Genomic DNA, 110,319 nt, shown 5'->3' on the forward strand with positions numbered 1-110,319 from the left:
ATTTTTAATATTTTGAGAAACCTCCATTCTGTTTTCCAAAGGGGGTGAATCAGTCTACATTCCAACCAACAGTGTAAAAGAGTATGTGCCCCCACCCCTTATAATGTACAGCTTTCTCAGCCTATGCCCATCATCAAACATAATAGTATTAATACTTTCTAGGGTCCACGAATTAAAAAAAAGCATGACCAGCAGTTACTATGATCTCAGTAACACTTTCGGATTTATTTGAATCTTTCAGTGACAAGTTCCTACCTACTTAAAAATAATAAGTACAAAACAAAAAGGTGACGATGATAGGTAGCAATTTGGGGTTTTACAACCTGTTGATTCACTAACCTCCATAGAGCTGCTCCTGCTGTTGCTGCTGGGAGAAGTAAATACGAAGATAATTCAGATTAGTTTCAATACAATATTAAAGTCTGATGAAAATCATCTAACGGGGGTCTTAATAACTTTTACGGTTTTCCCACAGGCTGGCTGTATAACTTTTGCCGAATTAACTCCTCCTGAGGAGTTAGCGCCTCACGTGTAAAATTATGGGGTTGGACTAGATTGTAAAAGTCCTTTAGTTTCCATTCCCCTTGTGACCATTATGTGGGTGGACAGAGCACAAAAAAGAGATCTGGTTTCTGGTCTTTTTCCCTTTTTCTGGCACCCTCTGGAGCAGACACCCCCACGGAAAAACCTCATGAAGCCTCACTTCTTTATCCAGCTGCCCAGGGGGGGGAGGGAAAGAAGGGGGAGGGGAGAGGAGGGGAGGGGAGGGAAGGGAAAGGAAGTAGGGAGTGGGCGGTGGCACCACTTCCGTGTAGGCCTTGAGTCCCAAGTTCGACGTTCGCCGGGAAGCGAACAGCATGCTGGGATTTGTAGTTCTTTGCCCCGCCCCCAAGGCGAGATCGCGTTTGTCATCCGCGGTCGAGCTGGCATTCTGGGAGTTGTAGTCTCTGTTCGTTCGCGTAGTAGGCGTCTGCCTAAAGAGGCAGAGGTGACACCACAAGCCCCGGCGGGTCACATGACCCCACTAGCGCTCTGATCGTACTGCGGCTCCCGCCAGGGCGACTTCTCGCCCTCGCGCGGTCGTTGCCGAGGAGACGGCGCATGTCTCGCCGCGCGTTGCCCCCTCTGCAGTCCCCCCGCCCCTCCTCTCCCACCACAATGAGATCCTAAGATGGCGGTGGCTGCGGCGGTTGGCGCCGAGTAACTGAGGTAGAAAAGGCGGCCATTGGGCCCAGGCAGCCAGGGAACTTGTGGACTCTCCCTGCTGCGGTCCCCAGGGGAGGCCCGCGCCGGTGGCGGGTCTCGGGGGCTGTGGCCACACGGCCTGGGCGGGCGCGGCCGCGTCGTTCACAGGTAATACCTGCGCGTCTCCAGCCCTTGGCAACGCTGGCAGCGCGGCGCCGGGGCGGGAGAGCAACGGCCGTGGGACGTTTGAGCCTATGGGCTCCGGTCTCGGGCCCACGCCTCCCTCTGGGCCCCCGGGTCTCCCTGCTCCTTCTTGGCGGTCTCCAGGCTCGCCGTCCGCCCCTCTCCCGGACGGGGCGACTGTCTCCCGGGTGAGCGGCTGGGAACGGGTCTGCAGAAGCCCCTGCTCGCCTCCCCGCCCCTCTCGTTCTGGCCGAGGGAGGAGGCCGTCCTGCCCCGCGAAAGCCCCTTGTCAGTGGGGGGAGCACGCGGGGCCTGTGGTTTGCTTGCCCGAGGTAGGTGGTCAGAGTCTCCCAGCCGGAGGCCTCGGCGGCCGTCGTCTCCACGCCACCCCGGCTTCCAGTTCGCTTTCTCTGCAGCAATCCAGGTCCAGAAATTGGGTGGATGCGACTCAGGTGCGACTGAGGCTGTGAGCAGCCTCGGGTGGGCTGTGAGCCCCGGGGTTTCTGCTGTCTCGAGTATTCTTGGAGCAGAAGGGCTGGGAGGCGTTCCTGACGGTGGCTAATATAAGGGGCTTATACTTGGGAGGGAATGTTGATTTAACAGCTTTTCCTTCCCCCTTGTCAGTGCCCCCCTTCTGTCTCCCTTACTGCAGTTCCAGTTGGAACGAGCCTAGGATTGGAGAAAATTAAATATCAAGTGCTATTTGGTATTGTTGTCTGCTTTGGAAAAACTGGGGATTTGGTATGAGGCCCGCCCCGGTCGGGAGACGGTCGTTCAGATTTCATCCCGCTCCCCACTTCTCAGATCTTGTGGTTTTTTATAAAAAGATGTTTTTTGACCGGTTTCAGGTGTGCGTCGGGTGCCCTGTGGGTAACGGAGAGTGTTTTGGTAATGCAAGAAGCGGGCTTTCTGGGCGCCCCTACCACCCCCGCCCCATAACTGCCTTCCAGACTCCGCCCTCTGGTATTCTCTGGTTACTGGAGTGGGTGTTGGAGAGCTCCGGGTACACCTGCTCCTTTTCTTTCCTATCACCTACCCTGTGAGGCCACTGGAAATTCATCATACTGACTCTGACTGAGGATAAACCGCGTATTTATGTAATGGCAAGGTTGTTTTATTATGAAGTAGGTAGCTTTCAAATAAACCCCTTTTCATCATAGCTAGACAAAGTTTGTGAATAGTTTGAGTGCCAGGAAGTTAATGACTTGTATCAAATCAATCAGAAGAGTAAACGTTTATTTGGATCTTTAAATGATAGTTGGGGGTTAACCATTTTCATGATATTCCACAGTAGATTTTAAGGATTTAGTTCATTGTTTGGTGGGCTCTTAAAGATTTGGAGGATATGAACATTTATTTTTATCTCACTGTTTCCCACAAAGATTACAGTAATTTGAATTTCAAAGATTGGTAAACTGGATTTTTTTCTGTTGATTTTCTAAATATAAGGTGGTAAATAGGGCCTCCCCGGTGGCGCAGCGGTTGAGCGCTGGGTTGCGAAGCTGCGCGCGGCCTCTGCGGCGCCGGTTCGATCCCCGGCTGCTCCCCGGCCACCAGAGGAGGGTCCCACATGGCGCGCAGACCTCTCCTGCCGCCCGCTGCTCCCCTCAGCAGTGTGCTTCGGTCCTTCTGCCTGCTCTGCTCCCCGCTCTGGCTCTGGTGAATTCTCTCGCCCTCCCGCGCTTCTGACTGTACCCAGTGCATGTATAAACAAAACAAACAAACAAACCAGCAAACAAATAAATAAAGCATGCCTCTATAAAAAAAAAAAAAGGTGGTAAATATAGTATTCTGTATTTAGTAGTGTAAGTAAAAGAACTTACTAAAGTGATCTCTTTTAATTATAAGCAGGCAACAGCTTTGAAGTGTGAAGCAGGAAAGGAGCTGTTTCAGAGCTGCAAAAACTAGTTTCTAAACAGGTAATTAATTTGACATCTTAATATATTGTCCTTTATATTACAGTCGAAGAATACTATGATGGAGATGCTATCAAAATCCCATTTCGTGGTTTAGGGCCTGCTCTATTTAGCAAACACACGGTCTGGATTTGCTGTCCTGTTTGTACTGCTTTTTGGCATGTCACTTTGATCTGCCTTCATAGTTTTGTTAGAAAAGAGTGAAGCCAATTATAATTACATAAATTATTAATTTATGTAATAGCTTTTGAAATGTTTTTGCCTTAACAGAATTTCTTCAGCCCATTTGAGTTTGAATTTGTTCTATAACAACTAGCTAAGATACCCTCTCTTTCTGAATCCATTTACTCTTACTTCATCTTTTACATCTTTGAATTGGCTGTTTTAATTATTTACAGATTCTCCTACTTTTTGAACTTGACTATTGACTGGAATTTTATTTTTGTTTTTTTTTTTTCTTTTTAGCTATCTAAAATTACTTTAAAGATTAGTTTCCATGAGCAGTGCATTGTCAAATGCTGATTATATAAAGATATTCTCTGATCAGCTGAAAACAGTCAATGTCAGTTCATTAAGGGAAGTTAAGTAGTTATTTACCAAGGGCATTTTGGAACTTAAATGACTGAAGCATAAAAATTAGAAGACTTTTTGTTAAAAGTTTGAGAAATTTTTTTTAAACTTAAGAGTCGGAGTTTAGGGCCTCCCCAGTGGCGCAGCGGTTGAGTGCTGGGTTGCGAAGCTGCCCGCGGCCTCTGTAGCGCCGGTTCGATCCCCGGCTGCTCCCCAGCCACCCACCGGAGGAGGGTCCCACATGGCGCGCATACCTCTCCTGCCGCCCGCTGCTCCCCTCAGCAGTGTACTTCGGTCCTTCTGCCTGCTCTGCTCCCCACTCTGGCTCTGGTGAGTTCTCTCGCCCTCCAGCGCTTCTGACTGTACCCAGTGCGTGTATAAACAAACAAACAAACAAACAAATAAATAAATAAATAAAACATGCCTCTATTAAAAAAAAAAAAGAGTTGGAATTTAATTCTCCTAAATTTAAGGCAGTCCATTTTCAAAATTTATCTTTGCTTTCTAAGAAAGCAGATTTTTAGCCCCCTTATAAAATAAGCTGATTGTCATGAGAAAACACAGATTGACAGTTGACTTATATCATGATTATAAATCTCAGGTTTGGGTTTTTTTTTTTTTTTTTTTTTTTGGTTGGAAGAATATGACAATAGGATGAGAAACATGGAACTTGGGAAAGGTGAGTGTGTGTGCCAGAGTTCTAACAGAGTGCATAGTAGGTAGGTAGTAAAGTTCGAAGAATATAAAATTAGTCAAATTTTCCTTTTAACACATTAGGTCAGATGGATAAGATGGAATAAAAATAAAGGGCAGTTGAGTTAACTCACATTAGAAGACCTTGGTTTTCTAAATAGAGGATTTGACCATTTGGGAAGGAGGCAAGCATATTTGAGACCTGGGAACAACCTGAAAGGCTTGGCAATAATCACCCTAAGGAATTCAGTGAGAAGCTAGCAAGGGGTACATAACAGTGCACTCATCTTACATATTTGAGTGACTATAGTGTGCTGCTCAATGACTGCAGAGTCCCGTGTCTATTAATGTTTTGGTCAACAATGGACCACATATCTGATAGTGACCCAATAAGCAATACTGTATAACCCAGGAGTGTAGTATGTGATACTATCTATTGATAGGTTTGTAATTACACTATATGACATTCACACTATCACAAAATTGTTAAACATGCATTTCTCAGTACATGTTCTTGTGCTTAAGTGATGTAGAGGCAAGGCAGTGAGCAAAACATTATTGTACAGTATACCTTTATAGTGGGAACAGTCTGTGCCATTTTATAACTATTTTCCCACTATTTGTCATTTTGAGAATATAAGCAGAGAAAGAAAGTAGTGGGGTTTATCTAGAATTAAGTTGATAGACTAGACAACTGGGTGAGAAAGTCAAGGATGCTGCTTAGGCATTTTGGGAATGGCTTGCTTGATTTTTGTATTTGTGAAGCAAGAGATTAATGAATTCCTGGAAAGAGAAATCATTGCGGTATTGGAAATATTAAAGAGTGGGTTCAGCAGAATGAGAACTTGAGAGGAGAATGCAAAAAGTTATGATCAGAATGACAAGTTTCAGAAATTCAGGATCTTACTAGATGACCAGTTCACCGTAATGAGGTCATTGCAGATACTCAGCTAATGAGAGCAGGGAATGAGGTGCAAAGTACAGTCACCAGCCAGGAAAGCGAGAGACCGTCAGAGGGAGGACATTGGAAATGGTGCCCAAAATAGAGTGATATTTTATATGGTTAATTTGTTAAAAGGAGGAAAGTGAAAACATTAGTCAGATAAGAATAATTTGTAAATGGAATCCCTTCCCCATGACTCTGGGAGACCAGGAAGTATAGCATCCTTTTTTAGAAAGCACTTTTAAGGAAACAATACTTTTAAAAGAATTTGAGATTTAATTGAAGACAGAGAAGAAAGAATATTTGAGAGCAGATGGAGATATGAATATGAATAAGAAGTTTGTTTATTAGGTCCTGTGGATGTTAGGGAGAATTGTCATCAGGGAATATGGAATGGAGTGGCTGTGAAGATTGAGATTTGAGGTAGGTGAGAGTAGCAGGGTTTGATTTGCCTGGGGAGATATATACAATCAATGACAAGGAAGAAATAGATTTTTGATACAAGTTTCAGTGAGGAAGAAGTTTTAGTTGGAAGAATTTTGTGTATGGGAGATTAACTGACCTTTGGGTTCTCAGATGCTTTTGTCAAAAGCCAAGATATGTTAAATTTTGTTGGTGTGAAAATATTCCGGTAAGATCGTCTTAATGCTGTACTTTGTACTTAGAGAGTCAATTTTTTTATTTAAATTAAGTGATATATTTTCTTCTAATCTATCTTCCTCTACCCATATCTTAAGAGGTTTTTTCACTTGAAGGGGGTAATTTTAGAGGTATCTTAAGCTTCAGAAAATTATTGTAATTTTTAGGAAGTTTCAAATTGGATGAATTATGGGAAAGATATTTTTTTACAAGCCCTACCATTCCAATACAGAGAAGAAATTGTGAAATTCCTCAAATGATATAGACTAACACAAAATACGAAATACTCGCTTTCTTTTCCTTGATTTCCATTAAAAATGCCTAGTTATATAAAATACTAGCATTAGTTATTTTGTGACTCTAGTAAATACTTCGGAAAAAATACTTTCTACATTATCTTATTTGGATGAGTATTTCCAATTGATTTACAGCTGTTAGTTGAGAAGGTATGATCTGCAGAACCAGTTATGAGTAATTTAATACCATTTGAGAAATAACTAAATTTTAAATATTTTTGTGAAAATAATCATTTTTCTTTACTTGATTTTTTTCTTCTTTATATTCTTGTTTCATAGGTAATCTTTAGTCCGTCATGGGTGTTTTCATTGTAATTATAACTATGATATTCTGCTTAGATATGTATAATTGTTTTCTATACTAAGCATCTGCAACAGATTTTCAAACCAGTGTCAAAAATAACTAAATTAAACCATAAGTAATAGTTTCAACTTAATTTGTTAATTGGATAGATAGAAGTACTTGTGTAAAGTAGAATTTTGCTTTTTACCTCCATTCAGCTTTCCATACTGTCATCCATCGCTGTTGCATCAGTTGTTGTCCAATGGTTTTAACTTTTCCACATGATTGTCTTTTTGTTCATCCTGCCTGCCTGGCAAAATTACAGCCTTGCATGGATTCAGCCCAGGTTGATTTCAAGAATGAAGAGCACTTCTGCGAAAAAAAATACATAGTGCAGAACAGTAATATCAGTGAATGGTCTCTGCTCTTACTGAGTCTTTTTTTTTTTTTTTTTTTACTTGAACTGGATTAAGATTTATTTTTTTTTTTTTTAATAAATTTTATTTTAATATTCCCCCATACAATTGCAAACGCCCCATTCTGACCCCAATCCTTCCCCTCCCGCCCCCCACCCCCCAAAAAGTGTCTCTGGTTCATAGTTTTTTGTTGATTTTGATTTTCACTTTCTTATATTCATTTTCCTGGTCCCTTATTTAAGTTTTCTAGATTCCTGCTATGAGTGAGACCATCCGGTATTTTTCTTTTTCTTTTTGGCTTATTTCGCTGAGCATGATCCCTTCCAGTGCCATCCATGTTGCTGCAAATTGCATGTGTTTATCTTTTTTGAATGCTGAGTAATATTCCATGGTATATATGTACCACATCTTCTTGATCCAGTCATCTATTTTTGGGCATTTGGGTTGTTTCCAAAGCTTAGCTATTGTAAACAGTGCTGCTATAAACATAGGGGTGCAGGTGCTCTTTGGAATTGATGTTTCTGTGTCCTTTGGGTAAATACCTAGGAGTGGAATTGCTGGATCATATGGAAGCTCTATGTTTAGTAGGTCCAGAAATCTCCACACAGCTCTCCATAGTGGTTGGACCAGTTTGCACTCCCACCAACAGTGCAGAAGAGTTCCTTTTTCTCCACATCCTCGCCAACATTTGTTGTTGCTAGTTTTTTTAATATGTGCCATTTTCACTGGTGTGAGATGGTATCTCATGGTAGTTTTGATTTGCATTTCCCTGATTACAAGTGATGTTGAACATTTTTTCATATGTCTGTTGGCCATTTGCATTTCCTCTTCAGAGAAGTTTCTTTTTAGCTCTTCTGCCCATTTTTTGACTGGATTATTTTCTTTGTTGTTGCTGAGTCTCATCAGCTCTTTGCAGATTTTTGTGATCAGTCCTTTATCATTAGTGTTGGGTGCAAAAATGTTCTCCCAGTTGGTGGGGTTTCTCTTTGTTTTTGTTATTGTCTCTTTTGCTGTGCAGAAGCTCTTTAATTTGATGTAGTCCCAGCTGTTTATCTTTCTCTTCACTATCACTGCTTTGGGTGATGTGTCTGTAAAGATGTCTTTGATGTGCAAATCCCGTAGTGTTTCGCCTATATTTCCTTCTATGTATTTTATGGTTTCAGGTCTTATGTCTAGTTCTTTAATCCATTTTGAGTTGATTTTTGTGTATGGTGTGAGGTAGTGGTCAAGCTTCATTCTTTTGCATGTAGCGACCCAGTTTTCCCAGCACCATTTATTGAACAAACTTTCTTTGCTCCAATGCATAGTCTTCGCTCCTTTGTCAAAGATTAGTTGACCATAAATCTGTGGGTTTATTTCTGGATTTTCTATTCGATTCCATTGGTCTGTATGTCTGTTCTTGTTCCAATACCATGCAGTTTTGATGATTATGGCTTTGTAGTATAGTTTGAAGTCTGGGAGTGTGATGCCTCCATTTCCTTCTTTTTTTTTCAGTAGAGCTTTGGCTATTCGGGGTTTTTGGTGATTCCATATGAATTTCATCAATAATTGTTCTATTTCTTTGAAGAATGCCATTGAGATTTTGATTGGAATAGCATTGAATCTGTATATTGCTTTTGGTAGGATGGCCATTTTAATAATGTTTATTCTTCCAATCCATGAGCAGGGGATGTCTTTCCATTTCTTTGTGTCTTCTTCTATTTCTTTTAACAGTGTTTTATAGTTTTCTTTGTATAGGTCCTTTACCTCTTTTGTTAGATTTATTCCCAAATATTTGATTTTTTTTTGTTTCGATAATAAAAGGGATGGTTTTTTTGATTTCTTCTTCAGATTTATTGTTTGTGTATAGGAAGGCTACTGACTTTTGCGTGTTGATTTTGTATCCTGCCACTTTACTGAATTGATTGATGAGTTGAATTAGTTTTTCTGTGGAGATTTTGGGTTTCTCTATGTATATTATCATATCATCTGCAAATAGTGATAGTTTGACTTCTTCTTTTCCTATTTGGATTCCTTGGATGTCTTTCTCTTGTCTTATTGCTCTGGCTAGGACTTCCAGTATTATATTGAAAAGCAGTGGTGAGAGTGGACATCCTTGTCTTGTTCCAGATCTTAATGGAATTGCTTTCAGCTTTTCACCATTGAGAATGATACTGGCTGTTGGCTTGTCATAGATGGCCTTTATGATGTTGAGGTATGTTCCTTGTATCCCAAGAATTTCAAGGGCTTTTATCATGAATGGGTGTTGCACTTTGTCGAAAGCTTTCTCAGCATCTATTGATATTATCATATGGTTTTTATATTTCTTTTTGTTGATGTGTTGGATAACGTTGATTGATTTTCGGATGTTAAACCATCCTTGTGCCCCTGGAATGAATCCAACTTGGTCGTGGTGAATTATCTTATGGATACATTGTTGGATTCTGATAGCTAAAATTTTATTGAGGATTTTTGCATCAGTGTTCATTAGGGAGATTGGCCTGTAGTTTTCTTTTTTTGTGTTGTCCTTGTTCGGTTTTGGTATTAGTGAAATGTTGGCTTCATAGAACGTGTTTGGTATTGTCCCTTCCTTCTCAATTTTTTGGAAGAGTTTGTGAAGGATAGGCACTAATTCGTCTCTGAATGTTTGGTAGAATTCATTTGTAAATCCATCAGGTCCTGGGCTTTTGTTTTTGGGGAGGTTTTTAATTACCATTTCAATTTCGCTGCTTGTAATTGGTCTGTTTAGGTGTTCTATTTCTTCTTTATCTAGCGTTGGGTGATTGTAGAGTTGTAGGAATTTGTCCATCTCCTCTAGATTGTTGAACTTGTTTCCATATAACTGTTCATAGTAGTTACTGATTATTCTTTTGATTTCTGCTGTGTCCGTTGTGATTTCTCCTCTTTCATTTATGATTCTGTGTATTTGTGCTTTCTCCCTTTTTTCCTTTGTGAGCCTGGCTAGGGGTTTGTCTATTTTATTTATTTTTTCAAAGAACCAGCTCTTGGTTTCATTGATCTTTTGGATTGTTTTTTTAGTTTCAATTTCATTTATTTCTGCTTTGGTTTTTATTATTTCTTTTCTTCTACTGGTTCTGGGGTTTTTTTGTTGTTCTTTTTCTAGATCTTTGAGCTTCGAGATTAGGTTGTTTCTTTGAGTTCTTTCTTGTTTCTTGATGTGAGCTTCTATTGCTATATATTTTCCTCTTATTACTGCTTTTGCTGCATCCCATACATTTAGGATATTGGTGTCCTCCTTGTCATTCAATTCAAAGAATTTTTTAATTTCTTCTTTGATCTCCTCGTTAGTCCAGTGGTCTTCCAGTAGTGTGGCTTTTAATCTCCATGAGGTAGGATAGTTCCTTGCCTTCTTATTATGATTTATTTCTAGTTTGATGCCTTCGTGGTCAGAAAAGATGGTTGGTATGATTTCAATCTTGGTGTATCTGTTGATGTTTGTCTTGTGCCCCAGTATGTGATCGATCCTGGAGAATGATCCGTGTGCGCTTGAGAAAAATGTGTACTCCGTTTTTTTTGGGTTTAGTGTTCTATAGATGTCTGTTAAGCCCAAATGCTCTAGGTCCTTATTTAGAGCTTTAGTTTCTTTACTTATTTTTTGTCTTGTTGATCTATCCATTGTTGATAGTGGTGTGTTGAAGTCTCCCACTACATATGTGTTTTCTCTGATGTCTGTTTTCAGAGAGGACAACAGTTGTCTGATATATTTTGGTGCTCTTTCGTTTGGTGAGTATATGTTAATGAGTGTTATTTCTTCTTGAAGTATTGTCCCCTTAATCATAATGTAGTGACCACTGGGGTCTCTTTTTATTTTTTTGAGTTTGAAGTCTGTTTTATCTGATATAAGTATAGCTGTTCCTGCTTTCTTTTTTGGCCCATTTGCTTGTAGGATTGTTTTCCATCCTTTGACTTTGAACCTATTTTTATCTTTTGTAGCTAAATGTGTTTCCTGGAGACAGCAAAAGGTTGGGTTTTGTTTCTTAATCCAGGCTGCAACTCTGTGTCTTTTTATTGAAGAGTTTAGTCCATTTACATTTAGAGTTAATATTGATATGTTAGCATCTGTATTTGCCATTATGTTTGTCTTTCCTTTGATTTTATTTATTTATTCTTTTAATAACTTTTTTTTTTTTGTTGTTCTTCTTTCGTTGTTATTCGTCCCTCTGAGGTTCTGGCTTTAGGATTCCTTGTAGTATTTTTTGGAGTGGGGGTTTAGTCGCAATGAAATTCCGGAGTTTCTCTTTGTCTGGGAAGGTCCATATTCTTTCTTCATGGAGGAAAGAGAGCTTTGCGGGATAGAGTATTCTTGGTTGGCATCTGTTTTCTTGGAGTCTGTTGACTATGTCCCTCCACTCTCTCCTTGCCCGTAGTGTTTCTTCAGAGAAGTCTGATGTCAGCCTGATTGGTTTTCCTTTGAATGTTATCTGTGTCTTCCCTCTTGTCAGCTTCATTATTTTTTCCTTGTCCTGGATTCTTGGGAGCTTTACTATTATGTGTCTTGCTGTGTTTTTCCTTTCGTCGTGGAAGTTTGGTGTTCTTCTTGCTTCTTGTATATCAATTTTCAGCTCCTTCTTCTCATTTGGGAAGTTCTCTTCAATTATATCCATGAATATTTTCTCTGTTCCTACATCTCTCTCCTCTCCTTCTGGAATTCCTATAACTCTTATATTTCCTTTCCTCATGGAGTCAGATAGTTCCCGAAGTCTTTCTTCATTCTTTTTCCTTCGTACTTCTCTTTCCTTTTCTGTTTTGGTTCTTTTTATTTCTGTGTCTTCAAGATTACTTATTCGTTCTTCCATTTCATCTATTCTGCTTTCATTGCTTTTCCCAGAGTTCTTTAGTTCCTCCATTAATTCTTTGATCTCCTGCATTTCTCTTACTTCCCTCTTTAGGGACTCAATTTCCTTCTTCTGATCTATCACTTTTTTAATGATGGCAATTTTAAATTCTCTTTCTGGAAGGCTCAGAAGTTCTTCCAAGTTGCTGTCGTTGCAATCTGGGGAGTGGTTTTCTTTTTGTGGTGTGCTTCTTTCCTGAGGAGTTTTTAGGTTGCGTGTGGTTCTTCTACTCCCTACTGTCTGTTTTCTAATTTGTCGTATGCGTTGGGACACTGTGTTGCTCGGACTGACTGACATCTTGGGTGAACTTCTCCGCTCCCCTCTGGCTCTTCCAGGAGCCATCTCTGTCTTCTGGGGGAGCTTTCTGCTGGTTTTAGGCAGTTTTTACTGAAGAAATGTCCCTGTTCTCAAATGGCGAAGCGGGATGCAGTCCCTGCGCCTCCGGTTTCAGGCACACTCTTCTGTGCACCCGGTCTGCCCCGGACGTGGGTGCCTGCTCCCTCTGTGGGCTCAGACTGCTGGTCGGAAGGGGCCTGGCGTGGAATAACTTCCCGGCTGGCCACTGGGTCCTCCAGAAACCTTCTGCCCTTTTCAAGCAGTCTTAAGAAATGTCCTGTTTTATAGGGTGTTAGTGACTTTTTTTTTTCCTGGTCGCTAGGTGGCGCCAGAGATCTCTCCTATTGTCCTTGGGGGGCTGTTTTTCGCCTCCCCCCACCCCGTGGGACAGAGAACAGAGCAGGAATGGTAGGGTACACCTCAACAGCTTTGGGGTGCTGTGTCTGCCTTGTGCCCCACCGTCGTGGAGAAACCACGCCCCGAATTTTCATGCCCCGGGTCTCAGTTCAAAGCCCTCAGTTCCAGGATGCGGGCTGTAGCCCAGTTCAGTGGCGCGGGAATGGCGCCTTTTGCACCGCTCCCGTGCCTGGCGCCTGGTTCCTGCTCACTCAGGGAGGGACCTTCACCTCAGTGAGGACCTCCGTGCGTCTCCCCACAAGCCTAGGTCGTCTCCCCGCAAGCCTAGGTCGCAGGCGCGGGGACCTGGGCAGCCGCGATCCCGGTCTGCACTTGCTTTTCAAGCGCGCGCCTAGTGCGCCGCGTTTCCCGCGCAGGCTTACTGGCAGCCCGGGCTGTGTGCGCGTCTGCTGGGGTCTTTGTTCTTCTCTAATGGCTCACCGCCGCGGCAGATCCTGCAGGGTTCGCCTCAGCTCCCGTTCACGGGGTGTGGTGGCTGCAATAGTTCCTTTCCACTCCCAGTCCCGCTTGCTGCGTTGTTTGTTCTTGTGGGCCGTTTTGGTTTGTTGTTTCCTCCTCTCTGCTGGTCGGAGAGTGCCGCCTCTGTGGGCGGGGGAGGGGAGCAGGGTTCTGCGCTTCCCTCCCTTCTAGTCCTCTTTTATGGCCACTTTCTTCGGGCAGTTCGCTGGCGTCACCCGTTTATCTTCCGTGTCCCTGTTCTCACTGGGACCTGCCGCTTTTCCTCCCTATTCACTTTTTTTAATCTCTTACTGAGTCTTTAATGCTGTCCTTAGTCATCTTTGTTTCCTACTCTTCGCAAATCTCTTTGACGCTGCCATCTTCCCCTCTCACATTTAATAAACAGTCCTTTTTACTTTTTCTTTTTTTTTTAGATTTATTTATTTTTATTTATAAAAGCACTGGGTACAGTCAGAAGCGTGGGAGGGTGAGAGAATTCACCAGGGCCAGAGAGGGGAACAGAGCAGGCAGGACCGAAGTACACTGCTGAGGGGAGCAGCAGGTGGCAGGAGAGGTCTGCGCGCCATGTGGGACCCTCCTCCAGTGGCTGGGGAGCAGCCGGAGATCGAACTGGCACTGCAGAGGCTGCGGGCAGCTTTGCAACCCAGCGCTCAACCGCTGCGCCACTGGGGAGGCCCCCCTTTTTACTTTCTTTAACTTAGTAACTCCTATCACCAGATTGGCTACACAGCCTCCATTAAATTCCATCCTTTCCTCCTCATTCAGTGAAAGAGGTGTTCCTTTACTTTTCTAAAGTTAATCAATTTCTCTCAGGCCCTAGATCCCAATCACTGCTATTTCTTTAGAGACCACACAATGTTTGTTTGTCTCCTTACACTTCTCTATCTTCAATATCTTCCTTAACTAGCTCTTTGTCAGCATATTTTAAACATGCTCAGGATACTTCCATCTTAAAGCTTTCTTCAAGACCATCTCCACCTGCTTCACAGTCCGATACCTTGAAGAAATTACTTAATGACTTCTTTTATTTTTTCCCCTGCACATTAATAAACACATTCCAATTATGAAATTGACACTACCCTGCTGAAATTGCTCTCCCCAAAGTCATCAATAGCCTCCTTGTTTCCAAGTGGACATTTTTCAGTACCTTACTTATATGACAACATAACATCTGGCATTCTTATACTGCCCCTTATACACTTTCCCTTTTTTTCTAGCATGTTCTACTCGTTTCCTTCCTGTCTTCCTGTACCTTCTCAGGAAGTTGTCTGTCAAAGTTTACTCTTACTCTTCATCTTCCTCAGCCTTCTATTCTACTTGAAGTACTTTTATGAGTAGATAATTTACAAATCTCTCTTCAGCTTCAATTTCACTTCTGAGAGATGGGTTAGCATTTGTCTATTAGGTAAATTTCATTGAGTATACAAATAAACATTTCAAACCCAACATTTATAAAACTTAGCTAGCCATTATCCCTCAATGACAAAAATCTGTTCCTTTTCCAATCACTTTAAATATATTGTCCTATACCCAGTTGTTCATGCTGGAAAATAAGATTAATTCCTTATTGCCTCATCTCCCACAGCATGTCATATTGATTCTGCCACAGAAATCTTGATTTGACTCTCTTCCTTTTCCTTCTGTTTTAGTGAAAGACGTATCCTTTCATTGTATTTTGATCATTGGAAGTCTTCATGTAAATAACAGGTTTTAATAATAAAACTATATAACTAATATTTTATATATTCATGTGTCTGCTGAATAAAATTTAGAAGGCAGAGATCCTGTTTGTTTTTTTTTAAAGATTTATTTATTTATGGATACTAGAGCTGGGGTACAGGCCAGAGATGGGGGTGGGGTGGGGGTGAGAGGATCCACCAGAGAAGAGCTGGGAACAGAACAAGCAGTCTGACCGAAATACACTGCTGAGGGGAGCAGCAGGCGAGACAGGAGAGGTCTGCCTCACCATGTGGGTTTCTCCCCGGCCGGGGATCCGAGCTCGTGCTGCAGAGGCCACGGATTGCTTCACAGTGCGGTGCTTAACCCCATTTGCCACCAGGGAGGCCGAGATCCTGTATTTTTAATGGTGACTTTGGGATCGTAAAAGAGGTTGACATGGAGAGAGAAATGACTTGCCTTTATTTTCTATTTTTTATATGGGGAGCTATATTGGAGAAATCAGCTGAGTGTTAATATATTGAGAATTGATCATGGCTTTATTTTTCATATTTTATTTTATAATTGTGTGCCCTTTTTAAGTACATTTGCTATCATTAAATTAAGAGATATTCTACCACATTGTATGTTAATCACAATGTAACAGTAGACAGTTTGTTTTACAGATTTAAGTTTACTTAGTAATTGGTCTTTCAAAAGAGACATTTCCCAAACTAATTTACTATATAGTTTTAAAATTGTTTAGAAATTTATTTTAGTGATATTTACGGACATTAGCCTTTGACTAGATTCTGAGATGATGCTCTTCATTTTAGGGAGAACTCATAATGTAAAAATAGCTACAACATTAAGATTAGAAAGAGATATAAAACAGCTCTCCAAATATATTCTTAATAAACTTAAAATAAGCTTACTTCACGATTGTTAGAAAGTATAACATATTATAAGGACAAAAAATGATTTGTGAGCATTTTTACTTAACTACCTTAATACTTTTCCATTTAAATTTTTATCTAAAGACCATTTGCTTTTAGTACTTTTCAATGTGGTATCATTGCTACGATATTAGTATGTTTTAGGTCCTATTTAAAGTTTGTAAATGTATTTCTAGTATAAAGAGACAAAGCATATAAACAAACAAAACAGACAAACTTATGTACAAAGATTGGCTCTTATGATGAGGGGAAGTGGTTTGGGGAGTGGGTAAAATGGGTAAAGTGGGGACAACTATGGTGATGGATGAAAACTAGACTTTTGATGGTGATCATTGTGTAGACTATACAGATATTAAATTATAAATTCTATACACTTGAATCATAATGTTGTAAACCAACATTCCCTGAAAAATTTATCTAAAAAATAAAGTATTGCTAAAAATATATAACACAGAGAAAAGAAAAATAAATATATTCCTGCTTTTAACAAACAGCTGCTTTTATGCAGGCTTTATTGTATATTGTATTTGTTTTTAAAAAACTAGTTTTGCATTTTTTATCCTTTTTTAGAATATGATAATGCTATAAGCATAGGCCATAATGTTCACCCTTTATCAGTTATGTATTTGACTTGATTTTGTTTTCATTTTATCTCAATTACAGCTTCTTTACAGTTTTTTTTCCCATATGTAAGTTGTTTTCTTAGGTTAGCTATTGAGAGGGAGAGTTGGATCAAAGCTCAGTTTTAGTTCTTGATACAGATTGTGAAAATACTTTCCAGAAATGTTTTACTAGTTTTCATTGTAAATAAGATTTCCAGTTTCCATTGGTATCTTTAGAGTAAGTAATGTGTAATTTATATGCAATTTAACAAATTTAATAGCCCCTTATTTTAATTTGCAGTTGGACTTTATTAATATTTTATGTTTGCTGATTTCTTTGTTTATTGACTATTCACACTTTTCAGGGTTTTTTTTTTTTGTCTTTACAATTTCTTTATAGTACAGGTGTAAACTGTATTTATCCAATTTGTTGGTTATGTCTGTCTCAGCATACTTAGCATTCACTTTTATGTGAATAAAATTTTAAAGTCCATTCTATTTTCTGGTTTGTCTGTTGTATGATTTTTTAAATCTCATCTATTTTCACTCTATTTACTATTTTGATATTGTGGCATGAACAGTCATTTTTCCCTTCCTCCACCCACTGAAGGTAGGTCCTTCCTAGTCCTCAAAACTGTCCTTCCTTAGTCCCTCCTGAGCTAGGACTGAGGCTCCATGTCCATAGTGACCAGAGAGCGCCAGTTATCTTCATAGTTCCACATGCAGTGTAAACCTAAAGTCCTCCATAAAGATTGTGTAGAAATCTTACCTTTACACAATCATCTCTGCATCTGAACCTTGATATTGCTGCTTCTGTTTCTTATCTCTTTGACCCAAGTGTGAAATTCATTACTCCTTGATTTTTACAAAATCCCTACTTCATTAAGGAGAACTTAAGACTTTGGTAAAGTATAGCAAGATTTAGGGAGAAATAAGAGGTACCAGCAATGTATTTTAAGGTTGCTCAGTAGGCATTACTATTCTTAGTGTTTTTAGCCACTGCATTCTTGAGTCATTGGCCTTCACCCACCTAGTCTTGTTTCTCTCTCCCTGCTTTAGTCTCGTCTTATTTACCATTTCCTCCATTCCTATTAAAACCAAACCTTTTCCCATGTTTATGCAATACAGTTCTCCCTTCTTTGACTCTTTGGCATAAAAGGAATATCCAGGTCTTTGGGGGTATTACTTGCTTTTTTTAAAGAGCAGGTTTAATTTTAGCTATTGATAACTTTTTCCTATCTTAATACCTTTTAGAACAATTGAATGATGTAAATAAAATAACCTTAAAGTTAAGAGGCCAGTACACATAGTTTATAGTCTCAGGTTTTCTTCCCCCATCACTCCATTTACTTAACTCATACTAATCATAATATGCATATGGCAGCTTAATCAATTAGTGTATAATATGTGGTTCATATTGCCTCTTTATTTCTTAAAATCCCCTTTTATGAGATTCCTTTACATAGTTAAGCCTCATAGATTGATTTAAAATTAGAACTTACTTTTACAAGTTAAAAAGTTAATTTTCGTTTGTTTTGCAGAAAATTGTTAAAGCCAATATGGCCACAGGAGGAGGTCCTTTTGAAGAAGGTTTGAATGATCAGGATTTACCAAACTGGAGCAATGAGGGTATTGATGACCGACTCAACAATATGGTATGCTACCTGATTATTGATGGTGTGTTGTTAACTACAAATGTTAAAATGCAACTTTCCCCTGACTTAGCCAAATTGAACTTACTGAAAGACTGTAAATAAATTTTCCTTGCTGGCTAAAATATTAAATAACCCTGGACTTTTGTTATACTTATTGAGACATTTTTATTTATAGGTAACAAATCAATTTGAATTAGTCTAAAGGTATTTTATGGAAAACAAGTTAAAGGAATATATTTGTAGAAAGAGACTAGACAAAGAACTAGAAAGTTGTTGAGAATTCCCTTCATATTACCCTGACTCTGTTGCCGAGTGCCTCTGATTAACTTTTCATAGACCAGCATTCTCTCTTGGTCCACATGGGGTAGTATAGCCACCCCTTCATTCAAAAGTTTTTCAGTTGTGGCTGCAACAAGTTATGTCTTAGTTCAAATTTGAAATTTTAAATTATGATGGTCCTGATGTGGATTAGATAATCATCTCTTTCCATCATTTCTGGCCAGAAGAGAGCAGAATAAGTAATACAAAAGGTTGACAGAAATACATATGAATTGGGAGCCTCCGTGGTGGCACAGGGTTTAAAGACACAGCGCTATCAAGGTATTGCCAGCCACTGCAGCAAGAGTTTGATCCCTGGCCAGAGAGCCTAACCCACATGGCACAGCAGACCTCTCCTGTCTCACCCATGCTCCTCTCAGCAGTCAGTTTCAAATTTTGATATTTCAGTAGATCCACCTGTTCTGCTCCCCACTCTATTTCTAGTGAGTCCTTTCAACCCACCCCACCTCTGATCTACACCCCAGTTCTTGTATGCATAAATAAATAAATCTTAAAAAAAGAAATGAATTGGAATGGCAGGACAGTTTATTAGAGAAGTGAGTTTTGTTATGAATCAGGAAAATACCCCTAAAGATTTTACTATAGTAAAACTAAAAATTCTTCTAATATGGATAAAGTAGGAATTCAGAAACTTTATTTAATTGAATGAGTTTAGGTTATGTGAATAAAAGTAAATCCAAGTGTTTTCTTGTTAAAATATTAAACATTTTTTACCATTTCATATCAGATCTCATAGTATGTTACCTATAAAAAATAAGCTATGTTTATTACTATTACTAGGCACTGTCCTAGATGTCTTCACATACATTATTTTTAATTGTGTTGTAAAGGTGATAATATTTTTTAGCGATTAGAAAACTATGGGAAGTTAAATTGTTTCTTCAGAAAACAATAATTATTTTAGAACCCAGATAGATTCCTGATCTTTCTTATCACACAATATTGATGTTAAAGTATGACTTTAAAGGTAACTAAATTCTTTCACTATTCAGTTTACAAATAATAAAGAACCATTTTTTTTAAATATTTTTCAAAATATTCAGTCTGATTCTAGGGTTGGAGTTTAAGGATTTAAATGTATGTTTTATGCTAGGGAGGTAACCATGGAATTTAGGTTAGATGTAATAGGGACGTTGAGAAATGGGTGAGTAAAAGTAAATAATTGTCCAGTAAGATTATGTGTTTATGTGAAAAACGTTCTGTCATTTTTGGTTTTAAAACTGACCAAAATTTTTTTAAGTATACCAAATTATTTTTCTGGCTTGATAGAGGATATGTTAAACTTTGCCTTTTATTTTTTTAAAGGATTGGGGTGGCCAACAGAAGAAGGCAAATAGATCTTCAGAAAAGAATAAGAAAAAATTTGGTGTAGAAAGTGATAAAAGGGTAACTAATGATATTTCTCCGGAGTCATCACCAGGAGTTGGAAGGCGAAGAACAAAGACTCCACATACATTTCCACATAGTAGATACATGACTCAGATGTCTGTTCCAGAGCAGGCAGAATTAGAGAAACTTAAACAGAGGATAAACTTCAGTGATTTAGATCAGGTTTGTGAATTATTTTTTAAAATCATATTATGACTATGGGAAATATTTGAAATGGATTAAACAATTTAAGAATAAAAGTTGAACTTTTTAATTTTTAATTTTCTTTCTTAGTTTCTGTGCATATGGAAAGATTTTTACTCTGTGGTGATGGTACTATGTTCTTTGGAGGGCAATGAAGTCTTTATTTCTAAACTTGTTTATAAGGGCAAGTCTTTCTGGACTCTTACTCTATTATAGTACTGATTTTAATGATTTCATTATGAAACTAAACTTTGCATCTTAGTAACACTGCAATTGTTATTAAGCAAAATGGAAGATTCAGTTTAGAATACTAATCATTGAGATATACTGGATTATCTCAAATGAGGAATAAAACTAGTTTATATTTATAATCATTGAAATAAACTTTAGAAATAAAAGTAGACATGATAGTAAATTCAACAGGTATGTTACTGTCACATCTGTACTTCCACAGAGATAAGTAAGGTTTTCAAATATGCATAAATATATATTCAAGTCTGGTATGCTGATGGTGATGACCATATATCATTTTTGTCATCTATTTAGTAATTACTTTATGCTTTATTCTAGGCATTGAGCGGAGTACTTTTTCACACAGTGCTTCACAATATAGACAATTCTTTATTCTGATGTTCATACTAATTAACATTGATTCATTGGATACAAAACCTATACAAAACTCTGAACAAAACTGAATCGGCAGTATGAATTAATAAATTTGGGCCCATAGTCCTATACTTTGTTTCGTCTTACTTACAGTCATTAGGTGAATGTCTTGTCCTTGGTGAAATAAGCAATAGGAAGTACTAATCAAATTTTGATATTTTAGTAAGAATTTTGTAGATGTGATGCTCTTTCAGGTCCTACTATAGAGCTACTTTTGCATAACTCCTGAATCAGTATCTATCAGTGAAACTAAGACTATTGGAATTTAAAAAACACTGTGGATTTGGTTTCTTTTTTGTGTATAGAGAAGCATTGGAAGTGATTCTCAAGGTAGAGCAACAGCTGCTAACAACAAACGTCAGCTTAGTGAAAACCGGAAGCCCTTCAACTTTGTGCCTATGCAGATTAATACTAACAAGAGCAAAGATGCTGCTGTAAGTCCTCAAAAGAGAGAAATGATTGGATCAGCACAATGTAAAGAGTTGTTTGCTTCTGCTTTAAGTAATGACCTTTTGCAAAGCTGTCAAGTCTCTGAAGAAGATGGGAGAGGAGAACCTGCAATGGAGAGCAGCCAGGTGATTAAATCTGTGTCTTTTGTTCTTTGCTTTCATAAACCTCAAAGTAAAAACATTAAGATTTTTTTAAAAGGTATATTGTTTATGTAGAAATTTTAAGTAGAATTACAGTATTTTCTTATCTTCATGAATCTCAGAATTTTTCAAAATAAATCAGGTAATTTCTTTTTACCCAAAATGGTTGTAGAAATGACATATTTAGGTAAATGAAGACTTCTGTTTATCTGCTGAATATTATATTGCCCATTTTTAGTAAAGGGGGGGCTGGAAGAATGTGATTCACTGATTATTGTTAACAATTTTTTTAAATGGTTATCTAATTCTCTTGAAAAATGCTTTCAGATGAAAGTATAAGACTTTTTTGTAAAGAGCTACTATGTAAACATTAGAAAGAAATTTATATAAATAATAGTTTGAAGTGGGGCCTCCCTCGTGGGCCATGGGGTTAAGCACAGCACTGTGACGCTATCCGAAGCCTCTGCAGCTTGTGTTCGATCCCCAGCCGGCCAGGGAGCTACTCACATGGCGCAGCAGACCTCTCCTGTCTTGCCCGCTGCTCCCCTTAGCAGTGTATTTCAGTCAGTCTGCCTGTTCTGCTCCCCACTCTGTCTCTGGTGAATCTTCTCACCCTGACACCTCTGGGTTGTACCCCATTTCTTGTATGCATAAATCTTTCAAAAAAAAATAAGAGTTTGATGTAGTGTTACAAATAAAATTTTTTGGGTCACATAAATTAAAACTAACTTTGGATTTATTAAAATTAACAGTAGTTGGAGTTGTTACTATTGCCAGATATGCCTTGATTGAGTTCTAAATTTGATTCAAATCTTTTGCAAGTGACTATTTATGGAAAAAAACAGAAGTAACATTTGGCAATTTAAAAATCTATGAAATTGTTGCTGCTGCATGAATTGCGCTCAATTTTGTATACTGTTAACTTTCATGCTTTTTAAAAATAATTTCCATTGCAGATTGTAAGCAGGCTTGTTCAGATTCGAGACTATATTACTAAAGCTAGTTCAATGCGGGAAGATCTTGTAGAGAAAAATGAAAGGTCTGCTAACGTTGAGCGCCTTACTCATCTGATAGATCACCTTAAAGAACAAGAAAAGTCATATATGAAATTTCTCCAAAAAATTCTTGTAAGTTTTGAACATTTTAAATACTGTGTTGAGTTATTTTTGCATTAGTGTGCACATACCGATGACATTCTGGTGCCACCCCAGAGGAATTAACATTTTCAAAAAATCGTGCCATCCATTATGACATTTTATTGCCCTTTTTAATAGTTGTATGATTTATACTACTAAAATATTTCAGGCTAGAGAAAATGAGGAGGAGGATGTTCGGACTATAGATTCAGCTGTGGGATCTGGTTCTGTAGCTGAGAGCACATCGCTAAACATAGATGTGCGGTCTGAGGCTTCAGATACCACGGTAAGCGGCTTTTCGGTAATTAAAGTGCTGGAAATGAAGATTTAAACTTTGCCCCCATATTTCATCGTGATATTTTTGTAGGCATTCCTTAATGAAGGTATATTTCAGGGAAGAAACCCTCAAATTGTTAATGCTGTGTTAAAACACAGAAGTTTGTAAGTTTTATTTACTAACATTAATAATTTTAATGGTTGATATAACATCTAGTAATATCTTTTCTTCAGCTTGCAGAAACATGGCTTTTCTAGTTTACTTAAGCACAGCTTTATTCATTTGCAGGAGCAATGGGAAAGTTAAAATTCATAACGGGTATAAGGGCTGCAAGTACAGAGTATCATTAGTGATTGCTTATCTTATTGTCTATCGGAAAAGACTTAAACTTCGTTTTCCATGGAGGGCACATTAGCCTATTAGGATTTCTCATTCCTCAGTCTAGAACTGTAGCGAAACAGATGGCCAAAAAATTGAGAAGACTAGAAAATATGACATGTAACATTTACGTTGTTATTTATAGTGAGGAGAAATATAATTTCTACCTGCAAAATGAAATTTATCGAAATACTGTCTCTTGGAAAAATAATAAGAAATTCAGAGAAACCTGAGGGAGATTTATAGTCATCTTAGTTCATGGAAGTCAGTGTGCTTCAAAACTAGTGTGATTTCAAGCATTTTTATTTCAACAGACACTAGCACCTATTACCAGTGGAGCTTTTCTTTGTGAAAGGCTAACAATGTGTGTTTCTGAGATATGTTCCAGAACATCACTCAGCATTAGGAATTTGGGGGTTTGTTTCCATTTAGTACTGATTTGCATAGTTTCTTATCTACCTCTTTTCTCTTCCCTGCCCTTCCTAATTTGAAGAGGAAATTTCAATTTTTTTTTTCTACATTATTTTCACCAGGAGATACTCAAAGACTTGATTCAAACATTTGTTGAAGAGTGGATTCTCTGTGGGGAAATAGTTTTTCTATTAACAGTGGTGCTGGGAATGTTTTCTTCCTTGCATTTCATTCCAACAGTAATAAAGGGGTTGGAGCTTGTGGGTAAAGGAATTCTGTTGGGAAAGGGCGGGAAATGCTATAGTTGGTTATTACTGTTTACATTCTAGCATATATAGTGTTCAACGTGAGAATTTATTTCATAACTTAAAATCATGACATTATGAAAGTTTATTAATAACATAGCAAAATAAATGTTAAAATGTGCCTTAGTGGTTTTTGTAGCTTAGAAATTGCCTAGGATATGATACTCATTTAATTACAGTAAACCAACAGTCTAGTGTACAGAAACTTCAAAGTTTAAGTTTACTGCCACTTGGTGGGAGGGTGGATTGATTTTTTTAAAAAGATGGACTGGTAAATTTTTTGTTTTTATTCATAAGACTGGCTTGTATGTCAAACAGGAGTGTGTGTTTTAAGAAATTAATATGCTACACTATTTAATAAAGGAGGCATCTTTTAGTCTGAGAATTCGGCCGTGCATTGAGGACAAACTAGGGAATTCAGCTTCACATGAACAGGTTTCAGACTTTGAGGTTACTACAAGTTCCAAAGGGAAAGGTGACAGGCCTCCTCAGAATGACAGGGAACTGAGGCCTAATAGGAAATATAGCCGAAAACGTGGATTTCCCTCACAGGTATACTTAACGATGTTAATTTGGGAAGTCTCTAAATGAGCATCTCTTTTGTTCATATTTCCTCTTCCGTACTTGCTTTTTGTTGTTGCTGTTACTCTTAAATATGTAAGTTATTAATGTGGTTAGTTATTAGGCTGTAATTTTCTATTGTAAAATGCTGTCCTTAGTGTTTTTCTTTTTTCTGCTCTCTTGTGCTCCTCTGGCACCTGTATTTAATTTGCATTAATAAAGGATAGGAAATTTTATCCAGTTTTCTTCTTTTGTTATTGAGAGTTCAAAATATAGCATTCTTAAACCTTGACATTTTAGTTGCCTTTTGTCTTTGATATTTTTGTTCATGGCTTAAATTACGTTAGTACTTTTATTCTCATAATCATTCATTAAAGAAAAAAGAAAAGCAAGCGCTTTGCTTTCCTGTCTTCTAAGAATAAAATGTTTTTGTTGTGTTACTTAGTTTGTATTTTTGTTTCTTTTAGAAACCTCCTTTTTTTTTTTTTTTTTTCTGAAAGTACCCAGTTGACTTATTTGTTAATGTTTGCATTTCCCATTATTTGCATAAAGGCGCTTAGGAAAAAGGCTTAAAAACAATTACTTGTGTAGTCCTTTTAAGTGAATATTTAAGTCGCTTAAACTAGTTTCTTGCAGTTTATGCCAGTATGATTCTTTTATCATCTCATTCCTTAGTTCTATCAGAACTTTGTTCATAAAATGATTTTAATTTCTTAGAAAAAGCTGTTAATTCCCATCAACTAACTATTCTTTCTCTGCTCTACAGAATCTGTTGTTTTTTCCACCCTACTTTCATCCTTCCTAATATCCTTTCAAAATGTAGTACTTTTGTTAGGTGAGTAGGAAAAGAAGTTGAGGTCTTAACTGAGATTTACAGTTTAAAGCTGTCTTGTGAGTTGTAGCTTGATATGAAATGATTGATATTCTCAAACTCTGCCTATAGGCACAGAATCCATTTTGTGGAATATTTTATAGTCAGGATGGCATTCTGCATAATTTTTTAAAAGGAACATTCCGCTATTGCTCATGCCTTCATTGTTTTCACATTTCATCTCCCCCCCCAACACACACACTTTATCTTATCTCTTAGAGAAATTTATAAGGGTATAAATTCTGATTTTTTTGGCTTTTTAAAATCATTTCTAGTTATTTCATTTGTGCTAGTTTTCTCTCCCAAACCAGACTATTCTTTAGAGATTGTATCATGGAATTCTTGTTTAGAACTATCTAAACACATAATTTTGGGGTACCATATGGTGTAAAACACACTGAACTAGATTTGATTCCTCCCACTCATGATACTGGATAAATCACAGTTTTAACCTCTTTGGGATTACAGTTCCTCACCTTTCACATGAAAAAATTAGAATACATGTTGTCTGAAGTCCTTTCAGCTGTAATATATTTGGATTCATGAAGAATTACTGGAGGAACTTTAGTTGGTGAGAGGAAAAGAAGACTTAGGGTCTTCTGAAATTGGACTGTTAACTTGTATGCAATTCAGGATCTTATTCTAAAGATAACTATTTTTTTAAATCTATAAGTACTTGTGGAAGGTGACAAAAAAGTGGGCCTCTTTTTTGTTTTTTTGTTGCATGTACTGTCTTCTTGGTACGGTCTTTTTTTTTCTGTTTTCTCATCTTCTCTATATTTGATCAGTTTTTGTAGGTATTTGTCCGATGTGTATTTTTATGCATGCGAAATTATTAAGCAGTAATAAATTCCCACTGATTGAGAATTATTAGGAATTCATTTTTGGGTTAGCAAAAAATCGAAGGTAATAGTTTTATAGAACTCCTTACAATTCTGAAGTTTTAGAGCGTCAAAGTTTTGCAAATAAATGTAATTAACAAGGATTAACGTTGTTTTAGAAAGTTTGCTTTTTAAGAGTCCATAGCGATAAATTGTCTAGTAAACTCTTAGATGGCTTTAGGGATGTCCTGAGGTCTGGACAATTTTTGAGAAATGGGAGGATTGTAAATTAGGTTGGAGATATGCATTCTTGAAGGTATTTTTCCCTGATAACTTTTTACCTTATTTGCGTAATGTTTAATTCCCTTTGATACTTTGCTCTAGTATTTGATTAGTATGAACCTGCAGAAATTTCTGTGTGTCCTTACGTAGGATTCTGCACCTGTTTGAGCCTGGTTTTAAATTTCACCAGTGACTTTTTTTGGAATTATTTTAGATTAATCTGAGAGGGCCAGCTTTTGATAGTTATTCCTCCCCCCTCAAATTGTTTTTTCAAGATGTCAGCAGTTTTGAAGTAAGCCAGAACTATGAAGAGATGAATTTTGACAGGAATAAATGTAAATGTTAACAAGGTAATTCCACTTACATGGGAAGAACAGAGTAAATAGTAGTGAATTAGAAAAGGTTTTAATTTACTGGAAATGTAGGACAACAGAAAATCTCCAATGAGTAGTGACTTAACCAATATAGATTATTTCATGAAATCTAGTCAGTCAGTACAGGATATAGCACTGACTGGAAGTCTCTGATATGTACATCAAATATCCTAATCATAGTATATCACTAACACTTTGATCTTCCTGCAGTTGCGTAATTTTGAGCCGTGTGCTTAAATTTGCCCACTTAGTAATTTTATTAATTGCAAACTTACAGTGTAAAATATTTCCAGCAGTTACTCATTTTTTTCCTTATTCACACAACTGATGAGTTCTGCTTGGAGAAGTAAAATGGAGTTTTTGCATAGTATTAGTCAAGATTATTACCCAGGAAAGAATTCCTCTGTGTTCACCATTATTTCTGTGGAATTAAATGTATATAGGGAAAGTATTTCACTGAATTTTTAATTTGAAATCATTTACCTTCTTTATATCCCTTAGTAACTTTCATTACTAAGGAAACCTAGTAACTGCTTAACTCCAGTAAAAATTTGATAACAATGCAAATTTAAAATTGACAAATAGTCCTAGATTAATAGAAATATTTAACATAAATATTAAGTAAAAGCATAAACTATTAGTTTTTTTTCCTGAGGCAAATCAGTGATGAAAAGTGCTATTATGGTATAAATTTCATGCTAATTTTCTTATAATTACTGTTTCTGCATTGTATTTAAATCTTGTTGCTTCAATTGACTTTTTTCTTTTGGGGTGACATTTGAATAGATTAATTATTAATACTTAAAATTTCATAATTTTTTTACAAGTGCCACCTATTTAATCTGTTCTCTATTAAGGTAAAATGATAATCTAGCTTTTGAGGTAGTATTTTAAGGTATTCTATTTTGTGTTCTCAGACTTAGCTAAGCAAGCATTTTTTTTTAATGACTATTATTAATGAAGTGCCATTGTTTTACATTTTTGTTAATTTTTTGACAATACAGGATTTCTTTCCTCAGATGTGGTCACCATAGCTCTCCCACCACCAGAGCACCCGTAGTCTTCCTCCATAGTTTTTTGTGCTGCCCCTGCCCCCAGTGAGCATATTTTAAAGTAATGGCATTTTTAATACAAAATGTAAAATTTTCTGCATTTTTGTACACTTATGTAATGTGATACAGTTACAGTAAAGCCTTTCACGTTAGCTTTATCAGATAGAAAATGTATTTTAAAAATTTCTGTCCTTGGCCTTTTTTTGTCTTTTTGTTTGTATGCTGTTTTTCTTAATTTCCTTTGGGAATTTCTCCTCATGATCAGCCATGAAAGCCTATGCTTTTTACCATTAAATTACCTAACTCTTAATGTCAGAGGCTGTATCTGTATTTTTACTTCTTTTCCTTCAAGTCTACTAAAACTGTATGTAGGATTATAGATTTAATACTGAATCTGTGTATGTATTTTGCCATTGGTAATTGAACTATGAATATTAATAGTCAGATGTAAGTATTGTTGGTCTTATTTTCCAGGCCAGAGACCCTCAACAGGAACCTCTAGAAGAGATAGAAAATTTGAAGAAACAGCATGATTTACTAAAAAGGATGTTACAACAGCAGGAACAATTGAGAGCTCTGCAGGGACGACAAGCTGCCCTTCTTGCTCTGCAACATAAAGCAGAGCAAGCTATTGCTGTGATGGATGATTCTGGTATGCTACGGACTTAAAATATTTTTATAAGCAAGATTCAATAAGGTGGATGCTGGTTATCATATAATCAGATCTTGATTGTTAACTAGTTTAGAAACCTACATGTGAGGCTTATCCTGTCCTTGCTTTTTTCTGGTTATGCAGAAAAGGTTGCAGGGACAGCTTCTGGCCATCATATTGTAATGTGCAGACAGCCATCTTGCTCTCCTTTTCGTCAGAAAGTACCCTTAAGAGGTAAAAGGGTCAGACTGTAGTTTTGTGTTTTTATCTCAGATTGAAAAGCTTTTTGATGGTTTTATTTCCCCCTTTATATAAATATTTTTTAAAGTTTTTTTTTTTTATGCACACAAGAACCAGGGTATAGGCCAGATGCGCGGGAGGGTGAGAGGATTCACCAGAGACAGAGCAGGGAACAGAATAGGCAGACTGACAAAATACACTGCTGAGGGGAGCAGCAGGTGTGACAGGAGAGGTCTGTGGCGCCATGTGGGACCCTCGCAGGCCAGCCGGGATCGAACTGGCGCTGCAGAGGCTATGGACAGCTTTACAGCGCTGCGCTCAACCGCCTGTGCCACCAGGGGATGCCCTCCCCTTTTATATTTTATTCAATTGAGATCTTGTACTTTTCTTCCCTAGCAAAGAAAGGTTAAAACTTTGAGTAGTAAATAAATTTATAGAGCATCTTTAACTTCTGAAGTTAGTAGTAGTTATTTCAGTTTGGTATTCTATTATACATGCTAGTTTCTTTGAATGTATATTTTATATAGTCTTACTGAGACTCAGAAATGTTCTATCTTCTTCTTCCCCTGATAGTTGTATATCATTTTGGTGGTAATTATATTGAATTTTTTAGTCTTAATATTGTAGTTTTTCTCATCACTTCCAGGTGTTTATCATTAAGCTGAAAACAAATTGTTACTTACTAAAATGCAATAAAAGTAAGGTTTATTCTCATAATCTATATCCACCATCCCAGTCTAATAATTTATTTCCTGGAGGTGTCTTCCTCACTGAGATTACCCTGTCATTATTCAACCCATCTTCCTATCCACCTAGTCCACTGACTCCATCCTCTGTTACACATAATTTAATTTTGCATTTTTATAAGGAACTTTATAAATTGCAAGTAACTTATTTTTAATATATAGTTACATATGATATATGTAGTACATAGTAATAATTTTACAGATTTTCATTCTCATTTTTCCTTTACAAAATACAAAGCATATTTAGCTTCTACATTTATATTTAGGAAATAGGTGATTGAGGGGGAAAAAAATATTCTACTGTAATGACCAAGACTAGTTAATAACTAACTTTTTAAATACTTTAAAAAATATGTATATTGCAAGTTTGGAATACCAGATTTAAAAGACTGGCTTATGTTATTTCAAATAGTTATATTTATATCCTGTCCTTTGATCATCACAAAATTATGGGTTAGCTGTTAGAGCTGTTTTTCATATTCCCCATTTTATAGGGAAGGAACTCTTAACACAGTTTGCAAGTTATCTAGGCTTATATGGGATTTTAGTAGAGTCAGATCTATTGAATTCTAGGTCTGGCTCTAGTTCTGAATATGAACTTTCATTTTAAATTAGCAGATAATTTCTTTTTTCAAAAGTAGTATTATGAGACAGAGACAAGGAATAGGATTAACAGGAATTTATATACTATATCAAAAGAACTTTTGGTTAGTAATTTTGAAGGCGATTTCCTTTTATATTTATGATACTTTGCAGGGGAAAACTGATGAAAACCCAAATTTATAGTATTTAATAGTCTATATAAAAGAGGTAATATAATTGTAATGTGCTAACTATCAAATTGTGTTAGTTATCTAGACTTCAGTTTTTTTCTTTTCAAAATGGAATTTGGACTAGATATATAGGATTCCATCCAGCCCTGAAATTCTGATTTCTCAGTGGAAAAAAAAAAAAAACAGCTAGTATTTTCCTTAGAAAAAGAAGCAATTTACAGTATTTCTCTTAAAGTTGAAGAGAATAAGCAGGGAGCTGTTGGGTAGTAGAACAGTAACTGTTCTCAGAATTGTCACTACAATATGTAGCCTTAGGAAGATACAAACTATAGTCTTTTAATGTGGCTTGTATTACAGATAGTTCTTCAATAAATATCTGTTCAACTCTGTCAGCTATGGCTGGCTGGGTTTGACCCACTGCATAAAATAAAGTTTTATGGGACACAACCATACACCCTTTTGTTTATGTATTACCTGTGGTTGTTTTGTCTTACAATGGCAGGTTTGAGTCATTAAGACAGAAACTGTTCTCACAAAGTCTAACATAGTCGCTATTTGAGTGTTTAAGAAAAGTTTGCCAGTTCCTGTTCTAGGACATTGATACTCTGGTAGGTATTGAGACATGTCAGTATCAGCTGTGTTGAAAGACTACCATTTTCCCTGTCAGCCTCCCAACCCAACCTACCTGTATCTACCCCCACTACATGGACTCACTATTTTTAATTGGGACACAACAGTACCCTTCATTTTATGTTGGGATAGAAAGATGAACAACTAAACTAGTTTTGTTAGTGTTCCTTTATTTTCAGTCAAATGGAAACTCCAGAAAATGATGTTAGCAGATAAATCTGAGGGTTAACTAGTTTTAAATTATGTTAGGTGAGATTATTTTTCATTTTGTTTTTGCTCCCAAATTTATTTTTGGCTTCTCAGAAATTGAAAAGGGAGTGTATTTGTTTTAGTGAATAATTGTTAATTTTCTTTGCAGTTGTAACAGAAAATACAGGCAGTTTATCTGGAGTCAGTATCACATCTGAACTTAATGAAGAATTGAATGATTTAATTCAGCGATTTCATAATCAGCTTCGTGACTCTCAGGTACTTAAAATTTTTACATAATTTGAGTTTATAATTACATTAATTGAAATAGTGTTTCTTAAACTTCATTGAACATAAACATACCTGCCCAATGCTTTAAAAAATGAAGATTCCTTGTCAGGGGCTTCCCTGTACATAATTCCAGCGCTAGTAATTTGGGGACTAGACTTTGAGAAACACAAAATTAGAAGCAAATCTGCATTGAATGAAGTAATAAGTGGAATCTTCCCTTTATATCCTACTAGGTGACACTCTTTTTTTTCCTTTTAAAGATTGGTAATGGTTACAGCTTTTAAAATTAAGTTGTGTTGGAATCTATGTTCTTGCAATATTTTACTAACAATTATAAGAATGTTCTGAAGCTTAATTTCAGAGTTAATAAGTGTTATAATTTGATGATGACCTTTGTAAATTATGAAAATGCAAAATTTCAACATATTAAATATTAATTTTTTAAAAAAAGATTTATTTATTTATGCATACAAGAACTGGGGTGTAAGCCAGAGGTGGGACTGTGAGAGGATTCACCAGAGAGAGTGGGGAGTGGAACAGGCAGATCTACTAAAATACACTGCTGAGGGGAGCAGTGGGCGAGACAGGAGAGGTCTGCTGCACCATGTGGGTCAGCTCTCTGGCTTGGGATCGAACTTGTGCTGCAGTGGCTGGTGATAACTTGATAGTGCTGTCTTCAATCCCTGCACCATTAGGGAGGCCCAAGGTCAAATTAAATTAAATTAAATTAAAGATACATTGTCTCCGGTCTGCTCACCAAGTAAAAGTAAAAGACTATATGGTCTAACCATTTTGGAGAGTCATTTAGTAATTTATGATAAATTTTTTCCAGTGACCCACCTCAGAGAAACTCTTACATGTTGACAAGGAGATAAAACATTTATAAGAATGGTAGATACTTATTTGTGTATGTTGGTTATCTCTGGAGAGAGTAATGGAATTGGGGATTGGTACTTGTAAATCTTTAGCTATCTGTAACTTGTTATTTCTCCTAAAAAATCAGTGGAACTGATGGGGCCACCCTCGTGGCCTGTGCGTTAAATCTCAGCACTATCTTTGCTTCGGGTTGAGTTCGATCCCTGGCCAGGGAGCTAACCCACATAGGGCACAGCAGACCTCTCCTGTCTCACCTGCTGCTCCCCTTAGTAGTGTATTTTAGTAAATCCACCTGTTCTGCTCCCCTCTCTGTCTCTGGTGAGTCCTCTCACCCCACACACCTCTGGCCCTATACCCCAGTTCTTCTGTGCAAAAATAAATAAATAAATGGAACTGATGCAGATGTAACAAAATATTTAAGGTTTGACTAAGCCCGATGGTGATTATTCATTATATGATTAGTGATAAAGCCTTGGTGGACTTTGAAATGTTTCATAATTTTTTTTAGCTACAGGGACACAGAAAGAAGTAGGAAAACTGATAGAAGAAGTAGTTAAATTTTATGATGGATAGTAGTTCTAAAAAGATGGCAAAAGAAGAATTTAGGTCCAGGTAGTAATAATATCCAGTGTATCCAAAACCAGTGTGAGATTAAATGTGTCTAAAATAACATACACACATATACATATAGATAACACTTAATAGAGTGGCATATCAGAAAACAGTATCTAATTGGAGATAAAAAATGGAAAAGACATTCTTAACCACTAGCACAACCTTGGCAAATATTTATTTCTTTTTATAAGAATATTCATGCATTTTATAAATGAAGATGCAACCTTTAATTGCACTAGTTTTATTTTTTCCTTTTTTTTTTAATATATATAAGCCTCCAGCTGTTCCAGACAATAGAAGACAGGCAGAAAGTCTTTCATTAACTAGGGAGGCTTCCCAGAGCAGGAATCCATCTGTTTCGGATCATTTACCTGATGAGAAAGTTCAACTTTTTAGCAAAATGAGAGTGTTACAGGAAAAGAAACAAAAAATGGACAAATTGCTTGGAGAACTTCATACACTTCGAGATCAGCATCTGAACAATTCATCATGTAAGTAAATCTGGCTTAGCAATATTAGCATACACATTAGTATATATGCTGGCACATGATAGTAAAATATTTGGTGAATTAAATGATCACATATTCCTTAAGAAATATAAAATTTTTCTGAAAAAATAGTACTTACAGGTGAAGACTTTTTAAGTAGCAAGGCATTATATGATAAAAGCCCAATAAATGGTAGAGCTATAATTCAGACAAGGGAAAGGAGAAAGTTGAACCTTGAAAGATAGGTCAGATTTTAATATGCATAGGATTTTAATAAGGGAAAGGTAGAAAAGAAAGAATTATGAGATACTTGGATATAATAATGTAGTTTTTAGAATATTCAAAATTTTCTTTTAAAAACAAATCCAAATTAGTACTTTGATTTAAAACCTATGAACCTGATTTATAAAGTATTTATATGAAAAAGAGATAAAAACTTACATAGTACATATGGTTTAATGGAGAAAGTCCATAACTTAAATTGTCTTAAAAATACATAGTCATCTCAGAAGGGGCTAGGAAAGGCATAGTCATTCTAGTTAAACTAGTTATGTTAGTTACATAGGAAAGGCAGTAGTCATCTTCCTAATTAAACTATGGCACCTATTTTTTTCTGCCGTATAGAAGTTGTCTAATTCGTGTCTGGTTGCTAGTTCTCACTTGCTTTCCTTGTATTGTCTTCTCGAGCCTGGCTCCTGCCTATTACCCAGTTAGTGATAGGTGCTTTTACATTGGAAATGAGACTCAGTAGGGGCAGCCTCAACTGGTCAGTATTCTGCAACATCCCAGCTGCTGTCTTAGTAAAGAAAAGGCCAGCAACATCTTGGAGTCCCTGTTCCTTATTTTTGCCTATCACCTGTTTCTCTGCCACCCCCAAAAGAATCTTACTTTTTTTTTGCCTTGAACATGTTCCTTTATTTTCCCTGAACATACTCCTTGATTTTCCCTCTGCTGGTCTCTTTTTGATTATAATCTGATCACAGTGTTCCGCTTCCTAAACAAAAGAAACACTTAAAATTCTAATGTTGTACTCAAGACCTTATGGTCATTTTATACACATAAAGAAAGCAGCACACTGCCCACCAATGACTTTTAAAAAAATCATCCCCACCATCCTGCACTGGGAAACTGAGGGCACAGCAAAAGGTATAGCAGTCAAGGAATAGAGTGAAGAGGTTTTATGGGAAGCAGCTATAGCAGCTGTGAGAAAGAGATAAGTGACAATAGTTTTTGGTTGTTTTTTTGTTGTTGTTGTTTTTGAAGTAACAACATTGCATTATAGTATTATATATTGTTGCAGTTGTGCATCATTGGAAATCAGTGTTTGTATGTACTATATCGAGTTCACTGCTAAAAATTCAATTTTGTCCCTTATACCATTATCCCACTTCTGATGTAACACTCCTCCTCCCTTTGGATAACCACTAATTGATTTTAATTAAAGTTTTTTTTATTTAGCTCATCTGTTTGTTTTCTCTATACCACATATGAGTAAAATTATATGATGTGTCTTATTTTACTAAGCATAATACCATCTCTGTGCTCTTGTAATGGCGGGATACCATTTTTTTCCCCATGACTGAATATTCTGTTGTATATAGATAGCACATTTTTCTCCATTGTCAGTTGATAGACTCTTAGGTTATTATCAGTTCTTGTTTGTTGTAAGTAATGCTCCTGTAAACATGGGGACATGTATCACCACAATACTTTGTTGTTTTTTAAATCAGGTAAATACTCAAATAGGATAACTGGACCATATGGAATATGTTTTTCATTTTTTGAGGAATCTCTACACCGCTTTCCATGATGGCTTTTCAATTTATATTTCCACCAATAGTGTATAAGGTTTCCCTTCTCTCCAGTCTCTAATTTGTTTCCTTTTTTTTTTTTTTTTTTAAGATTTATTTAATTTCTTTTTTTTATACAAGAGCTGAGGTACAGGCCAGAGGCGTGGGAGGGTGAGTGGATTCACCAGAGACAGAGCGGGGAACAGAACAGGCAGACTGACGAAATACACTACTGAGGGGAGCAGTGGGTGAGACAGGAGAGGTCTGCTGCGCCATGTGGGAATCTCCCTGGCCAGCCAGGAATCAAACCGGTGCTGCAGAGACTACAGACAGCTTCATAGCACTGCGCTCAACCCGCTGTACCACCAGGGAGACCCCTAAATTTGGTTCCTTTTAAATAATTCTCACAAGTATGAGGTGATATCTCACTGTTTTTATTTGCCTTGATTAGGAAAGTATTAGGACAGTGGTCTAGTTTTGTTCTTTTGCATATGACTCTCCATTTTTCCCAACACTATTTATTGGAGAGACTTTCCTTATTCCATTGTAAGTTCTTGGCTTCTTGTAAATTAGTTGTGTGTGGGGGGGGCGGTATTATTTTTGGTTCCTCAATTCTCTTCCATTGTTCTTTGTGTCTCTTTATTCCAATGCCAAACTGTTTTAATTATTATCACTTGTGGTAGAATTTAAATTTGGGAGCATGATACCTCCATTTTTTCTTTTGCCTCAGAAGTGTTTCTGCTATTAGGGGTCTTATTTGTAGTTCCAAATAAATTTCATAATTTTTTGTTCTATTTCTATTAAGAATGTCACTGAGATTGTGATAGATTGCATTGAAATTTGTATTTTGCTTTAGATGATACAGCTATTTTAATGATATTAATTCTTCCAACCTAAAAGCATGGAATACCTTTGCATCTCTTTGTGTCTTCTATGTCCTTCAGCAATGCCTGATAGTTTTAGGTATATGATTTATTTCTTTGGTTAAATGTATTCCAAGGTATTTAATTCCTTTTGTGGCCATAATAAATAGAACCCTGGTTTGCACTGGCAGCCTAGCTGTGTTTCCCCAATCCAGACTACAGCCTCCAGGTATTTCTCTCCATCCAGTGAAATGTGAATCTTCTCACTGTCCTCTCTAGTGCAGTCTATGTGGCCTCTGAGGTACTAAGAGTATTTAAATCTCACCCCAAGCTGTGGGACTCTCTTAGTATTATATTTCTCTAGTTAATTCTTAGTTGTTCTTCTTGGGTACAAAATAAGGAACTTTTCCTATTAACATTGTGGTGTGGTCCTTGAGAAGTTTTAAAGTAGTAGTAGAATTGCTGAAACTCTTAATCTTACTTATTACCTTTGAAGGCATAAAATATCTTTGTCCACTCTATATGGACAGAAAAGTAATATGTATTTCAAAGACTAGAGGATTAACCATCATCTAATTAGAAAAGTTTATTGCTGAATATATTTCATAGTATTTTGTACCACAGACACTTGATCAATTTTGCATTATCTTTTGAAACATGAATAGTTTTCTTCTGAAGGTGAGCTATGATTCCTCTGAATTATAGATTTGGAGCACCCTTAAGGACCTAATCTGTTAGGACTGTCCTATCAAGATGTGTAGATGGTATACTGCACATCATTATACAGCAACCCTTTTTAACTTACCAGAGAACCAACAATAACATATGACTACTCTAAATACTTTCCCAAGGTAGAGTATCATATTTGTTGTTACTATTTATTTCTTCTTGTTCTTTCCCTTCTGTTTTTAACTCTGATTGAGGGATATATTGTATCCCTAAATTTCTAAAATTTAAAGCTGCAGAGTTTAAGATGGTAATAATTTTGACTTTTAATTTTTCTGTATCCAGTCAAATTGTGCAAGTTAGTAACTGGTCTTTTTACTTTTTTTTTTTTGGTAGTTGTGCCTTCTTCAGCCTCTCCACAAAGGAGTGCAGATCAAAGAACTACAGCCTCAGCTCCCTCTGCTCCTGTGGGCTTAGCACCAATTGTCAACGGAGAATCCAATAGCCTCACATCCCCCGTTTCTTATCCTGCTGCTTCTCTAATTTCTCAGAATGAGAGTGAAAATGAAGGCCATCTAAATCCAACTGAAAAACTCCAGTAAAACATTTTTTACAAACATTATTTACATAGATTAGAATTAAATAATGGGAGTAAATTCTGAGGCTTTTTTCCTTTATGTTGAAAGTTTTGGAAAAACTAATTTAATATGATAAGCAGCTTTAAGTGATATGGTGGGGGAAGCGTACAGTATGTTATATGTACATCTTAGAGTTGTCCGAGAGAAATGGGATATGGTAATAACAGGTAATTTCTTTGTGCTAATGCTATTCCCATTTTCCACTAATGGTTTAGCAATAGCTGTTATTACAGATAAGAATCCTGTGTTCAAAAGATCTAGACCCCAGACTCTAGATTCTTCACATGAAAAATAGGGATAATATACCTGCTTATAAAAGTGTTTTAAGGATTCCTCCCCCCAAAATTGGCACTTAGAAAAACTCAACAAACTTAATTGTTATTTTTGGTAAACATAATTTGTAGATCTCTACATATTGCATTCAATGCCTGCACCTACCATTTTGCCTGAGAGGTAATATTTACATTGAATATCCAGTACTTCACATTTTTAATACTTATTCAGAAACCTGGGAGTATTTTTGACATTGAGTTTTATGCTGTTAACATTTGTGATTGATTACTTAAAAGGACACTTCAAAATGCTTTTGACCCTGATACAGTGTAAGAAAATACAATGATGGGATTTTGAGTGAGGTATTCTTAAAATTCATTACTTTACAGTTACACCCCCTGGATGTTTGACTAGGTCTAAATTTTGTGCTGGCTGCTATTATTTGAAAATAATGTAGGGTTTTAGCTTTCAAAAAAGGGCTATTAATATATTTTGTTTATCAGGAAGTTAAATGAAGTTCGAAAGAGATTGAATGAGCTAAGAGAATTAGTTCATTATTATGAGCAAACATCAGATATGATGACAGACGCTGTAAATGAAAACACAAAAGATGAAGAAACTGAGGAGTCAGAATATGATTCCGAGAATGAAAACTCTGAACCAGTTACTAACATTCGGTAATTTTTTTAAAGTTTGATTTTCTAACTTACTTATCCTAATTTAGTGCTTTTAGTACAGAACAAAGCCACTCAGTTCAGTGTTATTTGTCTTTCACTAAACTTCTTACAAAACTGCTATTTTTGTCAGTGTGATCATACTTGCCCTGTAAAGAAAACAAGGAAGTGTTGATTTGGTGGTTTAGTCAATTTGCTGTTTGTAAGATCAAATGCAAGTAAATCATGAAGTATTTAACTTAACCTTCACCTACTTCTTTATTTTTAGGTGTAATTAATTTTTTAGATATTTTCTTCTTAAATTTCCAAATAGCAGACAGTTAATAAAAAGAAAGTGCCAGTTATTCACAGTTTGAATTTAAATGGAAAATAGTCAGTGATGTTCATAAGTTTTGGGATTGTTGTAGTTCTGAAACTTTTTATTCACCTTAAATAACATCAGGCTCTTTTCTTTCAGAAATCCACCCGTAGCTACAACCTGGAATGAAGTAAATAGTAATTCTAATGCACAGTGTGTTTCTAATAACAGAGATGGGAGATCAGTTAATTCTAATTGTGAAATTAATAATAGATCTGCCAACATACGGGCTCTAAACATGCCTTCTTTAGGTATGATTGATATATTCACAGTTTTGCTGTATTCTTGGGAAGTGGATTATCTTTTCATTAGTACTCTTGTAAGTTTATTAAAAAAATTATTTCAATGATACATGTTTTCAGCAGATTGTCGATATAATAGAGAAGGAGAACAGGGGATTCATGTTGTACAGGATGAAGATGATGAGGAAGAAGAGGAAGCAGAAGAGGAAAGGGTCAGTGGTGCTTCCTTATCTAGTCCTAGGAGCAGTCTGGTTGATGAGGCTCCAGAAGATGCTGAATTTGAACAGAAGATCAGCAGACTTATGGCTGCAAAACAGAAGCTTAGACAGCTACAAGATCTTGTTGCTATGGTACAGGTAAATACTTTTTTTGTTTTGTTTTGTTTTGTTTTTTTTTTTTAGTTTTATCAAAACTAATAGTGCATTAAGGTAAATCTATGTGTTTGATAATGATTATACTAGTACACTTTTATTATTGAGTTTACTATATTCCAGGTTAAGGATCTATTAGCACAATATATTCCATATATTAGAAAAGCAAACCTTTTCCATTAGAATGGGTTAATGGATATTTTAGGCTTTGTGGGGCATACTCTCTTTGTCAAAACTATTCAGTATAGAAGATGCCATAAGCAATACATAAACAAATGACATCACTGTGATCCAGTATAACTATTACAAAAATTAGTGTGTTTGTTTATTTTACTTAAGACTACAGTCTTGTATCATGTGGAACTGGTAACATCTCAATAAAATAAGTATTAAATAGATTAAAGAGGTGTTAATTTCCCAAGGTATCAGATCAGAATTTGTATTTTTTTAAGAGTAGATAAAAAGAAATAGAAATGTTAGAGTTTATACACATTTTAATGTTAAGGGACACTTCTTAATTGCTCTCCCAAATGACTAAGCAGTGGTGTATGAGTCCATTTCCCTAAACCCTTGTTTACAATTTATTGACATATAGCTTGTTTATTCATTACTGCGATTGTCTTTTGACTTCTTCCAAATTTTCACTTTCATAAATAGGGCTATTAAGAGAAAGAAGGATTATAAATACATTTGTACAAACATAACAACATGTATAAAACACATGGTTTTATATACATAGATGTAAGTTTTTGCTCATATATTCAAAGTAAATTTGTAGAAGGATATGTAACTGGTAACATTGGTTTCCAATAGAGAATGAAATTGATTGGGAGACAGGTTTGGAAAAGAAACTTTTCTAAATGTCTTTTTTATTTTTTGAACTTCAATCTTACAATTGCATTATCATTTCAGAAAATTAAAATGTTATCTAAAGCAAATAACATCTTGTATGCCATTGTACTTAGTACTTTCCCATTTTTTTCTATTAGCCAAGGTAGGAGAAATAAATCAGAAATGATGAGTAACTTGGTGGCTTATTGATTAATCAGGCTTAATTTTAGGCTTATGTTGAGTAGTGCACTTTTGCTTTAGGTGTGTCCTAAGATGTGAAATACATGAGGAAACTGCAATCCGGAGAGATTAATGGCCTCCCCCAAAAGAGAGCTAGTAAAAAATATGAACCCAAACTCCCAAGTTTTTATGTTAGTTTAAAGCGTGTTTTACTTACTAAGGGTAGTCTTTCTCTACATCCTGTTTCCCAGGAGACCCAGGAAAAGGTCTAAATTTTCATATAGTTACGTGATTATATAAAGTTATTGATTAGATTAGCCTGCAAAACCTGTGACCCTTAATGAAGCTATGTCTTTTATGAGTCTCCAGATGATCGTCTCTTTCAGTTCCTTAATCTGTAATGCAATGTATATTAAAACAATAATTCTTAAGTTAATTGTTTTTAGTATTGGAGTAACAGCATTTCAGTTGATCAGGCTGCCTTATACTACCATCTGAAACTTGAGGCAGTTTTGTTATGTACTTTTTGTTGTACTTTATTTTTTCACTTTTGTTCAATAGCCTCATGGGCCAGTTTTTGTTCTTGAATCTCAACTCCGTCTCTTTCTAATCTTCTGATACATACTAGCAATAAATTTCTTTAGAGTTTAGACTGATGTGAAGACCAGAATAATACCTGTCTACAAACTTAAAATTGATTGGTTTTTTTTTTTAATAATTCAATGAGATTAACTCTTGAATGTTTTATTAGAATGTTCCTAAAGATTGAATTTTCACATTACATCCTCAGAGAAAGCATGGACAACATGAGTAAATATAAAATACATAGTTAAATAGTTTTAAGAAAATGCAGTTGTTTACCTCCTTAACCCTTTTAATAAGTACATTGATTTCAACAGGAGATATGGCTCTCCTATTGATAAAAACTTCGTTCATTTTTTCCCCTAGTTAAGACAGATTTGAGATGCTATATTCTTCATTATTTTGTATTGATATCCATTGGCACTTGTTTGGCAAATAAAAGACCAAAGTGAGAAAATGGAAAATTTTAAACACAGCAAGTGATAATGGACATTGGTTATTTGAAGTTGTTAACATAAAAGAAAAACTAATATGAGAGTTCTCAGTGTCAGTGGTGTATTTTTTATCTTCACATTCTTTTGAAATCTCTTAATTGATAGCTCAGTATATGGTTTAGGTAAGAAAAAAACAACTTAGTATTTGTCATTATTGGGTAATTGGCAGCTCAGAATTTAAATATGCTATTTTTGCCATTGGTAGAAGGCGAACTTCATTGTTTTCTAAAATTCATGTAGTTTTTTTACTGCTTTAATTTTTATGTATGTTTTACAAATGGGTAATATTAAGATATGAATTAAGTAACATCAAGATTTTAATATAATGGTGCTGTTTTAGGATGATGATGCAGCAGATCAAGGAGTTATTTCTGCCAATACTTCAAATTTGGATGATTTCTACCCAGCAGAAGATGGCACCAAACAAAATACAAATAACACCAGAGGAAATGCCAGTAAAACACAGAAAGATGTTGGGGTAAATGAAAAGGCAAGGTGTGTGTTAAGCTTAGAACTTTTATTTACTTAAAATGTAGTGGTTTTTGTATTCAACCTAGATGCTGTATTATATCGTGCTTAATGTTATCAGTTATATTGAAGTCCACAAATAATGTCAATTTATTTGTAGAGAGAAATTTTATGAGGCGAAACTGCAACAGCAACAGAGAGAGCTCAAACAGTTGCAGGAAGAAAGAAAGAAATTGATTGAGATTCAAGGGAAAATTCAAGCATTACAAAAAGCATGTCCTGACCTACAGGTAATTAGGAAATGTTTTTCTTTCCATTTGGCTGGGAAAAGATGTTTAAAATCTAATGTCAGTTGAGGGTCTCTCTGGTAACGCAAGGGGTTAGGACGCAACCTATGAAGCATCCGCAGCCACTGCAGCCAGGGAGCAACCCACATGGCACAGCAGACCTCTCCTGACTCGCCGGCTGCTCCCCTCAGCAGTGTATTTCAGTCAAACTGCCTTATTCTGTCTCTGGTGGATCCTCCCACCCTCTTCGCCTCTGGCTTGTATCCCAGTTCTTGTATGCATAGATAGATGGTTCTTTAAAAAAAAAATGTCAGTTGAAAGTACTTTGTCTTTCTAGAGCTTTTATAGCACTTTTATGACTAATAAATAGAACAACAGGTAAAATGGTGAGGGCTATACATTTACACTGGAAAAGGTAGCACATAGGACTGGACTTCGAGTATATCATTTCTTTCACTCATTAGACTAGCTACGGATTTAGAACATTTGTAACTTAAAATATTCTGATTTGCGCTTTGTAGTTATGGACTAGTATTTCCATATTTTACTGATTTAAAGTAGACTTAAAGCCCTTAAGCCACCATGAGTTATCTAAGGAAATGAATTAAAACATTTGAAGTTAAATATGTGTACTTTGGCTTATTACATAGTACTTTATGCAGGGCCTTTGATGTTAAACAGAATGAACAATCTAACCACATTAAGTAATCAGGAGTAGGGGTCAATATGAGAAGGGACTACAATTTCTTCTTGAGATTTTTTCCTACAATTGATGGTTAATTTCATTCTTCAGTCAGGTTTTATTTTTCAAAGAAAGGGAAACACATCAAATGTTTATAAATATAACTTTTATTTTCTAGGCTCCTAACCTTTTCTACTTAATCTAATCCTTTTCCCTGATTGGAATGATGTCCAGAGGACCATAGGCTGGTGTTGGGTTGAATGTATGAAATTTATTCCTCTTGTTTCTTGTTCTTAAGGGTTACTGCTAATCAACTTTAGGCTGTGTATTCATCTTTGTTTTCTTATTACAGTTTTTCTTTGGATTATGATGCAATTCAGGTCTGATAATAAAGTAAATAGGGTATTAGAATGCTATAGTAATAAAAATAACTGCTTTTATGAAATTAACATAACTACTTTAATTTCTCCTAATAGTTTTTACTAATTCATTTTTAGCTTTCAGCCACTGGTACCAGTAATTGCCCCACAAAAAAATATATGCCAGCTGTTACTTCAACCCCAGCTGTTAATGAAAATGAAACTAATACAAGCAAATCTGTTTTTGAGCCTGAAGACTCTTCAGTAGTGGATAATGAGGTATTATATATTGTATCCTATTGTTCTTGAGCTTTAAGTCACATCTGAAGTATACTTTAGAATATTTGTGAGACTGATTTTTAAATGTTGTCTGTTTAGTATCTTTTAACTGGGGAAAGAAATAATGCTTCCAAAAGTAATTAAGTTGGGATCTTTTTAAAATAGTCTTGCTCTTTATTAGCTTATATTTGGCAGAATTATATAGTGGATAGTTATAGCAAATGGTAACCACTCAGAAAGACCTATCCTTTGGCATTTATTCATATGTGATTTGTAGAATACATCATAACTCTCTAAATGTCATTGAAGTATATTTGGGTGCTGCTTATTTTCATTAAAATGGCACTTAGTATACAAAGATATTGCAGTGTAAAAAGGATAGAGTGAGAATAGAAAGTTTTGTTGGTACTAATTATATTAGCCTATTATTTTCTAAGACTAAATTCAAATCCAAATATTAACACTAACTAGATTCTAACTTTTGGAATAATAGCTGTGGTCAGAAATGCGAAGACATGAGATGTTAAAGGAAGAGCTGCGACAAAGAAGAAAGCAGCTTGAAGCTTTGATGGCTGAACATCAGAGGAGGCAAGGTCTGGCTGAAACAACATCTCCAGTGACTGTTTCATTGAGAAGTGATGGATCTGAAAACTTATATACTCCTCAACAAAGTAGAACAGAAAAGTAAGAGTTGATTAAATCATTTTCTTAAAATCACCTTCCTAAGGCCTTCCTAAGTCAGGCAGCCTTATCACTCAAGTAAAGTTGAAAGTTGTAGAAAGGGGGTACTTAGTTGGATAAACTTTCCAGAGGGTATGATTACTATTGTAGTTTATTTGAAACATTATTTTGTGGAAGCAGAATAAATATATTCTATGTAACAGCAGTGGGGAGAGTATCGCCTATCCTGTAGTCACTGTGCTTAAACAAACTTTTATATATACACAAATGCGTGTATATATATAATTTGGAACAATATCTAATACATAGTAATTGATAAAGTATTTAGCTTATCTCCAGAATGATCATGTTTTATATTTCTTAATTGCTAGAACAATGGCAACTTGGGGAGGTTCTACCCAGTGTGCACTAGATGAAGAAGGAGAGGAGGATGGTTACCTCTCTGAAGGAGTTGTTCGGACAGATGAAGAGGAAGAGGAAGAAGAGCAAGATGCCAGTTCCAATGATAACTTTTCTATCTATCCTCCTAACAGTGTGAATCATAACTCCCATGGTGTAAAGGAAACTAAAAATAGGTTAGTTTCACAATTTTAATTTTTTGCCTCATTTGAGGAGTCTTAGCTCTGATACCAAGCAACTCCCCAGCTCTCTGAACCAAGTGGATATCCTACAATTCAATTTAATTTTGACACTAACTTGGAATTAGGGTAGACCACAAGTTAAAGGGTTCAGTTCCACAAGACTGCCCTTACTTCAAATGCCAGTCATAAATTCCAAGCCCTTGGGCATTCACACACTTCTCTCTGACTTAGCTGTGAATTTGGAAGTTCCCACAATCCCTTTTCAGGTTCTATAATTTGCTGAAACAACTCATGGACTCAGGAAAACACTTAGGTTTACTGAGTTACTATAAAAGCTACAACTTGGGAACAGCCAAATGAAAGAGAAGCATTTGGGGAAGGAGTTATGGGGCTTCTCTCTCAGCACTTCAGTGTATCCACCAACCCAGAATTCTGTTTTAGAGAGGCATCACTACATACGTATAATTGATTAAATCATTGACATTGGTGATTAAGCTCAAAATCTCTAGCTCGCTCTTCCCTGAAGGTTGGAGAATAGGTTGAAAATTCCAATCCCCTAATTACCTAGTTGGTTTTTCTAGTGACCCTCCCTATCATGAAGCTATCTAGGGCCTACCAAGAGCCGAGCAAACTTGAATTTGGTTGAAAGGGGCTCATTCTGAATAACAGAAGACACCTATCATCCCAGAGGTGTTAAGATTTTTAGGAGATCTCTTCTGGGGACCTGTGACAATGACCCAATATGTTTTATTATACTAGAAGAGTGTCTGGGGACCTGTGACAATGACCCAATATGTTTTATTATACTAGAAGAGTGTCATCAAGACAGATCCCAACTAGAATGGACCAAGATTCATAAGCTTTGATCTTTGCTCCTCTTTTGAGGAATTAAAAAGTTTTAAATCATTAATAGTGAGAAGGTCTGTCAACAGAGTCATTACCTTTTTTTATAATTGTAAACGTCGTTTCGTGTGTCAAGATAGCTAAGTACTTCCACTTGATGATGGACTGTTGTATGACTAAGCTTAAAGCATGAAGGTTGGGGAAATGTTTGTAAATTTATTTTTCTTTCTGGTTTTGTAGAATACAGAATTAAATGGATACTTATGTGTAAAACAGATGGAAAAAAAATTGGGGGAGAGTTTTTTAGATTTTTTTTTTTTTTTTTTTGGAAAAGTTTTTTTTTTTTTTAAACTGTCCAAGGCTAGAAATACAGAATCTCCCCCTACCTCTTCTCCATACCTTTTAATTCTTTTGAATATAAAAAGAAACTGACTTATGGATCGGATTTATTGACAGATTTTAAAAATCAAGTAATTACATAAGAATGATCACCCAATGCTGTAAATTTTGTTAGGTGGAAGAACAAACGTCCTTTTTCAGCGGATGGAAATTATCGTCCTTTAGCCAAGACAAGACAACAGAATATCAGCATGCAACGTCAGGAAAACCTTCGTTGGGTATCAGAACTCTCTTATGTAGAAGAGAAAGAACAATGGCAAGAACAAATCAATCAGTTAAAGAAACAGCTTGATTTCAGTGTCAGTATTTGTCAGACTTTGATGCAAGACCAGCAGGTAGAGTTTACTATGAAAGTAAAAAATATTTTAATATTGTTTTTGAAGCAGTATAAATTTTTTCCAAATCATCAGTGACTCTTCATGAAAATTTTCCTTCCCATAGACTCTGTCTTGTCTGCTCCAAACTCTCCTCACCGGTCCTTATAGTGTTATGCCCAGCAATGTTGCATCTCCTCAAGTACATCTTATAATGCACCAGCTGAACCAGTGCTATACTCAGCTCACCTGGCAACAGAATAATGTGCAAAGGTAATTGTTTCTTTGAAGTAGTGAGACTGTATAAAGTACTAAAAATGAGCAAGGGTGTTTCTGGGAGAAAAGGACATCAGCCAAATTGTATATCTGAACATTCTGTCACCTGAGAAATTTATAAGTCATTTGCCCAGTCTTCCCTTTTAGTATGGTGGACTTGAATTTTGTTTTAAAAATGTATACGTCAACTTTAGATTTATAGATTTATATTAGAATTACATGGTGTGTCAGGCCTCCCTGGTGGCACAGTGGGTTGAGCCCAGCACTGTGAGGCTGTCCGCAGCCTCCACGTCGCCAGTTCGATTCCCTGCCGGCCAGAGAGATTCCCTCATGGTGCGGCAGACCTCTCCTGTCTCACCCACTGCTCCCCTCAATAGTGCATTTTGGTCCTCCTGCCTGTTCTGCTCCCTGCTCTGTCTCTGGTGGATTCTCTCACCCTCCCGTGACTCTGGCCTGAACCCCAGTAGTTGTATAAATAAATAAATCTTAAAAAAAAAAAAGCAGTTTTTAAAAAAAAGAGGAATTACATGGTGTGTAAATTATCTCAGTAAAGCTTTAAACAACAATAAGATCATTTCTTAGAATTAAGCCTACTCTCATAAAAGTGCTAATAAGTTCAGTTCTTGTTCTAAAACTTACTGAAATAAGGACAAGCACATATTCGTTGGAGTAAATATCAGAGCATTAGACTATTCTGCATGCTTACATAAGTCATTCTTATGTATATTTTTTCTGAATATAAATAGATGGTGATATAACGGATTTTTATATTACTGACTTCTTAAATTCTTATAGGTTGAAACAAATGCTAAGTGAACTTATGCGACAACAAAATCAGCATACTGACAAACCTGGAAGCAAGGAAAGAGGCAGCAGTACATCACACCCTCCTTCTCCCAGCTTATTTTGTCCTTTCAGCTTTCCAACACAGCCTGTAAATTTGTTTAACCTACCTGGGTTTACTAATTTTTCATCGTTTGCACCAGGTAAGTGACTGAAAGAGGGAAAATAAATAAAGTACTGGAGAATACAGTTTGTGTATTATGTGGATTTTTATTCTCTTGGAATGGTAGAAAATGTTTCCAAAGGAGGTTACACACTATTGATTCTTCATAGTGAACACTTAATCTTAATATGGTTGCTAATTAAATCACTTTATGAATGATTGCTTATTAAAGAATTACCCTGTCCAGAGACTGCTGTACACCAGGCACTGTGTATAATAGGTGAATAAAAAATTAATAAGACAGTGAGGAGCTTCTTGTCTTGCTAGACTGAAGGTGAATACTTAAGTTAGGCTTATATTTAAAGTTAGGCTTTTATTCAGACATTTTTTTGTGCTCATTATGCCAGACACTGTATAAATGATAGGGACTCAAAGATACCATTTACGTTTTAAGAACTTTAGAGTCTACTGATGAAGCTAAAAATGCTTAATATAGTGCCCCAAGTTCTATAGTAGTGGTACAAATGAGGTGAATAGCCTAGTCTGCCTTCTAGCAAGTGATTGTCAACAAATCTGTTTATTCCAGAAAAGGTGACTTTAATGAAAGAAAAAGAATTATAAAAAAATAGAATTTATTTTCGGAGATTAGGAGAGGAAGAGCTTTCTCATCAATGGAACCACTTAGAGTAACAGAGCAATCAAACAGATCACTTAGGGCATTTAGAGGTCATTAAGTTTGGCAGAGGAAGAATAATTGATGTACCTGACAAGCAGCCTAAGCTATTTGTGCTGTGCAAGACAGCTTAGACCTTCTGTTAACAGACTAGGGACGTCACTGAAAGATTCTGATCAGTCAACAGCATGAGATTTATAGTTCAGAAATATTACACTGGTAAGTGTTAAGTAGAGGTGGAAAGGAAAGGACTAAATATAGATGATGACTATTAGGCTGCTGCAGTAACATCAGGGAAAGAATGATAGCTTGACAGGGCTTCCCTCCTTGCTCAGGGGATTAAGTCTCAGCACTATGAAGCTATTGCCAGCCACTGCAGTATAAGTTCCATCCCTGGCCAGGGAGCTAACACACATGGCACAGCAGACCTCTTCTTTCTCGCCCCTGCTCCCCTCAGCAGTGTATCTCAGTAGATCTGCCTATTCTGCTCCCTACTCTATCTCTAGTGAATCCTCTCCCCTGCCCCCCACACTCTGGCCTACACCCCAGCTCTTGTATTCATAAATAAATCTTTTTTTTTTTTTTTTAAAGCGATAGCTTGACAAAGGCAGTGGCAGGAAGCATAAAGAAAAAGGAGTAGGGCCTCCCCTAGTAGCGCAGTGGTTGAGCGCTGGGCTGAGAAGCTGCCTGTGGCCTCTGCAGCGCCGGTTCGATCCCCGGCTGCTCCCCGGCCACCAGAGGCGGGTCCCACATGGCGCATAGACCTCTCCTGCTCCCCTGAGCAGTGTACTTCGGTCCTTCTGCCTGTTCTGTTCCCCGCTCTGGCTCTGGTGAATCCTCTCACCCTCCTGTTCTTCTGACTGTACCCAGTGCTTGTATAAATAAATAAATAAATCTTTTTAAAAAAGAAAAAGGAGTAATTGAAAAGACATTTTGAAGTTGAATGACCCATGAGATGAGATGAGTCATGGTAGAGTTGTTAAAGGCATTTGTCAGGAAATATAGGAGAAAAGGGTTGGTGGGGAAGGGGACATTGTAAATATTAATAAGAGATCACCATCTATTTTTTTAACAGGATTATAAAAACAGTGGCATTATAAAACATAACAGTCTTTTAGTTCCTGAGTGTTAGTTAATATTGGCAGCAAACTTCTTGAGTAGGTTTTATGTGACATAATAAAAAATATTGCAGTGTAGTTCCTTTTCACTGTAACATACTCATGCTAATTCTGTTCAAAGGCTAGTTATTCTTTCACATATTAGTTCAATTTTATGAAACCTTCCTGATGCCTCCTTTTCTCCCCCAAGTTGTTAGTCACTTGCAGATTCCTCTGATATGCACTGTATTAAATATTGATATTTAATTATATTTTATTTTCCCAATTAGAGTGGGAAGAACATAAACTTCGGAGTCATGCAGACCCAGGATCTAATCTGCTTTCCATTTACTAGGTTTTGATCTCTAAGTCTGTTTTCCCATTGGTAGATGTAAAATGGTAAAAATTATTTTCATAGTGTTGCTTTTGGATCATTGAACAAAATAACGTTAAGTGCCTTCAGTTGAGTGTGGCACCGGTTATAATTTGCTAAATGTCAGGTACTATTATTTCTAGCTTTTAGCCCTTAAAGATCATTATTTATCTTTGTGTCACCAGTGCTTAAAATGTAGACTGAGCTGTAAAGAGGTGATTGAATATAAATGTTAGTTTAATTAACAATTTTTTATTTTGTTGGATTTTAACAGAACATCTAATTAAAACTGTCTTAGTTTCATATAAAGGCTAACAGTGCTTCTTTACTTTCATGTATTAGGTGTGAACATCAGCCCTTTATTTCCTTCTAATTTTGGAGATTTTCCTCAGAATATTTCTACACCTAATGAACATCAGCAGCCATTAGCCCAGAATCCTTCAGGCAAAACAGAATATATGGCTTTTCCGAAACCATTTGAAAGCAGTTCTTCTATTGGAGCAGAAAAACAAAGGTATTTGACTAAAACATAATCCATTGTTTGCTTAAACACCACTTTTGTGACTATATCTGATTTTATGTACTTTGAAGACATAGGAAGTTTGGTTTGATAGTGTTGGGTATGTGAAACTTTGACATCTTATCAGATGTCTCTCAGGTATATACCTGTTGTGAGCCCTGATTTGTTAGCAGGGTGTCCTCTAAAATCCATTCTGAAAGAATATGACCTGATGTATAGAGTATTTTATGACCTTGATTTGATATCTGTCTTTCAGATTATGCCAATTCATTGATTTAGGATTAGAAATTAAAATTATTAGAGGAGAGTTGTTGTAAAGTGATGACTTCTATAGTTGATTCATTGCCCCTGTATAGAATTGGTTCCTAGCCCTATCCAAATGTAAAGTTGAGTAGTTAGATTATAAAAATTTTAGGCAAGGAAATGTTAGCGATTCATGATCTCAAGTGATAGTCAGGATTTCTTTCTGTTTCTCACATTTGTTATTTTTAATATACTTTTCCCAAATATAATTTTTTACTCAAATAGCTTGAAAGACTTGTTGGATTGGCTCTAAGCATTTTTATAGATAGTGTTTTAAATGACTGTTAAACCAGAAAATGATTGCTAGTGAGCTGGCTGGAAAAAATTATATTTGAGAATATATATATGTGTGTATATTTCAGTGTGTGTGTGTGTAGTCTTATTGTTACCACTATTTACTTAAAAAAAAATTTGATGGATAAAAACTGAAGGTCAAAAGTATATGGTTTTTCTCTCCTAACCCTTTACAGATGTATAATTCACATCTTTTTAGTTATGTGATTGGGCATGTCTCAGGCTCTTGAACTAGCATCAAAACACATAATAATTTAAGTCATGGATCTTTGTTTTGCTTTTTCACTTAACCAAAACATTGTAGAATTCAACTTTGTAGTCACCTCTAGGAATCCAGTGATTAAGCTGCCTGACCTTATTTTAAATCTCTATTAAAGTATCCTGACATGAATGCTTAGTGTACAGTTTCCATTCAGAAATGATTGTTCCATGAATCTCTATCATAAGCAATAAGCATTTATCAAAGTATAATGTAGGCTTTCCTACTGGAATAGCCCCTGCTTCATTATTACATATTTTGTGTATAATTGATAGTAAAAAAGGATGGATGTATATCTAATATTATTTTAGATGATTTGATCTGCTTCAGATCGGACCTTCTCTCCTCCCCAAATCTCAGCTACTAGGAGTTTCCTGAATTAAATGACTAGAGATAATAAGAGGTCAGATGAATTGTTTTGGTCATGAGCCAGGGTTAGAAAACTTTCGCTGTAAATAGCTAGATAGTAAATAATGCAGGTTACACAGTGTCATAACCATTCACCTTTGCCATTCACTTCTTTTTTCCACCATCCACCTTTGCCATTCATTTTTGCACAAGAGCAGACATAATATTTCAACAAATATGAATGGCATTGTTCCAATAAAGCTGAATAAGCACTGAAACTTGGATTTCTTACAATTTTCATGTGTTACAAACTTAATTGTTTTTCAGCTATTTAAGAATAAAAAAAGCATTCTTAGCTCTCACGCCATATGAAAATAAGTAGCAGGCTGAAATTGGCCTGTGAATTGTAGATTTGTTAACCTGTGTCATGAGTTAAATCCTGAAGGTCAGTACATCCTAAATTATATTTTTAGGAATACTGCTGTCCTTGTCATTCTTGCTCACTTTGTTCCTATGGTATATTAAAAGTTCTGAGAAATCCTGTCAACCTGTTTAACTTTGTTTTGCCTATTTTTCCCCAAACTTTGATGACCAGTGAATAGCATATTAATGTATTAAGCAATGCCAATGTTCAGCAGATAAAATTTGAAAACTGGAACTAGACCAACAGAATGAATTTAGATAATATGAGGAGAAATTATTAGATGCATGGCCATTTGTGTTTATTAAATTCTGGTTCTGTTGGAACTTCTTTAGGTAACACAGATCTGTATATGTTCTCAAATCCTCTACTATAGCTCTTTCTCAGCTATTCCTTCAAGTCTTTTGTTTCTTCCTTTTATGTCCTATTTTCCTTAATTTTTCTTTCCTATGCTTTCTTTCATGAATGCTAAATCTTTGGTTTGGAACTTTGCCAGTAAAAATGATCTAGTAAGAAAGCTCCAAAACAAAATTTTAAAGTAATTTAATGCACTAGTCTATATAATATTTACAGATCTAATGGATTTTTTTTTTTTTTTTTTTTGGAAAATATACCCTGTTGATTTTATTTACCTAAATCTAGAAACTATAAATTATTTAGATCTGGAGTTTTCAGTAAATACAGAAATTTCTCACTGTAATTTGTAAAACTAATTTTCATTGGTAAGGAATCAAAAACAGCCTGAAGAGGAGATGGAAAACAGTAGGACACCATGGTTATATGACCAAGAAGGTGAAGTAGAAAAGCCATTTATCAAGCCTGGATTTGCAGTGTCTGTAGAGAAACCTACTAATAGTAGTCGCAAAAATCAACTAGACACCAGTAGAAGAAGACGCCAGTTTGATGAAGAGTCATTAGAAAGCTTTAGCAGTATGCCTGATCCAGTAGATCCAACAACAGTAACTAAAACATTCAAGACAAGGAAAGCATCTGCACAGGCAAGTGTGGGATCTAAAGATAAAACTCCCAAGTCAAAGAGTAAGAAGAGACATTCTACTCAATTGAAAAGCAGAATTAAAAATATTGGTAAGTATGGAAATTTGTTGACTATTGAGCCATGTAAATGTTGGTAACCTTAGACCAGCATATTGACGTAGTAAATATCTTTGTGACTAGATGGGTAGGTACTATTCTTCACCTACTTTAATAGTCATTTTTAGTAATTTTACAAAATTTATCAAATACAATTATTTTAAAATACAGCATTTCTTTTTTCCCTGCTTACTAAATTTCTTATATTTCCTATATACATGACTACTGCTATTTGGAAAACTCAGATATTTTCCAAATCGTGTACATTACTTTAAAACAATATGCCCGAGTTTTACTATTCCCTTTAATTTTTACATCTATAACTTTTGTCATCTAGAATTTAATTAGATCTTTGATTGATTCATTTAAAGAAATGTGGACCTTTAATAACCACTTTGCAGTGTTTGAATATAATATAAAGCCACTTTTAGCCCTTTGGAAACAGAATCCTAAAAAGGTTAAAAATACATATATACATTTTATTGAATCTTGCCATTAAGTATCATTATAACAAAGTTCTCATTTTAGTGTTACCTACATGCCACTTAAAAAAAAAAAGATTTTCTTTGATTTTTCGAAGGATTTACTGAAATCTAGCAGTTAGTTAAAAATACTACACCAATTGCAGTCTCTAATATTAATATTACTGAAGGTTGTTCCTTCAAATTTGCAAGAAATACTTTCTGGCTGTGGCTTTAAGAGTTATTCTGTGTTCAATGAGAATATTTGGTGCTTAAGAATGAACTTTTAGACCTATATTAAGAAAAGTTTGAAAAATCAGTGATCATTACTATTTCTTAGAATTTAACAATACGTTAAAGTATATTAAAGGTCCTGGGAAATCCTGTAGTAAAAAATCTACCTGTAAACTTTGGCGGCATTTTGGGGTAATGAAACACTTGAAAAATCTGATGAAAAGCAGGCTATAAAAAAAATAAATATACTTCCTTTTTCATTTTAGTACTTCTTGTTATCCTTGGCTCCTGCCTCTACCCCTTTGTGTAGAATCTGATTTGATGGCTAAGTAAGCACATTTCAAGAGGGGTTACATTTTTCTCATCATACACATAATCTTCCTTGAGATCATTTTCCAGTGTGGAAGGAGCATGAAAGTACAGCTACTGCTTTCTCCAATAAAAATAATCTCTGGTGGCACTAAGAGAAGTGACTTAAGTAGATAATAATTGTTATTTTTAAGAGAGCCTTTGGATTACTTACTGTACATTTAATTCCATGATACTTTGTATTCCACAAAAGACATTTTTGTCATATGAATATGTGAAGAAAAACTTATCACAATATTCTCTCATTTAGCTGATTTGAGTGGGCAATACTTAAACATTTTTTGTACAAAGAATCTTGGGAACTTGCTTAAGGGCAAACTGTGATTCATTCTGTGGAGGGCATACACACAAAACAAAAAGACTTGATAGCCAAATCAAGTTAATGAATAGAGTGTAACGTACTAACATGGCAAAATCAAACAAGTCATCTAAATCCTTGCTATCCAAATGTGAACCTATGGACAAACAGAATCAGCATCTTCTGGGAACTTGCTAGAAATGCAAACTACCTTATGCCAGCTGCATAGAGTATGCACTGTTTTTCAGTGTGTATTTTAGCGAGATTCCAGTTGTTTTAATATGTTAGGCACACTAAAGTCTGAGAAGCTCTGAGCTAGAGCTTCTCTAGCTTCTCTAGCTGTCAATTTCTCTAGCCACAATTTCTTCGGGAAAAGAATGTCTTAAAGGAAGTGGTAAAGGAAGTGGAGGAAGACAAGATTGGAAAGCCTTCCAAATTTTCAATAAGAAAAGTATAGAGTCAGGACAAAAATAAAAAGATGAGAGGAAATGGGGAGGGAAGGTTATGGCAAATAGACCAGCATAGTTTTAGTTAAGGTGCTGTCCTGAGAGAGAAAGTATAAGCAGTTACACTGTCCCAGATTTAACTAGAGTTATTTCTTCACACATGTTTTTTGCATATGTAGACAGTCTTTTAGAAATAACATGGAAAATCTTCATTTAACTTAAGTTCACATGATGGTAATATATTTTAATCTTTAGGTCTTTATATATAAAAGTACATATTTTTGTGAAGTAAAATTTTACAAAGTACATGATAATCATCTTTTAAATTTTCAAAATTAGATCTTACTAGTTGAGCATGATTGCTTACCTTCTTGGGTTTTTCAATTATCAGATGTATGATTTGGTTATCATAACCAAATAATTTGGCTCTACTCTACCAGACTCATTTTCTATTTTGAATTAGGGTCATGTAGTTTAGATTTCATTACTCTTTTCTTGGAAAATGGTATAAAACTATCAGTGTACTGGGTTCTAATTGTCCCTGCCTGAATCTTTTCATATTTTTTCCTCCTGCCCTTCCTGTTGCTCACTAATGAAAATTGAGATGAAATGGGTATCAAGCATTGGGTCAAGCAAGGCCTAAGAGATGTGGCCAGTAAAGGAATATCCTTTTTAGATGCAGAGTGCTTATTACTTAAATAGGCAAAGAAAAGAAGAATAGCCAAATGTGCCCGCTTTCTTTGTTCCCATATGCCACTAGAGTAACGCTAAAAGGGGCCAGATGACAATTGGAAGAGTGCTGCTGAGGGGTCAGTGCTGTACTGCAGCTAAGCCACTTTACAATATGGCGATGTGTCCTCAGTAGGTGAGACAGAAAGGTCTCCTGTTTAGTCAGAACCTGGGAGGAGATGTGAAACTCTCATATGCAAAAGGGAGTTAAGTGAGAAATGGCCACATAGCAGCTCCTCACTAGCCTCCTGTGTTTCAATGCCCTGTGTCCCAGGAGAACCATACAGCCTTCTGCCATGACTTAGATTGACAATGCAGTTTAGTCTTTACCTAGCTGGCCTATGTGGATATGTGCAACGTCTCCAGGATGCCATGACTGAACTGTTTCCCTACAATACATACAACAACTGGATGTACTGACAAAGCCGAAAGTGCTAGTTCTTCTAGCTGTACCTCATACTAAGAAAACAGAATGGGAGTGAGGGAATAATAATAATGAAATGATATTGTTGCTATTGTTATTCTAGCTGGCCTACCCAGTGTTAAAGTATTAACTATCACTGATTCTCCTACTCTCCCTTGGGTTTTAATATTAGTGTCCAAGATTAAACACACACACACACACACACACACACATATTCTTGGACTATGGAAATCTTGCCCTTAATGTTTCTGATTTGAAACTTATTAAAACCAGGTTTTTAAAAATTAATTATAGCATGCTTCTCTGCATAGTTTCAGCTGTTTTGGAAAGTGATTTCTTTTGAATATGGGACTTTTTAAAAGAGAATTGGGGTTTCTCAAAGAAAATTTTGTGTATGCTAATATATTTTAATTTTGAAAAGAATATATTTATATTTCACATGATTCAGTAATAGTTAGAAGCTTAATAGTCAGAAGCTTATATAAATGTTCTTGTTAGAATAATATGCTGTAAGTTTTCGATTCTACCATTCTTTTTACATATTACATCATATCCTTTATTGCTGGGCCTGTTTTGTATTAAGGTCAAAAATAACCACAAGGACTCTTTCTCCAGTAAGTTTTATGCAGAATGGATGAGAGTGACTAGACTTTAGTTTTAGAGACTGTGACGTAACATGAAAATAAGATAACGAAGTCCTTAATAATGGCCTTAAATAAAGAGAAGGTTGAATCCAGGTAAGATATCAAGTAGAAGTTGACAGTATATAATGGCACCTTACTTGTTACTAACAGAGCAACTATTGTAATCTGAAGGGTGTCGAGCTGAAAAGCATTAGGTTCTGCTGGCCCTTTTCAGATTGTCTAGACAAAGATCAGAAATCTACGGTTCCTGGGGAAATTTTGATTGGAGGAGATCCATGTTGTCTCTCCTGTTCTTGGCACCTTCCTCCTTGAGAGTCGGGTGTCAGTCTTTTTGCCATTTCAGGGTATTAATGGGCAGGAGTATCACTGAGAAGGTAGGTGGTATCCTCTGTACTCTGAACCTGAGAGAGCGTTTCTTTATAGCTGAGGAGACTAAGTAGAGCAGCTCTTCTTTTTGTATCTATGAGGGGAGACTGGCAACTTGCTGTCCAGAACATTGCTTGACCTTAGAAGCAAGGCTGCCAAGCAGCAGGCCACCATGAAATACACCCAGCTGTTAGGTCCAGCCATAAGGGTGTAAGTTGTGACTAGGCCAGTGAATATAGCATGTATATAAAAGGGCCCCTGCAGCAAGAGAGAAGACATAAAAGACTACTAGAAAAGGTGAAATCCAGTAAAAACAGGATTACTGAAAGAAATATACACATGAATAAAATGACAGGAGCCACCTGAGCAGATTAAATAACAAATTCTCTAGAACTAGGAAAGATTAATTTCACATTTAATGTTTAGATCATTTGAAAAAAAGATGAATGCTATAAAGTCTTAACCTATAATCTAGAAAATCAAGGGGAATAATTATGACACAGAGCAAAAGGTAATAACATATATAATCATAAAATTAGAGGCTTAAGGACAAACTTCGGATCTGATACTTAAAGGAGAAAAAAACCAGGTGGAGGTGCAATAGTTAATTAAAAAAGAAGAATCTTGAATAAAGAAATTCTGAAGACCGCAGATTAAAACAGCTGACTGTTGTCCAGCCAGGAGGCAAGGGGAAGCACATACATACCTTAGTGTGTATACTGATAAAATTCCTGAATTCCAAGGGAGAAGTAAAAATCTATAAATTTCCAGACTGAAAGAACAAGATACACACAATGAAAAATAACCATACTGACTTCTGAGAATCTCACAACACAGAAGTAGAAGTAAAATAATCCATATCTGGACAAAAAAGGACTGCAACTCTAGAGTACTATACTCAGATGAGACCTGCACTCGTCAAGATAAAAAGAAGATACTGGTTTATCTAATTTGAGGGAACTACAGGAACACATATCAAGTGTTCATACGAGAGGTTCAGTAAAGAAAACAGCTCAATCTCAGTTATTAATATAAATTCAAAGTCAAATGGTTAATTTTATCTGCAAATATATCTGAAGATTATTTTGTTGTCAATAGGGTTTATTATAGAAATTCATCATTGTAAGGCACTCTTGTTAACATAATTTATTATATCAACAAATTGAAGGATAAAAGTCATGATAGCAGTGTATCAGATAAAATCTAAAGTAATTCCTAATGAAAATTCTAAAATTCACACAAAGCAGTTACATAAATACACAAGGTATTAACTAATGCCAATCATAAATACCATTGTAAATGAAAATACTCCAAAAATATTTCTGTTGAAATTAAGAATTAAACAGGGATTTCTTTTCCAACCGTCTTTATTTAGTATTGTTTGGAAAGCATTGTGAAGAGAAATTAAGTAATTGGAATAAAACTGGAAAAGGAGGGAAACAAATTTTGTACATTTTTTTCTGTAAAAGAGCCCAAGAAATTAAATATTAAAACTATCAAAAATAAAGTTATCTGTTTATGACATAAGTGTGCAGATATTTCTCTAGTATAGTAATATCTAGAAGAAATGGGAGTGGGAAGAAATTCAAAGCTATTGGAGTGGGGGGAGCTTTAGAAATAAATTCTAACAAAGTATATCTATAAAAATCAATAGTGTATTCTTAAAAACATGAAAGAAGATGGAACAAGTATAAAAACAACCATGGTCTGGGCCTCCCCTGGTGGCGCAGCGGTTGAGCACTGGGCTGCGAGGCTGCCCGCAGCCTCTGCAGCTCCGGTTCGTTCCCTGGCCGCCGGCGAGGGTCCCACAAAAAAAAAAAAAAAAAAAAAAAAAAAATGTTCTCAGATTAGGATCTATAAATCAGATACTCTCAAATATTTTTAACATAATTTCATTTTGAATACCCAGAACTATTTCTGTAACTGATAGGGCTGGCTGGGAGGGGCCAATAAGAATTCCAAGGCTTATGTAGAATGACAAATGTTCGAGAAAAGCCAAGAAAAGTGAAGCTAGGCGGGACTTGCCTTATCAGATTTTTAAACATACTGTAAAACTTCTGTGCCTAATAGAATGAAAGAGGCATTGGACATTATAGTAGATCAGTTAAACAATGCCCAGAAATAAAACTCGATAAGGTGGTTTAATGTAAGGTTGCATTTTTAACTCAGTGGGAAAATGGTAGGTTTAACTAATTCATATGGAATAAAGTTTAATTACTACCCTTCCATATACCAAAATAAATATTAAAAAAAGAACATTTAGTAGATTATATGTATACCTATGGGTGGTATTTTTAAACCAATTCATATTACACAAAAGCTACAATAAAAAGGCAGACATTTGACTAATGTCCATACTATTATCTCTGTCATGGATATTTTATATAGATTGGAAAATTCTTCCTTGTATTTCCAATACTGAAAAATTACTACCTTGCAGTCTAGTGCAGAATTTAAGTCAATAATAGTTTGAGTTGGGATGATATCATTAAGATGGCTACCAAAGGAAAATGAAGTGTATTAGGCTTTATTACTGTTTCACCCCATGCTTTCCAAACATATGTCCAAGACATATTAAACTGTTTTATATTCTATTTATATTAGGCCTTCACAGCATTCTAAATCGAGTTATCTGAACTTTTTCACTGTGGAAATCAATTTCCCTTTCAATTTAAATTAGTCGCAACTGATAACAGTTGTTACTTTTTTCACTCAAGGGTATGAAAGTGCCAGTATGTCTAGCACATGTGAACCTTGCAAAAATAGGAACAGACATTCAGCCCAGACTGAAGAGCCTGTTCAAGCAAAAGTATTCAGCAGAAAGAATCATGAGCAGCTGGAAAAAATAATAAAATATAATAGGTCTACAGAAATATCTTCAGGTATGTTCTTTTTTTGGTTTGCTTTAAAGACTTCGCCTTAGGTTTTGAAAAGCTCCACATTAAAGCAAATTTTAAAATTGGTCTTTCATCTTCTGTCATGTGCAAGATTTTATAGTAGCTATACAGTACACATTCCTTATTTCAGAAAATGTAAACTGAAAATATTTTGTGTTAGTATGATACTAGCTTTTGACACATTTTGATAAAATTCTAAACAAAAAAGTATAGTTGAGGGGTCTCCCTGATGGCACAGGGATTAAAGTCTCAGCACTATCAAGCTACTGCTGGCCACTGTGACAAGAGTTCGATCCCCGGCCAGGGAGCTGACCCATATGGCACAGCAGACCTCCTGTCTCGCCCGCTGCCCCTCAGCATTGTATTTCCGTAGATCTGCCCGTTCTGTTCCCCACTCTGTCTCTGGTGAATCCTCTCACCCCCTGCACCTCTGGTCTATACCCCAGTTCTTATATGCATAAATAAAATAAATCTTAAAATATATATATATTTATTTATTTATAGTTGACAGTTTGGAATTCCTAGTTTGAAAATCTTACTGGATAAGAATTAGGTATAAAATTATAATACCCTGCTGTAAACCTTGGCTTCACTGTGCCTTTAAGTTTAAATGTGATAATGTAACACATATGGCCAGCAGATACTTGGTTTTTTCCTGCCTCTCCAGACTCATTTCTCACCACCCTCTAACTTGAACCATGGTGCTGACATTTCCCTATAGCTATTATGCTATTTCTCATCTCAGCGGTTATCTTTTCTGCTTCATGCTTTTTGCTCTTAGTGCCCTTTCTCTGCTGGACTCCTATCTTTATTCAGCACTCTAAAATTGCATCCAAATCCAAGCCAGACCATGTTTAACTTTTTTCCTTTTTGTTTCTATTGTAGCCTGTGTAAACCACTTTGTTGGCTGTATCACATTAGTGTTTGCCTGTTTAACTGTATGTCATCCTTTTGAGTCCCTTGGCAGCAGCTAATACCTTTCATATTTGATCTTAAATATTAGCACAATACCCTGACATATGGCAGACACTTAGTGTTTATTGAATGGAGTCATATTTATTTGCTACAATTTTCGTTTAAATAAGTACTAGTACTTTACTGATTTATAAAGAATAAGTATATCTCACACAAATACAAGAGACAGTAAATAGAGACTCAATTCTCAGTTACCAGTAAGCTATCAATGAACGTAGTACACCCACCATTTGTATCATGTTCTATATGTTTACAAATAACACCTTATTCGAGCCTCATAATTCTCTGAAGTGGTTTTATTTCCATTTTGCAGATGAAGAAACATCAGAGGAGGTACCTATTTTTTTTCCCAACACTCAAATAGCTAGAATACAAAATGGCACAATTTTCCTTAATTTTTCAAAAATTGAGCCCTCAACCCAGTAATTTACATTTGTAGACATTTAAATTTTGGAAACACAAAGGAGGGAATCAGAATTTAGTGTTACCTGAATGGTATAACTCCAACTATGTTTAAATAAAAAACAATGAAAACTGGAAGAAAATGCATCATATACCTTTAAACACTTTATAATGAGTACTGATTATAACAAAAGCATGTATTTTGAAATAACTTCCTCAAGGTTTTATTGCTAGGAAATGGGAGATCTGAAGATTTAATCCTGGTCTTATATTACATTTAGGATCTTTTTGGCAAAAATAATTACTGTCTTGATTCTGACATTTTCCCCAAGTTTATAATATTAATCTCTTTCCACTATCTTTAACGAATAGTGCTATCTTTAATGAGTAAAAAAATGAGGGCGAGAACGAAATTGAAAAACTTAGTAAATTTGGATCAGTTACCTAAATAATAGCAAGTTGGACATATTAGACCTTAATGTCACTTAAAAAAATGTAATCATATTGATTTTGTTTGGTAAATTAAAAAATGTTTGAACAGTGTAAGTATACATTTGTGTGTATATAATTATCACTTTCAAAAAAGGGCTTAGTTTTAGCTATTACCCTAAAATTCATTATAGCATGTAAGTTTCATTATGTTATTGAAGCATAACATATGTGACTACTAGTTTTGAGTTCTACAGTCCTCTTCTCCCTTGGGAGCTGTGGGAGGTTCACCTACTTGTGTAAGCTTTTAAGAGTGAGCAGTTAAGTAGTTTATTATGATAGTCATCATCAGTCACATTAATGTAAATTTATAGCAAATCTTTCAAGATTTTCCCTGATGAGATTATTTTTTAATAGAGCATAAGCCATACATTGTGATGTAATTTTTAGTTCAGGCAAGCAATTTTAAAGAAATTTGTTTATTTCTTAATATTCATTCACTTATTCACATTTTAGACCCTGTCTTTACTATTCATCTACATTTTATGTTCATCCTTATGTCTGCCCTTTCCTACAGCACATGCTAGGAGAATACTACAGCAATCTAACAGAAATGCATGCAATGAAGCGCCAGGTAACAATCTGCTTAGTTTTGGTGCCATTTTTATATTAGAATTTTTCCATTAGTCCTAAAAATCCTTAGATTTACTTTGCTTTGATTATTTTTTTTAGCTTAGTGTACAGATAATATATATACTGTTTGATTACTATAAAAGGTGAAGAGTTCATAATCAAATTTCTGGACCCTTTCATTTGTAATTTTTGGTTGATAAAATTGGCTGATTTGGGGGGTTTTATTTCCTGTTAGTGCAAGTAATCAACACATGCAAATGGGTAAGAGAAAACCTTTTTATTATTTAGTTTTTTATTGATTGATTTTATGTTTCTTAAATGCTTAAAAACATTAATTTTTTTTTTGGAAACAGTTATTTTTAGTCCTAGCTCTGATTTACAGTATTAAGTATTACATGACTTGTGTTATATTGCTCATTTTTTTTTTTTTTTTTTTTTTTTTAAATTTTTAATTTTTTTTGTGGGACCTTCGCCGGCAGCCGGGGAACGAACCAGCGCTGCAGAGGCTGCAGGCAGCCTTACAACCCAGCGCTCAACCGCTGCGCCACCAGGGGAGGCCCCTATATTGCTCATTTTTTGTTACCAGTCAACATCTATAAGAAAAAGCATGTAAAGATCATTATAAAGAAAGGTCACGGAAAACTACAATTTGTTAGAGAATTCAAAATTATTTTTTTACACTATGTATTTTCATTAAATATGATTCTGTGTGATTTAGAATTATAAATGTTCTTTAATGCCTCCTGCAGCTGTACATGAGTGAACAATAAAAACCTGTGTGAACATTTAGGAGACCTAAGGGGAAAGAAAACAAGGACCTAGCATTGACAAAACTCAATAATCAGTGGCCCTTCTAAAGAAAGACCTCTGAAAATTAAAAACAGGATAGAATAAAGAAAGCGTGACTAAGCCCAAGGATTTTTCTAGCCTTAGCTAGGATCAAGAGGCAAAAATTTCTGCTACTTTTTTTTGCAGGAAGGTGGACTGAAGCATGTGTTTGGTGTAATTCATAATTTGGGAATAATTAATGATATATAATTTAGAGTGATAATTTTATCACATGTAGAAGTATTAACAGTGTTAATAAATATATTTTTAATCTTTGAAATAAACATTTTCTAAATCAAATAATTATGCGCAAACTACAATATTGTATATAAATTGAAAGTTTACGTATCAAATAATATCTGGAGTTTTCCTATAAGTAGAGATGTGGTTCCTGCTTATAATATTAATTATGTAGTAATATATTGCATTTGAACAATTTAAAACTACTAAGAGAACTTTAACATAGCATTTCATTTTATGCACAGATGTCTGAGGCAAGACAGGGAGGTTGTAGATTCATTGTCTTTATTATGAAAATTGAGACCAAGAGATGTTAACTATATAGTTTAGCATATTACTGGAAAGTTTTCTCATTAGACTACATTTGCTTTGCATTTTCTTATGCCTCTTTTGCAAATAGTGAATTAAATTTTTGTTTTTGCATCTTTATTTGAAAATGCAATATATTAAAATATTCAACAGTTTACCTTCCCTTTCTTAGAAACTTATCACTTATTTTTGTGGAATGTGAATATTTAGCTACATGTGGTTCTGTTACTCTAGAAAGTTTAACAGAATTTGATGGCTAGGTGAGCCACCTTTTAAAAGAGAAGAAAAAGAGGTTTTTTCCATTAAACAAATCAGTATGGGAATAGTTTCTAACTTTTAGAAATAAAGGTATGACTCTCTGCCTTTAAGGGTGATGCTAGTATGTTATCAACAAATGCATATAGCAGAACTATTACTAAATTATAAAGTGCTGCCTAGATTCTGTGCAACTGGAAATTTCTGTTGGGTCACTGCCTGCTCCAATGTATACCATGTCAATAAGACAACAGTAAAATTGACTTATAGTATTATAGTTACATACTCAGTTTTTCATCAAAGCATGAGACCTGAGAAAATTAGTAGACCTGACTTGATAGGCCTTAAAATATTAGTCTCACTGACAGCATTGAGTTTGTTCTCACCATTAACATATTTCCTTTTCTGCAATGAAGTTCATATTACCAAAAAAAGAAAATTATATACATTTAACTTATTTCATTCAACTGCTAAGAAATTCTACTGATTATATCTATGAAATGTGTAAAATTTTCTACAAATTTTTCATTGTGAAATAAGTGTTGTCTAAATAATGCTAAATAATGTTATTTGTACACACAGATATTTCTCCAGTATACAATATATCTTGATATTTGTAAGATTTTCTTTTTATAATGATAATCTTAAGATTCTTTGTATTTTAAAAGTCCTGAAATTAAGTATGTTCTGATTTCTAAGTAATTTAAAGCTAAGAGTAATGATACAAGGCAATAGAAATTATCAAGAAGGTATTTCACTAATATTAACTTCCTGCTCTTTTGTATCTTCCAGAAACTGGGAGTGATTTTTCCATGTTTGAAGCTTTGCGGGATACTATTTATTCTGAAGTCGCTACGCTAATTTCTCAAAATGAATCTCGTCCACATTTTCTTATTGAACTCTTCCACGAGCTTCAGCTACTTAATACAGACTACTTAAGACAGAGGGCTTTATATGCATTGCAGGTATCTGGTACCTTAACATTTTTTCCTAATCTATCTGGTATCTCCTTTCTTCACGATTTTATCTACTTCTTTCTTAGACTGAAGTATGTCCTGATTCCATATGTATTTTGATTTGTTTTCTGTGTACTTTCTTGCCATTTTATTTAAAACTTTTCAGAAGTTAAGTAGCTTCTAGATGAAGTCTTTCTGAGCAATTTTTTTTAGTTTTATCTTTGATGTTATTTCTTCCTCACAGTTAAGCTGTTTCTGCTTTTAAACTTGTAACTAAACATACATGTTTTATGTCAATAAATCTTTTACTTCCTTATTTAGGACATCGTATCCAGACATATTTCTGAGAACCATGAAAAAGAAGGGGATAATGTAAAGTCGGTGAATTCTGGTACATGGATAGCATCAAACTCAGAACTTACTCCTAGTGAAAGCCTTGCTACTACTGATGATGTAAGCTAATAATGATTAGTGAGATGTAGATATAATTTCAAAATGCAGTAAATGAAAGTTAGAGGTTATTGTTAGTTGCTGCAAGTATGTCAGATATATTTGGGTTTTAGCTTTTTTAAAAACTGGAGATTGTTAAATTAGTTTGAGATGAGTTATAAAAATCAATAAAAATATGGCAGCAAACATCAAAAATTATGTATAAATGAAGGATTATAAGGTCTAAAATAACCATATTTATATCTCCACTGACAACATAGAAACTGACTTACAGCAGACATTTAAGTAAAATTTGTTACGTCTTTTAAAGACATTTAGTATACCAGGCAGCAGTCACATCATAATAAGAAACCTTAAATAAGTAAAGGCGAAATAAATCAAGTTTTTGGGATAAAAAGGAATCCTATAAAGAAAAAGTATGTATATATTCAAATTGATAAAGAAAATTTTAAATAGAGTAAAAATGTCCTGGAAATGGGAAAGGTGATTTGCCAGGGATTTGAAAATCACAAGTTTAAAGGTTAAGACACCTGATTCTATTGTAAAAGATTCTGTGTGGTCCTGGGATATCAAATACATTATTTTTTATGCTAACTCTAGCACCTGGCTGTCCATTGAGAAAAGTTCCATAATTGATTAGCAAATATCTGCTATAGGTAGTGAATTGGGAGTCTTACACTGTGTTTCTACTCGTTAATGATAAATGTTAACTTTATAAGTTTCTTCCTGAAGTGATAGTATTGATAGTATTTTCTCAAAAAATTGTCTCTTCTGATAACTGTTGAACACTTTTTCTGAAGTTTTTTTTCCAACTTATATTCATGTTTAAAATAATAATTCCCAAGTCATCTTTTTTGTTTAAAATCTTTCTTTATCAGACTCCAATACCTATAGTATCATGAGCATAAAAACAACATGGTTTAATTGACTTTACAATATCAAACATAGATTAAGTGATCAGTACTTGGAATTAGTTATTATAACTAATTGAAAAATATGTATTCCTTTTTATGGGAAATGTAATGTGGTCCAACTGTATACATAAAAAAATAGAAGATTAGGCTACATGAAAGTTTATTAGGCATTGAAATAATGAGAATGATAAGTATCTGTTCTTTAACCCCTACAAACCAGGGACACCCCTTTTTTTAGTGATTTTTTTATCCTTAACTCTAGTACCTTCCTTTTTCTCTGAGTTACATAGAGGTTGCACTACTTAATTATGTTAAAAGGTTTTTTATTGATTTATATCATCAATATAGAAAATTTTGCTACAATTTAGGATTATGTTAATCCTACAGTGTTTTAGAGTTAATAAAATTCTGTACCGCTTAATGAGTAGGTTTCTTAACTCAAACTGATTCAACAAAATACTGTAGAGTAAGTGGCTTAAACAACATTTATTTCTCACAGTTCTGAATACTCAAAAGTCTAGTACATGGTGCTAACAGGTTCAGTTTTTTGTGAGGGACCTCTCCATGACCCACAGATGTCCACCCTTTCCCATATCTTCACATGGCAATAGAAAGCTGCTTTGATGTCTTTTCCTCTTATAAGGGCAGTAATGTCATCAGAGAGGCTCTACTGCATGACTTCATCTAAACCTGATTACCTCCCAAAGGCTCCACCTCCTAATATCACATCAGGGTTAACATATGACTTTTAGGGCCTCCCTTGGTGGCGCAGTGGTTGAGCGCTGGGCTGTGAGGCTGCCTACAGCCTCTGCAATGCCGGTTCGTTTCCCGGCTGCCAGCAAGGGTCCCACAAAAAAAAAAGAACAAAAAAAAAAAAAACCAAAAAAAATATGAATTTTAGGGAAACACAAATATTCAATCCATAATGGTAGGGACTTGACATAATTCTTTTTAGTATTGCTATTCAATATTGAAATCAGTTCTTTAATAATTCATCTAAAATTTAAATTCAGCATTAATGTCAACATCTTCCCTTTAAATGCCATTTAATCAGCAGCTGCAGCAGTTCAACATCCATTGTTCCTACCTATGGATCTAGAGCAGTGCTATCCAGTAGGACTTTATACAGTGATGGAAGTGTATCTGCACTGTGTAATAGAGTTGTCATTAGTTACTTGAAATGTGACTAGTGTGATTGAAGAACTAAATTTTGAATTTTATTTAAGTAGCCACATAGGTACTGTATTTGGCAGGTAAAGAGTTTCATTCTCCATGTTTCTGTGCTGAAGTCCTTTGAGCTCCATTTATGGAGCTTTTACATACTTGTTTCAGTGTGTGAAAAAGAGTTAAGGAAGTTAAGGGACGTGAGAAATTCAAATTTAAGATGAAGAAAAAACACTACCTTATCTTCTCTGGGTGCTATTAAATTGCAAATACACATGTAATTTTAAGTCTTGAAAGAGCAACAAAATAGTTCCATTCCCTACAATGCATTCCCTACTGCCTAAATTTCCCATTTATCATGATTTAAGCCAAAAATTTTTAAAAGTCAGTAGCCAAGGAGAAAGAACATAATTATGGAGTAGCAATCAGAATATGAGACTTTCACAAATCATGCTATGTATAACAATTAACTGGAAAATAGTCTTGAAATGCTGAAACTATAAAATTTCTAAATACAGAAAAAATTCTTCATGACTTTAATGTAGACAAAGATTTCTTAGGACATAGAAAGCACTAACTATAAACTTTGCAAATGATTAGTTGATTGGAAATAAAGTCCTGCTTTTCAGAAGATACTATTAGAAAAAATAATCACAGTACATAAACCTAACAAGTGACTATATGTAACTGACAGATCCAGACTACATACAGAACTTTTACAACTCAATTTTAAGACAAGCAAAAAAATGAGCAAGAGATTTGAATAGGGGCTTCGCCCATAAAAGATACATGAATGGCCAATGTGCAAATCAAACCATACAGTACCACCTCACACCAACTAGAATAGCTAAAATTAAGAAGACTGACAATAAGGAATGTTGGTGTAAAATGGAGCAAATGAAACTCTCCACTGTGTATAAAATTGTACAGGCATTGTACAATTGTAAACCATTTTGCAAAATTTTGGAAAGCAGTTTGCTAGTTTCTTAAAAGTCAAACAAAAACTTTGCAGGTTACCCAGAAATTTCTCTCTTCTAGGTATTCATCCAGAGGGAATGAAAACATGTCCACCAAAATACTTGTATACTAAATAGTCATAGTGTCTTTAGTCATGATAACCTTAAATGCAAACAACAATAGATAGATAAATGTGGTTCATCTATACAGTGGATTGCTGTTCAGTCACTAAAAAATAGTGAATGTCTGAAACACAAAATGGATTAGTTTCAGAAATACACTGAACAAAAATCAGATGCTGGTTACATTTACATGAAGTTCTAGAATTAGAAAAACTATAATCTGCTGATAGAAGTTATGCAAGCAAGGTGTAGTAAAGAGTGACTGCAGAGGTTTGTATAAGAACTTTTTGGGCTCATGGATATGGTCTTTAGGGAAGGCAGTTAACATGGATGTATATATTTTTCAAAACACATCAAATTGTATACTTAATGGGTGCATTTTGTGTAAATTGTATTTCAATAAAGTTGATTTTCTTTTTAAGTATGAATGATGCTGTCATGTTTTTCTTCTGTATATCAAGTACTAGTTTTGTTAGGATTTGGAAATAGAATTTCCCAGAGGTTATAGAAATAACTAAAAATATTAACTTTTCACAGATTTAATCAGCTGGTTGTTTATCTACATAATAACAGGTTACTTAGTATTTAAATGTTCTTTGTGATTCTGGTTAGTAATTGGTTATTATCACAGTCCTGTTGGAGTAGAATACTCATATAACTTACAAGTATTACATCTTCATGTATAGTTATATGGAAAAACTTAGTTTTTTTGTTAAATTTTTAATATTAATCACAGTTTTAAAAGATAGTGATTTTTGTTTGTTTTTAAACTATAACTTAGGAAACTTTTGAGAAGAACTTTGAAAGAGAAACACATAAAATAAGTGATCAAAATGATGCTGATAATGCTAGTGTCATGTCTGTGTCTTCAAATTTTGAGCCTTTTGCAACAGATGATCTAGGTAAGAGGAATTTTTAATAATTTTAGAACACAACTTTCCTAACGTCTTTGAATTGCATTGATAAGGAAATAAAACTGGAAAGGCAAGATGTTAATGGGTCTTACCCATCAATATAAATTAAATAATCTCTTTTCTAACTTTTAGTTAAAACTCTTTGATACTGGGGAAATCATCTATCCTTCCTGACTGCATATTCTAAGGACATGAGGGATCTTATCCACCTTGCTGTGTTCTTGTGAAAAATATGTAGAACTTTGTAGCACAGGAGTTCAAAAAATGTTAATTTCCTTTCCCTTAAATGAAAGTCATCTTTTAAGATCTTCCAGTTAATGAGAAACATTGAGGTATCAATGCCTCCCGTGACATTTTCATTGACAATATTAATTTCATAATTTGAGGTAAAACTGAAAATTAGCATAAATAATCTTTAGTTGTTAACCCAGGTAAGCGTATAGCCTGGCACATTGGAGTTTTTTCATTGGTTTAAAACCTATAATTTGCATATATCCAAGGGAGAAAAACAACTAACCTGAGCTCTTTCTAGGGGAAAGAAAAATCAGGTACCTGATTCATTCTCCAAACTAGTCAACCAAAAGATACTCAAGTATTTTAATCATTCAGGTCTTTAGGGCACTTGGTTGATATAATAATCTAAAGCCTAATTGTTCTAATGTTTGTTCAAATGATAAGAACAAAATTTAGATAACTTCAAAAGCATTTTACACTACAAAGGGCCAAGCCTCATCCTGTCACTGTACCAAAGCAGTAAGTCTCCCATTTTCCTATTCTGATCAACAAGGGCTCTAGCTCCCTTTGAGTGACTATCAAGTCTATACTGAACCTGTCCCATTACAGAAAAATCTAGACCTTGCCCATCCTTTCCCTTACATTGTCCCCACTTTGTGATTTGCCAAATGACTTAGTCCCACCTGTTTTGTTTCATTTATTGTTTTTTTCTCAGAATCCTTTATGATTTGCTTTTTCTGAGATGGACACAGGAGAATTGGGATATCTTATCCTTTGACCTTTTCCTGGACTTGCTTGTGTTAGGTTGAATTATTTCATCAGCGTTTACTGTTTAAATGATGTAACATGATGTAGTGAAATAAATAGGAACTTCAGAGTCTATAACAGATCTGAGTTCAGATCCCTGCTCCTACATTTAACTGGCTGTGAAACTGTGGGCAAGTTACTTTAAATTCTCTGAAAATGAGGGTAATATCCACTTTATAGGGTTATTTTAAGGATTAAATAAATGCAATAATACATGTCCAGTACCGAACTAATATGGTATCTAGAACTTGTTAAAGCTAGTTTTCTCTCCCCATGTTTAGACTTTTAATACAGTTTGAAGACAACATGAAAAACTTTGATTTTAGAACTGGATATGTATTTTGTCCATATGCAGGTAACACTGTGATTCACCTAGATCAGGCATTAGCAAGAATGAGAGAATACGAGCGTATGAAGACTGAAGCTGAAAACACAAATATAAGATGCACCTGCAGGATTATTGAGGATGAAGATGGTGCTGTTGCCACAACTACAATTAATAACTTAGAAGGTGTGGTTTTTGAATTGATTAAAAGTAAAAATCATAGTTCCTTAAAATTAAAAATCCCATCTGATTTACAATGTTTTTTTTCCTGCCACTTGAATTATTAGGGGTGCTAAAACTACAAGTCTTCCTTTGTTTTAGTATAAAATCATTAGAATTTTGTATAGATGCATATATGTTATTGACTTAATTTTCTAATAGATTGTTTTCTTTTACGAGTAGAAACTCCTGTTGAAAATCACAGCTCACAGCAACCTGTAAATGAAGTTTCTACTGTGCCATGTCCTAGAATTGATACTCAGCAGCTAGATCGACAAATTAAAGCAATAATGAAAGAAGTCATTCCTTTTTTGAAGGTAAGCATTGATTTTTTTTTAAATAATCTCTGTGTTTTGTTTTTCAGTGTATACAAAAGACAATCTTGTCATTAATTCAAAAAAGTCGGGTAAACAAAGAAAAAAAACTAAAAATCACCCATAATTTTGCCACTCAGAATAGCAATATGACATTTTATAAATCTGTGATACTGAAATATAGCACAGCATGCTGTTTTTAATATACTATAAACATCTTCCTAGGTCAGTGTTTTTCTATTGTATATTTTTTAATGGTTGTACCTCACTCATTGTTCATTTAAGTTATAGAATGTCTGCTTTATGCTGTTTTGTATACATAGCATTCTAGCATGAGAATACAAGTTTTCTTTAAAGTAAATATTAAATATAGAAGCAAATGGTAGGTGCCATGTAGACAATTAAAATATGTGATGGTGTCTGTTTTAGGCTAGATAGTCAGAGAAGACTTCTGAAGTGGGAACATTTTAGCAGAGATATAAAGAGCCAACTAAAACCAAGATCATTTCAAAAAATGAGAAGGCCTTAAAGTTGCCTTTAAAGGCCCAGGTGGTTGTAGAAATTTTCTGTGAGATGAAGTTGGAAAGAAAGATGGGCTATTTCTATGGACTATTAACAGGCCATGCTTAGAAATTTGGGCTTTGTTTGAATTTTAGAGGGAAACTCCTAAAGGTTTTAATTGAGAGAAACAAAGTCTAGTTTGTTTGGAGAATGGATAACGGGGGTCAGGAGTTTAATGAAATCAGGTAAGAAATGGTAGTGGCTTTGACAAGGGTGGTAGTAATAGAGATGGGGAAAGGTAGACAACCGCAATACGTCTTGGAAGTCAGCATGCTATAGATGTTATCTAAAACCACAGTACTAGTTAAGAGAGGGGCCAAGACTAGGTGATCCATCTTTAGATGTTTTGCAGAAGAGGAGCCAGAGTACTGTCATTAGGTGACTATATCAATTACTGTTGTGAGTGTTTAATATTCATAGACTAGTCTATTAATTATTACCCCAGTCCCTATTATTAAACATTGTTTATTTTGGTTTCCTTTTCGCTATTTTAAGAGTAACTGACTTAGTAAATTTGAGTTTCATATTTTTATTTCCATAGAAGTAATTCTTAGACTTCTAGCTCAAAAGGTATGAGATTTTAAGGCTTATGATATTTTAAGATTTTATATTTTAAGATATTATATTAAATTGTCACTCAAAGGATAGCAATTTATAGCCCAACAGGAATATGAGGAGAGTACAAGACTGGTAAGTGGTACTATTTTTTGTTTAATAACAATAAACATGCAGAGAAGGAAGTGTGCAAGAAGTAAAACATGAGGGCCTCCCCAGTGGCACAGCGGTTGAGCGCTGGGTTGCAAAGCTGCCCGAAGCCCCTGTGGCGCCGGTTCGATCTCCGGCTTCTCCCCAGCCGCCAGAGGAGGGTCCCACTTGGTGCGCAGACCTCTCCTGCCACCCGCTGCTCCTCTCAGCAGTGTACCTCGGTCCTTCTGCCTGCTCTGCTCCCCGCTCTGGCTCTGGTGAATTCTCTCACCCTCCCGCGCTTCTGACTGTACCCAGTGCTTGTATAAATAAATAAATCTTAAAAAAAAAAAAAAAAAAAAAAAAAAGTAAAACATGAGGCTAGAGCCTTTTCTGGGATGACAGTTTTTTTAAGATTTATTTATTGATTTATGCATACAAGAACTGGGGTAAAGTTCAAAGGTGGGGGGGGGGCAGTGAGAGGATTCACCAGAGATAGAGTGGGGAACAGAACAGGCAGACTGACTGAAATACACTGCTGAGGGGAGCAGCGGGCGAGACAGGAGAGGTCTGCTGCGCCATGTGGGTAGCTCCCTGGCTGGGGATCGAACTAATGCTGTGGCTGCTAATAGCTTCATAGACTGAATCTTAATCCCTTGCGCCACCAGGGAGGCCTGGGATGACACGCTTACATTTTAATATAAAATGGAAATTTTAAAAATTAGAAATGAGAAATTATTATTATGAAAATCCAGATTAAAAAACTACATGTTTTCATTGGGTTCATTTCTTACAACCTGCTTGTACTTTTAATTTCTCTGTTGAAGCAACTGCTTTGTTTGGAATATTTTGAGAAAAGACAGAGCTTTAAGAAGTAATTTAGAAATTTTTTTTCTTTCAAGACTGCAGGGTATCTGATTATTTCCAAAAAAAGATTCCCTTTAGCCATGACCAAATTATTCCATGCAAAAACTGAGAAACTTAGGTTTTTCCTTGGCCGCTCCAGTAACTGCTTAAATGGTCTTACTGTTTGCTTCCTCTTCTAATCTTTGAACTTCCCTGCTAGAGTTACTAGTGCTTTTAAGGCCTTGATGCTTTGCTGCTATTTCTGCCTAGAATGCTTTTCCCTCAAATATCTGCATGACTTTTACCCTTGAATCCAAGTCTCTGGTCAAATGTTACCCTTTTAGGTAAGCAGATCTCTCCCTCCTCCTTCCTTGTTATTCTTTATTTTATAGTGTTTTTCACTTTCAAATCCATTTAGTATTTGTTATTTTGTCTTTCTCCTCCTGCTTAAATGTAAACTCCGTGAAGTAAGAGATATTACTCTGTTTCGCTGTCTTAGAAGCAGTGCCAAGAATAGCACCTTCATATAGTAGACAGTGAATAAATAACTACATCGATGGATCATGCATACATCAGTGTATGCATTGCTTAAAAGTATGTTGGATGATTTTTCAATAAATTCATTTCTATAAATTTCACTCAGGTTAAGAAATCTGAAGGATAATAGAGGATATTGGGTAAAGGTGAGTATGGTTTTAGGAGTTAATGAAATTACCGGAACTGCAAATAGGAAGACATAATTATGGTCTGACTAGGTACAGGAAAGAAGTGATGAAAAGTATTGAATCAGCCAGTTTCTTTTACTGGCCATTATCTTCTATGATGGGTGAGAATTTGAAAACCCGTTAGCATGTGTAGAATGGGAATTGTCTATCCTTCGTAAAACAGATATTTCCAAACGTATATCTTAAAAGTTGAGAAGCATCTGTGCAAGAAAAATAAGATCTCATGTACATGTGGATCAATAATTTTAAACAATTGGTTAAGTTTATATACTAATGAATTAGGATTTTTCTTTTTCTCAGGAGCACATGGATGAAGTATGCTCTTCTCAACTTCTAACTTCAGTAAGACGGATGGTTTTGACCCTTACTCAACAAAATGATGAGAGCAAAGAGTTTGTAAAGTTCTTTCATAAACAACTTGGGAGTATATTACAGGTATGAGTTTGTATTGGTAGGATTTACCACTATGTGCCATCTGGTTAGGACTTCAGGACTACTGAATATCATAGTAGTTTGCTTATTTTCTAAATATATAGTCCATATTTTTAGAAAGAAGAAATCAGTTTAAAAATTAATAAAATAGGGGCCTCCCTGGTGACGCAGATGGTTGAGACCAGCGCTGTGGAGCTGTCCGCAGCCTCTGCAGTGCCAGTTTGATCCCTGCCCACCACAGAGCAGCCCATATGGCAGGGCAGACCTCTCCTGTTTTGCCCACTGCTCCCCTCAGCAGTGCCTGTTCTGTTCCCCGCTCTTTCTCTGGTGAATCCTCTCACCCTCCCATACATCTGGCCAGTACCCCAATTCTTGTATAAATAAATCTTTTTAAAAAATTAATAAAATATAGCAGACTTTTTCATTTAATGATGCTACATTTCATCTTGATTACAACTAAACTTTTAAACTGATTCTGAAGAAAAAGTTTACATTAGAATAACTTACAGGCTTATATAAAGGGGAAAACTTGAAAAGTACTCTAATGGTATCATTAGACTTTCTCTTTTTAGATGACTTTCATTTTTCACTTAATATACCCTGTAGTATTTATGTATCCCCTGCATAGTGTTGAAACTCTTTTGCAATTAGGAATCCTGTCTTAGTATGCACAACAGTTATATTAGGTAACTGAATTTATAGATAACACTATATTTTTTCTTCTCCTTTTGTGTATTTTTTAAGCATGATTAGCAAAATTCCTACTAAGTAGTATTCTTTAGTAATATTAGACTTTCTTTTGTAATATTAGCCTATCTTTTCTTAATAATCTAAGTATTATAATTTAAACATTGAAGTTTAAATTATAACAAAGTTATAATTTGTTATAACTTTGAAGTTTATTATAACAAAGTTATTTGGTTGTCTTTGAATAGGATTCACTGGGAAAATTTGCTGGTAGAAAACTGAAAGACTGTGGAGAAGATCTTCTAGTAGAGATATCTGAAGTGTTATTTAATGAACTGGCTTTCTTTAAACTCATGCAAGATTTGGATAATAATAGTATAACTGTTAAGCAAAGATGCAAAAGGAAAATAGAAGCAGCTGGAGTAATACAATCTTATGCCAAAGAGGTAAATGGCATTCATTTCAATTTTAGGAGTAGTTATAATTAACATATAAATGCAGTTCTTGATCATTATTAATAATTAACTCATACTTGACCTCAGCAAAAGTAGGTTTGGTGGGGTTTTTTTTGTTTTTGTTTTAGTAATACTGGTTAGATTATAAATCAGTGCATATGCTAACCACATACTGGATCTCAGGAATAACATACTACAGATCAAAAATGCAGACAGGAATTGATGCTAAATGTACACATCAGATATCCAGTTTATATTACAGTCACTCGGGTCTGCAGAGAAGACTGGATAGTTAGAATCTAGTCCTCAACCAACTACCTGGCATGGCTGTTGCCAATCTCGGCAGTTTCCCCAGAATATTTATCACCCCAGCTATGAGACTCTTTGAGGAAGGGAAATAGAGTTAAAGCAGCAAAACAAGTTGTTAATGAAAAGTAAGAGCATTCCAGGCAGACTGAACTATAAGGTAGGTTTGAGCAGTTTGGAAAACAAAGAGAAGCCAGGGAATGTAGCAACATTGAGTCAGTAAGAGTATAGGGGTCGTAGTTACTAAAATAAGGCCAAATTATGGGACCTTAGATACCATAAGAACCTTATATTTTATCCTATGATTGATAGAAAGCCTTGGGGAAATTTGAAGTAGAATGACATAATCTCATGTACAATTTAAAAGATTTGTATGGATACCCTATTAAAACAGGAATTGATGAAAGTAGAGATAGAAATAGTTGTAAGGTAATAGTCTAGGTAAGAAATGAGTCAGTGAGGCATTTTTATTGTAAATATGAATAATAAAAACAAGATGGCTTCTGATGTTCTGACATGCATTTGAGTAAGTGAAGGACCATTTACTAAGTTTGGGAAAACTGAAGAAGGATGGGGTTTTAGAAGGGAATAAAAATTTTTGGTTTGGAGTTAGTAAATTTGAGATGCCTCATATACCTAAGGAGTTGTCAGGTAGTGTTGCTTTTTGTTTTGTTTATTTAAAATATTGATAGTTAGGGCCTCCCCTGGTGGCGCAGCAGTTGAGCACTGGGCCTTGAAGCTGCCCGCAGCCTCTACAGCGCTGGTTCCATCCCCGGCCACCGGCGAGGGTCCCACATGGCACAACAGACCTCTCCTGTCTCGCCCGCTGCTCCCCTCAGCAGTATATTTCGTCATTCTGCCTGTTATGTTCTCCGCTCTGGTGAATTCTCTCACCCTCCTGCGCTTCTGACTGTACCCAGTGCTTGTGTAAATAAATAAATAAATCTTTAAAATAAATAAATAAAATATTGATAGTTAAATGAAAGAGTTGAATTCAGCTCTTTGAATCATGGTCAAAAAAGTGCATTTGTTAAAGTTTAATTGCCTTAGTGCTAAAAGTATACCCCTAAATTCTGCTTAATTGATTTGTTTATAGGCCAAAAGGATTCTTGAAGGAGATCATGGCCCACCTGTTGGAGAAATTGATGATGAAGACAAAGTATGTGTTAAGTAACTTTTGATTGAAATGATTTTGAAACAAATAACGTCAGTAGCTTTTACCTTAATTTTTAAGAGCAAAGTATATCATTATCAAATGTCCTTTCTTCTGACAAACCTTGACCTCTGTCAGAATGTTTCTTTGTATTTATTAGGTAGTGACTTACTAATTTTTATAATAGACTTATTGTATATCTTTTAAAATGTACATTCAGGAATTAATTTACTCAAATTTATTTGTGGCTAGGACAAGGATGAGACTGAAACAGTTAAACAGATTCAAACATCAGAGGTGTATGATGGTAATGGCGCCAAAAATGTGCCATCTGATGTTTCTGATCAAGAGGAAGATGAAGAAAGTGAAGAGTGTCCAGTGTCTATTAGTAAGTTTAAAGGCTTTGTATTAGAATTATACATTATTTCTTCACAGGTGGCATAATTGAAACAGTATGGTAGAGTGTAATGAATGTAGAATTAGGTATCAATTCTGAATTTGAATTCCAGTGTGACCCAAAATTATCCATCTTTACTGCACCAGTATTCTGGTAATTACTGTTCTGAAGATTTCAGATGTAAATGATACTATATATTTGCACATGCAGGTACATAAATAAATTGATAACTATTAAGATTATATGCTGAGGGCCTCCCCCGGTGGCACAGCGGTTGAGCGCTGGGTTGCGAAGCTGCCCACAGCCTCTGCAGCGCCAGTTCGATCCCCAGCCCGGGCGAGGATCCCACATGGTGCGCAGACCTCTCCTGCCGCCCGCTGCTCCCTTCAGCAGTATACTTCGTCAGTCTGCCTGCTCTGCTCCCCACTCTGGCTCTGGTGAATCCTCTCACCCTCCCGCACTTCTGACTGTACCCAGTGCTTGTATAAATAAATAAATAAATCCTTTTTTAAAAAAAAAAAAGATTATATGCTGAAAACTTACTAAAACTTGTGTATTAGATTTGTCCAAAGCTGAAACTCAAGCTTTGACCAATTATGGAAGTGGAGAAGATGAGAATGAAGATGAAGAAATAGAGGAATTTGAAGAGGGACCTGTTGATGTCCAGACTTCGCTTCAGGCTAACACTGAAACTACAGAAGAAAATGAACACGATGAGCAGGTATTCCTGGGTAGACAGACACATCTTCCTCCAGCCTTATTTTACTACTAAAAACAGATGGCAAAATTTACAGCTTTACAGATAGCAAAATTTACAGCTTCTCCATTCTCCTTTCATGGAAACCTCTTAAATGCTCTTATTGAAATCCGAAACACTAGTTATCTTTATATTTAGCAGTATTTACATCTAATAGGCTATTTTTAAATAACTGTGAGGTTACTTTAAAAGATCTGGGTTTTTAATTTATTTCATATTTTTCCTGATCATACATGGAAAAAGTATGTAACAACAACAAAAAAATCATTCCCTTTCTAACATCCACCACCCTGCTACAGAGGCCATTTTGAGTCCTGCTTTTTATACTCCTTCATAGGCTGAAGTCCGTGTGTGTGTGTGTGTGTGTATGTGTGTGTATTCATTTATATTACTAGATATCATCTGTTGACTTCCTATTAGAGTAGCTAAAGATTTTTAGGTGACTTAAACTTCTGTTCCCTGTATCCTGTATTCAGTTCTGACTTAATGATTAAGTTTAGATTTAATCAAGTTACATAACTATTACTGCTGAACTAAGCAAATAGTTTAGTCTTGTACATTTTTTCACTTGAATAATTAATTCTCAGTTTTTATTAACTTACATTCTATGAACAATACTGAAGTCTGCCCTCATATCAACCGCTCAGAATCTTCTACATGAACCAGTTTGTTGTTTTTGTCCGAGCACAACCCCTTCCTGCTCAATTCAAGATTTGGCTCTTTTTTAAACCTGCTGAAATGTTGGGAATCCCCTTTGTCATTCTTCTTCATTATATCTGTTTCTGGAATCCAAGCTTTGTCTTTCCTTTCTTAGAATATCAACTTACTTGAAGGAGCTTATTCTACAGTAACTAAGAAAGAATATTTAAGATATTCTAAGGCTATCTTGGTTTGTTCCTTGTTGAAAAGCATTTTCCCTCCAGTCTTTGAAGTCACTGTTTGTCTTCTGATTTCCAGTGCTGTTGTTGAGAAGTCCAATGCCTTTCATAGTTCTTACCTTTTGTGTATACATTTTTTACTTTCTAAATCTACCTTTTCTGCAAGATCCTCCACCCCCTGAAATTTTATAAGAGTACACATTGTTCTTTCATTCATTATGCTGGGTACTCAGTAAGCCTTTTTCATCTAAATTATATCCTTCAGTTTGGTAAATTCCATTTTGTTTATTCTCCATCATTTTCTCTTTTCTTTCCTACTGAAATTACTATCAGATATTATTAGCCCTCACAGACTGAACTTTTAATTTTCCCCTCTCTTCCTTTATCCTTCTGTTTTACTTTCTGGGAGATTTCCTTGATCCTAACATTCACATGAAATTTTATCTCAGATGTCATATTTTTAACTTCTAAATACTTTTTTTCCCTTGATTGTTACTTTCTTATATTACCTTTCCTTCATAGAAGCCATTTTTCTTCTCTTACCTTCTCTTGGGTTTACATTAAAGAATGATAAAACCAATGGTTGAGGTTCTTTCAGGCTTCACTCTAGGGCAGTTGAGTAGACAGCTAGCTTTTTGAAAGATACAGTCAGTGTTATTATATTTATTAGTCTTTTTTCTGCAGTGGTTTCGTTTCTCCAGTCTCCTGGCTGGGACTGTTGGTATTTTGGAACGAGATATGTGGATGTTGAGGGTCCCATCATTATATAGACTAAATCCTTCTGTTTTCATTATAACACCCTGTCCTTAGTCAGACTTTGTGCACCCTACCCCCTAGCCCTGATGGTCCCCAGATTTGAGTTTCATTAGTTTAATTTCTTCAAATTACAACCTCCCATTTTCTGTTGCAGTTGGAGGAGAGAACCTAATTGTTCCTATTGTCCTTAAACAGCTTCAGCCTGCCACCACTGCCCCTTTTCATTTCCAACTTCCTCTCTAACACTGTATTCCTTCCTTCTTAGTATCTGCTACTTCCAGCTTTGAGGTGAATCTCAACTTTCATTCTCTCCTCCTGATGAAGTTACTTAGCTTTGTTCATCTTTCTCCCCTCTTGATCAGTTCCATTTCCATTTAATTAATAGCTACATATATATATATACAGGTATCTTTTAATTTCATTGAAGTGGAGTCTGGTCTTCGGGGAAATTATTGTGGAGGCCATTGCATTCTAGCTCTGTATTATTTTGAGGCTATTTAAGAATGAAACCTTTATATTGACGATCTTGAAATTGTACCCACAGTCTCCTCCTTAAAACACTTTTAGATTGTAAAATCCCTTGATTTCATGAAAATCTCAGGTTGGACAAAAACTACACACTGCTAACTATCTCCTGTATGGCGATCCATGTATTTTCTATTATGACATGCCTTTTTCCTTCTAGGTTCTACAACATGACTTTGGAAAATCGGCAGAAAGCAAACGTGTCCCATCGGAACAAGAACCTGTTACTCGTAAAGGTAAGAGATCTAAATAGTCAATTGTAAGATACTCTAAAAGTGCCTTTCTGGGCTTAAATACTAAAATTTAAATTCTTAGCTAATATAATTTTTTTTTTAATTTTTTTTTTAGCTAATATAATTTTGAAGGTAATGTGTCTTTTTTCTACCCAAATCTTTTTAGAAAACAATGGCTTTGTTTCTCCAAATTGCTTTCAAAGATAGGCTGACGTGTATTTTAAAAACACTGAAAAATTCTGTAAAGACATTGTTAGATACAAATGTGGAGGAATTTTTAAAATACCCATTGAAGTCTACATCATTAAAAATTGAATGGATTCTAGGACTATGATTTTTAAAACATTCTCAAGATGATTAATTTGGCAGCCATTGATAAGGAAAATTTGTAGTTGCCTTTTCTTTTAGGTCTTAAGTAAATTATATTCATATACATTGTCTTATTTGGAGCAATAGAAAAATTTAACAACTGTTGTGTTACACTAATGTTAATATTTTCTTTTGATGACAGATAACCAAGATAGTGTTCCTGTAAAACCCTGTTACCTCAATATCTTGGAAAATGAGCAATCTCTAAATGGCACTGTTCAAAAGGATTTGCTTACTACCATTGAGTCACCTAAACAGCCTAACCCTTTGCCATTACCTTTAACTGAAACTGAAACCGTAGTGCCTAAAGTCAAAGAAGTTAAATCTGCTCAGGAAACTCCTGAAAGCTCTCTGGCTGGAAGTCCTGATACTGAATCTCCAGTGTTAGTGAATGACTATGTATGTATCCTTGACATTTGTCAATATTTTTGCATCTCATTTTGTGCATATGTCTTCATTTGCATGTTAACATTTTCAGCATTTAAACATTATCCATTTTGTGCTCAGGTTTAGAAATTTTCACGTTCTTATTTCTTACTCAAACTTACTTTAAACTTGAACAGAAGCGTGATAGTGAATTAAAATAATCCCCTCAAACCCTAAAAGCTTATACTTTTTGTGATTTTTGAGAACCAAAGAGAGATGAGTTTTTAGATGGCAACCTTGAATTCACTTCTGGTTCCTCTCTGATGAAAGGGTGATGATACATGAGTCAAAATTTAATCTCTTAACTCTTACCCACACATGACTTCTCAAGTACTTAAAACATTTCATAAATCTTTATTTCATAAATCTTTGGTAAATCAAAAGTTTATACTTGGGATGGGAAATAAAATATGACAGGAGTCCTTTTCTCTATATAGTGAATGACAAATATGTTAGCATGTGTGCACTTAGTATATCAGTAGATAAGTTTAGTTTTACTCTGAATCTGTTTCAATTTAACTTTATAGCAAGTAGGTTTTTTTTAATCTTTGAAGGTTGTATATGTTTTATTTACTTGTCAGCAAAAATGAAGGGCTTTATGACAATGCACTTTTAGGTCTAAGAAATATGTTCATATATTCTTTTATTTAACATCAATTTTTCCCTAATACGTATTTACAATTACAACTTTGTAATTTCTCAGAATGGGAATTTCCTTCAAAAACATAAGTAAAAAGATGGACCTCCCTTGGTGGCACAAGGGGTTCAATCTCAGCACTATGAAGCTGTTTCCAACTACTGCAGCACGAGGTCAATCCCCTGCCAGGGAGCTACCTACATGGTGCAGCAGACCTCTCCTGTCTTGCCCGCTGCACCCCTTAGCAGTGGATTTCAGTAGATCTGCCTGTTCTGCTCCCCACTTTGTCTCTGGTGAATTCTCTCACCTCCTGCACCTGTGGCCTGCACCTCAGCTCTTGTATGCATAAATAAGTCTTTTAAAAAAAAAAAGTAAAAAGAATATCTCATTTAACTGTTTTATTTGTTTGCTTCACTACCAGTGAGACTATACATCTAAAATTAAAAGTTACCTGTTAGATTTATTCTTATTATCATCTGATGAGTGGTAGAGTTCCTATAGGAACGCATTCAATTGAAATGAGGTCAAAGTTAGATTAGAAAGATCTAGAATTTGAATCTTAGGTTTTAATACAAGGAAATAAGATGGTCAAAGTCACGGGATGTAAAGATGAATCTGATTATATTGATACATTGTCAGGGAAATCATGTTAGGCTCCATTATCATAAATACAAAATAGGATCTGAGTGAGAGAGAAATGGGTGAGAGATGTTGCAAGAAAAAGAAAAACTACTAGGTTTCCACCTGGGTAACTGGTAGAATGATGATACTTTGAAAACCAAGAAGGAGAACTAAAAGGATAATTAAAAATTCAGGTTTCAGAAAAATGAGGTGATCAGAAAGAATTACTAAATTCATACCTCTTCTTTATTTCAGCCTTCACAGTATTTGATAATTAAATGTCTGTAAATGTTTCCTTATATTCTGCTAGTACAGCTCTGATGCATTCTGCAAACAAGTGAATTGTTCTTGTAAAGTATTTAAGCCTTCAGTATTAACTACTTACTTTTCAATATTTCCTTCAGTATTAACTACTTCCTTCCAACTAACCTTTTGATTTTTTAAATGGGCACAGGAAAAAACAACCATATGCTCACAGCTGCAAGTGTGTAGCTCTGTCTTGAACTCTAGATTTCTGTTTTATTCATAGAGCTGAAGGAAACCAAATATAGTTACTGATAGATACTTAGTAAAGAATCCCTTTCTTGGCATGGATAACTGGTTTAGATCCAGAGATAGAGCAGATAGCTTTCATTAAATACGTATATATAATTTATCTTCCAGGAAGCTGAGTCTGGTAATATAAGTCAAAAATCTGATGAAGAAGACTTTGTAAAAGTTGAAGATTTACCACTTAAACTGACAATATATTCAGAGGTATTTGATTCTCTTTAATTAAACTTGTCTTTATATAACAGTTATTGTTGGGCCTTCTGGGTGACACAGGGGTTAAAGACTCAGCACTATCAAGCTGTCACCAGCCACTGCAGCCTGAGTTCGATCCCCAGCCAGGGAGCTGACCCACATGAAGCAGCAGACCTCTCCTGTCTTGCCCTCTGCTCCCCTCAGCAGTGTATTTCAGTCCATCTGCCTGTTCTGTTCCCCACTTTGTCTGGTGAATCCTCTTACCTACCCCCCACCACCTCTGGCTACACACAGTTCTTGTATGCAAAAATAAGTTAAGTTTTTTTTAAAAAGACAAACAAATATTGTTAAGATGAAACATGATTGTGAATTTTTCTTCATACCAAAGGCAGATTTAAGGAAGAAAATGGTAGAAGAGGAACAGAAAAACCATTTATCTGGTGAAATATGTGAAATGCAGACTGAAGAACTAGCTGGGAATTCTCAGACACTAAAAGAACCTGGTAAGAGTTATCAGTGTTAGCCATATTATACTGGAAGTTTACTGAATCTTGATACCATCATTTTATTTACTTTTTTAAATGTGCTGTTTGTATCAGGGAGGTTTGAGCCCAAACATTAGAAAGGAAGATTATTGAGAACTTTTAGTTCAGCTGCCTAATGTAAAATTATATTAGATTTTTAAATCTTCCATTTTAGCAAAATAATATACCTGCATTGTTTAAGAAAAAGATACAAAAGAGTTAATGATAATTACCAAGGGCCTATTACTTTTAATTACTATTTTTTAGTGCTGTAAGGGAGACCTTCTGTATCTGTAAATATTTTTATAATTTTTCTTAATGAAAAAAATTGGGGAGCCTGCCTGGTGGTGCCGTGGTTGAGCGCTGGGTTGCGAAGCTGCCAGCAGCTTCTGCAGTGCCGGGTTCGATCCCCGGCTGCTCCCTGGCCACCGGAGGAGGGTCCCACATGGCGCGCAGACCTCTCCTGCCGCCCGCTGCTCCCCTCAGCAGTGTACTTCGGTCCTTCTGCCTGCTCTGCTCCCCACTGTGGCTCTGGTGAATTCTCTCACCCTCCCACGCTTCTGACTGTACCCAGTGCTTGTATAAATAAATAAACTTAAAAAAAAAATTGGGGTATCTTGTCTCCCTTCTGAAAAGTGACTTAAATATAGACCTACCTCTCCCTCTTACAGGGCTCATATATTTTGCTCCCTTTGTTATTTTAAGTAGAACATTTCCTAGTTCTGTCTGTCACCTTTGGTCATTATCCAACTATTCCTTCTGCTTCCTTCCACCTTTCTCTGTTCTGTTTTACTCATATTCTTACATTAAGGTTATTAAAGTGAACAAAATTATTTTTTGTTTTGTAACTGTGATAATTAAATCTTCCATAATCTTTTGAGGATGAGTCTACATAAATATTCATTGCAGAGCCAAGCGATCTCCACAGATTTCCTTTATGGATCTGCGAGCACAACCATTGGCCAACTCAAAGGAGAATAATTCTTGCATCATACTCAAGGGATTTTTTCTGTTATTCTCTATCAATTTATCCATTAGTTAAAATCATATATAATACCATGTTTATTTTTGTTTGTCCTAGAAATGGGGAGAAGAGAAGGGCAGATCATTCAGGTATCAAACATTTCATTTCCCAGTCTTCGGCCGGTTTTGTCTACATCTCAACTGCTCCATTCGCAGTGTCTGGGCTGCAGTGTCCGGGCTGCAGTGTCCTCCACTCTCTCTGCTCCCACCTGTTTTGAAGAGCCTGAAATTTGTTGATAACTCATGTTGTTCTCTGACAGCCACTCTTTATTGATCTGCATTTATTCATTTTTATAATTTTTTCCCTTTTTTTCTACTGGGTTTCTTGAGAGACAAATAGTATATTTTCAGCCTGCCATTTTAAAACAGAAGTTCTCTCCTACCCTTTAACTCGTAAATTACTGTTTCCTTTGTAATTAAAAATGAAAGTTCTTAATGGAAGATAACATTAAATTCTGATGTAATGCCTCAATTTAGTGAATGATTTATAAGACTGGTTTTCTGTTTTTTTTTTTTTTTTTTTTTTTTTTTCAGAAACTGTTGGAGCCCAAAGTATATGAGATGTCTTCAGAGACTCATCTAACTCTCTACAAAAGTCGATACATACATGAAAATGGCACTAAATAAACATGTTTTGATCTGTGTAAAAATGTAAATTAGTTTGACACTGCATTTTTGATAGGTGTGCTAATTTCTGCCCATGGCAGTTTAAAACATCAGATACTGAGTTTTCAACAGATTCAAGCCTTGATACACTGTGGGGTTTCTTTTTTTTTTTTTTTTTTTTTTTTTCAGTCTTGATTTTTATTTCCCATTGTGATGTTTAGTAATGTTAAATTTAAAAAGTAGTTTTAAATAAAGGTTGAACTTATCTGTAAAGTATCATTTTTGGAAATTATGTTGAATCCTATACAGCAAGTTACTGCTCTGTGTAAGTAGGCTATTTAGAAGAGAGCAATGGTTGGATTAGAGAAATGTACTATTTATTATATAGCCTAGCCATTAGGCCAGGCTTCCAAATAATGCCAGTGTTGCTGCTATTGGGTCTAATGTTCTTTTAGATACCTGCATGTCTTATTCCTGTGTAAGAATAGGGCAGGTTATCTGTGAAGTTATTGTAGAATATATATTAATATTCTATTCAAATTGGATAATACCTTAACTTTAGAACACATATCCTTAGTACCTACAACTTAATTATCTATTAGACAAATTCTTGGAGAATTTCAACTCCTATCTGTTACCACAGTCTTAAAAAGAAAGTTTTATATAATTAGGGAGTATTTCTGCACTGAAAAGTAACATTATGATTAATTTTAAATGAAACCAAACTCTTACAAGAAGGGATTAATAAAACTAAATTTATGTACCAGTGCATTATAGTTCTGTATGCTTTCAACAAATTTTCCTTTGGGATGATAGTTCAAGACTACAGAATAGCAATTGCTTCTGTGTGTAGTGAGAGAGAAGCAGGTTCACAAAGGAAGTATTGAGTATTGAAAATCTGTATGACTTCATCATTAAGTAAATCAGCTTTCAAAAGGTAGTTTACTTTTAGATCCCAAACTTTCCTTATACCAGTGAGGCTTCACAGAGCCAGTTAACAATTAGGTCAACTTTACAGATTCTTCCTTGAATAATATAGGAAGAATTAGTTCCAAGTGGTCTTCTAAATTTGCTAACAAATGATTGAAATACCCCATTAGAATTTGGTTTGGTATTCCTTTAAAATTTCTGACTTCCCTGATACCTGTGTAGATTGACAATGTCCAGTCAGGGAGTATTAAGTGAGGATTTCCCTGTGAGAATATTTTCTGTGTTGCTATTTAAATTATGTAAGCTATATCTCCGGCTTTTAACGTCAGTAAAACCTATTCCAGATAACTGTCATTCCAGAATCAGGAATTCATATGCAGTTTGCCTGCCTTCAGGAAAATTGAAAAATAAGATATATGTATACTCAAATTTGTTTCCTAGACTCTAAGCAGGAAGAGAGGAAAACTTCCTTTTGGCACTCAAGCCAAGCCTTACATATTACAGCTGTGTCTCTCTCTCTCTGCATGCATATTAAAGATTGATAGAGTGAAAGAATTGTACTTACATCTTAGTTATTACTGAAGTACCTATGAACCTTATCAATTTTGTTTATTTGACTTGTGTTATAGCTGCTATAATCTAGTCTGTTTTCTGTTTTAGTAGATAATTTTAAAATACGGCTTATGAGCAGGTAACTTGTTCAATGTTTTCTCTGGTAACTACTATTAGAGTTACCCATTAAATATTCCAGTTTAATTTTAAGTTTAAAAATTTGGATAGATATAAAAGAGAGAAATGGTTAAAACAAGTAAGAGAGAACCTTATGTAGGTTAAGATAATACCTAAAATAGTGAGATAGCCAGACTTTGTATTTTGTAACATTCACTTTGGGTAAATGCTTTTTCACTGTTAATAAATGTATATCCTACATATAATTCTGAATCGCTTTTTTATTTAAATTGACACCATGACTTGGAACTAATTCCATAATTATTACATATTTGATGATCTTTAGTAAAATCAAGGTCTGGAAAATTATGACATTGACTAGTCAGAGAAAAGATTAAACTTGAGATCATTTTTCTGGCAGTGTAGCTATGCTCTACTTCTATTGTACATGTTGTGTAGACAACATTCTCATATTTACTCAAAGAGGCTGCCATTTTTCTTGCCAAAGAAATAGTTATTGGGTTTCACTGTAAAAATCTCAGTCCCCTGAGCTTGCCTGGAAGAGCCAGCATATCCTGCACAACTCCTTATACTTTGCTGTCTTGCATCTCGTTTCTGCCTCAGATTCACTGATGTCCCTGACTCATTTTCCATTAAGGAACAGAGTCCTTTGCCTACAGATGACTTTGGTTCATATATAAAATGTTTTAATTATCTCATCAGTTCTTTACATCTGCTCAGACTCAGAAATGTATCCACTACAGAAGGACTGGCTGATTTATTTTAAAAACTATTCACAGCATAGTTTGAGTACAATACTTCTCAAATGCTCTTTCCTGCCTTCAGACATTTCCTGACTATACTTGTTATTTCCAATATGTAGGACTAGCAAATTACATATGATTAATTTAAATAATGTAGTTGTAAAAACTAAGTTATTTTTGCTAGAAATCTTCCCCTTTAATGACTTGTAGAATGCAGCTGCCTGCTTGAGGTCATTCTGTTGATGAAATGACATGAAAGGGCTTTGAAAAACACAAAGTGCTATACCAATTCACTGTAGTAGTCAACATTTGTGCTAAATCACTTTTATTGGGCCCGTGGACACTTGATTTAGGGCTACCCCATCTGTCACCCCTTCACCTGTTACCTCACTATAATTAGTCTTCCTAGAAGTAGAATAAGCACTTCATTCTATCAGTGAAGTAGTGCTCATGGACATGCTTTGATGACAAGTGCTGTTCAAATGTAAGATGTCTGTCTACATTGGAGAAAGGCACAGGGAAAAAAGGAGGTAAGATAGTCCTCAAACTGCAACTCAGTGGTGAGGTTTTTGCTTAGTATTTATCAAATGTAATTATTTACATCTTTCAAAAGAATTAAAATTGGAAATTAAAAAACATGGATAGTTTATTAAAATGATAGTGAACAGATTGTTGAGAAACTTCTTTCTCAACAAAATTGTGATTTTAAAAATTGGGATTAAAGCTCCATGTGACCTCAACTTTTGTCAATCATTTCATGATTTAGGGAGCCACTGGCAAAGTGGAAAAGATGCATCTACCCCTCTCTAGTCTACCTTCTTCCAAGTTTGCTGGCACCCTGAGCTTCCCAAAGCCTGAAGCTAAGTGTCAACTCTAAGGTGTTTTGGGGCTAGCTGCTTACTATTGAAATTGGATCCTAGGTTTCTCCTTTGGGCAGAGAATGAGGGGTAGCCCAGGAACCCCCACCTACTCTCAATAGTTTCTGCCATCCACTGCATCAAGACAAAACAGACTAGTGCATTAGACCTTCAATAGAAAGGAACTTTAATGTAATTAGTGTGCAATAGAAGGAAAGAACAGATAAAATAGTTTCCACATGAAACACAAAGTTGACCATCCCCTCACGGGTAAATGCACAGCCAAACAGGGTTGGCCCAAAGCAGGGCCACTGAGGCCTGAAAGTTTGCCACAAGTCTAAGGAACTTTCTGGTGGGAACCATAGGAAAGGGGCAGAAGGAGCCAGTCAAGTCTGAGAGGAAAAGAACCAAATCCAAATCAAAATAAAGGTTGCCATTGTCCGCCTCCCCACAGGTCTCACCCATGTCTCTTTCAAGTGTTTCCTTTCATGTCCCCCAAGTCCCTGGTACAAGTCCAAGGCCAAGAAGCAAGCACAGCTTCTTCACATGTCTCTCTGCTTCCGGTGTCTCTCCCAGGTCCCCTTCTTGATCTCCTTCCTATTCCCAGTTCTCTCTTCCCTGCCCAGCTTCACCCTTCCTTGGGGTGGCACAGGGAACCTGGAGCCTCCCCTTTCCCTGGGGATTGCCCTGTTACACTCTCTTAAATCCAAATCTGTAAGTTTTTCCTAAAAAACACCAACTCTATCTGGGGCAAAGATCTGGATGACAAAGCTTTTAATACCTTAAAGGAGAGCCCAATGAATCGCCTGCCCTTGGAATTCCCAATTATCAGCTTCCCTTTTCTTATTGCATATGGAAAGGAACCGAATGCCTTTGGGTTACTCACCACAAAACCACGGTATGCTAGCCAGCTGCCGGACCCTGCAGCCCAGGGACATCCCCCTGGCCTTTGAGCCATCCCTCCTTCACCTTTTGAATAAGGTCACTGAGGAAACAGTTGTAGGATGATCTTAATCCATTTTTGGATGTGAAGCCCTTCTTTATTCTAACCACGCCCAACCCTTTCAACTTGCCATTCTTCAAAGTCTTAAATTTGCTTCTTTTCCTTCATTACCAACAAAATCCCTCAACACTATTGAACACGAAGAGGTCACTTCCTAACCCTTCTGATGGTTTACAGGAACATCTGACTAATGCTGACTTTCTCAGAATAGACTGATGGTTCATTTAGAAGGTGTTGACAAATATTGTGTTGGATATGCAACCTCAACACCTGTGATGTAACTGAGGCAGAACCCTCGCCTTTGGCTACTACAAACTTAATTACATACATTTCCTCAGGCCTGACCCTGCCAAGGGCAACATAGTCAACATTTATGCTGACTAGACAGGCCTTGGGAACAGCTCATGATTTTGGAGTGGGAAGCAACATGGTTTTCTTATTTCCAGCAGAGAAGAAAATAAACTACCCTAACGTTCAGGAATTATTAGATGCCATTCTTTTACCCGCTCCTTTAGCTATTACTAAGCTCCTGGAGCATTCTAGACTTTACTCTCTAGAAGCTAAGAGCAGTTCCCTTACTGACCTTTCTGCAAGGAAGCTGCACTTAGAGGGACCAAGAGCAGTCCAATCTGCCATGGTCCAAATGAGGTAGAACAGGAACTTAGCATAAAGGCTGCAACCTGCTTTCACTGCCCTTATCTAGCATTTCTGAAAAGCAGCTACACACACTCCAGAACCAAGCCAACCCAAATACTCGTGTCCTTTTAGTTATCTTATACCTGGTGCCACTAGTTGTAAAAACTTCTATCTTATCTAATGAACAGGAAGGGTCTGTGGTTCTTGTTAAACCAACTGGTCAACTCTTATTACCCTTAGCTGTAAATTCCTGCTTCTTTTGTTAAAGGAAACTGGCCAAATCCCATTATTCCATCTATAAGTCCCCTGCCCCCTCAAAAAAGCATATATCAACATCCTCAAGACTCAGGAGCAGGGCCTCCCTGGTGGCCAAGGGGTTAAGATGCAACCTATGCAGCTTAAGTTCGATACCCCAGCCAGGGAGCTACACACATGGCACAGCAGACCTCTCCTGTCTCGCCTGCTGCTCCCCTCAGCAACGTATTTCAGTCTGCCTGTTGTTCATCAGTCTGGTGAATCCTCTCACCCCCCACACCTCTGGCCTGTACCACAGCTCTTGTATGCATAAATAAATAAATCTTTAAAAACAAACTCAAGGAGCAAATTTCTCCCTTGAAGTTCACCTGCACTGTCTTTCTTAAGTGTCTATTCTCACCTACAATAAAGCATTATTTTTAACTCACCTACACTGACTCCCACACAAATTCTTACCTGCTCATAAGTCAAGAATCTTGGGGTCCCCCAACCCCTGGCCCTCATCACAAATAGATGCGTCTCCAAATGATAGCATAGAAAGCTGGCTAGAGAAGCCAAACATAGTCCTCTAAAAAAGGAAAAACAAGATGGAAATTGCCGGGGACCAGCCTCCAGCAAAATGTCGTGTCAGGGGTTCCTGAAAGGATGAGACGGCCTCGGCGACCTGTAAGGGGCTGAAACTTAAGGGCTGAGGGGAAGGGGATGAGATAGTGAGGAGACACTAACACTTGGATGAGGTGCAAGTATCTTCTGCCGAGAGACTCAGCAGGTCTTTATTTATTCCTTTTTAGTAAGCAGAAAAAAAATACATTGTCATGTGTAAAGCAGAAACAATTAGTGTATTTTATTTCCATAGACTACTGGCTCCTACGGGTCCCAGCTAGACGGTAGCCTTTAAGGTTAATAGATAACACTAAAACTTATTTTTCCAGCTAGACAATTATCTAAGACAGTGGATAGCCGCCAGTGCATCCCTATCAGCTAAAGCCTAAGCATCTAAAGACTATTTTATTCACATGGCCTTCAGTCAGAGACCAGCTGCTACTCAGCTATCAGAACTTTTTCTACCTACAAACTTCTTAACACAGTTAACTTCATATAAAAACTTTCCTAAGAAACTTCTAAATAAAAAGGAAACTTCTAAAAAAACAAAAGAAGGATTTACTATAATTGTTATGCTGGATTGCTTGTCAAATATATACAATAAATTGTCTCCCATTGTTAATTGGGCCGAATTGTGTAGTAACTAATTTCTAAACAAGGTAATTTTTCATGCCAATTGCTTGCAGTCTGTTGATACATATAATTTATAGCCTAATGTACTTTTTGGGAAATTTTGTCTCTCTTTATGACCAAGAACAAAAAATGAAGGAATGTTAGATCTTCAGCCCCACGGTGTGAGGCACAAGGAATCTTCAGCCCCACGGTGTGAGGCTCTTTACCTTTGCTGCTTGCCAGTGTCTTATCTGGCTGGGGCATCAAGGCCTCCTGCAGCAGGAGATCCAACGACGATGGATTTGACAAAAGAGAAAACTCCAGTTTTGGTCAAATAATAACTCGGTCCTGCCAGAAGACTCTGAAGTTCCACTGGTGACTAAAGTCCAGGCATTGCACATTGGTCAACCAATAGAATGGTAAGCTGTATGCACCAGCTCTGGAGGGGAAATGATGTCTCAAAATGTGCCCAGTTTTCTTGTCCACTTGCCCAAAATACAATTCAGGAAAAGCTTGTCCACACTGCCCCCAGACACTTAAATTGCTCAACAGATCAAGTGTTAACTACCCATCCCATGGATATAAATATGATTAGCCTTGGTTTGTGTGCTTTTTTTACTGACTAAAACTTTCCCTTGTCAATAGGCCAATGCCTCCTTTGTGACCAAAATTTTGTTAGAATTATCTGCACCTGGGGAACCCTTCTTGCGCTCCATCATAATCAGGGAAACTCTCAACTGGCCAAATATTATGTCAGGTCTATGCTATTTAGCCAATTCTGCACATTTCAACTGTACAAGCCGATAGAGGCTAAGAGAAGAAAATTTGGGAAGAAGGCATCCCAAGACTAGAAAGTGGCTCACACTAGGCCAAAAGCTGGAGGTGGGGTAGAACTGATTAACATAGTTGGTAAACCAGCTACGGAAAATATCCAGAGCACAGAGTGAGGGCAGGGATATGGAGATTGAGGGCCATTATAGAAAATCACCACTCTTTTCAAATCCATGAAATCAAATCAAATCAAGATATTCCTTAAGGGCCAACTGACAGCAAGCATCAGACTCCCGTAAATCCCAAAGCCCACCACTCACCATTATTTGCATGCACTCACTTTAACTGCAAGCCCCAACAGGAGCAAAACTTTATATTTCTAAACAGAAAGATGTCTACTACCAAAAAGGGAGGTTTATCCTGCCCAGCAACAATGACAACAATAAGAAGCACTGTAGCCCAGCCAATGACAAGACATCACACCCCTGGACTTTTCACTCTCTTCCAATGACTTTCATTTAGACTAGCTCTTCCCAATTCCTGCCTTTCCTCTGCAAGAGCAAGTTCCCTTTCTGTCTTCTCTGGATCTGTCCGTGGTCCACCACAGCTGGCATTTCTCCAAGTGTAGTTCCTCTGCTATTCCCAAACAAACCTACATGTGCTGGTAAAATTACTGGCTATTTTTTTTAAATCAACAATATATAATAAAAGACAAGATTGGATTTACCCAGAAACACATTTTTTTAAAAAAGATTAATATAAATAAGCAGATGAGCCTATTACAATAAAAAGTCAAATGATCATTGCAATAGATGTAGCATATACAATTCATTATTCATGCATTATTTTAAAAAGAAAAGTACTTTATCAGCAATACAATGAAAAACAAAATGCCTAGTATACAAAGTACAGAAACTTTTTTTTTTTTTAACATCAGGGGTTCTCATAAGTTATAAAATGTACAGTCATAAATTACTGACTGATGTTACAACTTGCTCATCTAAGTTACAATTAGAAAGTTGCATTGTGAGCACAGGTTCACAAGGAAAGCAGGTTTGAATTTCTTCCATAGGGACAGAATTTTGAAAATCAGAGAAACCTATAAGTAATGTGTAAATGGAAGAAAATAGCTTAAAGTACACATATATTACAACTTGTATTTTCTTTCTTCTTTTTATTTAAGATTTATTTATACAAGATCCAGGGTACAGGCCAGATTTGCGGGAGGGTGAGAGGATTCACCAGAGCCAGAGTGGGGAACAGAACAGGCAGACTGACTGAAATACACTGCTGAGGGGAGCAGCGGGCGAGACAGGAGAGATCTGCCTCGCCATGTGGGACCCTCCCTGGTCGGCCAGGATTGAACTGGTGCTGCAGAGGCTGCAGATAGCTTCACAGCACTGCGCTCAACCGCCTGCACCACCAGGGGAAGCCCAATGTATGGCAACCAACCCATTCCGAGCAGGTTTATGAACGGTTCTAGCAGCCACATGCTCTTTGCCGTGGTTTGTAGTCGCTCCAACACTCCTCCGTACACTCCACTCCTCCACCCTTAACACCGCACTACCACCACACCGCACTCTGCTGCACCACCCTTATAGTATCAGTCTTTTAGCGCAGGTGTACCCACTTCAGGTGCCCGCCATCAGGCATGCACCCAGGATCACAGGGCTCCCTCATCTATCCTGATGGCAGAAGGGCAGAAAAGCCTGATACCTTTTACCTTACCCTACACCCAACAACTTGTATTTTCTAAGCAAAGTTTTTTGCTACAATGGAAAGCTTTTTTTCTAATTTACATTTTGACAGGCTTGGCTATAAAAAGGAAGTGTGAGATAAAAATCTGGCAGGAGTTGTTGGGGAGAATTGAGTTGCTCTGTGTACTAGGGGTTGGGGTGCCAGGAGACAGCCTCGGCAAACTGGGTGTCAGGGGTTCCTGAAGGATGGGATGGTGTGGGTGCAATTGAGGAATGAGGCAGACACACACACAATGTCTTGTACAAGTATCTACTCCTGAGGGTCTCAGCGGGTCTTTATTTATACATTCAGGCAAGCGGTGAGATTACACCAACATAAGCATGGAAGCAAAGCAGAAACAATCAGTGCATTCTTTTCCCATGGACATCTGGCTCCTGCGTGCTCTCAGCAAGAAGGCAGCCTTCAAGGTTAATAGATAAAAAAACTAAACCTTACACTTAAACTCATTATTTCAGCTTAGTCAATTACGTAAGACAGCTGACAGCCGTCAGTACACTATCAGCTGAAGCCTAAGCATCAAAAGACTCTTCTATTTCTATGGCCTTTATCCGGAGACCAGCTGCTTCCTGGTTATCAGCTAACAGGGTTTTCTACCTAGAAACTTTTTAACACAATTAACTTCATAGATCATTAAAAACTTTCCTAAGAAACTTCTAAAAAAAGGCAAAAGAAGGTATTACTGTAGTCGTTGTCCTGAATTGCTTGTCAGGCATGCTCATGTATTAACAAATTATTTCCCATTGTCAGGCAGGCCAAATTTACAGTGTTTAATTTTTAAGCAGGTATTTCTTTGTGCCATTTACTTACAATATTCTTATACGTATAATTTATTGCCCAATGTACTTTCCGAGATGTTTTTTCTTATATGACCAAGAACAAAAAACAAGGCGATGTTCATGGGTTGCAGCTTAATCTTCGGCCCAACAGTGTGGGGTGCAGGGAATATTCAGCCCCCTGGTGTGAGTCTCTTTGGAAATCTTTGGCCCCACAGTGTGAGGCCCTTTCTTTTGTTTACCAGCATCTTAGTTGGTTGGGGCAGCAAGGCCCCCTGCAGTGGGGGCAGTTAAGAGTTTGGAGTTCTGATCAATTGAAGAAGAGAACAGGGTTTCTTCCAGAAACAAATGAGGTAAGGGAATTGGATAGCATGGCTTAAGTTTGGAAAATCCCTGGGACAGAGTGATTAAAAAGATGTAAGAAAAGAAATGAAAGGTACTCACTTCCAAGAATAGTGTGTTTCCTTCCAGTGACGTACATGTATTCAGAAAGGAGTTGTCAACTACTTCATTACAGACGCTAACCCAGGTAAGAAACTCAATAAACACTGTGTTCTTTCTAATTAAAAAAAAAAAAAATAACAACTCAAGTCCATTCCCTAATTTACACACACAACCCTTTGGCGACAGATAAAAGGATGCAAAAACCTAGAAGCAAAGTAACCATATATTTTAAGTCTTAAAATTGACAGAAATTTGGTGAAGCTCTGGACTAACAAAGATACTAGAGATTAAGGCAATAATAGCCATATCTCAAGCACCAGGAAGTCCCAGTTATTGTTTGCTTTTCCTCTTTATGGATCATTTTTATATGTTAGAAATCTGAATATATAAGTTGTTTCTTTCCTAACAAACGCATATGGGCCACAAAGCCCAGTTTGATATGAGTCCTCATCCCCTACCACTGTCCCCTAACTCCTGAGTCCGGCTTCAGGCACGTTCTTTCTCAGGTTTTGTTTGTGTGGTCATTTTTGTCAAGCACATTATGTTCCTGCCTTGGAATTGTTCTTGCGTCCCCCACATCACCCACAGGAGACTTCTCAAATAGGTCAGTGCAAATGTTGCCTCCCCAGTCACACGTCTATGTTAACCTCACATTATAACATCAGTTTTTTTTTTTTATCCTATACTTCTCACCATCAGAACCTATCTTTCTGGGCCTCCCTGGTGGCGCAAGGGGGTATGCACAGCACTGTGAAGCTGTTCTCAGCCTCTGTAGCGTGAATTCGATCTCCAGCCGGCCAGGGAGCTACCCACATGGCGAGACAGACCTTTCCTGTCTCGCCTGCTGCTCCCCTTGGCAATGTGTTTCAGTAGATCTGCCTGTTCTGCTCTCTGGTGAATCTTCACACACACACACACACACCCCTCTGGCCTGTACCCCAGTTCTCGTATGCATAAATAAATCTTAAAAAAAAAAACAACCCACCCTAACCCATTTACTTGCTTATCATCTACCTCCCATCATGAAGAAAAGGTAAACACCTCTGTCTTGCTCAACACTGTTCCCAGCAACTGAACAGGTTCTGACACAGAGTTGGTGCTCAACGTTTGTCAACTTTGTATGACCTCCTGCCTAAAACACTCACACCTTGTGTGATATTATGAAAATATAACATTTGTGAAAAGAGAAAGGGCTATGTAGATTTTGTGAAGTAAATTATTGTTCTAGTACAAAGATAATTATTGTTGAATCATTGCCACTATTTGCTACTTAGTGGCTAAATTAACCCCTCTCTGTATGGAAACAGAACAACCTAATGTTAACTCTTCTTCAGAGTACATGGATTCCACTCTATTTTCCAGCTCTTCCACATAGACGGTCAAATATCCCAAGTATTCAATAAATATTGTTACTGAGGATCTGAGGTATGGGAAGAACAATGGACAAGACCAACTTTATCAATAGCTTCTGAACTTCAAGATAAAGGGATCCTTGTCCCTGGCAAGTAGCCTCCTAATTATTGAGGGGTGGGGCCAAGTAGGCAGAGGAGAAAGAGGAACACTCTCTGTGGGCCTCTTGTCTTCGGGAATATGCTGAGCTCGCTGGAACTCAGAGGGTAGCCAGCAATGGTGACAAAAATATTAAGCTGCAAACTCTGCCTTTATTTTTCAGCAAAAACAACACTATTTCCCATTTGCCGTTTCACACCCTCAGGGGTTGCGGGATGGTATGTGGTAAGGAGTAGTCATGTAAGTCTAGCATCAACTCTCCAGTGACATTATGCATATTAACAACAAGGTTTACGGGCCTCCCCTGGTGGCGTAGGTGGTTGAGCGCAGCGCTGTGAAGCGATCCGCAGCCTCTGCAGTGCAGGTTCGATCCCCACTGGCCGGCGAGAATCTCACATGGTGGGCCAGACCTCTCCTGTCTTGTGTGCTACTCCCCACTCTGTCTCTGGTGAGTCCTCTCACCACCACGCCCTCACCTCTCACCTGCACCCCAGCTCTTGTATGCAAAACTAAATAAATCATTAAAAAAAGGAAGTGCAGATATTGGCACTATTCTGGCAGTGCTCTCTATGCCCTTCATCCATTTGAAAGCTTCTTTCACTCCAATTCTAAAAGTATCCCACAAGAGTCAATCAGGAAGAAAGAAAACCAACAAAATATGGCACCCCAAAGGCCAAGGCAGAAAGTGTTCCAAGGAAAAAGGTCAAATTCAATTAATTGCACAATTAAGCCCTGAGTTTTGACCATCGCATGAGCAAAGCATTACTGGGGACCCTGACAAGTTGTCTGCCAGGTACTGAGGTGTGCAAACAGACAGCTGGGGTGGTTTTAAAGAGGAAGGGAGAGAGCGTGGGGGTAGGAACGAAGGGGAAGGGGACCCAATGGTCTACAGTAAAAAGACCGTGGGTGTTTTAGAGGTGGGTGTGGTGACATACATCATAAGAGGTGTGAACCAGGCCTCCCCTGTGGCGCAGCGGATTGAGCACAGCACTGTGAAGCTGTCCGCAGCCTCTGCAGCGCAGGTTCGATCCTGGTTGACCAGGGAGATACCCACATGGCGCAGCAGACCTCTCCTGTCTCACCCGCTGCTCCCCTCAGCAATGTCTTTGGTCTGTCTGCCTTTTCTGCTCCCTGCTCTGTCTCTGGTTAATTCTCTTGCCCTCCTGCCCTCTGATCTGTACCCCAGTGCTTGTATAAATAAATAAATCTTAAAAAAAAAAGAGGCGTGAACCTAGTTCCCTAAATCACAAAAAGCCCTGTAAACCAATGTTACCTCAATAAAGGAAATAGAAACTTAAAAAAATACCCAGAAATGGAACAACTGGATCATTGAGACAGAGAAAGAGAGAGAAAGAGAGAGAGGGGATTTAGAGATAAAATAACTCAAGGACAAGGAGAAAAGGGAAGTACTTTTCAACTTATTCTATCAGGCTGATAAAGTGTTGGTATCAAAGTCAGATGAAAATAATATGAAGGAAGAAAATGATGCGCCAATTTTACTCATTAGTAAAATGAACTAGGCAATGTATAAAAAAGATAACAAAACTTTTATATTAGATATATCCTATTTTTCTGAAGATGGGCTAACATTAGAAAAATCTAATAATGTGATTCATCACACTCATGGTTTAAAAAAGACTAAATGATGATTGCAATTAAAAAAAATACTCTCCACAAAAAAGGGACTAGAAGGGAATTTTAATTTGAGAAAGGACATTTTCTTCTAAAACATGCTGCTGGGCCTCCTTGGGGGTGCAAGGGGTTAAGTCTCAGCACTATGAAGCTACCTGTAGCACAAGTTCTATCCCTGGAGTTTGATCCCCGGCCAGGGAGATACACACATGGTGCGGCAGACCTCTCCTGGCTCACCTGCTGATCCCCTCAGCAGTGTATTTCAGTCAGTCTGCCTGTTCTGTTCCCCGCTCTGTCTCTGGTGAATCCTCTCACCTCCCCACCCCTGCACCTCTGGCCTACACCCGAGCTTCTGTATGCATAAGTAAAAAAATAAATCTTAAAAAAAAATCCTGCCAATCCAAATTCTTATTGATGGAAAATTAGATATATTTTCTTTTAAAATCAGGAAAAAGAATGGAATAGCCATAACTATAACCTCTATTCCACATTGTAGAGGAGGTTTATCTATTGTTGTAAGATAAGGAAAGATATAAGGATTGGAAAGAAGAAAAAAATTGCCATTAATCAATTTGTTGTCAGCAAAGAAAACTCAAGTTAGTCTATGGTCAAATCTTTTGACTTAAAGTGTTTAGCAAAATTAGAAGATAACCATTTTTTTTTTTTTTTTTTTTAGAGGCATGTTTTATTTATTTATTTATTTGTTTGTTTGTTTGTTTGTTCTGTTTATACATGCACTGGGTACAGTCAGAAGCGCGGGAGGGTGAGAGAACTCACCAGAGCCAGAGCGGGGAGCAGAGCAGGCAGAAGGACCGAAGTACACTGCTGAGGGGAGCAGCAGGCTGCAGGAGAGGTCTGCGCGCCATGTGGGACCCTCCTCTGGTGGCAGGGGAGCAGCCGGGGATCGAACTGGCGCCGCAGAGGCCGCGGGCAGCTTCGCAACCCAACGCTCAACCGCTGCGCCCCTGGGGAGGCCCTAGAAGATAACCATTTTTAAACCAATTGCTTTTAGACATTAGCAGTTAATATAAACAATTTAAGTATTAAACTTCTATTAGGAATGAATAAATAAATAAGTTAGGAATAAATCTCATAAGAGAAAGGCATTTGCTAACATTTTTTAAAAGTTATTAAAGATTTCAGTACATGGAAAGACAATGTTTTTGACAAAACAACTCAATATGACATTTTCAGTTTTCTTTAAATTAATCTAAAGATTTAATGCAATTAAAACCAAAATCTCAACATGCAGTGGGAATGTAAACAGGTGTGGCCATTTTGGAAAGCAATTTGGATTTACCTTAAAAAAACTAACCATCAAGATGCCGTTTTCACTCAGCAATCCCACTTTGGGGCATCTATTTGAGGAACACAAAACCTTCAACTCAGGAAATTATATGCTCTACAATGTTTCCTGAAGCATTATTTACAATAGCCAGGAGAGGGAAACAACCTAAGAGCATGGGGGTGGGAACCAAGTGGGAGGGGACCTCCTGCTGATGGATTAAGAGGTGGTAGATCCACACACTGGAATATTCAGTCATTAGGAAAGATGAAATGTTGCAATTTATGGGGTAAAAGAAGGAGTCCAAGGAAATTATATGTAGCAAAGCAAGTCAGAATGACAAAGACAGATACTGGGTTTTACATAACTAAGGAATCAACAAGTAAAATAACTTGCAATAATTAGCAGACACTAATAAAGTGAGGTTTCTGAAACTAAGAGGGAGAGAGGAGTGAGAAAAGGCCGAAGGGACAGAGATGGTGGTTGGAAGACAATAAAAATAAAGAATATCTTACAAAACAACATTCTAATTGGCTTCTTTAACAAAACAAAAAAATGTCCAACATAGCTTTTTCAAGAAATGGATAAGTTAAATTTAAAAGTAATAGTAAGGGCCTCCCTGGTGGTGCAAGGGGTTAAGCACAGCACCATCAAGCTATCGGCAGCCACTGCCAGCCATGAGTTCCATTCCTGGCAAGGGAGTTACCCACATGACGCAGCAGACATCTCCTGTCTTACCCACTACTCCCCTCAGCAGTGTCTTTCAGTAGATCTGCCTGTTCTGTTCCCCACTCTGTCTCTGGTGAATCCTCTCACCCCCCACATCTCTGGTCTATACCCTAGTTCTTGTGTGCATAAATAAAGAAATCTTTAAAAATAAATAAATAAATAAAAGCAATAGTAAGATCAAATGCTCAATAATCAAGATACTTCTGAAGAAAAAAAAACTTGAACAAGCTCAATGGATCTGCCTTACAATACTCAAGAGCTTATGATATGGGCCTCTCTGGCAGTGCAGGGGGTTTAGTGTCTGCACTATGAACCTATTGCCAGCCACTGCAGCAAGAATTTGATCCCCGGCCAGGGAACTAACCCACATGGCACAGCAGACCTCTTTTGTCTTGCCTGCTGCTCCCCTCAGCAGTGTATTTCAGTCGATCTGCCAGTTCTGCTCCCCACTCTGTCTCTGGTGAATTCTCTCAACCCCTCACTTCAGCTCTTGTATGCATAAATAAATAAATCTTTAAAAAAAAAAAAAGTTTACCATAAAGCCACTGCAGTGAAGTGTGGTAATAGGCCTAGGGATGGACAAACTAAATGATAGACAGATTCCAGACCTGTGTGAAGCCTGCCTTACATTTGGCAGAGGTGGCATCACAGAGCCAGTAGTGCCGGGAGTAATGAGAACCATTCCAATAATAGTTATCCATGTGGCAATGAATAAAAGCATAACCCTGTCTCTTACCATACGGAAAACTCAAATCTACATGAACTAAAGAGCTAAATGTGAATGGTTAAACTTTATTTACAAGAAAATATAGGAAGCTCTTTTTCACTTTGAGGTAAAGAAAGATTAACCAAGATGCAAAAACAATCCATATTCACTGCATGTGACAATGTCAGCCAATCCTGGAAACAGTTGAGTCACAGTCATGAAAAGCTAGACACAGCAAGAGTCGGTTTTCATAATGCTTAAAGCAAGCAAAATTCATTCATGGTTAAGGGATACCTACATAGCCACGTGTTGGGAGCTGCTGCTCTAAAGGGAGCTGGGGTTTTCGGAGAAGACCTGTTTACTCTGCATACGGAGTTCTGCAAACAGAACTTCCTCCCAGAATTGACTCCTGTTCTCTGAGGACATGCTGGCTTGGGCGCATGTTCCCTACTAACCAGGAAAACTTGTTTTCAGCAGTAACTTATTAATCTGTATAAGCAAAAACACAATTGTGTGCTATTTTCTTGTTCCTTTATTCATATCTTTAATAAAAGCTTGGGCTCGGAGAGTGAGGGGCAGAGCTGATCTCCCAGCTTCCCTCCATTGCAAATTCATTTAGACTCCGAGTCTTCGTTAATGGCAGAGAACTTCATTGACTGTCCTGACCGCGGCAGCCACTAATCTATTTTTTCATTAATATTTTTAATAAAGGGAGAACAGGGCCTCCCTGGTGGCGCAAGGGGTTAAGCACCACACTATGAAGCTGTCCGCAGCCTCTGCAGCACGAGTTCGATCCCCAGCCAGGGAGCTACCCACATGGCGCAGCAGACCTCTCCTGACTCGCCTGCTGCTCCCCTCAGCAGTGTATTTCAGTCAATCTGCCTGTTCTGTTCCACGCTCGGTCTCTGGTGAATCCTCTCACCCCCCACATCTCTGACCTGCACCCCTCTTGTATGCATAAATAAATAAATCTTTAAAAAAATCTATTAAAAGGGAGAACATTACAATTTAGCCTGGTGATTCCCTCTGCAAGGGATGCAAGTGAAAGGCATGAGGAAAAAAACAGTGATTTCAACAGAATTGTTAGTGTTTAAGTTCACAGACGTTCCACGCTGTGGCTTCACGACCGTTCTTCCCCGGGTACAGGCCTTGCCCCTATGCTTGTGTGTGTAGCGAATATGAAACAAAAATTTTAAGAAAAGGCGGTCTTACCTGTCCCAGCCAGCGTCCGGGGACTGCAGCTCACGGCCTTGAGCACGCCCAACCCTGGCGTCTCCTCCTCGGAACCCCGCCTTGGGGCTGGGGGAGCTAAAGGGGTGCAGTGTGAACAGAGAGCTGGGGACCCTGCGGTAGAGGCTCTGCTGCGCCTACAGCTGCGTGCACAGGCTGCGGGAGACGCGGGGCGAGGCGAGAGTGAGCTTCCCTGACCTGTGCTGCCAGCGGGCCCCGGGCGTGAGCCCCCCAAGATGAAGTCAGTGGAGCAGGACCGGGGCACCGGGCGCGGGGCTTCTCCCGCGGCTGCAGCCTCTCGCGGCCCCGGAGGCGCAGCGCGTCTGCCCCGGCCCGCGGCCCGCTCGGGCTGAGCTTCCAGGCCCGCACCTGCCCGGCCTGCACCTGCCCGCAGCCGCCTCCCCTCAGAGCCGGCCAGGTGGCCGCTGTGCGCGCCGGGACACCTGCTCGGCGAGGTGGAGAGGGAGGCGCGTGAGGTGATCCTACAGGAGCCTGCTCGGGGTCCCCAGCCTGCCCCAGACCCTTCCCCAGGGAGCCCCACGTGGAACACATTACCGGGAAACTTCTGACTAAATTCTTAGGCCAATTTCACACCCGTCTCCACAGCCCCCACTAGCTTGCCCACGTGGGACGCAGCAGCGTCAGGAAGGTGACCCCCTGTTCCAGAGCAGAGCTTTCTCGGGACAGGCCTGCCCCACGCCCCCACCCCAGGGACACTTTGGCTTTTCAGCAGACACACCTTCCCCTACCCCTGTACATGGCCAGGGGTTCAGGAATGAAGCCACCTTCCTTTAATAAAAACATAATCTTAGAATTGGGGCCAGCTGGAGAAACTGAACTGGGCCCCCCCCAGAAGGAGCTGTCTGAGGGACTAGGCCTGCGAACGCACCTGCCATGCCTCTGGGACCAGCCTCCAAGTAAGCAGTTGGGCCCTCACACCACCCTTCAGTGGAGGCCACAACAAGAGGAGGGTGCCAGGAGGGGCTGGGAGGGAACTGTTGAGAGTTTTGGGGATGGAGGGAGGTGCTAGAGGGGGAGAGGGTTCTGAGGAGCCTGCCTTGCCCAGTCTGAGGAGTGAAGAGCAGCACCCCATCTGCATCACCCCCGGGGACAGGAATTTCATGATAGCAGATGGCTTGCTGACCTTGGAGGGGTGAATGAGACGTTCTGGAAAGGATTCCTGTCACTTACCCTCTGCAGTGCTGTAGGGTGAGGTAAAAAGTATCAGGCTTTTCTGCCTTCCTGCCATTAGGATAGATGAGGGAACCCTGTGGTCCTGAATGCATGCCTGATGTACCTGAAGTGGGTACACCTGGGCTGAGAGACTGAGTTTATAAGGGCGGTGTCATGGGGACGCCAGCAGAAGCCAAGAACGAGCAGAAGCCGAGAGAAGAAGAGAAGCAGAGAGAACGCCAGAGCGAGCCCAGATAGAGTGAGGCTTTGCTGGGGGCTGGGAGGCCTGCCAGCCTACCGGCCCCCCAGCACCCCTGCCTGCCGTATGCCTGGTAAATCTAAATAAAAAACCTGCAAAACCACTGAGGACTCTGACTCCTCCTTTACCCGGTGTAGAGGCAGGAACAGGCACAGTGCAGGTTTTCTGATCCCATGCAGACCGGGTAAAGGAGGAGTCAGAGTCCTCAGTGGTTTTGCAGGTCTTTTATTTGGGGTTCACCAGGCATATGGCAGGCAGGGGTGCTGGCTGGGGGGCTGGGAGGCTGGCAGGCCTCCCAGCCCCCAGCAAGTCTTCACTCTATCTGGGCTCTCTAGCGTTCGTTCTGCTGCTTCTCGGCTTCTCTTTCGGCTTCGGCTTCGGCTTCTCCTGCTGCTGCTGGCGTCCCCGTGACGCCGCCCTTAAAAAGCACAGTCTTAGCTCAGCTGAATCCCATCTACCTATGCCCACACCCTATTCCAGGTGCCCGCCATCAGGCATGCATTCAGGACAAGGATCCATCATCTATCCTGATGGCGGAAGGGCAGAAAAGCCTGACATTTTCTTTACCCTATACCCGGTCTGCTGGATCAGAAAACCTGCTCCGTGTCCATTCCTGCCCCTACAAATATCCTCACCAAAGATCCCAAGTGACCTCACAAAATCCAGTCCAGATGGGTTGTATTTGGCTATTGAGTCCTAGGGCAAGTTAGGGTCAGTAGGCAGCTTCAGGACAGTGCAGGCTGGGACTTCAGGAGAGTTGAGGAGGCTTCTGAGATAAGGGCCAAGAACTCTAAAAGAGCTAAGGAGGACAATAATTTTTAAGAGAATTTGGGGGCAGTGAAAGAAAGTCTAAGAGCTGTAAAGCTGGACACAGCTGTCCAGGAAGTAAAGCCACTGGGAGAGAGAGCCAATCACAAGAGGCTGATGAGATTTTAGCCTAGAGAAAAAAGGTTTAAATACCCCTAGACATGGGCCCATATGGCGTCTTTGCTGTTCCTTGACTGCCTGGGAGTCTTCACTTTTCCTCTAAATAAACTTTTTCTTTATCTCTAAAGGTTTGTTTCCCTCCACTTATTTATCTGAGAGTCTGTCTACAAATTTTGTTCTACAGATTTGTGAGACAAGAACCAGTGGGTGGTGCAGGGGCTAAATTCCTGGCTTTTCACAGCTAGACTTGGGGTGAAAAGCAGCAGCAGGCAGCTGTAACAGAGCGTCCTGGCTTCACCGTCAGCTCCCATGACAACAGGACCCTCCTTTATAGTGGTCCCTCCTCAACAGGGAACTTACTGGCCTTTGCTGGCAGAGGTGAGCCAACACCGTCTGCACAGTTCTTTGCAGAGGAGGAAGGCACCATGGCTGAGACAGAGCAGCTGGGTACTTGTAAACACCCCACTCTCATCAGTCAAGCTCATGCTACCTGCTTGGGCCAGAAACCGGGGGCTCTGCTTACGTGGGCCCATGAAATGTCAGATCCGGCTGCTTATTTGCTCTGGAGCTATTCTTCCCAGCCACTCACCCTCTTATGCCCCGCACTGGAGTTCTTTTGCTCAAGTCTTCCTGTGTGTGCCATTTCTGCCATTTTTATCAACCTACGTGCCAAGAATTTTTTGTTCACCTTCAAGAGCAATCTTGGTTGTACCTTCAAGTACGGTGTAACCTATGCTCTTCAGAGGCCAGGCTTGCTGGTCCAGTTCTACAAGTGTGGCTGTGGACCAAGAGGCACTTCCTGGGAAGATGCCCAGGACCCTGTGAGAACAAAGAACACAGGACTTCAACAAACCGCTAGAAACTTGCCAGTACTCTGGAATTTTGCTTTATTTATTTTTTTAAAGATTTATTTATTTATTTATACAAGCACTGGGTACAGTCAGAAGCGTGGGAGGGTGAGAGAATTCACCAGAGCCAGAGTGGGGAACAGAACAGGCAGACAGATAAATACACTGCTGAGGGGAGCAGTGGCCACACAGGAGAGGTCTGCGCACCATGTGGAACCCTCACCAGTGGCCGGGGATCAAACCGGCGCTGCAGAGGCTGCGGGCAGCTTCACAGCCCAGTGCTTAACCGCTGCGCCACCAGGGGAGGCCCTGGAATTTTGCTTTAACGTTGCTAATAAACTCAGACACACTGTTCATCATGATTTTGCCAAGGTTTTCTACAACGTGCTGTTGGAGGTTTCGTGATGAGGTTTCGTGATGTTTCCCACAGACAAGTTTCCAGATGAAGCCATACACAGCCAGCGTTAAAAAAAACCTTTTTAGAATCACAAGCATCATTTAGCATGAACATATACCCACAAAATTAAAATATAAATACAACGGCAATGTTCAAAACATTGTAAAATAGCACTCATTGAGATAATTTTGTATAAAATAGTGGTTAATAAACAGGCAACTGCCAGGAAACTTGTAGAGAAGTTTTCAAAGGGTTCTGGTTAGGAGTTATAGTTAATGAATTTCTGGTGACCAGATATTTTTGGGAAAAACCCAAATCCGCAAATGATTAAAACATTTTCTTTCCCGTCCTAATTTTTATTCTTGTTTTAGAAGTTAATTTATTTCAGTTTGATTTCTGCAGTTCCCTACCTGCTACTGGTGCACTTGGTGATGTCAAGAGCAGTTGCTCAGAAGTGAGACCCTGAGTCCCAGACCTTGGGACTCAGTCATATTTTCCCGGGCTGCAGGCAAATGGTGTGCATCCAAGTATGTTTCAAGTTTCCAAATTTGCCTTATAATTACTAATTACTAGTTACTAACTGTCTCAGCATTGGATGCTACCTTTCATCACTCCTTTGATCCCAACCCCACAGTACACAAGGAAAATGAAAATCACACTAGAAATAGAATATCCAAACTTTGATCACCTGTAGCCACTCTGCTTAAGATCTTCCCAGATATCACTGAATTGTGTCTTTGTTATTAACCTAGTGCAGGCTCTTCTGAGGAAAGATAGTAATCTCTCTAAGAACATAAGAAGGGTTTTTATGATCTCTATAAACAAAAGACAAGCGATCTGTCCTACTCCAACTAGTTGCAATCAATAGTTTCAAGTACTTAGATCACCCAGGTAGTACCTCTTGCCTGAGGTACTATGATTAACTGATTAACTAATCCTCTTTAACATTAACAACTTCCTCCTGTGACACAATAACCACTAGAGAGGGAGTGTGTACAGTCTGGAATGCAAGCTGAAGAAGGAAGTAGAAAGGAGGGGATTCTTCATTTTTATGTCTTTAATCCATAAATGTTATCAGATTATTTTGTCCATGGCAGATTTTCAACAAGAAATTTATGAAGATGTAATTTTTTACCTGGTCTGTGAGACAGTATGTTGTTCAATACATATTATTATGATTGTTAGATTCCCTTATTCTTTTGGTAAAAAACACATTTCATTTCTTTGTGTTTGGCAACGCTGAAATATTTGCAAGTACCAAAGACCCTTCATTGGTTCTTAGTTTCTTTTTATTTTAAATCAGAGCCACAACTAGAACACAAGCCTCTTATTTATTATTTCAGTATGTAGCCATTTTATTATTTTTCAAACACAAGCAGAATTTTTAAAAATCTAATTTTTTTAATAGTAGTAATACTGGTTACTATACTGTATGATCTGGTATATATCCACACCTCCTCAGATGTATGTTACCATACCATGCTCAACATCAAGGGACAGGGGTCTCCCTGGTGGGCAAGGGGTTAAGTCTCAGCTCTATGAAGCTATCACCAGCCACTGCAGCATGAGTTCAATCCTAGGCCAGGGAGTTAACCCACATGGCACAGCAGACCTCTCCTGTCTTTCAAGCTGCTCCCCCCAGCAGTGTATTTTAGTCAATCTGCCTGTTCTGCTCCCCACTCTGTCTCTGGGGAATCTCTCACACTCACCCCACTTCCACACCTCCGGCCTATAACCCCAGTTCTTGTATGCATAAATAAATCTATAAGGGACCCATAATCCTCCACATTAGCCCATTGGGTTCTTGTCCCTCTTTACACTTCATCCTATACCCTGCCCCTTGGGTAGCCTCAGTTCTGCAGTCAAATTTCTAGGATTTCTTTCGTTGTTCCTTTAAATCATCTGATTTTGTCTTACTACTTCTGATTTCTTTTTCTTTTTTAAAAAAAATTAATTATTTGTAGAAAAATTGGGGTGCAGGCCAGAGGTGAGGGTGGGTGAAAGGATTCACCAGAGACAAAGTGGGGAGCAGAACAGATGGATTTAAAGAAATTCACTGCTGGGCCTCGCTGGTGGCGCAGGCGGTTGAGCGCAGTGCTGTGAAGCTGTCCGCAGCCTCTGCAGTGCCAGTTTGATGATACCCACATGGCGGGGCAGACCTTTCCTGTTTTGCCCACTACTCCTCTCAGCAATGTATTTCAGTCGGTCTGCCTGCTCTGTTCCCCACTCTTTCTCGGGTGAATCCTCTCACCTCCCCACACATCTGGCCTATACCCCATTTCTTGAATAAAAATAAAAATAAATCTTTAAAAAAAAATCTAAAGAAATTCACTGCTGAGGTGAGCAACAGGTGAAACAGGAGAGCCTGCTGCACCGTATGTGGGTTAGTTTCCTGGCCAGGATTGAACTTCGGCCAAAGCAGCAATAGCACTGAGACTTAACCCCTATGCCATCAGAGAGGCCCTCCTTCTGACTTATTTCACAGCAAAATCCCCTCCAGTTATACTTATGACAACATAGGTATGACAACCTATGACATGGTGTATTAGGTAAAACTAAAACTATAACTATTAGTTTCTATTATTATAAAACTATTATACATAGTGCTGGATTGAACAAAGGAGTGGATATATTCCTTCAAATTCATGTTATAGGAGAACATCACAATCTCTTAATACTTAGAGGAACACCTTTCCCTATACAACACTATATATAATGAACTCAGTATACTTAAAGGCAAACAGAAATGACAGTTTTACACATCCTACCATAACTAAACTGAAAATTAAGTCAGAAAAAAAATATAAGAATATTGAAACTTGATTTTCTGTATTTAAGACAATAACTAAATTCTCTGCTGATAATGAATCATTTGGTATTAGGGGTTTTAAAGGAGTACTATTTCTCAGTAGTTAAAATGAAAACATATTTTGGCAATATGGCTGGTCCACTGTACCTGAGTACGTGAAAAACAGAAACTGCTCGGGGCCTCCCCGGTGGCGCAGCGGTTGAGCGCTGGGTTGCGAAGCTGGCGAAGCTGCCCACAGCGTCTGCGGCGCCGGTTCGATCCCCCGGCTGCTCCCCGGCCACCGGAGGAGGGTCCCACATGGCGCGCAGACCTCCCCTGCCGCCCGCTGCTCCCCTCAGCAGTGTACTTCGGTCCTTCTGCCTGCTCTGCTCCCCGCTCTGGCTCTGGTGAATTCTCTCACCCTCCCGTGCTTCTGACTGTACCCAGTGCATGTATAAACAAAAACAAACAAACAAATAAATAAATAAGCATGCCTCTATTAAAAAAAAAAACAGAAACTGCTCTAGGCATGCAGTTCCTTTTCCTGGGTTATTGCTCCTTTCTGTAATGAGATTTTACTCACCCACTCACACCTGGGCATGCATGGCCTCACCGTTGACTTATTAAACTCTTATCACTTATCATAATATTTTGAAGTAAGCTATTAACCTAGCCTCATTCTATCTTATCTATATGTGGGGAGAGCTGTTTTAGCCCACTAGATTATTGGAGAGCGTAACTTGAATTATGTTTTCCTCAAATTCATATAGGGTTGGCATCAGTTCCTATTTTCAAAATTAAACACATTTACTATGAGGCTGTGTTATGCAACATATACATATGCATTATCCAGATGTTTTCCACGTATAAAAATAAAGTTCATTTGTAACTGGCAGGCTATTTTGGAGGCATCTGAGCTAGATGCCCACTTTGTTCACAGACATAATTCTAAGATGGTTTAGAATATTTCAAAGAATATTTTAATGCTCTATAATTTTTTTAATGATTAACATTTTTATTTTTTGTTTCTATTTTCTTCTTTATTCAATTGTTGCCTTTATTGAAGTAACATTGGTACATAAACACCCTCTATGATTCAGATAGCTTTATGTTCCCATAGCACACTCACCACCAAGACACCCAGTCTTCTACCACAGTCCACTAAGCCCTTGAACCCCCTCCCTACATTTCCCCCCAAAATAGGGTTAAACTATATATCCTATTCTATAAACTGCCTTTTTAAACCTCTAGACAACAATACCTAAAAATTTAATTCCAGCTGTCATTTCTTCTAAATTCCTTGATTTAACTGAGTAATCAAACAAGTATCACCTCACCTCTTATCATGTATATCAAAGGTTATACTTTAGAAAAAGATGTTTATCTCATTTCATTTTTTTTTTAATGAATTAAGTTCTATTTTAACACAAATCCTCCCATACTCCTCTTGGTTCACTAAGCTCAAACTG

The 110,319-nt window shown here is 37.1% G+C and overlaps 1 protein-coding gene across 19 annotated transcripts; it reads left to right on the plus strand.

Annotated features, from left to right (window-relative positions):
• Positions 1-995: 995 nt before the first annotated feature.
• Positions 996-87,161, plus strand: PCM1 (pericentriolar material 1). 19 transcript variants are annotated; one of them, XM_037526319.2, is made up of 42 exons: positions 996-1,353; positions 3,217-3,287; positions 17,927-18,040; positions 19,685-19,930; positions 20,923-21,192; positions 22,164-22,334; positions 22,513-22,629; positions 28,150-28,327; positions 31,075-31,184; positions 32,962-33,178; positions 36,891-37,092; positions 37,909-38,082; positions 38,537-38,688; positions 38,800-39,035; positions 41,478-41,632; positions 41,766-41,895; positions 43,072-43,212; positions 43,706-43,896; positions 44,265-44,468; positions 45,832-46,051; positions 46,158-46,303; positions 47,102-47,292; positions 49,738-49,909; positions 52,268-52,626; positions 59,321-59,485; positions 61,884-61,940; positions 64,364-64,536; positions 64,849-64,980; positions 68,916-69,036; positions 70,445-70,600; positions 70,817-70,950; positions 74,064-74,198; positions 75,131-75,328; positions 76,740-76,802; positions 77,049-77,184; positions 77,754-77,914; positions 80,270-80,345; positions 80,854-81,110; positions 83,059-83,151; positions 83,528-83,642; positions 84,745-84,776; positions 85,221-87,161. In XM_037526319.2, exons 3-42 carry the CDS (start codon positions 17,945-17,947, stop codon positions 85,311-85,313), a joined length of 6,375 nt encoding a protein of 2,124 aa, XP_037382216.1. In that variant the 5' UTR covers positions 996-1,353; positions 3,217-3,287; positions 17,927-17,944; the 3' UTR covers positions 85,314-87,161. The 19 variants fall into 19 exon arrangements, with proteins under 19 accessions (XP_037382216.1, XP_037382223.1, XP_037382217.1 ...); XM_037526326.2 differs by having other exon boundaries at positions 38,803-39,035; XM_037526320.2 differs by having other exon boundaries at positions 3,220-3,287.
• The last annotated feature ends 23,158 nt before the right edge of the window (positions 87,162-110,319 follow it).

The sequence above is a fragment of the Talpa occidentalis genome, unplaced genomic scaffold (genome assembly GCF_014898055.3).
Source record: "Talpa occidentalis isolate TD23 unplaced genomic scaffold, MPIMG_talOcc4v2.1 talOcc4.4, whole genome shotgun sequence".
NCBI lineage: Eukaryota > Metazoa > Chordata > Mammalia > Eulipotyphla > Talpidae > Talpa > Talpa occidentalis.

What these genes read in the sequence shown, in the direction of transcription:
- PCM1 (XM_037526319.2), top strand. Translation starts at nt 17,945, where the DNA reads ATGGCCACAGGAGGAGGTCCTTTTGAAGAAGGTTTGAATGATCAGGAT. An exon ending in ATCTTGTTGCTATGGTACAG is followed by an intron (nt 39,036 to 41,477) that starts GTAAATACTTTT and finishes GTGCTGTTTTAG; the next exon opens with GATGATGATGCAGCAGATCA. An exon ending in AAGCAGAATTAAAAATATTG is followed by an intron (nt 52,627 to 59,320) that starts GTAAGTATGGAA and finishes TTTTCACTCAAG; the next exon opens with GGTATGAAAGTGCCAGTATG.